The 144,179-nt window shown below is 37.0% G+C and overlaps 2 protein-coding genes across 2 annotated transcripts; one reads left to right on the top strand and one right to left on the bottom strand.

Moving 5' to 3' along the window:
- Positions 1-8,615: 8,615 nt before the first annotated feature.
- LOC139012895 (protein phosphatase 1 regulatory subunit 15A-like) lies at positions 8,616-12,368 on the bottom strand. Its single transcript, XM_070419104.1, has 2 exons — positions 12,275-12,368; positions 8,616-9,574 (listed from the first exon to the last, which is right to left on the bottom strand). The coding sequence occupies exons 1-2, from the start codon at positions 12,366-12,368 to the stop codon at positions 8,709-8,711; spliced, it is 960 nt and encodes a 319-aa protein (XP_070275205.1). The 3' UTR covers positions 8,616-8,708.
- A 24,935-nt stretch (positions 12,369-37,303) lies between these two features.
- On the top strand, positions 37,304-131,837 carry HCRTR2 (hypocretin receptor 2). The gene is made up of 7 exons (XM_070419343.1): positions 37,304-37,562; positions 102,366-102,544; positions 109,150-109,393; positions 116,977-117,092; positions 127,381-127,601; positions 129,278-129,399; positions 131,436-131,837. The coding sequence occupies exons 1-7, from the start codon at positions 37,340-37,342 to the stop codon at positions 131,663-131,665; spliced, it is 1,335 nt and encodes a 444-aa protein (XP_070275444.1). The 5' UTR covers positions 37,304-37,339; the 3' UTR covers positions 131,666-131,837.
- Positions 131,838-144,179: the final 12,342 nt, after the last annotated feature.

Genomic DNA, 144,179 nt, shown 5'->3' with positions numbered 1-144,179 from the left:
ATATCTTAAAAGGCTTAATTTAAAACATAAATCTATGTATTACTACTTTTGCAAGAAAGATAGTTTCACAACATTTTTGCTTTGTGTTAAGTTTCTGCATTAAGATAGCAAGTTTTATGTGCCTTTGAACTTCACAACAATGAGAATAATATCTACTTATATAAAAACCATGAGTGGTGTTCGTCACATACAGAGGAACAGCGACTGAGCGGAAGGAAGTCAGTCCTACAGGAGTTGTCTTGGCAATGGCTGCGCCCTCCCCCAAGCTGTTTCCAGGAGCTGTTTCCTGTAAGGGCGGAGTTTGAGGCAGGAACCCGCCCTGGGAGTGTGAAGGCATATCTTTCTAAAGTGTGCCGCGCCAGCACAGGGTGAACCTGAGCGGGGGCGGCTGAAAGGCTTAGAAAAAACAGACAAGAGAATGAAATCCGGGTCTCGGTGGGACGCTGCTTCTCTGAGAGACAGCGACCACGCCCACAGCCATGCCTTTATTTTATAGCAGATGCTACGAGGCAAAGTAAGGGCATGACCAAGATGTTTACAGACATTCTCCTGGGTTTCAATCTTACTCAACTACATGCACCTGAACTCTATCAAGCCCACATCACTCAGGCACGTGGGGCCACGTGTTCCGACCATAGGTTCAAGCTTACAACTATAGCTGTTGGCTATAATTGTGCTGGGAGGGCTCTGCCCTCCAGGCTGGGACTTGCACGTGGCAATGAGAGGATTGTGCCCTCTCATCAGTCCAAGGCTTGAACCTGTCCAAAACACTGTAGCGGCACCCCACAATAAAGTTTTAATTCTGTTTCTTTGTTACTAATGTTGTGGCCCCACCCCATAACAAAGAAACAAAGGGAAATTTCCCCATCGAATTTCTGAATAGTATTACTCCTTCGGGAATGCCATGTCATAAATTAAAATTGAAAGTGGGTGCAATCATCATGCTATTGAGAAATCTCAATAGTAAATGGGGTCTTTGTAATGGTACCAGATTTATTATCAAAAGATTACGACCTAACATTATCGAAGCTGAAGTATTAACAGGATCTGCAGAGGGAGAGGCTGTTCTGATTCCAAGAATTAATTTGTCCCCATCTGACACTGGCCTCCCATTTAAATTGATTCAACGACGGTTTCCCGTGATGCCAGCATTTGTGATGACTATTAATAAATCACAAGGACAAACTCTAGACAGAGTAGGCATGTTCCTACCTGAACCCGTTTTCAGACATGGTCAGTTAAATGTTGCTTTCTCTCGAGTTCGAAGAGCGTGTGATGTTACAGTTAAAGTTCTAAGTACTTCATCACAAAGGAAATTAGTCAAGCACTCTGAAAATGTTTTCACTCTTAATGTGGTGTACAGGGAGATATTAGAATAAGTTTAATCACTTTATCAGTCATTGTTTGCATCACTGTTGTTTTTATATCATGTTTTTGTCGTTTTTATATCATGCCTCTGTTGTTATATCCTTTTGTTACTGTTTATTTATTAATAAATTTATGTATTATTTTCATATACATTTTACTAATTTCCTTTCATCTCTCACACTTCTATTATAGAGAAAGGGCAAATAGCAATATTAAAATATCTCTGCTAATTAATTCCCTTTTTTAAAAAAAGATATTTTATTGATTTTTTACAGAGAGGAAGGGAGAGGGATAGAGAGTTAGAAACATCAATGAGAGAGAAACATCCATCAGCTGCCTCCTGCACACTCCCCACTGGGGATGTGCCCGCAACCAAGGTACATGTCCTTGACCAGAATCGAACCTGGGATCCTTGAGTCTGCAGGCCGATGCTCTATCCACTGAGCCAAACCGGTTAGGGCAATTAATTCCCTTATAATGTACACGAATTCCGTACACCGGGCTACTACTGTTAAATATCCATTTTGATATGTCCTTAACTTTCTAAATTTACTGCTGATTTTTTAAATATATTTTATTGATTTTTTTACAGAGAGGAAGGGAGAGAGATAGAAAGTTAGAAACATCGTTGAGAGAGAAACATTGATCAGCTAGCTGCCTCCTGCACACCTCCTACTGGGGATGTGCCTGCAACCAAGGTACATGCCCTTGACCAGAATCGAACCTGGGACTCTTCAGTCCACAGGCCAATGCTCTATCCACTGAGCCAAACCTGTTACAGCTTTACTGCTGATTTTTATAACCACATACGCATTGTAGTTAGCTGTGTATGCCATGGCTGCAGTTCTCCATGGGTTTTTCTGACTATCCCTTATATTTCTTGTGTATTTCCATTTATTTCAAATCTATATTAACAACCTTTACAATTAAATTACTTATCCCTATGTTCAGTTGAAAACAAAATACAAGATTTAAAATGATTTTGCCTAAAATATGAACACTAATTAACACTAAAACAAAAATGAAAAAATAGATTGATGTTAACATTTGTATTATTATAAATAAATCTATGATTATGAGAGGTGAAACTAAATAGAGTTGTATTTTAAAAATCTGACTTGAGCAAAATTGCTACCTGAAATCAAATTGCTTTGTGGTAGTCAAACTGCATTATGGGAGTGTTATTCTGAAGGAAACATTTTTTAAAAATTGCTTCATAGAGTGATGAATTTATTTTACAAAATAACTAGTTCTGTGTACTGGAGGGACTGTCTTGCACATTGTAAATCCCTTATTTTCTCTTCTGATTAGTTATGCTCTCTGACACTCAACAGTTCTCCCTCCTCAGGAAGGCTTCTCTTCACTTTGACTTGACTACAGCTTAAATGACAGTATTTCCACCAAACTCAAACAAGCCAGATATTCCAAACATTTACAATCCAATCAACATTTTCACAACATCCACCTACCCCATACACAAAGAGAAAGAAATTGAATGAGCGGATTAAAAAAGCTATGGTACATTTACACCATGGAATACTATGCAGCAGTTAAAAAAAAGAAGGGTCTCTTATCCTCTGAGATAGCATGGAGGGACCTGGAGAGTATTATGCTCAGCAAAATAAGCCAGTCAGAGAAAGACAAGTATCACATGCTCTCACTCATATGTGGAAACTAAGGATAAATAAACTGATGGACAAAATAGATCCAGAGACATAGAAGCATGAAACAGACTGTCGAATCTCAGAGGAAAAGCGGTGGCAGGTGGATAGGTAGGAAGTGATTAACCAAATAAATTGCATATATGCATAACCCATCGACACAGACAATAGTGTGGTAAAGGCCTGGGGCAGGGGGCAAATGTGGGCTAGAAGGAGTAAATAGGGGGAAAAAGAGGACATCTGTAATATTTTCAATAATAAATATATTTTTTAAAAAGTACAAATTGGTAGTTACAAAATAGTCATGGGGTTGGAGTATAGTTAATAGTATCATAAGAACTATGTATGGTGCCAGGTAGGTATAGCAGGAATCCCTGTAAGTTATATAATTGTCTAACAACTATGCTATATACCTGAAACTAATATAAAATAATATCAAATGTTAACTACCAGTATAATTAAACATAAAATTAAAAGATACAACTGGTTTTGTGCATAAAATAAAATTTTTAAAATAATTTATATTTTATTTATCCAAATCTGCAAATGATAATGGTAAAATCATGATATTATGAAGAGCATTCCACATTCCAACAAGGGAGAATTGCCATTTTCACACTTTGGCCCATGTAAGATAGTTTTACTAGGGCTGATTGTAATACAGGAGCACAGCGCCACTCTGCAGGAGTGGAAGATACCATGCCAGTCAGAGCGGAGGGCAGGATTCAAATCCAAAGTGATCATCAATGAGGGGGTGGGTGAGGAGCAGTAAGTCTTGCACAGCCACAAGGTCTTTCTTTTCCAATGACAGTGCTGTACTTCTCAGAGGTGTATAGCCATACGAATTGGAAATGTGCAAGCCAAGGTCTTAGAACTATAACCAAATGGCAGAAAGCAGAATGTGGGGGACAGTCTCCAAAAGTGTCCTCAGATCAAAGGTTTACAGTCCTAGTAGACTCCCTTCTTCCTCCTAGCTCTATACCTCATCATGTACGTATTTCTATGTGGCATTCATATATCATAACTTTACTGATTTTATTGGCTTGAGTCCCCAACAGAGCTGCTCAGTTTTGTCTGTGAATGGCTTGAGCACAAAATCTGAATGTTCATCATTTCTATTTTCTTAGCTCCTAATACAACATAGGTACATTTTTATTTTAAGGAATAATCAGGCCAGTGTTCAAATCTCATCATTGCTACAGTCAATATATAAAATTGTGTAATTTAATCAATTTCTAACCTCGGCTTAATTACTTGTAGCATAAATATAGTAACATCAAATTTACTGTTGATGAAATTGTGTGTGTGTGTGTGCGTGTGTGTGTGTATTAGTTGAAGTGCTTGGCACTATGCCAGGTGTATTCTCTAAAATGATAGCTATCATTTTTGTTGGGGTTATTATTATTCAATAATCTTTATTAAATGGTTGGAATTGACATGTCAACCCAGTTTACTAGTCAATTTATAGATATTTTAGCTGTTGCTTTATCAGAAAAAGATAACTGAACCAAGAAAGAAGAAAGCATAAATAATAAATATATATTTATCCAAAGTATTGCTCTAAGTTCAAAGGTACCTATGTACATTTACATTTTCATTTTTAAATCTCTTTATTTCAGGCTTATATTGATTATTGAGGTATATGTGTGATGTATTAAATTATCTCAGCTTGTTTTCCCCAGAGCTTGCAAATGTCATCTCAGGTATTCAATATTTTTTTCAATCCAAACTAATATTGTAGTTTATAGTGATGTATACTTTTTTCACATCAAGATGTATTTCCATTTTTTTAACTTTCAGAAAATAGTGCCAATATATCTGTGCTGTGGTAATAGAAATTTATTGATTTTGAAGAGAGTGGGAGTATCACATAGAGCTTGTGAGACTTTTCTCCTCCAGAATCTATTGACTGAATACAGAGGTGCTTTTATTTTTATAAAATGGTTGGTGAAACAGGTGGAATAAATTATACAGTTTACTGGTACATATAGACTTAAGGTATTTTGTTAATACAAATTAGTTTTCTTTTCAATCCTCCTAATTTTGAGTCTGTATAATTTTGAAACTTCCTTGATGTGTTTAGATTTAATTATAGGGGATAAATATTTGTTAATGGGTGGTCCTTTATTTTAAAACAGTAAATGGGGCAATAATGCCTCAGGGAAAGAGTAAATAGAAGAGAGAAAGAAAGAGAGGAAAAGGAGCAGAAAAGCGGGAGGAGGAGGGAAAAGAGAAGAAAAAAGGCAGAGTAGGAAGAGGGAAGAGAAGAAGAAAACAAAGTAGAGAAGAGAGGAGAGAACCACCAATTTGTGGTTACAACTGAAATGATTTCTTTTGAAATACCAAGAATACAGTTGATACAAAAGGAATTCATAGTAATGTATTCAATTAGACCTGGACATCTCGTTATAAATGATTATATCAAAACCAGTAATATTTCAAATAGTACTAGAAAGAGAAAAAAAATCAAGCTCTTATGCTAGTGCCACTGATTCAGAAACCACTACTCCAAGGTACTAACAGTCTAAATGATATGAGTTCCCAGTGATTAAATTGGTTCACAAACCTCTCAGAACTATAATTATGGGGAGAAAGGAAAATGTGAAGTCACAGGCCATAGAGAGCACATTTCCATCACTGCTAAATGAGTTTCACTCGCTCATGAGCCATTGGGCTTTAAATAACACATCTGACAGACAAAGACTAGAATACTACATCTACAATTGCATATGAAGGATAGATAGAATCAAGAAAAAAATGCATTTACAGTCTGATGTCAGCTGATCGAATAACAATTGCATTAAAGGTACTGAGATAAGCTAAGTCATGATCATTATCTGAACTTGGACACTGTTCAGCTGGTGTCTGGAATATGAACCCATATTGTAAAAATGTCAAAGATTATAAGCCAACAGAAGTTTAAATATGAGTAATACTAATAACTTATAGTTAAGTACAAATTTATGATCTTTTAAAGCACTCTTGAGGACATTGCCATATTTGATATTTATAACAGTTCTGAGAAATTAAACAGGAAAGTGTCATGATAGTGATTTTTTGGGTAATATAAATGTTCAAAGAGATTGACTCAAATGGAACTAAATTGGTGAATTCGGAATTAGAATCTGGTCTCCTGAATCTCAGATAAGTGCTCTTTTTAATGATAGAGAAATTCAGTCTGTTTAATACACTTTCCACCCACTGGGTTCTATTTCCTGGTTTCTCTCTCTAGAAACTACGTTTCTATTAAGGTTTTAGTTACCATGTTGTCACGCTTTTACTAGTACCTGCTCTTGAGATAAAGCCACAAGAGTACAGACAATAAAAACCCCACCTCATTGTCAGTAACTCCTCCAAATTTTGACTCCTCTCCACAATCTGCCCATATTTATTTGCTGTTTTAGACTACCCAGGTAGAAGGTGTTTTGATTTTTTATAGTTTTTTTTAAGTTATATTCAGCAGAAGGGAAAATGTGTCCTAGGTCTTTACACAACTACAAGCAATACTAGAAATCCCTATTGACGTAATAGAATAACATCATCATAAAGAAATTTGAGCCATAACCGGTTTGGCTCAGTGGATAGAGCATGCATTTGTGGACCGAAGGTTGGATTCCAGTCAAGGGCATATGCCTCGGTTGTAGGCTCCTCCCCAGCATGGGCCCTGGTCAGGGCTCGTGCTGGAGGCAACCAATTGATGTGTTTCTTTCATATCAATATTTATCTCTGTCTTTCCCTCTCTCTTCCACTCTCTCTAAAAATCAATGGAAAAATATCCTCAGGTGATATTAAAAAAAAAAAGAAAACCTCCAAAACAGATGAGGGATGCAAGTGTCCCGAACACGTCATGCTTTCCAATCCAAGGCTTCCCCTCTGCCTCTCACACTCTGGATCTCACACCCTGAAAATGCTGGTTTTTCGTGGTTCTCTTCAACACCGATCTGTGTTTCGTCTTGTTTTCATTTTGGACATCTCTTCTCTTTCTCAGCCTAACCCTTAAAATCCATGTTCTGTATTAAACTGTCTTTGAGCCCCCCCCCCCCCCCGCTTTGTTGATGCTAATTATGCAATTTCATTAACTTTCCTACTTTGGGCAATTGATTATATACTAATGACTCATAAATATTTCTCTCCAGCCCAGCCCAAACTACATCCTAATTTTTCTCACTCATATCAAAAGGTTGGTTAATCATACTCACTTGATTAGCCCATCCTCATCTCAAAATCAACATGTCCACAATGGGAACTCCTCCCCAAATGGCCAACCTCCATTAATGGTACTGCAATCTGCTTAGTCATCAAAACTAGAAACCTGAAAGTCATGCCACAGTCTCTTCCTTTTCACTCTGCATACTCTCCAATGCAGGGTCATGTTTTTTAAATATTTTTCAATCTATCGTCTCTGCAATCCAATTACCCCTTCTCTCAGCACTTAGTGCAGACAAATGCAATAGACACTTACCAGGTTTTTCTCATTCCAGTAGTTTTGCTCTTAACTTCATCCTCTAGGCTTCAGTTGTGTGTCCACTGTCAAATACAAATCTGTCCATGCATCTTCTCAGCCAATATTCTTCAATTATTCTAATTCTACAAAATGGCATTCTGACTTCCATGCACGTTGTCTTTGAGGGCAAGTTCTCCTTAACTAATTAGTGCATGTACCCACATTTATTTAAATTTCTTTTTCTCACCTTGTATTATAGTAAACCCACATATATTGTCCTGGACCTACAATGGGGTTTCACACCACCATATCTTCATCTGAATAGCCCTTACTAATGTTTCAAAAACCCATTTTAGGTGTCAATGTAGTTGGATTCAAGTAAGGTTTAATCTCTTATCTATCAGTATTCTTACCCTCATGTGTCAGAGGCATTAATCTATATCTAGTGACTGACAACTTTTGGTCTCTAATCCAAGACCTTTTTCTAAGTTATGGATCTTTATGTCTCCTACATGTCCTCTTCACTAATGAATCCCAAAGGCAGCACAAATTTAGTGTGGCTAACATGCAATTTGTAATCTTTGCTCCCAATTATGATCCTCATATAATGTTCCAGTTGGTGAGTGTCACCACCATGTAGCCACTTATACCAAGAGGTTTTGGATCTTCTTTATTTTTTAAAAGCATCTGTGAATCTCATCTACAGTACATTCCTGGACTTGTTTCTATTTCTTTCAAAGTCATCATCATCCACCACCTGGGCCATGGCTCTTCTTCATCCACTCCTCTTTCCCTTCTGTTCATTTGCCGCGCTAGAGACAGAATGATACTTTGAAAGTGCAAGTCTAATGGTATCAATCTTACAATATTTCAATGACAGTTCATTAATCTTAGAATAAAGACAAATATTCTTTTTTTAAAATATATTTTATTGACTTTTTTACAGAGAGGAAGGGAGAAGGATAGAGAGTTAGAAACATCAATGAGAGAGAAACATCGATCAGCTGCCTCCTGCACACTCCCTACTGGGTATGTGCCTGCAACCAAGGTACATGCCCTTGATTGGAATCAAACCTGGGACCCTTGAGTCTGCAAGCCAACACTCTATCCACTGAGCCAAACCAATTAGGGCAAGGCAAACATTCTTTTTTTTTTTTTTTACAAACCAAAAGACTTTATTTCTTAAACCAACTGGTAAAAAAATAAATAGTGAATAACACAAAAACCACAGAATCCTAGCCACGCCTCCCACTGAGGCCTAAGGCAGGAGACAGGGACACACAAAGAGGGGAGGGAGAGGCCTCAGTATGGCTCAAGAGTGTGGCCTGGACACAGGATGTGGGCAAGGTCTGGGTCGTGGCAGGTAAGGCAGCCAGAGAAGAGGGAGGGTCCCCGAGGCGTGCCCAGGCCCTGGCCCGAGCTGCAGGGGTGAGGCAGGGGCCCAGTTTCTCCTCAGCCTGGGCAATTCGGCGGGCAAAGCGGCTTCGATCCCGGGCAAACTGCTCCCAGGGGCCCCTTCGGGCAGCCTGGGCTGGTCCAGCCCAGACAATCAGGAAATGGATGGAGACCTTCTCAGAGAAGTGCACCTTTCTGGCCTTTTGGGGAGTCTCGGGGTCCGGATGCTGGGTGGGGGTTCCTGCAGACTTGAGCCGCCTTTGCAGTCGGAGGGGCAGCCGAGGAAGAGGCCAGGGAGGTGGTGGCTTCTCTCCTGGTAGGTAGATGGCCACTCGGAAGGGCTCAGCTTCTCCCCATTCCTCAGCAGCTTCCACTCCCTCTGTCTCCTCTCCAGGTGGGTATGTCCAGTCCCTGAGGGCACTCTGGGCCTGAAGGGAAGAACTTGGGTCCGAGCCAGCTGTCTCTGAATCATCTTTCTCATCCTCATTCTCCTCATACTCCTCCTCTGTGTCCTCTCCTGGCCGGTACACCCAGGCACTCAAGAAGGTACTTGTGGGGGGGATGGAAGAGGGACCCTCAGCTTCTCCCTCCTCCTCAGATGCTCCTGAATCACTGTCTTTATCTTCCTCCTCTGTGTCCTCTCCTGGTTGGTACACCCAGGCCCTCAAGAAGGTACTTGTGGGAAGGCAAACATTCTTAACAGGGTCTATAGACCATGACCTACCTTTAAATCTCTAGTCTCATCCCTGAAGATTTAAAGTTCCTTTATACACCAGAGTTTTTCTATATGTTTTATGTGTTTTCTCCTTTCACTATTAATCCACTATCATAATACACAGATACACAGAAATAATTTGTAAATACTATTCTTTTTTAAAAATGTATTCACTCCATTAGTAGATTATAGGAAATAATTGGATTAAGCATCTAATATAGAATATGTACAGTACTCTTAATACTATTATTACACAATTTTATTGCTATTAAACATTTCATCTTTATCTCCATAGGTTTATTAACTGATTTTTATTTTTATATAATTAATAAATATTTATTTTATCAGATATAGAAAATATTACCAAGCATAAAGATAAAAAAAAAAAAGAAAATCACCTAGAACCTTATTATTCAGAAGAAACACTTGGACATTTTGTATTTTTAAAAAATACTCTGTTTTAGTATATCAGGCCAGGTCTTTCCTCAAAAGACCACATTTTTGACTTAGATAGATCTTCATGTGCAAAAGAAATGTCCTTGAGATTCATGAATCATAACCATCAAGATTTAACAATGTGGGCACCTAAGGAGGAACTGGACAGGACCAGTGCTAGCTCAATTTCAAAACACAAAATAAGATTCCAAGTGGTGAGTTTAAGCTGAGGATTCAGACAGAGTGACGTTAACTTGAAAAAAAATCCATATCATTAATCAACAAGATTTAAGGGACAACTTCAAATATACCTAATGCATGCCAGCATTTTCTGCAATTAAAAATATTTACTTAGATAATACCAATAAATCCATACCTTTAAGGGTATACTATGAGTGATTTTACATTGATTATTATTATTGATAGTAAGTACACAATCATCCACCTTTTATGAGACCCTGACTTTTCAATTTTTTTCCTGCTGTGGGAATATAATTGGATTGTGAAAAGAACTGGAAATTTAATTTACTTTTAATAATATTGACCTTAAAAATTCAAATTCCAAATTTTTCTCAGAAGGTGCAAAGATGATGTAATTTATTAAAAATGGGTTTTGAACTCCTCCAAAGATATTGCAAGTTAAAATTCTTGTGTGACTATTAAGCTTTTACAGTCCCCTAGGCCAATTTAATTACGTATATATTTTAAGAATTTTAGCTATTAAACATTAATTTTGCAATTTAATTTAATTAGTAACATTAAATTAACTCATTAAAAGAATTAACAATTAGGTCAGTTTATTTAATATTTCAATAAGCAAAAACCTGGAATTTTCTTAAGGAAAAATATAAATTTGAAAATAGTTATTAAACAAAATTTCATCAGGATAACAAAATTTAAATGCTTTGGATGTGCTAAGAATATAATTAATCTCATGACAGCAGAGTAATACAAAGCCACTTGTTAGAAGATAGACTCTCTTGCTCATTCAATCAGCTATTTACTTTATAAACATTTATCAAACCAATATTATGTGGAAAAACTCTGCACAGATGCTAAGGATGCAAAGAGAGGGGAGGACTCCTGCTTCCAAGGAGTTGGTCAGTGAAACAGGAAAGGAAGCAATTACAAAACAGCATGGCAGGTGTGCTAATCAAGCTACCAGTAAGTACAATGCATTTAGGGACCATAAAGGAAAGAATGTTGCCTTTAATCCATCCTCTGTAGACTATTCTGTAGTCCACAGAGAAGCCAGCTGTTTCTGTAGACTAAATAATATAATTTGCATATGTATATGTGGCTTTTAAAAAGCATAGATATATGTCTCTTTAACAAAATTAACAATCACCCATAGCATTTTCATTTCATCATATTTTGAGTAAACATATGAAATTAAATGACTGTCATAAGGATGATGCTAAATCATAAATCAGTATATATATAATGTATATATATATATATATATATATATATACACACACAATCTGTTAACTTAATAAGTAATACTCATAAAAATAGAGATCCATTATTATATCTCCTGAATTTTTCTTTTTTCAATAGACATATTTTAAATGAAAATGAGTAACCTGGGAGTAGTGAGTAGGTTTTAGCCCTGATTGATTGCTGAAGACTATTTGAAGTGCAATGATAATGAGAATTCTAAAGATGCCTGGACTAAGAGAATGTAGTTATTGATTATCTATAAGTGCCATGGCACAGGGAAGGGGGATATTGATACTGCGCACACCCTTCCTGGAGTGGGTTAACAATAAAGATGCTACATGATTTAGTATCAAGAACAACACCCTAGCTGGTTTGGCTCAGTGGATAGAGCATTGGCCTGTGGACCAAAGGGTCCTGGGTTCAATCCGGTCAAGGGCATGTACCTTGGTTGTAGGCTCCTCCCCAGCCAGGGCCCTGATCAGGGTGCATGCAGGAGGCAACCAATCGATGCGTTTCTCTTACATCAATATTTCTCTCTGTCATTCCCTCTCTCTTCCACTCTCTAAAAGATCATTAGAAAATATCCTTGGCTGAGGATTAACAAACAAACAAACAAACAAACAAAGAACAAAGAAGCAGAGGAGGCATAGCACATTAAAATTAAATGGTGCTGGGGAAAATTAGTTATGAACATATTCCAAAAGGAGCCATCCAGTAGAACACCTCCTACAGAGGAGTCAGCTCTCATGCATGAGGGAAAGAAAGAAACAGTTGAGGGACAATGTAGTCCTCCTGCAGACCAACTCCATTTACCTCTCATTTCTGTTGAACCTGCAAATCCTGAGGAGAAACAAAAGACTGGAGGTGTATTGTTCTTTGTTTGGATGTGGTGATTTTCATGAGTCATTCTTAGGGGAGAAAACAGCTTTTTGCTAGAAAGCACAGATCCATTGTGGCCATAGATTTGAAGTCTTAGGAGACTTTAGGGCAAGAGCGGGGGACAAAATGGTGTGTTGTGAAGTTACACTCACACAATTCTTTTAAAACTGGCATGGATGACATTCACAGTTTAAGGGCCTTGAAATGCTGAGCTCCACTGAACAACAGAAGTCTTACTTTTGTAGACTAACAACCTAAATTTAATCACCAATAGACACAATATTCATGCTGAAGATAAAGTCAAATTAACACCAGTAGGTTAAATGGTAGGACCGATTTTTAGAGTAAATTTTCCCCTCACCATAACCTATCAAGCTTGACATTTCCTCTCTCTTTGCTCTTACATTTTAGTCCTTTCCCTCGTGTATTTGTATGCATACAAAATTGATGCTGACAAACACATTGCTCCCACTTGCTTGCTTTCCGTAGAAAGCATGTGCATGTATACAGAAGTATGGCAGCTCTTACAGCATTCAGAAAGAGTATGCATCATGTCAGAAATAAGAAATGTCCAAAGTAAAAGTATGATATTCATTTCAAAGCTTTCTTCAATTATTGCATAGCAATCAGAAAGACAGGAATTTCTTATTGGATCTGAACTCACTATTAACATCTATTTTTATGCTAGTATAAATATCTATTGATTGGCTAAGAATCATTGTAGTTTTTCAGAATGAAAAAACAGTATATATATATTGCCCCATTACATATATATGTGTGTGTCCCCATTTATTCTCCAGTTATATAAATGAGACATTGCTATTCTTTTAAATTCATATGTGGCTTCTCATATTAGGAATAAAACTACCACTTGGTTGCTTTATTGATTTCTTTTTTAAATAAAAATTGTAGTGGTAGAAGTGACCCTATGTGGCTATTTTCTGAAATCTATATCTTTAAAGAAAAAAATAAAAACCAGCTCTTCTATTTGCTCTAGTAAGGGTGTGATGAGGCTCACTGGTAGCAAAGAGTGTGGTGGAAAGCCCAGACAATGATGCAATGGGAAGATGAGGGCCTGCATTTGTAAAATGACATCAGAAAGCAAGTACAAAAGACTGCAGTGAAATATTTGACCAATTTTGTCCACTGATTGGGTTTAAAAGTGGGAGATATACTGAATCAAAAAATGACACTGGCCCTAACTGGTTTGGCTCAGTGGATAGAGCATCGGCCTTCAGACTGAAGGGTCCCAGGTTCGATTCCGGTCAAGGGCATGTACCTTGGTTGAGGGCACATTCCCAGGAGGCAGGCTGATCGATGTTTCTCTCCCATGGATTTTTCTAACTCTCTATCCCTCTTCCTTCCTCTCTGTAAAAAAAATCAATAAAGTATGTTTTTTTAAAAATGACCCTGAGGTCTCATGTTTGAATAACCAGGAAAATATATAGACTTTTATAAGAAATAAGCAAAGCGATGATTTTATGGAAAATTAGATTTCAGTTTAGACATAAAACGTAATTGGTTCTCTTAAATTTGTGTTCCAGAAACACAAATCTGGTTCCAAAAGATTGAAGAGTTCTGTAAACCTCCAGTCAATCGTGAAATCATAAAATGTTTGTAGCAGCATCTTTACTCATCTTCTATTGCTTCCATGTATTTGTGAAAGTTGCTCAAAAACTTATTCCTCTCTCTTCCCACAAATTCTTCCCAGTTTTTTAGGCCACCCAATTCTGTGTGTTAGAATAGCTTGGTATTTGATGAAAAGAAGACAATAGTAAATAAGCCTTATAGTGTTCACTATGTCTGGGGTCTTATTCTAAATACTTTACATATATTAACTTACATATCATTAATTTTTAAAACTACTGTGTTGTATGTTATATGCTGTTATTATACCTTTTAAAAATATGAAATCTGAGGCACAAAGAAGTTACATGCTCAAGGCAACTCAATGAGTTGTGGACTGGTGTTCAGTCCAGCTTTAGAAAGCCCGCTTCCAGCCATTATCTAGATTCTCTCTCTTTCTAATGATGGTACTATCTTCTTCTTTTTTTTTTTCAATGGAGAGACTATTGGATGAGAGCTTGAAGGGTCACATGCTAGCCCCATCATCTCTTATGTTGAAAAAACAGAAAACATGGCCACATTTCATAGCTCAAAATGTGAAGGAAATACACAGTCACCACGTACTGGTTTTGCCCATCTTCTTGCTTTATTAGACTGCCCAATCAGGTTTAAGAATCCACGAAACAATAGAAAATAATTTGGAACTCCTTCACACATAGTTGACTTTATACTCCACATTGCATGAAAAAATATATAAGACAAGTGTCTTCATTCACTGGTGCGCAAAGCTAGTTAAAGAAGAAAAACGTATAGACAAATTTGAAACTGAGGAATGTCATGGAATTGAACCCGAGTTCAATTGTCTGGACATTATTCAGACATAGCCACATGGTGCAAAGTCTAAGCCTTCTATAAGGCCTAAAGGGGAGAAGAATAGCTGATTCTAAGAAATCTTGATTTTAATTACCAGAGCTACCATATGATTATCATCATCGATTAAAGCAAACAAATAAAGGCCTCCTGCTCACTCCCACACTCTAACTTTGGTCTTCCTGTCTATTTTTTCCAGGGGGATAGAATGTAGGAGATTGGCAAGAGAAATTTCATAATCAGGAAATCACAATTTCAAAGTAATCAAAAATATGTCACCACATTTATGAATATAAATTGCAGAGGGACTCAAACTACACTAGTGACTTGATTTTCATTTTCACTCTTTTAAGTAGATAGAAAATATTTTTATCATCTCTATTTTAAAAAGGAAGACTATGGAACTCGACATATTTAAGTGACTTACCCAAGTAAACAAAGCTATTAAGTTGGATGTTATCCAGATCTTCTGATCCAATTCCTATGCTCCTTTGACTATAGCCTTAAGATTTTTAATTAGGATAGGCGGAAAAAAATAACACCCATATCTCAGTAGCTTACCCCAAAAAGCTGCCTTTCTCACTCTTGCTTATATGGCCCACTGGTTTGGCAGGGTGTTCTGCTCCATATGGGTACCTTGGCTGATGAAGCTTCTCTACCTTGGAGCTACGCCATCTGGAACTTGATGTCTCCTCAGTTGCTGAAGCAAAGGAACAGAGCACCGAAGGGTCTCATACCAGCAGTTAAATACCTCATCATTTCTCCTCATAAAGACACTATTCAGACATAGTCACATGGTGCAAAGTCACAGGCTTCTGTAAGGCCAAAAGGGGTTGAGAATGGGATGTGAGTCAGCACTAGACATCTTCTGGCATGGTGACCCTGGATGAATAATGCTCACAGGTATGAAAAGGAGCATTAAAAAACATTATGAAATAACTCATACCCCAGTTTCCTGCAATTAATTTTTATGTCTACAAATGTCAGAATCAAGGAATAACATGCATTTAAATCCAAAACACATCTAAGTGAGGAGGTGGAAGAGGAAGAGGATATAAAGGGGATAAATAGTGATGGCAAAAAGAAAAAAATTAAAAACCCTCAAAAATGTCCTTGTACTCTGAAAAATCAACAGCCTGGATTGTCCCGAGATTACTGACAATCCTTGTTTAGGACTGAACTTCTAGGTGGACCCAACTTAATATGAAACAGAATATATATAGCAGCAGGTTTGCTTATTAATTAATTTTTTTCCTGATAGAAAAACATTACAACTCCCAAGATCTATATTACTACAGCTAGATAGAGCTGTGCTATATTTGTAGCTAGAAGTATTGAGCGATTACAATGGGCCATTATAACGAAGGGTTATCATTCAATATTTGCCCTAAACTCAGGAAGCTGGAGAAAGTAGCTAGGTAAATGACTAGAGCATTTCTTGGAAATCAAAGAAACAGCATGATTTAATAGAAAAGGGTGAACTGCACAATCAAATGTTCTTGCTTTGTTTCTTGATTCTGCCATTCATTGAGCCTCAGGCTGGTTCAATATAAAAAAGATGCAAACATTACCACCTGTCTTACTGGGTAATTGTGAGAAACCAATGGAATATTTTTTTTTCTTTTTTACGAAATCACTCTCTGGTTTGCAAAGGACTAAAATAAAACTTAGTTGTTATTCAAAATGTGTTGGGTTGGTACAGAGGAAATAAATAACCATGGTCTGACCATTGAAAATGCGGCCAGAGAAACTTTCCGTTCTTAAGTTTGTTTTTTTCTTAGTTCAAATTGCTGGTATTCTAAACATGGTACACTCTATTCTTCCTTCCTCTATGTAGGTTCAAGATATTTTATGGCTAGGAACAATGATCACTTTTAGAAGCATTTTTTCCTGAATTTAATTTTACATAATCAGTAAAAGTAAGGAAGAAACTTTAAGTTTTCAATCATGCAAAAAGATGAAATAGTTAAAGTTATTTTGTCCTGAAACATTTGCCTATAAAGATATTCCAGCCCTGGTCGGTGTTTCTCAGTGGTTATAGCATCAGCCCATGCACTAAAAGTCACAGGTTCGACTTCCAGTCAAGGGCACATAGCTGGGTTGCAGGTTTGATCTTCAGTCCCAGTCAGGATGCGTGCAGGAGGCAACCAATTGATGGGTCTCTCTCTCACATGGATGTTCCTCTCCCTCTCTCTACCCTCCTCCCTCTCTCCCTTCAACTCTCTCTAAAAATCAATGGAAAAAAATATCCCTGGGTGAGGATTAACAAAAAATAAAGATATTCCATATGATCAATGTGATGAGATTAATCCATTTTAAGGAGGATGTAGTTTGCATATTTGTCTTCATCAAGTAACATGAATTATTTTAAACAATATGTATATGGGTAGGATCCTGCAATTTAAACTGTAGAGGTGAACTGGGTCAAATACATGAATAAATCAAAGAAATAAAGAAATGAGTAATTTATTAAAATTAAATCTTTACCAGATAAAATATGTGCCCAGTGTTGCAAAGCAATATGTCTATGCTACCATGGCATTAGTGTTTTAGTTAGCTAATGGGTTGAACAACAGATACTGAAAAATCGTGGTTTGGTGTAATAAACATTGCTTTATATGAACTAATTTCTTCTGAAGTATAATCCTCATTTTCACTTTTTTTCTAGAACTGAAATTTTAACAAGTACCATTTTAAATTGCCTAAACAACCAGAGGATTAGAGATTTCCTGGATATAATGCTTCAAAGAGCAGGTAGTTACTCATATCTCCAGCACACTATGGATATTTTCCTGTGACAAAACTCAACCTTGCTATATCTCTTTTCTCTCAACTGGATTTGTTCATTTATTCATTCATTTGTTCATGCAGTCAATGTATATTTGAGCTTTTTTCAGCTGGGCACTCTTCCAGGTGTTGGGAATATAGTAGGTAAGGGGATAGAAAGTGAATGTGGGAGTGGGGCCTCTTCAGTGACAGACAGAAGGCCTCTCTGAGGAGTTGAGCACAAACAGACACCTAAATCAATCAGCCATACAGCATTAAAAGTGCAAATTTAAAAGCACAAATTGCATTTGTGTCTGGAAGGAGAGTGTGCCACACAAAAGCCCAAGGTCAGAGTGCCCTTGGTGTGTTTGAAAAAGAAGCACATATGGCTACCTTGGCATGAGGACGTGAAAGTTGGGCCCTTGAAGCCAGATCCTGGAGGGCCTCATCCATCAGAATGAGAACCGTGGGTTTACTTTGAGATGTAATGGCAGCTACTGAATGTTTTGAGGTAGAAGAGAGGGACCTGAATACATTTATGTTCTAAGGGCTGCCCCAGCTGCAATCTGAAGACTAGACTAAAGAGGATTAGTGTGCAAGCAGGGAAACCAGTTAGAAGACAACTGGGGCAAGCCAGAAGCCCACCTCCATACACCAAAGACATTAAGGACCATGATTTAAGAGGCAGATTAAGATGCCAAATTATCTAACGTCTGGAAGCTCACAAAGCCCTGTTTTGATGTGGCTGAACTTTGCGACTCTGTTTGGTTACTTATTTATATTGTTTGGAGAAGTTAAAAAGTTCTAAAATCTTTAAATTCTCAGTTCCATGTATTAGTAAAATAAAAAGATACCCAACTTTACTTCCCTATGTAATGATAACAGTATCAAAGGAGAGAGTGTATAATCAAAGCACTGGGTAAACCATAAACTTCAAAGCATGCTGCTCTTCAAATGCTTGTATCATTATGCATAATTATTAGTCCCGATTTGATTTTCGGCAAAGAACTGTGTTTTCTTGAGACTGGTCAAAGAAAAACACAACATCACTCTAAAGTACAATCAAATCTTGCTAGCTAGTACCACAAGAAAAGTAAATGGAATCTGAAGGTGATCATCAGTTAATACCCCTCTCTTTCTTCTTCAGAAAAAAAAAAAAGTGTCTTTCCTTGAAATTTGGGAGGCATAAAACTGACCATTAGAAATACTTAAATCTGGTGGGGTAACTTTTAAAAGGTATTTCTGTGAAATGTCACTGTTTTCATTATAACAGTGAGCCATGGTGGTTTAATTGACTGCAGTACATTGAAATTATAGCTGCATTTCAGAACAGTCAGACATCTGTCTATGCCTGGGTATTGGGACCTCCTGTTCAGACAAACAACAAAGCTTACAAAATGGTGCTCCTAATTTTGAAGAATTTAATCACCTTTTTTGAGTGACTAGAGAAGCAAAAGGATGTTTCTCACAATCTCTCCATCCTTCCTTTCATCTTAATTGTCCACTCTCCTTTTTTCCTCTCACTGTATTAAAAATATTAAGGCCTACAGAAAAGGTAAAATGACTGCTTAAGGAATTCCAGCCTATTTTTGAAAACTTCTAATAAGGGTGTCCCTTCCTCTGTATTTGACTAATTATTTCCTTATAATCAGATTCAGTCCTTTCTCCAAGCTCTCCTCACTCAGATCTTCTTGTCACGGTTTCCCAGGAGATGACTCCACAATCAAAAGCCTTTCATTTCAGGGGAAAAAGGAAGGAAAGAGAAAACCATTTTTAAAATATTGCTCTTTCCTCCCATCAAGCCTTTTATAGACAGCGTCACATAACATTATTTGCAATCAGAATTCACATTTATGAAATTTTAGTTTTTATACAATGCTTTTAATATATTATGTTTTTTAATTAAAAAAAACAACATAGATACACACAGACACTGACTGAAGCATGTATACAGAAGTAAGTGGTTAAAGCAGAAAATTAACCTGTCTTTCAATTTTTATTCCAATTTTTTTCCACTGAATCATAGTTGCCTAGAAAAGGTATGTCAGTACAGTGCTGCAAATGTATACTCACAAATAATTTAAATATTTTAAATCATGTGCAGGTGTATCTGCCTTGACAGAGATTAGGAACATAGAGGATGGCTTCAGGGGATGGCTGCATCTGGGCTGGAATCCCTGCCCCTTCCCCCCCACTAGCTTTTTAATACATTCGTATTGATTCAAAAAGTATGTATTGGTTACTTATCAACTAATGGGCACTGTGACAAAAGCATGTGCCAGAAACTGCTAAGGCTCTCATTTTCTAGATGAGAAAACCAGAAAAGAAAAGCAAATTGCTGAAATGTGGAAAGTGAAGTCAGGAGAAGGAAATGCTCCTGAATTCCAGTGTAATTCACTGTCCATATGCCACACAGAGGTCCAAATGCTAGTAAACATAGGGTGGGGCCAAAGTAGACTTACACCTGTGACTACACAAAACCCAGAGCTTATTCTTGTATTAATAATTAACTAGAGACCTGGTGCACTAATTCATGCAAAAGTGGGGTCCCTTGGCCTGGCTGGTGATAGGGGCGATTGAGGCCGGCTGGTAGTGGGGAGGGGGAGCCCATGGGAGGTTGGCCAGCCATGGCAGGTTGGCTGTGCGAGCACACCTGTGTTGAGATTCTGCCCCCTGGTGGTCAGTGTGTGTCATAGTGACTGGTCATAATGGTTGCTTAGGCTTTTATATATATAGATTATTGAGTTATGATTGTCCAAATGAGCAACTGTAAACCTACTTTTGCCCAACCATATAGACTAACTTTATTTTTTAAATAATATGACTTTTGCAAAGGTTTATTGCTTTAAATTAATATATATACATTATTAATATATATGTATATATATCAAATGGACAAAATAGTTTATGGAATGTTTGGATCAAGCTGTTGGATGTTTAAAAATCTGTAACATCTATTCTTAACCACAGGTACACAGTAGTTAGCAAAAAATCAGGAAATAAACAATTATTTTAATAGATAACATATTAATGGTGACTGCTATACATACACATTTAGAATATTCAAACATGAGCTATAGAGAGAAAAGCCATTGCCAAAACAAAAATAAAAGTTATCAAAAGCCATATGAAATACATCCAATAATTTTTCTTAGTAGCTTATAAGACAGAAAACAAAGAAATGGAAAATATATTGTAAAATTGTGTCAGATAAATGTTTTACATTATAATCATTAAAGGACAGAAAAGTCCAATGTAGTTAATTAAGGAGTAAAAGTAGGATGTGCTGTATATCAAACAGCACACAAAGTAAATTACTTAGTGGGACTTATCTTCAGCAAATCTTAAAAATGTTAATAAAGGAAATGAAAGAATCTTTAAGAAAAATGTTAGCATCTAGGAAAGTACATTTCATCTAACCATTTAATTTTCTAAAGGAGACATTAGTGGCATGTTTATTTGCTTGTACACAAATCTAGGTGTCAAGGACTTTTGCAAACCTCAAAATATAGGTAGTCGGTAGAAAAGGAATATGAATTTTTGTTTTTTTGGCATAGTTCTCCAAGTGTTTGATTTTTCATTTTTTAAATTAAAGTAGTAGCATCAAACTAAAGTGGACACATCAAAATTTAATAATAAAGTATACTTTTCCAGCTGTGTGTATTACCAGGCCTGTAATTCTGAGTCATTCACATTATTCCAAATCATGTAAATACCTATGACTCAAGCCCATTAAAACTAATATTTTGAAGTAAGAAGATAACATTTTTGAAATGAACAGACTTCTATTCCCATAATATCTCATAACCTCTGCTCAATCTACAAATAAATAGATAGAGGCAGGTGGTAGGTAGGTGGATAGATAGGTAGATGGATACATAGATAGATACACAGATAGGTAAAGAGGCCCTTGCATTGTAGATAAAACATTGTGTAAAAATTTATTTCTAGATAATCAGTTGGAGTTTAAAACTATTGAGTAAAATGTGCCACTTTATAAATACTTTTTTTTTTAAGTTTGTAGTATAGCAGTTTTCAGCATTTTTCAACTACCATCTAAGTAAACAATGTTCTAAATAGCTTGAAAGGTCATCCATCAAATTCTTTTTTTTTTAATGCAACACCTTCATTGAGATATAACATAAAAAGAACTGTATACATTTTTAATGTAAATGGTTTTATGAGTTTGGGTCTCTTAACTTCACATAGTATGTTCTAGAAATGTAAACTTGTAGTTTAGAAACTCTGCTATCCTCACCTACCCTGTCTTATTTTGTATTTTTCCTTAGAAGACAGAATAAAATGCTTTCCTCCAATTTCTGTAATTATTTCAATAAAGTGGAGCCCACAGACCCACCATTTGGGTCCTGCTATTGATACTTTCATCTTAAATGTTACTGTCTTTCCAAATGCCGGCTCAAAAATAAAAATAGCCTTAGCCAGTTTTGCTCAGTGGGTAGAACATTGGCCTGCAGAAGGACCAAAGGGTTCAGGGTTCAATTCTGGTCAAAGGCACATATCTTGGTTTGCAGGCTCCTCCCTGGCTTAGGCCCTGGTTGGGGCTCCTGCAGGAGAGAACCAATCCATGTGTTTCTCTCACATCGATATTTCCCTCTATCTTTCCCTTTCTCTTACACTCCCTCTAAAAATCAATGGGAAAATATCCTCAGGTGAGGATTAAAATAAATAAATAAAAATAAATAAATAAACATAGTTAACAAGCTAGGTTTTCCAGAAACTTAACTGAATTGCTTAGAAAATGTTTTCTATTTCTTTTTGGTTTTTGTTTATTTGGAATTGTGAGACTGATATAACCTTGGAGAATCCTATCCAAGCTAAAGAAACGTTTTGTTTACAATAATAGCGCATGTGTTTTGTGCCAGCTCTTTCTAAATGCTTGACCTTTAGCATCTCATTTAATCCACAATAATTGTATGGGGGTTGGTAACAATGATATCCACTTAATACAAGGGCAAACGCGACTTAGAGGGTAAGTACTGTATACAGGACCACTACATGCAATGGATATAGCCAAGCTATGATCCCAGGTAGCCTGGCGCTGGTCTTCTTGCCTAGCAGCCTCACTCTAGCTGTTCTGTGATATGGGTTAAAGCCAAGGTAGGCAGCACTGACCTAGTCACTAACAGTTTTTGTTATATCTAGGCTGTTGTATTGGTTTTATGTAATTATTAGGCCCTTCTAAAAGGAATGCATAGCTCATGGACACAAACGACAGTATGGCTTATAATTTTCTTTTCTTGCAGAGTCCTCTTCTGGTTTAGTATCACAGCAATGTTAACCTCCTAAACCTAAAGTGAGTTTGTAAGTGTTCCAATATCTCCTATTTTTTTAAAGTTTAAGAAGATTTGATATTATTTATCCTTTAAAATTTTTATATAATTTACCTGTGAAACCATCTGGTATTGGACTTTTGTTTATTGGGATTTATTTGGTTACTGATTCAGTGTTCTTACTTGTAATTGGTCTGTTCAGATAGTCTCTTTTCTTCATTAGTCAGTCTTTGTAGGTTGCATGTTTCTAGAAATTTATCTATTTCTTTTAGCTGTTCAATTTGTTGGCATATGATTCTAGAGATGATCCTTTTTATTTCTTATGATACTTTGTATTTCTGTGGTATTAGTTGTAACATCTCTTTTAGAACTAATTTCATTTATTTGAGTTCTCTCTCTCTCTCTCTCTCTCTCTCTCTCTCTCTCTCTTTTGGTGAGTCTGGCTATAGGGATCTCTGTTTCTGTTATCTTAAAAACAACTCAGTTTTATTGATCTTTTCTATTGTCTTTTTAATCTCTGTTTTATTTTCACTTTTTGTTATTTCTTCTAACTTTGGGCTTTGCATGTTCTTCTTCTAGTTCTTGAGGTGTAAAATTATGTTGTTTACCTGAGATCATTCTTATTCTTACTGTAGGCATTTATTGCTATGAACTGTCCTCTTAGAACTGCTTTTGTGTGCCCCAGAGTTTTAGTATGTTGTATTTTCATTTTCATTTGTATCAAGTTATTTTTAAAGTTCTGTTTGATTTCTTCTTTAACCCATTGTTTAGTGGAATGTTGTTTAGTCTTCACGTATTTGTGAATTATTTCAGTTTCTTGTAATTGATTTCTAGTTTCATACTGCTGTGTTTGGAAAAGGTGTTTGAAATGATTTTTATTTTCTTTAATTTTTTAAGACTTGTTTTATGACTTAACATATGATCTCTCCTGGAGAAAGTTCCATATGAACTTGAAAAATACATGAATCCTGCTGTTTTTAGATGGAATGTCCACTAAATCTATCTGGTCTAACATGTTGTTTAAGTCCAGTATTTTCTTACTAATTTTTTTGTCTGGAAGAACTATCCATTGATGAAAGTACAGAATTTAAAGGCCTTAACATTATTTCTGTCTATTTCTTCCTTTTGGTCTGTTAATGCTTGCTTTATATAAAACTAAGTTTTAAGATAAAGAGTATATGGTATTAATAGTACAGACATAGTGAAAACTTCCATGTAAAATTATTTTTCGGTACATAGTAGACAAGCAGCAAATATTACCAAGCTAAAAATGACTGAATAGAAGATAATAATTATGATTTGCATGAAGTTGGCATATATTTAATATTTATCTCAGAAAGCAACAAAATACAATGTAAGATATCTAGTTTTGGATGCCATAAAACCTGAGAAAAGGACACTTGCATCAATGCAAAGGCAATAATTTATTCACATAATAGCAAAAAACTCTACATTGTTATAAAATTCTTATTACTACACTGAAAAGACTTGCAGACATTAATTTTCACAATACAGATCTATAACAAAACTGACATTTTAAGGTCAGATATGCTAATTGAATCTTGGGCAAATGCAAGATGCCTTATTGAAAAGAAGTTGGAATAATTAATCTTCCAGATAAAGTACCTGACGGATTAATAAAATCAGAATATCAGTTTAGGGTAAAGGTTAGTGAAAAAAGAATTAAATATTTCTTTTCTCTTTAAGATTACTGTTACAGACACTTTTGATGCCAGTATTTTTCTCAAACTATTTTCTGTATATGTTATTCTACTTAAGAATTTTGGTTAGTTTATCTTTCAAATTTCTGTCTGTTTTTTTTAACTTCAGTATGTATATTAATCACATAGAGATATTGCTAATAATATAGACTCTGATTTAGTAGGTCTAGGGTAGGGCCCATGTTTCAGCTTCCAGGTGATTCCAATGCTGCTGGTCTGAAGACAGTTTCAATGGAGAGGATGTAGGACTGTGGTTCTAGCTTTTGTTGCACATTGGTATAACTAGAGAATCTTTAAAAATTACTGGTGCCAAACTATAAAAACAAAAATCAACAAATTGGGACTACATCAATTCAAAAGCTTCTGCACAGCAAGAGAAACAATTACTGAATGGAGAAAATATTTGTAAACCACATATCTGAGAAAGGATTGAGATACAAAATATATAAGAAACCCATACAAGTCAATAGCAAGAAAAGAAACAATCCAATTAAAAATGGGCAGAAGAACTAAACTGACATTTTTCCAAAGAGGACTGCAGATGGCCAACCGACACATGAAAAAATATTCAACATTACTAATCATTGGAAAATGCAAATCAAAACCAGAATGAGATATCACTTCATGGCTATCATTAAGAAGACAACAGATAACAGTTGTGTTGAGAATGTAATCAAAAGGAAACACACAAACATTGTTGGTGGAAAAGTAAATTGGTCCAACCACTATGAAAAACAATATAAAGATTTCTCAAAAAATTAAAAATAGATCTACCATATGGTCCAGCAATCCCACTTCTGGGTATAGACCCAAAGGATATGAAAACTGGATTTTGAAAATATATATGGACTCTCATGTTGATTACAACATTATTCACAATAGCCAAGATATGGAAACAACCTAAACGCCCATCAACAGATGAGTAGATAAAAAAGATATGATGGAATATGATTTAGCCATGAAAAAGGAGGTTATCCTGCCATTTGCAAGAACACGAATAGACCTTGAGAGCATTAGGTTAAGTGAGGTAAGTCAGAGTATGATAGTACTATATTATATCACATTAGAAGCCTGTTGCAGGAGGATTCCTGCAAGAATAAGGCTTCCTCGGGTGGATCACACTGCCAAGCCCCGCTGCCCAGGGCCGCAGACAGGGGTCTCGCCCGCCCAGGGCTGCACACGGGAGTCCCGGCTGGGGACGGGGCTTAGGAGGCCCACGGGGGCCCAGATGGCGGCTCGCACTGGCCCACCCTGCCTGCAGTATGCAAATTAGCCACCATCTTTGTTGGTGGTTAATTTGCATATTGCGCTGATTAGCCAATGTGAGGTGTAGTGAAGGTACGGTCAATTACCATGTTTGTCTATTATTAGATAGGATAACTGGAATCTAAAAAAGTCACTCATAAAAAATGGTGGTTACTAAAGGATGGGGGGAGAATAATATTGATGTTGCTTCAGTGTGTAAACCTGCATTAAGTAGTAAATAAGCCATAGAGATATAATGCACAGTATATGAATGTGGACAACAATGTTCTTCTACAATCATAGAACTTGCTGGGAGACTAAAGCTTAATTTTCCCAACCACGAAAAAGAAAGTATAGTTATATCATGTGATAGCAGTGCTAAATATCACTACAATGGCACTCATATTATAATATTTAAATGTATCAAATTAACACATACATTTTAAATTTACACAATATATTTCAAATGTATTCAATAAAAGTTGGATTCATTTCAATTATAAACATATACAGATCCTACATAAAATATTTACTGATTTTTTAAAAAATACCAGAGTCTGGCTTTAATTGTAAGACATTTTATTTACATGGGATATACCTGGTCATTGTGATTTTTTAAATTCCCAGGTTTCTAATAGGCAGTTAATTTGTGAAACCACCAGTTTAGAAGATATTTAAAACTATTGCATACTTATTTTCTCACAAAATAAGTTAATTCTTTATTTTGGTTATTTTCATTTACTATATTTGTGATATACCTATGAACCAATATTGTGACTAAAGTACAAAATCGAATTAATTCATGACATTTCCCCCCAAATCTAGATAATTGATTAAAATAAATATGATGCCATGGTTCTCTTACAGTGAGTATATAGGGAAATATATGTTCATTTGACTAATAATGAAAGTTGTTGGCCTACTAAAAATATTACATTAAGTCTGCACATACACATGCACACACAAATAGTTGTTGATTGGAAGTTATAGGAAAAGGAATTATTTCTTCTTATCTCAAGTAACTTTCAGGCATTGACAGTTTATCTTCTTACCACCTACCATCCTCTTCTCCAGGTGTTTACATAAAACTTGAGAGTAGCCCCCAGGATGGTTGCTAGGGAAACCTAACTCTGAGTTGTGATGGGAAGCCAATTCCTACGCCTCTGTAATTTTAGTTTATGGATGTTCCTTAATTTATGGCAAAAAAATGGTCTGTCTCTGAAATGCTTCCAATTGCAAAGACTTTACAGGGCTAGGTTCTGGATTTGAAAGTTCATAGATGGATTTCAGGTACATGAACATTTCAATGGGAATAGGATCCACTGTATATCATTAAATACTTAAATGTGTATGGGAATCACCACTTTTAAGAACTACCACTTAGAGAAATAACTTCATTCAAATGCCATTTTATAAAGAAAGAACTTGAAGTATAAGAAAACAAAATACCCATTTTTTTTACCTACTTTATTTTTTTATTTGTAAATTTAGTTATTGTTAGGAGTGTGGAAAGTTAATATTTTTATTCAAAAATATTTGCATGAGTACTTGACACCTAAGGACAATTATCTAATTGATTACTCTGGTGTGAACATAACTTGAGGACCTTATAGAAAGAAAACCTCCCTGTCTTATAGACCTTCAAATCTTTTTGTTCCCTGTCATTTCTTATGTTTGTAATTCTTCTAAAGTTCTGGTTTATTTTCTTTCAGCCAAATACTAAATTTATTTTGTAGGAAAAAATACTTTAATGTTAAGAGTCCAAATCTGGTTGCTTGTAATTTATGTTTTATTTCAAAAGAGGTCATCAATGCATCTAATATTTAGACTAGTGAGGGTACCCAATAAGCTTTCATAGTACACAAAAGGGCTTTTCTCTGATATAGTGCAGATGTGTCCACTATTTTTTCAGAATCTTACCAACAAATGTAAGTGGACTCAACTGAGAGTAGGAAGTGAGGCGGGAAAATTGCTATTATGATTAATTTTAACTGTGCTTATGCTCTTTTTCATCAAGCATAAATACAAGAGAGGTCAAGTGAGGACATCAAAACATCTTGACAAAGCCAAACAAGCCATCATTAAATGAACAACAAATTAGAAATTAAACATAAACTCTTTAAACACGTTTTAAAAAAGTGTGCCAAGCATCACTCATACTTTGATATTGTTGATATCAATGTCTCAAATATATAAGCAATTTTTTAAAAAATGATGAAAAGGAATTTAGAAGATTTAAAGTATGTTCTAAGAGAGGAGAGTATTTACCTGTCCTGGATCCCTGTCAATCTTTAATTATATCTATATAAAATATGCATATTTTCAGAAATTGTTTGGAATACATTATTTAAGCAAAGTAAATGCACTTGGCTCTCAGGACTTCTGATTGAAAGTCACTTAGAACACTTGATAAGATTGGAGCACTTCAATGCTGTACTCTGCTAAACTTTAATTTCTTAATTCTGAAAACTGTCAAATATAAATAGTGATTGTAATTATTAAGGACCCTGCCTTTGATAGAGGCACCAAGGAACTTTACCAGTGATGATGTCTCACTCAAGTCAATGTCAGTGCGCAAGGTGCAACCCCCAAACATACTTTTGTAAAAGAATAAGTAAACCCACCTGTATTGCACTGGGAACATATTGACCACATACACTTAATGCCATATATTTGAAGGGATTAAACTAATCTGTGGTTTTACTGTCATACATGTTGTGTTTTATTTTAATGATTTGCCTTTATTAAATTTAAAAGTCAGGTCCCCAATTTTATATGAAATACTAAATAAATTAAAAAACAGTTAAAAACAGAAATATCTTAGAATTGAGTCTCTTTCAGTTGCCAAATTGGTCTTTAAATAATGTCTTACAAGTTAGCACAAAAACAGTCAATGATGTCTAAATCAACCTCAATTCACATCATGAGTAGAAATCTAAAAAATAAAATTAAAATTAAATAATGGCTTTGTTGTTTTTAGGGAAGATATTCAACCATTGGTATTAAATGTTTTCTATACAAGTGTTTTATTTTAGAAACACTTGTTTGAATTGCCAAGGCCTAAGAACTATTCACTGAATAGGTGTGTGAGGGTGTAGTTAGACATTTTTAACATGCATAATGTTATTTCATTCCAGCTGTATAGAAAAGTTTTTTAAAAAGTTAGTTTTCAAGGTGATAGAAAAATTAAATTGACTCATTCTTATTTTAATTTCAACCCAGGCATTTCAGGAAATCCTTGAAGTTTTGAAATAATATTTAAACAACATTTTATTCTTAATCACATAAACATGAGAGCAACTCCTGGATGAGAGTGAAAAATGATGAATTTTATGGGTAATACTCTGTCACACATATAACTGATTTTCGATGACTTCTGATCTGTATGATCTTGGAAAATTTATCCAAACTTCAAGTACCATCTCAGAAAATAAGGAAATATAACAGCAACTTCATTATGGTGTTCTGAGGGTGAAATAATATATGTCAAGGTCTTGGGGTGTTATATACTCAATGTATATAGAATTAGTAATCTGTTATTGCTTTATCATTCTACAGGGTGGGACAAAAGTAGGTTTCTCATTGTGAGTATATAAAACAGTTTATTCTTATACTATTATTTATTAATATTTTATTGTTTTCTATACAAAAGACTAGAAACCTACTTTGGCCCACCTTGTATTTATGTTATTGTTATTAATATGGTTATTGTAACACAACTAGAATGATTGTGACTCATTTTTATTCATGCTGTGATGAAGACCAAGAGGAATAAAGTCTCATTAGCCCTGTGTAGATACATATGTTGGTCATTCTATCCCTCCACTGGCTGCCATCATTCTTAACACTGACACTGATACTTCTTATTATTTGATATAAATATTGTGATTGGCATTTTACAAATCACACATAATAATCTCCTCCCAAAAATGTGTATGGAGTTATTATTCAGAGGTGAGTCTAAAGCATTAAGTTATTGAGTTTTTACCTCTGTTTCAGAGAGCTGGTGACTAATAAAACTGAAATCAAACCAAGAGTCCCTCTATGAGTCTGGTATCACTTGGATATCAAAGCCATACAAAGATATAACAAGAAAGAAAATGACAGACCCATGTCTCTTAAGAATGTAGATGCAAAAATTTTCAATAAAGCATTACCAAACTGAGTCCAGAAATATATTAAAGGGATTATATATCATGGGCAAATGATATCCCCAGAATATAAGATTGATTAAACTTGATCATTATAATACACCATAGTGATAGCACAAAAGGGGGGACCATGCATTGTCATCTCAACAGATGTAGAAAAATAGTTGACAAAATCCAAAATGTTTGCATTATGAGAATTCACAACAAAGTAGAAATAGAAAGGTTCTTCCTCAGTTTCACAAAGAGCATCTGTTAAAATCCACAGCTAACATAGTACTTAATGGTGAAAGGCTGAAAACTCACTCCCCCACTCAAGATCAGGAAGAGGAAGTGGGGGTCTACGTATTCTATTCAACATTGTACAGAAGTTCTATCAAATTAGGCAAGAAAAGGAAATAAGAGGCATCAAGGTTGGAAAAGCAGAAGTAAGTCTATCTCAGGCAGATGACATAAACTTACATACAGAAAACTCCACTCTATAAAGCAGAAAATACAAAGTATCTATTTCACAGGTTTAAAAAAAAAAGAAAACACCAAAGATTCCACACACACAAAAGTACTACAGCTAATAATGAGTTCTGCAAAGTTGCTGACTATAAGATCAATATGAAAAAAATTAGTTGTATTTCTATACACTAGCAATGAATAACCTGGAAATGGAATTATCAAAAAATCCCATTTACAATATCATCTGAAATAACAAAATGCTTAGAAATAAATGTAACCAAGGACACATACATTTTACAGATGCAAAAATGTAAAATATTGTTGAAAGTAATTAAAGAAGACCTAAATAAATTGAAAGACATTTCATGTTTTGGAATGGAAAGACTTAATACTCTCAATATTGCAATACAGTGCAAACTGATCTACAAATTCAATGCAATCTTTTTCAAAATTCCAACCACTTCTCCCCACTTTTTTTCAGAAATGGATAAGTAGATTCTAAAATTCACATGGAACTTCAAGAAACCCTGAACAGCCAAAAATAATATTTAAAAATAATAACAAAATGTATGGACTCACACTTCTTAATTTTAAAATATACCACAAAGCTACAATAATCAAACATTGTTATACTGAAATAAGAATAGAAGTATAGATAAATAATTGGGAGCTTCAAAAAGAATTGGGAGCTTCAAAATTAACCCATGTATCTATGGCTAACTTATTTTCAACAAGGGTGCTAAGACCATTTAATGGGAAAAGAAGAGTTTTTAAATGGTTATAAACTTACTATAAAACTACAGTAATAAAGTCAGTGTGGTGTTGGTAAAAAAGTAGACAAAAAATTCCATGGGACAGACCAGAAACTCAGAAATAGAACCCCATAAATATTGTCAACTGATCTTTGCAAAGGGGGGAAAATAATACAATTGTGCAAAGAGACTCTTTGACAAATGATGCTGGCATAACTGGACATTCAAAGGCAGAAACCAGGAATCTAGTCAAGGCCTTACAACCTTCACAAAAATTAACTCAAATATTTCACAGACTTAAATATAAAATGCAGAACCATAACACTTCTGGAAGACAACACAGCAGAAAATCTAGCAGATGACCCTAGGTATGTCTATGACTTCTTAGGTCCAATACCAAGTGCATGATCTATGAACAAAGTCATCGATAGACTGGACATTATTAAAATTAATTACTTCAGCTCTGTGAAAGGCAATTTCAAGAGAAGACAAGCCACAGACTGGGGTTAAATATTTCCAAAAGACACATCTGATAAAGAAATGTTATTCAAAACATACACAAATAAACCTCTTAAAACTCAATACTGAGACAACATACACCAAAAGGGCCAAAGACCTTAACAGACATCATACCAAAGAAGATATACAGGTGGTAAAGACGCACATGCAAAGATGCTCTACGTCATGTTATCAGTGAAAGTACACACTTAATAGAATGGCTAAATTCTGGAGTGCTGCTAACCTCTAATGCTTGCAAGGATGTGGAACAACAAAACTCTCATTCACTACTGGTGGGAATACTAAATGGTACAGACACTTTGGAAGACAGTTTTGTAATTTCTTCTAAAACTCAACATACTTCCACTATATGATCCAGCAACCCTGATGCTTGGCCTTTTCTCAAAGGAGTTGAAAATGTATGCATATGGATGTTTCTATCAGCTTTTTTTTTTTTTTTCCAAAATTGCCCAAACTTGGAAGTAAATAAGATGTCCTTCATAAAGCAAATGGCTAAATAAACTGCGATACAGCCAGATAATAGAATATTATCTAGTGCTAACAAGGGAAATGAGCTATCAACTATGAAAAGACATGGAGGAACCATAAGGCCATACTCCTAAGTAAAAGAAGCCAATCTGAGATCTGTCCATTCCCCTCCGCCACCTTGAAGGATGGTCTCCCAAGAAGGCGAGTGCAAGTGCAATACCTGCCTGTCTCAACATCAGTGCCTGGCCCCATGAGATCTTACTTTACCCTTTGGGCTTGGGGTCATTGAGATAGCCTTATGTTCTTTCCATAAATGTTATTTTTTATAGTGGCAAGTGGTGAAAATGGGAAAAATAATAATAAAGAGTAGAAAAAGATAACAAGTTTCATTGCAGTCCTAAACTGCAGACTGTCACAAGATGCCTGCATACTGAATGATGTCCATTCAAACTGTTACATTTTTTAATAATACTCAACTCCCTTAATTCCCACACCGCTACCTTCCTTCTGACAGGATCATTATATTAACCTACTACCTAGAACCCTTATCTTTTGTCTCGCCCTTCCCTAATCTAGCCTCTACATCACTGTGTGAGGTTGTTGCAATAGCCTGACCTTGCTCACTTACATTGCTTTTGTCCCTCCACTACGTTTTCTCCTGCTTCCCAGTCTCTAGGAAATGCTGCCTCCTCTGCTTTAACACCTGCCAGCCTTCACCACTTAGTAATCTCCTCCTTTGCTTCAAGGAGGTAAGCTCGAGAGTGACTTTCCCTGTAGGGGAGCCATCAATTTTTTTTGTATTCTCAGGCTGAATTAGGTGTTTTTTTTTTCATGTTCTCATGACACTGCATCCCTCTATCCTAGAAATGCACAGTGATTCTCATATAATTCATCAGTGGGCTGTGATATAACTGAGGCTGGGTTATATCTTATTGATCTTCATGCCCCGGGCTCTTAGTGGAACTCCTGGGCACGTAGAACATACTCCAAAATATTTATTGAAACGGATCTATCAAATGATTATAGAGCTGCAAAAAATGTGGTCTCATCTCACATCCGGGTTAAGAATGTAAAATCTAGGACAGCCCATATACCTGGTAATCTGAGATCTCTAAGCAACCTAACTCCAATCACTACTAGAGGAAAAAAAATCGGTGTTGAGTATTATTTTCCTTTTATTTGTCATTTTTAATATATTCAGGCAAGTGAGAGAGCTAAAAGTGGCAGACAAACAGAAGTACTCAGACTATTGTGAGCTACATTTAAAAATATTTTAACACTTAGAATAATTGATATGTGTAGCAAATAATATTCACACCATGAGAGCATATAGTTTTACAGTTTTTTCCAACAAATGCTTTTCAGATCACTTTCTATATAACAGACACAGTTCTTTTTTTTTTTTTAATATATTTTATTGATTTTTTACAGAGAGGAAGGGAGAGAGATAGAGAGTTAGAAACATCGATGAGAGAGAAACATCGACCAGCTGCCTCCTGCACATCTCCCACTGGGGATGTGCCCGCAACCCAGGTACATGCCCTTGACCGGAATCGAACCTGGGACCTTTCGGTCCGCAGGCCGACGCTCTATCCACTGAGCCAAACCGGTTTTGGCAACAGACACAGTTCTAAAAATATCAATTCATTTAATTCTTATAACAGCCTTAAGATGTCATCACAGGACCAATTTGGGACTTTCTTTACTGACTTGTGGTAATAAGCTGACTCCTTTTCCCAGCATCCAGCAGAAAGACTTTAAATTGAAGAGAATAATAGTATCTACAGAACTAAAAATTCTTTTCAAATGTCCTAAAGGGTATCAAAAGATCTAAGGAAGAGAGCACATCAAAATGAGTACTGCAATAATTATCATCTCTAACGTACTTGCAAAAGGGGAAACAAATAATAAATTGGAGTTTTGAGTGAAATTTTTGTATGACCTTGGAGTACCACATATTTAAAGTAAATCACCTGATAAATAATGGACAGAAGGCAATAGAATACTCATAGGATCAAGATAAATCCAGGCTTGTCACAACATAAAGCAGATAACAGAACAAAATCTTGAAAATAATCTTCTCCTTATTTACACTTTTAGTCAAGAGTGATTAATTGCAGATAGAAGACGTAAAGAGAGCAGATTGAAGTATAGACAAGTTGAAGTGCTATGAAATGAAAGCTAAGGGCACTGAGTCCTTAGTAAATAGCATACTGGTCCATATTTATGAGCCAACTGTCAATGACAAGGAATTTGCACACATTAATGAATATAGATTGGTACTAAAGTTGCAACAACCTTTCCTATTTTGAAAAGAATAGTATATGGAGAAGGAAGACACAGATATTAATAAGTCAGAGGGACACATATCCCACTGGATAAAGTTAGCAGAGTTGTATCAATGAACTTGAATGAAGCTATAGAAGGCTTGCTTGTCAAATTTACTGATAGCAAGAGGTCTAGAGAAATGACTAGTGCTTCAATATATTTTATTTATTTTTTACAGAGAGGAAGGGGAAGGGATAGAGAGTTAGAAACATCGATGAGAGAGAAACATCGATTAGCTGCCTCCTGCACACCCCCTGCTGGGGATGTGCCCACAACTAAGGTACATGCCCTTGACCAGAATCGAACCTGGGACCCTTCAGTCCACAGGCCGACGCTTTATCCACTGAGCCAAACCAGCCAGGGCCTGAGTAATGCTTTAGATAACAGGATCAGCATTTAAGAAAATCTGGTTAAACCTCAAATTAACAAAAGTAAATTAATACATGTGTATCTCATGTGGATATCCTACTTATCCTAGTATGTCACCTTTTCACACAGGCCTCTTTTGACTATCTATTTCTAATACGGCCTTTGGTATTCTCCACTCACCATTACTTCACTCTATTTAGTTTTCAACATAGCACGTATCCTTTCCTAATACTTTCCTTATGTACTTATTAGTTTGTTTTCTTTCTAACTTCACCGGAAAGTAAAATGCATGCAGCAGTAACCTTGATTAACTTGTATCACTGAGAGTGAAACGGGAGCACTAAGTAAACATGTCAAAAAATAAAATGCCCATTTTTTTCTCTCTTAAAAAGAAATTTGACAAGGGAAGAATGCGGAAATCCAACAACAGTATTTCTTAAGAAATAGGGCATCTGTAGAATAATGGAAGCACTAAGATGGGATCAAAAGTACTGGGTGGTTTTGCCACTGAGTAGTCATTTGACCTTTTGTCAATCATGTAATTTCTTCAGAAACAGTTTACTCATCTGTGAACAAGGCTGATAATAGCCCCTCAGAAGTTTTATAATAATGTGTATAAAATAAATTTATAAAGTATGATGTACAAAACAAAAGTGAAGAATTATGATTGGGGGTCCGGGTAGGGGGTTGAGTAAATGCTCAATATGAATACTCAGTGTCTTGTGACTTTTGAAAACATAATAAGATACAAACATTGGAAATAATAGTATACATTTTGTACTGACAAGACCCAATCCAGATCATTGTATTTTCTCTTACTTGTATGTTATCTAAGGTATTGACAAATGTCTAAAGGAAGACCAAGCAAATATAGGTTGTAGAGATAATGTCATTTGTAAAATAATGGAAATAATTGGGGGGAAAGTGACCATGGGAAGCATGGGAAGGGGAGGGGACTGTGGTGCTTATTTTTTTCAATATTCTGTATTTTTTCTTTATTGATTATGGTATCACATATGTGTCCTTATCCTCCCATTGTCCCTCCCCCCACTCATGCCCTCACCCCCTGGTGTCTGTGTCCATTGGTTAGGCTTAATATGCACGCATACAAGTCCTTTGGTTGTGATGCTTATTTTGAATATGTGAAGAATTGTCACGTGGAAGACTTATTCCATGTAGCACTAAGATGCCAACTAGGAATTCGATAGAAAAGACTGAGAAAGACAAATGTTGGTTAAAGACCTTGTTTCAATGTGTGGCACAGTTTTTCAAACTTTAGAGCAGTCCCGTAATGGTGGCTGTAATAAATTACGGTGTCACGTCCAAACTAGGGACACATCAGGCTTCTAATATTACGCTGGAGTCTAGCCTAGATGATTCCAAGGTCCTTCCCAAGTCCAATTATAATCAATCAAATGCAATATTCCTATCATGCTTACTGAGAACGAAAGGATTTTGAACTCAGACTCAGACACATCCCCAAATACTTTTCTTAGAGACCCAATCAATTAATGAGAGAATGACAGGTGATATCAATCCTGAGTCCATGAGAAGGAAGACCCGTGGGTGTGGTAATCACCAGAGAGAGCAATCCTGCTTCAACCACCCCATCCAGCTGGGAATCCCGTTCATGCTGTTTGGTATGGCTCCTCCGCTTGAGAACATTTAACTGTGAGCGCATTTATGACCCTCGGTGTCCTTTAAGAATCTGCTGCTCTATTTCACATGACACTTGCTGTTGCAAATACAAATTCTAACTAAATACGTCTTTAAAAAGGGGTCTCATTTCCCAATTCCGAGGGGGAGATGCCTGAAAGATTCAGCAAGTGCTCCCTTGGAAAAGCCCCACAAATGTTCAACTATTTGCCTGAAATGACTTTTGCCGAGTCCAGCGGGAGGAACACAGCGGCTCCTCCTCATGCCCTTTCCATTAACATCACAGAGACAAAGGCGCCGATACCTCCCGAGTTCATTATGCCCTGACATGCTTGCCATGTGCACAGACCTGCACACGTATGGTTTAGAGAAACTGCAGGTGAGACCTGGAGAAGGAAATGGAAAGTAGAAAAGACGGGAGATGGGACCCACAGAGACACAGGTTAAAATCATCTTCGTTACTTTCTCCCCTCCCACTCCAGCTCTCCATCCGCGCGGGAGGAGGCTGCGGGCTGCGGACTCAGTGCTGGAATGAGGAGTAATTGAGCCGGAGCCGAGGTAGCGTCTCCTCCCGGTGTCATTGCTGCAGCCTCCAGTGCCCGGTCCCGAGGTCCTCAGCCGCCTGGCTCCCCGGTGCCCAAACGCCCGGCACACACAGCCCAGGCGCCGCCGAAGTTGCGGGGCACAGGACTCCGGAGGAGGCATTGGCTCCTGAACTTTTCACGTCATTTGCTGCTCGGAGCCCCTTCTCGCCGCTCGGCGCAGCCGTTCCCACCGCGAGTCCCCGGTGCTCATGGGGCAGGGCAAGAGCCGCTTGCAGCACTGAGCCGAACCGGACTCGAGCCCCGTGATGTCCGGCACCAAACTGGAGGACTCACCCCCGTGTCGCAACTGGTCATCCGCCTCGGAGCTGAATGAAACTCAGGAGCCCTTTCTAAGCCCCACCGACTATGACGACGAGGAATTCCTGCGGTACCTGTGGAGGGAATACCTCCACCCGAAAGAATACGAGTGGGTCCTGATCGCGGGCTACATCATTGTGTTCGTGGTGGCTCTCATCGGGAACATCCTGGGTGAGTCCTGTCCCCGGCGGCCCCCCAGAGGGCTGCCACGTACCCTTCGCCCCGGGCTGCAAAAGCTCGGAGACCCCTCCCTCCCCCTGGGATGCAAACAAAGAGGTCCCTGCCCTCCGGGTGGGGTTTTCTATTAAAAAAAAAAAAAGTTTTCTGATTTTCGGAACCAGGACCGAGCCTTGAAATAGTGATTCTTTTTTTTGTTTTGTTTTGGGGTTTTTTTCTGCAGAGAGAAGCGGGGGAACCGCGTTTCTCTTGCGAGCACCTGGGTGACAAGTGCCGTCAGAGGGGCAGCGAGGGCAGCCGCCAGGTGGATTTCCAGAGTGGGGAAATTAGCCATCCTTTTGTGTGGCGTGGCTGGCGGTTTCAGGGGCTTTGGGGAGAAGTAGAGCTGGCAGAATGAAAAGCTGTTGCCTACACGGAGCAAGCCTGCTTCGGCTTTTGAAGTCACTAAGGATTTGTGGGCGAGGTGGGGTGCCCCTTGGCGAGGAGGCTTAGGCTCTGTCTGGAGGTGGGCATGAAAGGGCAGGGAGTGGAGACCCAGGCGAAGCAGCGAGGTGCACTCATGCACTGAGGGCTTAATTGTAGAGGAACCATGCTGGGAGCAAGCAAGAAGGAGGGGCATCTGAGAAAAGTGCTAAAGAGATCCCAATCATCCATCCATTCATTCATCATTCATTCATTCATACACTCAACCAATATCCCCGCCCTCCCCCCCCCCCCCCCAGAACATGCTTGTTGCCACACTTCAGAAAGATTTGTAACTGGTTGTTTTGTGTGTGTGTGTGTTTTTTCCCCCCCAAACAAGATCATTTTTAATGCTATGCTTATCTCTATTTGTCCCTGTCCATATTTGCATGCAAAAACACCCATTCTCCACCTCTGCACAATTTCTGAGGGTTGGGGAGTGGGCGTAATGGTGATATGATGGCTGTGGTGGTGGAGTTGATTAGAGCAGCTGGGGAATCCACTTAAAAAGAGCTTTAGGAGGGCCTTGAGGACTTAACACGAATTGTGAATGGACCGAGCATGTGCCTTGATGAATGGAGAGTGGGAGGCAGTTCATATGTAGAGGGCAGTGTGGAGGGAATCTCTGTTGAAAAGATCAGGAGGAGACAGGGAGGCTGGGTGAAGATGCTCTCTCGGTGATGGTTATGAAAAGGGAAGAAGAGGAGTGATGTGAAATAGGCTGGGAGGCTTTGAAGTCCAAAGCAAATAGTCTGTAGCTTCAATGCAGGGTGGAAAGGAACTTACCAGGCTTTCAGCATTCATCTCAGTCTTACCTGCTCTCTCCAAGTGCGCCAGGCTGCACAGGAGGCACTCAAAGTAGCAGGTAGTGAGAGTCGTTGGCAGTATATGACTGAGAGGTATTCTGGAGAAAGTTGGTAGACTTAATATTGGTAAGAGAAATAAGACTCCTCTGAGAACTTTAGTTTGCTCTTCCTGTATTATTTTAGACTTTTTTTTTCTTTTGTTGGTTTTTAAAAATATAAACATAAGGGAATATTTTGGGGATGCCAACAAGATGGATGAAGGTGCAGATGCACATGATTAGGGCCCTTTGTTATAAGGACACATCTGTTAATAACAATGCCTTTCCTGTTTTCCTTCTTGTCATCCATCCTTAGTGTTACAACTATTCAGACACATGGCCACCACTATAGCAACACTGCACTGCATTATGCCAACACTTAATAATAAGTGAATAATCCCAATTGAAAATCTGTTGAGGACCTAATGTGTGCCAGACCCCTTCATATACACTCTCTCACTTAAACCTCAAAGTAGCCTATATTTGACATAAGAAGTTTGACTTAGAGAAATGAAATTACTCATTAAGGAACATGCTGCAGATTCAATTCCATTTTTTTCTGACCTCATATCCAGAATGCTTCAAGAATGTTCCACTCTAGATCGATCTGGAAAGCATATAGAGAATGAATTCCTTACTCCTGATTGTCTGCAAGTCTATTAAATATACTTCCTATTCTCTTCTGCACTTATGTCCAATGCTAGTAAATTACCACAGGGGGTTAATTCTATTATTCTATTATTCTCTCCAACAAAAACCTATCTATAGGGAAATGTTATTGCATTGCAGTAAAATTTTGACATGTCTTGAAGGGATAACTACAAATCATATTTCCCCTCTCTAATTTTATTTCAGGCTTAATCTCTGTGATAAAATTTGCTCCTCTTTGCTGTTATTTCATTCTGGCTTTGCACAGATCTGTGATGCATCCTCTTTATATCCTAATTGAATAGTTTAGGGGCACATGCTTGCTAATCTGGGGAATGTTTTAATCTCAAGAAGTAAAACAACTTGTTTCATTACCTAAGGAAGAGAGTACTAGTACTGTCCATAGCTCCAAGTGCTGAAATGGCCATTTCCATTTAGCTTACAAAAAAGCTTTAATCAAAGCCCTCTGCTTTCAAGATACTGACAGCTATTTTGTTCAGCACTGAATGACACTGAAATCCTCTCTGGCTGAACTGAAATTCATTCTTTACTGACATATTCTGAAAGTTGATGCGGTTAAGTTTGACATTTAAACAAATGAGCAGTGTCATTACTCACAGACAACTTCCTGCTCTTTGATGTCACTGTCAAATTTGCAAAACAGATTAGATTGAGAACTGCTTTTTTGCCCCTCTGGGTATAAGTAATTTTATTCAGAGATTGGCAGGACAAAAAATCATATTATTCTTCAAGATAAAGAGGCAACCTTAGGTTTGAAGGTGAAACACCACAATGTAGGTAGCAAATGTAATCACTGACCCTTTCAGTCCATTCACCATTTGCACTTGCATGTAACTGACTACTTGGAAAATATCAACCTTGTTGAACTTACAAATATAATGTACCAGTTAGAAGGCATTTCGACCACAATGCCCTTTTGTGAAGTGATGTAACAGGATGATAAAGTCTTGATCATCCCCACCTTATTTTCTTTAGTCCACAGTTCCTCTCTCATTATATGCCCTCTCAATTATCAGGTGATACTTTCCAGAGATGGAAATCAGTTTCCTGGGAAAAATGTTACAAATTCATAAAAAATAAGGCAAATATTACTATACATGGAGTTTCATAAGTATAATCATTCTAATATAAGGCACACACATTTCATTATATAATTTAAGTCCTAGGGGTGAAGGTGGGACAGTGTTCTTTTTGAAAGCAGTGTTTGCCAGCATTAAATTATGCCCCATAAAACCTATTCCTGTGTATATCTTGTACTATAGCCAATTATTTGACTAGTACATTTTGCGCAATATTATGTTTTTGTTAAATTATGTATTTTGGGGGAGAGGGCTCTTGGGGACAACTCAAAGGATACTCTTTAATGTAATTCCTACATGTTATCTTTGTAGTTGAAACTGAGAGCTGGGTTCTAGTCAGTTTAAACATTCAACATTTGGAGGAAGTGAGCAATTCTCTGCCTTTCTTCTGCATTTAAAGATATCTATTTTTTACCTGGATTATGTCTATTTTCCTGTTGGTGTTGCCATATGAAAAATAAGGAGACCATTCAACAAATGACAAGAAGCTGTGCTTCTTGCTTCTTGTGTGACCATTAACAAGTTATTACTAGTAAGCTCTCCAAGTCTGGTTTTTCCAATTGAAAATTAAGGGTGGTAATGCCTGACTTATAGAAAGCTGATGAGGATGTAATATATATATATAGAATATACATATATATTCATCAACACATAGTAAACACTAAATGCCAAGTTCTATCCCTTCATTTCCATTGTTGAAATCCCTCCCCAATGTGGTTTGCAGCTGTCTTCTGCCCCCATGGCCAGTCTGTAGTTCTGTAGCACTTAATGGCCTCTGCTTTAGCCTTCTTCTGAATTGAGTATTTTACTAAAAGGTATTAGTAAAATAGATCTGGCCTTTTTCTCAATTGAGAATTTTGCTATCAGCTATTCATAAAATGGAGTTGGCACATGTTACTCTCCTTTTCCATCCCAGCTCCACCCACCCATCCCCTAACAGGTGCTTAGTGCCTTTATACTGAATGATTTGCATCGCCTTCCCACCTCTCTGTGAAAGTCATTCCTATCATTATAATTTTTCCTCTCTCTTTCATAGTTTCAATTTGCCTGCACTGGGTCCATTCACAGAAATTTTAAATTGTTAGCTGGTTGGTTTATCACTGTTAATGTTTTAAATAGAACCCATGTACACACAGACACACAAAAAAATGGCAATAATATGTTGGTTTAACTGAGTTAAAGCACACTGCTCATTAAGGGTTTACCCAGTAGCAGGTAAGCTAATTGGGTGGGTGGGATGGGAAGAATATCTGTCATAGGGTTGCTTCTTACAAAGCCAATCTTATGTCCCAGATGTGGAAATGGCAGAGTTACAAGTTCTCACTATCCCTCAGACTAAGAGACATTCCTTTGATGCTTCTTCTGATGCCCACTTCAGCTCTGTGGGTGTGCCTAAGCCCAGCCTTTCCTCCACAGGAAGCAGAAAGAGGTTAGAGATAATACCTTATTCATCTCCTCCAGGACTCCATAGAAGTCATGACCAGTGACTGTAAAAGGTAATATTAATATGGTCATTAAGCTTTGAACGTGTATGTTTTTAAAATGCAAAATGCACCCTGACATATCTCATCCTTAGTGCTGTTGGCTCCATTAAGTAATGGCTCACTAGTAAGGTTCAGTCAATGTCATGTGATGGACGAAGCTGAGGGTATTCATTTCTAGTTCCTTTCCTCGCTGCAAAGAGAAAGGAAGAATATTTGTTGCGTACTATATGCCAGGCTCCACAATGAATGTATTTCATTGATGCCTCATAACAAGCTTTTACTGAGGAATTTAATAGCTTTGTTTTATAAATGAGATAAATGAAATTCAAAAAGCTATTTTAATGTGTTCCAAAGTTTAGTCCTACAGTAAGTAGCAGCATTAGGTTGCAAATAAGGATCTATCAGGTTCCATGGCTCACTTGTGTTCCCTTACTTCATCCTGTCTCTCTCCTTTGCTTCTAATTCTGATTAAGAAACACAGAAGAAAGGAGAGTGGAAATGATACTTAGGTGTGCCCTCTAGACAATTTACAGAGTTGTTCTGGCACGTTGCCATGGCATTTCTCTGACAGACTATAGCTGTGAGCTCATCTGATAAGCTAATCAAGGTCAGGCTACAGTTACTTCACAAGAGAAAAATTCAAGGTAATATATGTGCTGCCAAATATACTTTTTGCCTGATCAGGGGGTGATTCATTGGATACAGGTTAGGTAATTGTGGCCTAACCTGTATCCAATGTATTATTTTGTTATTGAAGGTGCTGGGTTTAAGCATAAGTTAAGACTGAGGTTCTATCATTCAATATCTCACATGACCTAAAGATCTTTTTTTCTTTTTAAGTTTTCAAACCTACACATGCATTTTATTTTATTTTTTCATCCTATGTTATAATTAATAATGTTAACTTTAAAATTATAAATTTATTTTGATTTAACTGAATAGGTCAATCTTTATATCGCACAATATTGTTCCTAGACCATAATGGTGTTACATATGTCCAAAGAGGCATAACCCACACACCGGATATGAAATGACCTTTAGACATTAACAATAGAACATTTTGAGGTGAAATACATGACATATATGACCAGTATTTTAATAGATGACTCATAGGACTGAATTTTTTAATTTTACCTTTGTTCTCAAAGAGAGATGATTTCTTAACCAAGTAAATAGATTTCATACATATTTAAAATAGTGTTAACTTTATTGCCAGTAGAACTGTTTTCTAATAAACAACAACAACAAAAAACTGTTCAGAATAAATATGTACTTTATTCTTTAAAATATTTTGGGGTTATTAACATTAAGTCTTTTCCAGTAATTTGCTTTCAATATGAAATACATATAAATGATGTTTAATATTTATATAGTATTTCACTCTTCAGAAGACATTGTTACTTATCTCATTTACTCTTCACAACAATCGTATTGAGTAGATCTTATTTAGTGGGGGAAGAAATCAAGTACTTGAAGTGATTTAAAATCACCTTAGAAGAAAAGTTTGAGTACATGGAAATACCAAGGGGTTTTGTGTCACCTTGGGAAAGTTTGCCATTTTCCTATAATAGAAGATAACAGGATGAGGATGCTAACTACCTTTGCCTGGCCTTCAGCTGTGATGTCTTTGTACCTGATTTTGTCAACATTCTGTGTTCAGATGTCCATTAACCAAATTCACACACCTGGCAAAAATAAAATAAAATAGAGTTCCAATGTTTAAATATACAATAAGAAGTCACTCTTGCAAGTCCTAGAATACTTGAAGTCCTTTTCATCATCACTGACTCTTTCTGTAAAGGAATCTTTATGAGAGCTTTGTTGGTCTGAATAGCTGGGCAATGCCATACTAGACCCTGAACTCTCATTGGCTTAGCAGCACAAAAGTTTATGTCTTGCTTATTTAATATCTAATGTGGGTTGGAGAGTCTGATCCATCCAATAACTGGTGGTCCAGTTGCCCTCGTGTTTTATATATCACCTTAACAGGTGGCCTCCTTGGTCACCAGCCTCCAATTTAGGTCCTGATGTTCCTTCATTTTCTGGTCTTCACATCCTTGTGGAGTCCTTTTCCACATTGTGCCAGGATTGCTCTGGGTGACTGACAACATACAGCACAAGTGATAGTATGTATCTTTCAAGACTAGAGCTTTATAAGCGATTACAGCTTCTGCCTTGACTTCCCACTCTCTCTCTTGCTCTTGGATTTCTTGCCCTGGAGAAAGTGAGATGCCTCATTGAGAGTTACCTATATGATAAGAAATGGAAATATCCATCCAATATCCATAGAGGAAATATGGCCTCTAACAACCACATGTATGATCTTGAAAGCAAATCCTTAAGCCAGATTGAGTCTTGAGATGACTGTAATAGCACCTTGACTGAAATTTAACAGGCTCTGAGACAGAACAGTCTGGCTAAGTTTTTTGCAGGTCCCTGACCCTTTAGAAGGGTATGTAAGATAAGACATTTGTTGTTTTATTATTATTACTAGAGGCCCAGTGCACGAAATTCATGCATGGGTAGGGTCCCTAGGCCTAGCCAGTGATCAGGGCCGATTGGGATCTTCCAGCTGCCAGCCAGGGCCTTCCTTACCCCAGCTGGCAGCTGCTGGCTGAGGCCTTCCTCCATTCCACTCCACCCCCTGATGGTCAATGCACATCATAGTGAGCAGTCAAACTCCCAAACTCCTGAAGGGACAATTCGCATATTAGCCTTTTATTCCATAGGATTTTTTAATTTGGAGATAAGTTGTCATATAGTATCTTAAATTGTCATGGTAGAAGTGTGAACTAGAAAAAATATACTGGCTTCTAACTAATTTCACGCAGCAGCTACACATGTCAATTTTACCCATGATCACTTGGCCAAAACCAATCACATGCTATCACCCTGTTTGCAAGAGCAGCTGAAAAGTGTAAAGGAACCTCATATCTGTCATGGAAACCATACAATAGTTAAAATAATTTTTTACTTGAATAGATTCAGAACAAGGAAATTTAAAGGAATTGTCCTTAATGGCATATGGCTAAAATAAGCTGATAAATATATCCACTTCACATTTTGAATCTCTGCCAATAAAAGTAACTTAAAATATTGGGAAACTTTGCTAAATTAATTACTATGCTAAAAATCTAGGGTACAAATGTATTAGAAGCCAAGGAACCTACATTCCAGTTGGAGAGAGAAACATATCAATAGATTATTTCAATATAATGTGGCAAGTGTTCTGACAGACGGTTATAGGATATAGTGAAAGCCTATAAGAAGGGCACTCCATTCCAATTGGGGGATTAGAGAAAGACCCAGGAGGAGATGACACCTACACTGAGTTCTAATGCATAAATTCAAGTTATACAGGTGAAGAAAATTGGGTAAGGATGTTCTAAGCAGAGGAAACAACATGAGCAAAATCAAAGATGCGTGAAATAGCATGGGCTACGAGAAGAGAGTGTTAAGCAATTGGGTAACTCAAGTGTAACTGCAGATGAGGAGAGTCTAGAGGTAAGGCTGGAGTATTAGATAAGGGTTGGGTTATGAAAGGCCTTGTGTACCAGACGAGGATCTTGGCTGGCTTCGACACTGTAATTTAAAGGGAGCCTTAAAAGTTTTTAAGGAGAGCGCTGCCATTGGTTTGCATTTTTTCACGAGAGCATTCTGGGCTTAATGTAAAGAATAAACCCAAAAAGAGGGAGACTTGTAACGGTTTTACACCAGAGTTTGAGTCCTGTTTGGGGCTCATTAAACCAAGTCTACTTCCATGAAAAAAAAAAGATAATAAAAGACAATCAAAATTATCTAAGTAATTATTTCTATAAGGTTTTCTATATGCAATATAAGGAAGGAAATGAGAAAAGAAGAAAGGGAGAAAATAGAGAAAAAAATAAAGGAAGCGAAAAGGAAGAAGACTAAAATATAGGAAAAAAACTGTTGCTATTTTTGCTTTGCTGGATATTTAAATTTGAGAAATTTCTGTTTACATAATATTTCATATTATTTTCCTGAAAGATGTATGTATGAATATTACATGTCATGGGTTTATTAATATTTTCCAATATTCTATACAGTTTTCACTAAAATCATTTTTATAGTAACTTATTGTGGGGATTGCAAAAAGTTACTGTACTCCTGGCCACCCTGGCCTTTAGATCTTTTTTTATTCTCATACTGAGACCCCAAATATGAAAAATTTGAGATCTAATAAACATTTTTTGTATATTTAAATGAAATCCCCAATTTTTGTTCCAATTTAATTGCAATTTTCTAATGCTCATTTGAAAATTTATTCTAAATGGCATTTTTATCATTTAAATAATCAAAGGAGATATCACATTGACCCCAGGTCATTCCTAAGGGAATTACAGGGAACATTTCTCTACAAGTTGACATGGTAACACTTCAAAATTTCTAAAACTATGGTTAGTTTAAAATTTTACACAGTAGAGTATAGAGATGTTATTTTATAAAGTTAGCACCTGAAATTTATATAATGTTATTAACCAATGTTAAACCCAATAAATTTATTTTTAAAAATTAAAATATATATACAAAATTTTAAAACTGGAAACAAATAAATATATTTAAAAAACACTTTTATTTGCTATTTCTAGTTCACATTGGGAATACAGTGGTGGGATTAAATATTGTAATATACTATTTTTCTTTGCTTTGTTAATCCTCACCTGAGGATATTTTTTCCATTGATTTTTAGAGAGTGTAGAGGAAGGGTGAGAGAGAAATAGAGAGAGAGAAACATCAATGTGAGAGAGACACATTGATTGGTTACCTCCTCAGGAGTCCCAACCAGGGCCAGGGATTGAATCTGCAACCCTTTGGTGTACAGTCCAATGCTCTAACCACTGAGCAGGGTTGCAATGTTCTTTTCTAGATTTTTAGTAAGTTTTTTAATTCCTACTGAGTGACTCTAAAATGAATTTATAAAGGACAGGGTTTATAACCATGTGTGGCCTTGATTTTATCAGTACATTGCTAGAAATGGAGTCAAAAAGGCACTGTCTATAAGAATTCATTTCATCAGTTTAGAGTAAATTTGATGAGTCATCCACGTTTTTAGAGAACTACATTGCTTATAAATACCATTTTGAAGCCAATTCATCTTTTTTCAAATGTGCAGATTGTGCTAATCTTTTTGGATAGAAGTACAAAGATATGGTTAAGTGCTTATGAAGCCATTTTGATATTGGGTGAAACTGAGTCAACTTTTCATTATGATAAAATATCTTAAAACTTAATCACTTCAATGAGAATACTTCATGTAAATGTTCTCCAATTTTAGAAAGCTTTAAAAAAATACAATAACAAATCTCACTAGCTGGTATAAGAAAGGACTTCATAATTATTGGGACAGTTACATGCTTGGTCTTGATATATATTTCAGACAACTGAAGCCTAGTATGACCTTCTTCTATAAAGTCAGCAGAGATGGTGATGGTGACTCATAGATTCCTGAAAGTCAGTAATCCTAGTTCATAGACTTAATATGGTTTATTTTTCCTGGGCGTAATGGACTTTGAAACCAATCAGTGAAAGGAAGTCAAACTATCTCAGTGGAAAAGAGAAATAATTTAATAACTTGAAAACTCATAAATAAAAACGTGCATGGGCACACATACACAGAGACACATTTGGGGGATTATAGTATATAGCTAATAGGATTTTAATACACCTTAGTTTTTTTTTCATTCAGTTGTAAGAAGGTACCCTCTGAACTTTAAAAATGCCAAAACTGGCCTTGACTTTTCCAAAGTCAAAATATATTTTCAATTATTCTCTGAGTAAAATAACTAGCTTTTAGGGGAGCAAAAAAGATTAATACAGTAGAGATGAGTAAGTCCTTGAATTAACATTCACACAAGGAGCATCTCGATCTCTTGATCATTGTAGCATAAGTTAATTCCCTTGGACAGACTCAATATATTCCTGCTCGCAATCTCTAACCCCTCTGACCCTCTCATGGCTGCCTCCTTCTCAGGTCACATGTCACACCTTCAGACAAGGTCTCTATGAAGGCCCAGTCAGAATCATTACCCCCTCCCTTGTACTATGATACCATCCCATTTTATATTTGGCATTATAATTTGAAATTATACTCTTGATTTACTTGTTCATTTTTCTGTGTGTCCCTTAAGTATCATGTAAGTTTCATGAGGCGAGGTCCTTTATTTTTCTTTCTGGCAGGTGCATCCTCAGTGTCTAGAACTGTGCTAGGCGTGCAGCAATTGTTAGCTACCAACTGAATTAGACTTCCACCAGGAGAAATACTTTAGTGATGAGTACATTTTTTTAAAAAAAGGCATTGCGGGCTTGAAATGTCTTTGATATAAACATTTAAAATAAAAATTTAGTAATTTGAATTATGTTTGTGATAATTTTGGTCAATATCTTAAGGAACACACACTTTAAAATGAATATTATATAATGACTAAACTAATGATTCCGGAGAACATTTGCAAATCTCTCGCCAGCACTGAAATCCCCTGGACTTTAACATGAAACTGTTTGGCTCTTGTCATGAAAAACAAGTGGGATTTACAAACAGTGCAGGTTTTTCTTTTCCCCCTCAAGAAAGTTATACCAAGATCCTTCCAAATAACATGATATATTTCTGTAATAACTGAGGAGAATATGTAATGTACAAAATTCTTACTTAAGCCCTCTTTGCTCTTTGTTTCAAAGTAATTCTTATTTGTTGTTGTTGTTGTTGTTTTGAAAGTCTAAGGAAACATTTGTGATCCAGATATAGTAAGGGAGCTGAGACTGAAAGTTACCAGGAGTCCACACTTTCTGCAATAAAAAGGGCCAAACATACCCTCATCTGAGCCCAGGATGTTTCAGGAATACACACAGTGCCTCAGCGTTAGGAATCCTTTGTCATTCTGCCCATTGCCAGTGACATAACAATTCTGGTTACCTTGAGATGGAGCACAAGAGCAGTGTTGGGAATAGCTAAATAGTTCTAGACACTTTATTTAATAAGAAAAAAATAAATAATTTTTACTAACTCTGGACCTCAGTTTCCTGAAATATTCATCAATTTATAAAATTTTAACAATCAAAGTGCTATCTTGCCCGGAGAAGGGCGGCATTGCTAATTTTGGCAGACACTTAACCAATTAAACCAATTTTATCAATTTTTCTCATTATTGTAAATCAAATAAATTACAGTAGAATTTACACATTAAGCATTTTGGAGGTGTTATATTGTTGTAAATGTTTCCCTCCACGTCCCGTGTGGTTCAGGGTTCAGGATCTGGAAGACGAGCTGCACACAAATGAAAGAGGAGAGACAAGAGATAATTTGGGAATATTGGGGGCCAGGTGGGTAAGTCCAACTCAAGAGGAAAGACTTCCCCCCATGCTCAGGCCCCACCAACCTTTTATAGTCAGAGGTAAACAAGGCAGTGGTTACCATAGTTACACAGTTCTTGTGAGTTTCACCTGTTTTGACCATAGTTACACTCCCTGCACTTCCCTCAGCCCATTAGCTTCCCAGGTAAGTTCTGGGAAGTGTTATAAGGTCAAGCCTAATTATGATAAAAGGACTGAGCCCTCTAAGCTGGAACTTGTTTGTGACTTTGCCAGCAGGTCTGTCCGAGGCTCAACCCTATATCAGTTTCCCACATTATATTGCTCTAATTACATAACTCTTCAATGTTTTAGTCAGTCCTACAACCACCTATGTGATTTGGCTATTAGTCACTCTTTTTCCCAGGGAGTAAGTAATAGTAAACATTCCCATTTAATATTAGAGAGCTGCTATTGTGCTGTTGGAACAGTTTCCCATATTATCACTTTGCTTCCCCAAAGGATGAGAAGACTAAATAAATACCGTGTTTTGTTCCCCATTTCCATTTCTCCTTGGATAGTGAAACTATTCTAGTGTGCGTAATAAAAATATAAAGTGGGTAATTAAAAAACCCACAAACATTCTTGTGCATTTTTGTAAACTCAGCGAAAAGGGTCTGGAGTTTCAGCAACTAATCACCACGGCCCCGGGGACCTGTAACTCATTGTAGGTACCTGGCCACAGAGAGGGGAAGAGGAGAGGCCGCAAAAGTCAAGCCTGGCATAGATTTTCTCTCCTGGAAAACAGAAGACTTCTCTGAGTGCCCAGTCACAATCAGCAACAATGGCAGTATCTACAGATTGTTGGTTTGAAGTCATGAAAATAGATCTTTATCCTCCAAAAGGAGGTAAAAGCAACATAGAAAAGCAAAGGATTCCATCCAACTGTAGCAGCAAAATGTGCACACACACAAATAAAGCAACCTGAATCAACACCCAGGTTTTCTAGAGCTTATCTAATTTGGAGCTATTTCCTTTTTTTTATTTCATTCAGCAAATATTTATTGAACACCCACAACATGTAATGTGTTCTATTACATTCTGTGGAGGAAGCACAGTAGTGAATGAGACATGCTGCTTACCTACAAGGAATTTCTAATCTTTTGGGAGAGACTAGCATGTAAACAGTAGATGACAGTATGAGGGTTACTGAAGAGGCATGCATGCTAAGTGTTAGAACATGGAAACATAAAAATTGGATCTGACTTGGGGTTGGAAGTACTCTTTCGCTTAGTAGGTAGCATTTGAGGTATTGTTGGCATGTGAGTATAATTTTGAAAAGTTCCAAAGGATGAAAAGAAATTATACTAATTTGATGAAGTCACCACAGTAAATTTATGGTTGCTTGCAAATATAGAAATAATTATGCTGGTCATTCAGGGAATTCCAGTAAGACACAGGCTTTCATGAATGTTTCTGGGTAATTTCAAGTAACAGAGACTTCAAGTAATCTCCTCTGATGCTTTGTATTGCGTTTCTGGCCTTCTTTATTCTGTGGGAATCTGCCACACAGATACCTGTTATGTTACATCATGGTAGATTCAATGTAAAAAGTTTAAAATCCTGGAGTTATTTGAAACTAAGTTCTGATATATCAGAGTGCCCAAAGGAAGATAGTCTAGGGCAGTGGTCAGCAAACTCATTAGTCAACAGAGCCAAATATCAACAGTACAACGATTGAAATTTCTTTTGAGAGCCAAATTTTTTAAACTTAAACTATATAGGTAGGTACAGTGTTATTAAGTTAATTAGGGTACTCCTAAGGCTTAGGAAGAGCCACACTCAAGGGGTCAAAGAACCACATGTGGCTCACGAGCCGCAGTTTGCCGACCACGGGTCTAGGGCAATGGAAAGAAGTGAAAGTTATGTGAGATAAACATATTGGGAAGCCAGTTCAGAGCCTGTTGAGACTTTTCACGAAAGTGATTATAAGGGTAAAACCAAAGCAGTGGAGTTAAATAGAAAAAACAATGAAACATATATATATAGGACACTCTGGGGATAGATACTGGCAACCCATCAAATGTAAGGATTTGTTGGGAACAGAAAATAATCTTCTGAGTAATAGATATTTTTGCCAATAGAAAGAATATTGATCATCTCATTTGTCTTTTTCTTAACATAGAGGTAGAGGGGTAATCATGAATTTGGCCAAGGCAGGTTGATTTAGAATTACTAGAGGAATATATATGTGTAGCTGTTCACTAGGAAATAGGACTTGCTTTGCCACATGCCACTCACAATTAGTTTGCTACTCAGAGAATGATAAGCAAGTAATCTACACAGTTTTTGTGAGAATTACTTAGGCAATGTCTTCTGGGGTAATTAAAAGCATACAAGGAAGTATACATTTGTTAATAGGTGAATCAAGTGGCAAGTTCTTTTTTGCAACACTAAAATTTATTTATTTATTTTTTATTGATTAAGATATCACATATGTGTCCTTATCCCCCCCATTGCCCCCTACCCCCTAATCATGCCCTCACACTCACCCCCTGTTGTCTGTGTCCATTGGTTATGCTTATATGCATGCATACAAGTCCTTTGGTTGATCTCTCCCCCTTATCCCCACCCTCCCCTACCTTCCCTCTGAGGTTTGACGGTCTGATTGATGCTTCTCTGTCTCTGGATCTGTTTTTGTTCATCAGTTTATGTTGTTCATTATATTCCACAAATGAGTGAGATCATGTGATATTTATCTTTCTCTGACTGACTTACTTCACTTAGCATAATGCTCTCCAGCTTCATCCATGCTGTTGCAAATGGTAGGAGTTCCTTCCTTTTTACCGCAGCATAGTATTCCATTGTGTAGATATACCACAGGTTTCTAATCCATTCATCTGCTGATGGGCACTTAGGCTGTTTCCAAATCTTAGCTATGGTAAATTGTGCTGCTACAAACATAGGGGTGCATTTATCCTTTCTGATTGGTGTTTCTAGTTTCTTAGGATATAATCCTAGAAGTGGGATTACTGGGTCAAATGGAAGTTCCAATTTTAGTTTTTTAAGGAAACTCCATACTGTTCTCCATAGTGGCTGTACCAGTCTGCAATCCCACCAGCAACTATTATGTATCCTTAGCAGCTAAATGAAATAGGCAAAATTTCTTCCCTCAGGAAACTTATATTCTAGTGTGTCATTTAAGATATATTTGACAGTAAGGCCAATAGAATTTGCTAATGGATTGCATATGGGTGTAAGAAAAAAAGAGGAGTCAACATGATCATGACAAGTAAATGGATGTTGGTTCAATTTATTGAGATGTGGGATGCTGGGGAGGAGCAGGTTTGAAGTAGGGAAGGGGAAAAAATCAAAAGAACTATACATTTTGAGATAGTTCATCTACACTAATAAAAGAGAAAGATGCAAATTGACTGTACCTTTGTGACACCCACCAGCCAATCAGGAGTGAGTATGCAAATTAACCCATCAAAGATGGTGGGTCAATTTGCATACACAGGCTCCTAGCGGCCGGGGGTTGGGTGGGACGCTTGCGTCATGGTCATGGCCATGGCGGCAATGCAGGCTTTCCACACTGCCCAGCTGCTCCAGGACTCTGGGTAGTGTGGGAAGGCAGGAAGGCAGCTCCTGGTGGAGCAAAGGTGGTGCCAGCAGCCAGGGGAAGGAAGGCCCATTTTTGCACGAATCTTTGTGCATCAGGCCTCTAGTTTGAATATAAAATCAGGAGTTTAAGCATTAAGTCAGGTGAAGTAAACCTGTGATTTATAATCAGTCATCTTTTATGTTCATGTTTTTTTACATATCCCCCATAGATATCAAAGACTATAGAAAAAACTGGGTAGTGAATACAAACATTTTTCTTACATGTTATTTTATTCTTGGCTTTCTCCTGTGCGATATTATCACAGATATGTTTCCTTAAATTGGGAAAAGGATCACCTTGAGCCATGTATGAAGAAACAAAAAATTAGGGTGCATAGGAAAAATTTTATTTCAGGGCCTATGCCAGACTTATTGAGTCAGGTTTATGGGGTGGTAAATCTAAAATTGACATTTTCTTTCTTTTTTAAAATATATTTTTATTGATTTCAGAGAGGAATGGGGAAGTAGAGGGAGAGAGACATAGAAACATCAATGATGAGAGAATATTATTGACTGGCTTCCTCCTACACATCCCCTCCTGGGGATCGAGCCTGCAACCCGGGCATGTGCCCTTGACCAGAATCGAACCCGGTACCCTTCAGTCCGCAGGCCGACACTCTATCCACTGAGCCAAACCAGCTAGAGCTAAAAACTGACATTTTCAAATGAGCCCCAGTACACTGAGATGAGAATTCCTGCCATGGGAAAAGGTAAAGTCACCGTCCTGCTATATGAGGTTTCCTATATTTAGAGACGAGCTTGAGAGCCAGGTAATTTTACATTTGACACAAATTAAAGAGTGCCTATAAAGAGCTATCAGAAGAGAGAAGATGAAAAGACTTGACTTGAAATGGGATTAGAGAGAAAATGCAGCAAGGAGGCGTTTAATGAGAAAAAAACAAAGCATTGAGAGTGTGGGAGTCCCAAAAGTCCAGTGATCACTTTGAAGTGATAGTTAACATTTTGAGCAGAGGTAGCAGTGGGCACATTGACTCAATTTATCATTGTTATAGTCAGTACGCATTGTTTGTTATCCAACTTTACCAAAAAAGGACATTTCAGAAGTCTGGCATGATGAGCAGAATTCACTGCAAACAGAATTAGTAATGCAATGATTTAGAAAAATTCTCGAGAAAAATAGAATTAGTACTGCAAAGGTTTTTCTTTCTTTATTCCGCATTTTTTAATTTATGACTTTCTATGTGAAGTCATTCTTTCAGATTGGAAATGAAATTTACTTCCTATTCCTGTGTCCCTGGAACCATGAAATAAAGTCTACACCTATATTTTATGCCTAATAAATGTAGTTAATCAGTTATATCATGGAAGGCATCTGAGGTTTGCTATGAAAAGGTGTTTGACAGCACAAAAACACATGAAAGCCTGGCTTTGATTTAGGTTCAGTGATTCTGATTTATTAAATTATCATTTAATAAATGTGAGGAGTTGTTAGTCACAGAATAGAAACTAGGATTATGTGAAATTCTAAGAACCTCAGCACCATTTTGGCCATAATATTGAAGATATGGAAATACTGGATGGATACGGATGAAGACTAGGAATAAAAACTTTCCTCCAAGGGCTTGTCCACACTAAGGTTTGAGAAATTCAGTTTTTCACTGAAATAGGCTTAATCCTCCAGATATAAACAAGGAGGAAACAGAAGCCTCTGGGAAGCTCCATCTAAATCCACTGCAGACAGATGGTTACCTACCCCTTTCCTCAATATATTGAAGTTTGCAAATATTCTGCTTCCAAAAAAATAGGTGTTACAAAAATATTGTGAAAGTTGATAAGACTTGAGACATATTTGGTTACAGTTGGTTAGAGAAGAGACATTTTTATTATGGACAATAACAGGTCAGATTTGGAATATGTAAGTCTAAATGTTTGTCTATACATTACATATATGTTGCACATAAACATAAAAACTTGGGTATACTCCCATGTATTTTAAGGAGTTAGTGGCATTAGTTATAGATAATTTAATTCTCCTTTATATTCAGTTGAAGCTATTCAAATTTAAATTTTTCATTTCAAGAAAAATATATAGGATCTATCTTGGCTTTTATGAAGAAAGCCATTATCTTCAACTCGCCTGCAACTGGATCCCAGGTTATTATTATTCTTTATTGACTTAGAGTACTGATGAAGTATTGATTGATAAAACATATTAAACACATTCTCTACTAAATCTAATTGTCTTCCTCTTTGCAAGCAACCGCTAAGTATTATGTGTTAATCTGAATACCCTGAATATATCTTCTGAACAGGATACAAGTTGTAGTTTTATGAGCATCTTTCTATTCAACATTCTAATTAAATGCTTAAAGTTCTATTTTTAGCATTGTATGAGCATAAGAAAACATGACCTGTGCTCAGATTTAAAAAGTAAAGAAAATTTACTGAGGGTTTCTGAATAATGATACAAGGTCATAGGGACTGATTCATTCGGAAGGTCATGGACTGCCATTTTCTTGAGGGAAAATGTCAGCCTATGCAGCCTGAATCCTGATGTTCTCCAGAAATCGAATGTGGGTGGTCTGCTGCTGTTGAACAGGTATAAATGAAATCTCAGAAATGAAAAACATTCATTCATTCATTCATTCTTGAAACAATTATTAGGCATCTATTTATTGCCAGGCACTCTCCTTGATACCAGAAAAAACAAATATAAGAAAGATACCATTTTCTTCAAGGAGTTAGCAGTGTCCCAGAAAGCACAGAAATATAATATATTAAAAAACAACAACACAATGTTATATATCTACTATTAAATAGATATGAATAGTGTAGTGAAATGTAAGATCTAATGTATAAAATTAACTTAACACATGAGAAGAAAACATTAACACTGGAAATAAATGGCAGGAGGGACAAAAGATGAAGCAAAAAAATGCTGCTGAGGCAGGGTACAAGCAAGCCAAATGTTTGCTACCTCCAGCTTTTAGTATTCTCAGAAAGACAAAAAAAAAAGTCTGTGTCCTTGAGAATTGCTTTCCCCTTTTTCTACATGCAGAAAACCCTGGAGTTTATTCACCTCTCTGGCAAACCACAATTTATGGAGGAATTCCCACTGTCTTCATCCCAAGCTCCTGTTTACCTGTGATACTTTTTGTTGTTGCTAATCCTCACTGGAGGATAATCTTCTATTCATTGATTTTCAGAGAGTGGAAGGGAGGAGGAAAGACAGAGAGAGAGAAACATCGATGTGAGACACATGGACTGGTTGCCTCCTGCACGTGCCCCAACTGGGGCCAGGATTGAGCCTGCAACTGAGGAACATGCTTGTCCAGAATCAAACCTGGGGCTCTTTAATCCTTGGGCTGATGCTCTAAACACTGAGCAAAAATGGCTAGGGCTCCCTGTGAGACTTGATCAAAGTATCATTATCTCCGAATTTCTCATCAAATGTAATTGTTATTATTATTATTATTTCTTTTAAGTGATTAAAAAAAATAAGTCATTTAGAGTTAACGTCATTAATTTTATCAATGTAGGACTACAATACTGCAGAGTTAGTTCCATGAATGAATGCTTATATCCTTTGCTTACTGACTTGTGTGTGTCTTTTCTTCTGTTGCTGCCTTAAGACTGGTTCTCAACTTTTTACCTCCTCAGCAATGGAACATAAATGGGTAAAAATCTTTTTTTTAATTTTATTTTATTTATGTTTTATTTTTTTATTTTTTGCTAATAGTATTACAAAGGGTATTACATAAGTGTCCTTTTTTTCCCCCCACCCTTGACAAACCCCTGCCCTCCCTTACCCCCCAGTGTCTTATGTCCATTAGTTATGCTTATATGGATGCATACAAGTCCTTCGGTTGATCCCTTACTCCCCTCCCTCCTGTCCCCCAACCCTCCCTGGCCTTCCCACTGCAGTTTGACAATCAGTTTGAGGCAGCTCTGCCTCTGTATCTATTATTGTTCAAAAGTTTGTAATGGTCTTTATTATCCTTGAATGAGTGAGATCATGTGGTATTTTTCCTTCATTGACTGGCTTGTTTCACTTAGCATAATGCTCTCCAGCTCCATCCATGCTGTTGCAAATGGTAAGAGTTCCTTCTTTTTTACAGCAGCATAGTATTCCATCGTGTAGCTGTACCACAGTTTTCTAATCCATTCATCTACTGATGGGCACTTAGGCTGTTTCCAGATCTTAGCTATGGTGAATTGTGCTGCTATGAACATCTGGGTGCATATATCCTTTCTGATTGGTGTTTCTGGTTTCTTGGGATATATTCCTAGAAGTGGGATCACAGGGTCAAATGGGAGTTCCATTTCCAATTTTTTTAGGAAACTCCATACTGTCTTCCATAGTGGCTGCACCAGTCTGCATTCCCACCAGCAGTGCACAAGTGTTCCTTTTTCTCCACATCCTCTCCAGCACTTGTCGTTTGTTGATTTGTTGATGATGGCCATTCTGACAGGTGTGAGATGGTACCTCATTGTTGTTTTGATTTGCATCTCTCGGATGATTAGTGACTTTGAGCATGTTTTCATATGTCTCTTGGCTTTCTGAATGTCCTCTTTTGAAAGGTGTCTATTTAGATCCTTTGCCCATTTTTTGATTGGATTGTTTATCTTCTTTTTGTTAAGTTGTATGAGTTCCCTATAAATTTTGGAGATTAGGCCCTTATCAGATATGACGTTGGCAAATATGTTTTCCCATGAAGTGGGTTTTCTTGTTGTTTTGTTGATGGTTCCTTTTGCTGTGCAGAAGTTTTTTATTTTGATATAGTCCCATTTGTTCATTTTCTCTTTAGTTTCAACTGCCCTAGGAGCTGTATCAGTGAAGAAATTGCTTTGGCATATGTCTGAGATTTTGTTGCCTTTGTATTCTTCTAGAATTTTTATGGTTTCCTGTCGTACATTTAAGTCCTGTATCCATTTTGAGTTTATTTTTGTGTATGGTGTAAGTTGGTGGTCTAGTTTCATTTTCTGGCATGTATCTGTCCAATAATGGGTAAAAATCTTAAGTTGATTGTCTGCCTCAATAACATTAGGCAAAGTTTTATTTATTTATTTATTTTTCAAAACAGGTTTAAAAATAGTGACCTAAAAATGTTTTGTTTTCTTTGTCTAAGTTCCCTTTATTTTCCATGGTCATGAATAGTTGCGTTACAAGGACAGTGTCTCCTAATTTCTATTACTAACTTAACATTATTAGGAAAGGTAATAGAATGTTATAAATCTTATAATGTGGTTCCTATTGCTAGGGTAAAGGCTTAGGTTTTGCTTAGCTTTGGGATGAATATACTATTACTGGAACCGTTGGTTATTTGCAAGTTCATTTACTTAAAATTCTAATAGGAGAATAATAGGGATAGGCAAAAGTAAGTTTACAGTTGTGAATACATGAAACACAGAGTGTATTCTTGTGTTATAATCATAATCTGCATGTCTTTTTCCATAAGAACAACTGTAAACCTACTGTTGTCCAAGCCTGATTTTTGTTAATTATCTATGTGACTTCCCTTTAAAAGAGAATAATGCTTTATTTTTTTTAACAACAATAGTAAATGAAGTAGAATTCATTTTAAACATGTTCTTCATATTACAACCCATTCTCCTTTTAAAAATAACAAGTATGTCATCTGGAAACACTGATCACTTAGTGAAATTTAGAAAATAACTTAATATATAATTAAACATGGATGTTTATTTTCAAATTAGAAAATATATCTGAGATGCTATCTAATCGGCAAATTATGTGTTATTTCTACTGCACTAATATGATAGATCTTAAAATATTGATATTAGGGTCTAATTTTAAAATAAACCCGATGGCCCTAACCGGTTTGGCTCAATGGATAGAGCGTCGGCCTACGGACTGAAAGGTCGCAGATTCGATTCCAGTCAAGGGCATGTACCTAGGTTGGGTGCACATCCTCAGTAGGGGGTGTGCAGGAGGCAGCTAGTCGATGTTTCTCTCTCATCAATGTTTCTAACTCTTTATCCCTCTCCCTTCCTCTCTGTAAAAAAATCAATAAAATATATTAAAAAAATAAAAAATAAAAAATAATAAAATAAACCCAATAAACAAAGTCAGAAATAAACTTGAGATTTGCTTCGGGAAATTCTGTTCTGTTCAGCATCATAATATTTAATTCAATAAATTTGGTATGTATGACCATCAAAACACTAAATCAATGAGATATTGATAATTCTTTATCTTTAATTCTGATGCTTTCTCAATGAAAGAGCTATTGGTCTCTTGAATTTCTATGAAGAAATTGTGGCTTTTAATTAAAATATAATCATATGAGAAGAAAATATTAGATTACAAACAAACATGAAATGAGTCATAAAATATTTAAAATCTAATAATACGGACAGAGACACATTGTTTCCTCTAGTCATGTTTTCCAGTAAATGTCTCACCAAAAACACTGTGAAAATAATAATTATGAAGTCATTAACTTTCAGAATAAAGGGCAGGACTAGAAAAAAATAAATAAAGAAGGTACCCAGTAATAATATAGAACAAAAGCGTAAATTAAGATAAAATACAAATTCAATAGGATATTGACGTTTTTAAAAGACAGAAACATCACAATATAAAACCCCTCAGGAGAGGAACATTACACACACAGACACACACACACACACACACACACACACACACACCCAGATTAATAAAACAAGAGGAAAAGCATGCCAAAATGATCTGAACACTGATTTAAAACTTTTTTTGTTGTTAATCTTCACCTAATGATATTTTTCCATTAATTTTTAGACAGTGTGGAAGAGAGGGTAAGAGAGAGAGAAACATTTATTTGAGAGAGACACTAAAATCCAGGTATGTGTCCTTGACTGGAATCGAACCTGGACAGTCCACAGGCCAATGCTCTATCCACAGCCAAACCGGCTATGGCCTGACTTAAAACTTTTGAAATGTATTTAGGCAAAGTTTCATGAGGAAAATGTTGTATCAAGGTGCTCTGGGCACAGACTCAAGATAAAAAAAGAGGAAATGGCTTAAATTAAAATCAGAGAGAACTATAATAGCTAAAACAGGCATAGAAAGAATACAGAAGATAAAAAGGAACACAATTCTGTATGTCCCCAAAATGCCTAAATATCAATAGCATAGGGATCTGTTATAGATACCTGTTGCTTTTTGTCTTCCCAACTACCACATCTCCCCTTCTTCACATATCAGCATTACCTCTTCCTTTAGGAAACTGCCCCCTTGCTATTCCATGTAAATGTGGTGGAGAGAGGAAAGATAATACCAATCACAGCATCACCCATTCCCCAACCAGTGCTTGGCAAAGGGATGATAATCTGATCCAAATAGAAATAACTAGCTTGTTTATTTTTTTGCTACTTGGGATAATTAGACCTAGAGATGCCTAAGATCTTCCCCTTTGCCACAGAGAAGAAAATCATCTCTTGTAGGAGAATTAAACCAGCTTCCAGAGACACGGACCAAGAGATGGAAAGAACCCTCATGATATTACTGGAATCGCTACATCTAGTTAGACCACCCCTTTCCAGGTACATGAGCTTTTATTTGTTTACTTTCATTAGCTTTGGATGGCATTTCTGCAAAGTACTGACTAAAACAGGAACCAATCTGTGTGATACAGGTAGTGAGAAGGAAGAAGTCAGAAAATGGGGTGAAAGGATAAAATGGAGGGAAACATGGAGAAGGAACGTGGGGAACTGACCAGCTTTATTGTCTGACAGAGTTTACGCTCCTCAACGAGGGTTATATAAAAGGATGAAGATGATACAGATGCTTACAGCCTGGTGGTCCTCCAGAGAGCCCTGGCTGAATGAGTACACTGTTTGTTCCCTCAGGAGCCTTAAATCTACCTTTAAGTCTAACCTTACTGTAGCACTAACAAGAAACCTGATCCTTCCTACAACGCTAACTGCACTCTAACACTGAACATCCTAACTAACCCTAAGCTAACAGTAACCCCACAACTAACTCTGATTCCTATTATAGCCATAACCTCATTGTCCCCCAACTTTGACCTGAGAATCAGCTGTAAAGATAAACCCAATCTTACCTTTAAAACTTAATCTTAAAACTAACCACAATCTTATCTCTAGATCTAATCATAAAACTAACCCCAGCCATAGCTCTAACTCAAGCCTTAACACTAACCCCAAACCTGTCTTTAATCCTGCCTCTAACCATAACCCAAACATTTACCCAAAACCTATTTTTCACTAACTAACCTAATCATAATCCTAACCTCAAATTTACCTCTACTTCAGTTATAACTAAACTCCAACCTGCCCCAACACTAACTGTTACGCCCAAACCTATCTCAGACCCCAACCATAATATAAATTTCAATCCTACTCCTAATCCTAACTCTGACACTACATATATATCTAATTGATAGTCCAAATATATCTCTAATCGATAATCTAAAACTAAACACAACCCTATCTGGAGCTCCAACTCCTATATTAACCTCAATTCTACCTGTAATCCTAACTCAAATATTGGCACCAAACATATCTCTAACACTATCTATAACCCTAACAATAAACTAATCTCAAACATAACTCTAATTTTAATTATAATCCAATTCTTCCTTAAACTACAACCCTAAAAGTAATCTTAACCCTTTTTTATGCTGATGCTAACACTAAATCTAATTCTAATTATAAACCTATCCCCATGACTGACCCAGAATCTATTTATCTTTAACCCTTTCAAAAAAACAGGCCTACCTCTGGTCCCACGCTAACTATACACCTAATACAAAATTTACCTCAAAATGTAGCCTTAACCATGACCCAAATCCTACCTACTAACCTAATCCCATATCTACCAATAAATCTAACCCTAAAACTAACCCCAACTCTAATCTCTATCCATGACCCTGTTTTTAATACTAACCTTAAATTTCAAAGTAACTCCAAACCTATCTCTAATCCTAACCCTAACATTAACCCCTAATTTTTAGCTCTATGTCTAACTCTAAAACAAAGCCCAAACCTAATTCTTATCCTAACCTTAAAATTCACCCCAACATTATCTCTAACTCTAATCCTAACATTAACCTCAAACCTACCTCTAACGAACCCAAATCCTGCCCTAATCCCGACCATAGTTCCGAACCTGACCCATAATTTATCTTAGCATCCATTAGTGTTCTGGGGATCACTGCTTTGTTTTATTCTCTTCCGACTTCTCTCACTTTTTTTTGATAATGAATCAAAAAATAGCACTGTGGAGTCAGGGTCTTAGAACTACGGCATCATCCAGGATTTGTTTGGCAGCAAGTGATAAAGCACAGAAACTAGCCTCACAGAAGTAAGTGTGCATGTTTTGAGGGAGGGCAAGGGGCAGGGTAACTGGCTCAGGAAGTGAAACATCCTGATGGCCTGGATTCACAGTTACCTGGATTTGAAGGTCCCAGTACTTGCCATCAGGCTCTGGTCTATCTCCAACTCCAGACTCTTCTGGCTGTTGGCTTCATTTTCTAGTTTCCTGTGACAACATGGCTGCCGACAACTCTGGGACTATGACTTACCTGGACCAACTCCAGTGGTTAAGAGTACTCCTTTTGGCCCTGGCTGGGTTGCTCAATTGGTTAGAGTGCCATCCCTTGTCCCTGCACACCTAGGCCTTGGGTTAGATCACCATTCAAGAATCAACCAGTGAATGCATGAATAAGTGAAACAATAAATTGATGTCTGTCTGTCTGTCCCTCTCTCTCAAATTTTTTTTTTTAAAAGAGTCCTCCTTTTTTTCTGGTTGTTCAAATGTGAATCCCAGTATAAGTTTAAATTGAATCTAGTTGATTTTGCTAGGGTCAAATTGCCATTCATAACTAATCATGACTACATTGAAATTATGATCTGCTTGGCCAGCTGTAAGTGATACCAACTTTTTGTTGTCAGTTTCTTTTGTTGTACAGAAGCTTTTTAGTTTGATATAGTCCCATTTATTTATTTCTGCCTTTACTTTCCTTGCCTTTGGAGTCAAGTTCATAAAATGTTCTCTATGGCAGCCAACCAGATGGGAGATGATATTTGCAAACAGACAAAGGTTTAATTTCCAAAATATATAAAGAACTCATAAAACTCAACACCAAACAAACAAACAAACAAACAAAAAAACAATTAAAAAATGGGCAGAGGACCTGAAAATACATTTCTCCCAAGAAGAAAAATAAACAGGCAATAGATATATGAAAAGATGCTCAACCTCACTGGCAATTAGGGAAATGCAAATCAAAACTACAATGAGATACCACCTCACACCTGTTAGAGTGGCCATTATCGGCAAGACAAACAATAACAAGTGTTGAAGAGGTTGTGGAGAATGTAGACTGGTACACCACTATGGAAAGCAGTCTGGCAATTTCTCAAAAAGTTAAGAATAGAGGTACCATATGACCCAGCAATCCCACTCCTGGGTATATACCCCCAAAATTCAAAATCATACATTCACAAAAATATATGCACCCCTACGTTCATTGCAGCATTATTTAAGGTACTAAGGCATGGAAACAACTAAAGTGTCCCATGATAAGAGGACTGGATAAAGAACATGTGGTACATATACACAATGGTATATTACTCAGGCATAGAAAGAGATAAAATAGCGCCATTTGCAACAACATAGATGGACCTTGAGAACATTATGCTAACTGAAATAAGTCAGACAGAAAAAGCTAAGGACCATATGATGTCACTCATATGTGGGATATAAAACTGAAACTCATGAACACGAACAGCAGTGTGGTGGTTGCCATAGGGAAGCGAGTGGGGGGAGAAGAGGGTCCTAATATAAGGTGACAGGAGAAGATTTGACTTTGGGTGGTGGACACAGGGTGCAATATATACATCTTGCAACATAGAAACCCACTCCTGAAACCTATATGTTCATGTTGACCAATATCACCCCAATCAATTTGATATAAATAAATAAATAAATAAAGCCCACTCTCAGAGACAGGAATCGAGGGGAGTAATGCCATTGGAGGTATTTATATGAAAAGTGGGAGGCTTGGGGGTTCCCCCCAAAAAACAAGAAATGTACTGCTAATAGGAGAAAGAGAAACAGATGCTGGATGGCAAAACCCACTAATGTCCATTACAAATTTTGAGGAAGAATTTTTCTTCATTATGTCTAGCCCAACTTTGTCATTTTAAGAGGATATTGTAGATTTGACCATTATTTTAATACAACATTTCATAAATCTGGGGATGGATCGGCATCTTGAAAATTTGGAGACTACTTAACTAAAAATGCTTAGACAGGAAAGGATTGAATAGTTTCAGGAATGTAAACAGTTGTCCTATCTTGGGTAATATAAGTGTTTGCTAGGAAAAGCTGACTCATGACTTCATTTTCTTTCTAAGATTTTAGAAAGATTTTTATTGATGTCAGAGAAGAAGGGAGAGGGAGAGACAGAAACATCAATGATGAGAAAAAAATCACTGACAGGCCACCTCCTGCATGCCCCCTACGGGGCTCCAGTCCAAAACCTGGGCATGTGCCCTGACTGAGAATCCACCGTGACCTCCTGGTTTATGGGTGGATGCTCAACCACTGAGACACACTGTCAGCCTCTTTCTAAATCTGAACACTACTTTTTTGTGTATAAATTTATTTCCTTTCTTTTGCTAATTTATCTATCCCAAGTATACATAGCCAAATTTATGCATTAGATTGATTTTTCTAGTAAGAACATTATTTTATTTTTTAAATTTTTTTATTAATTATTACATATGTGTCCTTATCCCCACCTTACCTCCTATCCCCCCACCAACTCATGCCCTCACCCCCCTGTTGTCTGTGAAGAACATTGTTTTTAAAAGCAATGGGAAAGTCTATACAAAATAAAATCATGAATTTAAGGATAATAGTTTTCAATGTCTCCTTTGTGCACTTGAAAAATTTACCTTTGTTTTACGTATTTAAAAAAAATTAACAAGAAGATGCAATTGGGGATAATTTAAAGCTAATGAAAAAACCATTCACTATCATTGATGATGTGAGAAAAATATTACATTAAAATTCCATTCATGTTTCTGTGAATGAAATGAAAAATTCATAAGGGAAGGATCTAATCAGTCTATCAACAATCTAAATCCATCACAACATTATTCATTCACTGCACACTCTCAATGTGTTCCGAACTTGAATGAATGCATTTTAAAAATCTACACTGTGCTATGAACGTGAATGAGAACAGCAGTGGTTAATGGGTGTTCTTTGGTGCCTGAGGAACCTGGGCCTGCCACTCGCTGCCCCAGGTGAACATTCCCATCCATCTGCTTTCTCCACCTGGAAGATCCACTCTGATTGCAGCAATCAAGAGGGAAATGTTTATCATTTATGATCCTTTCGTAAAAAATTTTAAGTGAATCCAGATGCACTATTTCTATATGTATTCTCTATCCTTATAATGTTCTTTTTAAAAACATTCAATTGTACTTTATTTTTTGTGCCTGTTTGTTTTCTTGTTTCCTAAAATCTTTATTAATGATTTTTCAAAGTGGAACTTGCAAGCTTAATTCTACAATGGTTGTTTTAAAATATATCAATTGTTTAGTAAAGGCAGCCATTGCTCTTTCTCACTCTGCCCTGCTTATAATTTTTCATGATTCCTTGTATCTATTTCTAATTTTCCTGATTCTGTTCTCAAAATTAAAATCTATAGAGTAATTTTTATTTTTTGCCATTCACGTGAAGACATTTAGTATAATTTTGGCTCTTCTTATCTACAATTACAGGCTCAATATATTTTACGTAATATATATTCTATAAATCTTATTTGGTATAATAGCTTTCAGCATTTCCTTTGAATTCTGAATACATATTGACAAATTATTTGTTGTTTTTAATAATATATTATAATTGGTTACACTATTCAACTATAGTTATTCATACTTTGTTTTTCTAGGGTTGATGTCTTGATTTTGATATACTTATTGGTTTTGTGGATCCAAATTCCTCTCTCCTGGCAGACAGTATAATTTTATTAACTTTGTAAGTGAACATAAGATTGATTAGACATGAAATTCTTTAGTAATAAAGTTTTAATGTCTGATTCTATACACATTTGTCCAAATGTCTTTGCTCTTTAGTGCTGTGAAGAAATAATTTTAGTCAAACCTGCTCATTTTTCTCTCCGAAAAGTAACATGTTTTTCTCCCTCCCTGGTAATCATTTATATTATATGAAATTATGAATATAAGCCATCTGATCTGAGTCTCATGTTTAGGAAATATTTCTATTCTTTTTTATTTTTGTAATAGTGCATATAATTCTTAAATTGTATGAGAGTCTGTTCTATTATCTTCTCTTACATAGTTTAATCTCATTCTCTTTTTCTACTGAATTCTGGGATGTTTCTCTTCACGGTGTTGATTCTAGATTATAGTGCCCCTAGAACAGGGGTGGACAAACTTTTTGACTCGAGGGCCACAATGGGTTCTTAAACTGGACCGGAGGGCCGGAACAAAAGCATGGATGGAGTGTTTGTGTGAACTAATATAAATTCAAAGTAAACATCATTACATAAAAGGGTACGGTCTTTTTTTTTTTTTAGTTTTATTCATTTCAAATGGGCCTGATCTGGCCCTCGGGCCGTAGTTTGCCCAAGGCTGCCCTAGAGTGTGTTTAAATCCTTCCCTTGAGCTTCATCTCATTGTACTATTTTTCATTCATCTACCTTTTGTTCTCTGTTTCCATCTTAGCTCATTCATGAATCCTTACTCTTCTTCCAGAGGAGTCACCATATTCCTTCATTTTTGAAAAATTCAAAATGTTTCCCCAAATTTTCACCTGTTTCTTAGAATAATTTTTAACTTTGCCTTGTTTGTGAGTCGTCTGTGCAATGTTTTGTTTTTAGTCGTATGCTGGAAGCCAGTCCATCCTTGCTGCTTGACACAGTCGCTGCAGGTAATAAACATCTGCACAGCATATGTTTCAAGGGACCTGGCGTATACGGCATACTGTTCTTAATATGTTTGCTCCGCTTCTTAGTGCTATGTGTTTTAACCAGGGTCACCTCTCTCAGAAAGGTTGTTTCCCCAGGTGGGAATTTTTCCCTGGAGTTAGGGATTAACAGGACTAAGGAAGGGAATAAATCAGTAAAACCCCTTAACTAAATGTGGGGCGGGTAGTTAATCACCTTAACTACGAACAATCACGCTTAAGCTACATAATCTTTACTTATAATCTCCTTCAGTTACTTCCTTGTAGTTTAACAGAACAATAGACCAGAGACCTTGGAATGGAGATAACAAACGCCCTAACCTTTGGAATAGAATGGATAGAATTAAAATCAAATGGTATAAATACAGATGTAACAGGAGAATAAAGGAAGAACCTGGCGAGAACCTGGCTAGGCTGCTGATCAACTGAACGCTGTCTCTGTGTCATTCCTTCTTCGCTGACTCTGTCCACACCTTTGGGACCCCCTGGACCTGTTGGGGCTGGACCCCAACAGTCGTATAACTTTCTTCCCTCATCCTGCAATTCATTTTTATATTTACAGACTGATATACAGCACCCCTCCCCCCCCAATTATTTTTTTCAGAGTTTCACCTTTCCTTCCTGCTCACTTGAGTGCTGGCAACTTTTCCTTTTCAGATTCAATCCACAATGTCAAGTTGATGAGTATAGAACCTACCTAAATGTATGAAATTCATAAGGCGGACTTTCTGGGCTAGTACTGAAGTATTTTCTCTACAAATTATGTGATACTCTAACTCAACTAGAATTAGCTGTGGTTTTTAATTCTCAATATAAAGTTGAGTCTAGAGGATTGAATCATTCAGCAAAATTGACCCCACCTCACTCTCACTTTCTTGAGTACCATTTGTATTTTTTTACTTGGATAAATAAAAATTTATTTTCATTCCCTCCTGTTTGCCTCCATGTTGTGTGCTTGTATAAGTACAGAAAGAGTGGAACTGATGAGAGTAGCAGTAAAGGTAGACATATTTGGTAAGTTTTCTAAAATTTTAGAGGATGACCACCTTCCTTTCTTGGTCATTGAAGCTTTTTATATCTTAGAATTGGGTGCAGACAGAGCAGATGTATCAGATTTTCTCTGTCTTTCTTAGTGCAATTTGTCCTATTGTGCTTCAGGCAGAGAAGCACATGTAGCCCAGGAATTCCCCCCCAGCTGCATCAGTGATGCAGTTAGGAAAATTCCATTCAGACTTAAAACTTTGCTGTTCCCTTTTCTCTGTGTTTAGATCATGCTAACTATTCAGACAATCGTGAGCTTAGAGAAGATACATAAAAATACACATGTTCACTTCAAAAACACGTGTGAAATTCTAAAAGTAAATTTTAATGACATGATTCTAATTTATAATGAGAAAAATGAGATTATTTGTGTGCATTTATAAATATCTTATTAAATAGTAGAAGTCATACATAAACAATTATTTTCCTTGCTTAGTAGCATTGATTTATTAGTAGTAAAATAAAATCCCAAGCAAAAATAATTTGTCATGGGTATAAATCAGCCGTGGGCAAACTACGGCCCGAGGGCCGGATCCAGCCTGTTTGAAATGAATAAAACTAAAAAAAAAAAAAAAGACCGTACCCTTTTATGTAATGATGTTTACTTTGAATTTATATTAGTTCACACAAACACTCCATCCATGCTTTTGTTCCGGCCCTCCGGTCCAGTTTTAGAACCCATTGTGGCCCTCGAGTCAAAAAGTTTGCCCACCCCTGGAATGAATCCATAAATTATATATAGAATGCTTAGGAGAACTTTACATAAATTTGAGAGTTATATTTCACCTCCTACCTACCTGGAGGTTAATTTAATATTCTATACTTCAAGAAAATTTGGGGCATATTTAGTTTTACCAGATTATTTAGATACACAAACTGAAATTTTATAGTAAAGTATCTAGAAAATTAAGCCAGAAACATCTATTAACATCTACTTATATTGCTCAGATTTATGATATGGTTACCGTTTTTGAAATAATTTTGACCATAGACATAAATACTAAATTTATTTCAGAAACAATCTTAAGCTAATCTAAGAAAGGAACTAGAGGGAAAAATATTAAAAATTAATGAGAAGTTTCTGCATTCACAGTGAAGATAAGATAAAGGCTATATGAGAGCCCATAGCCTCTCAGATTTGAGAATAAGGGTAGAGAAAATATTTCAAATAAAATTATATGGTAATTAAATTTTAAAGCAAAGCTTTGATAATCTGAATAAAATAAGATTTCTTTCATTTCTATTTTTGCTATTTAAGCAGAAAACAATATTTTCTAGCTACATAGATCTGTTTCTTTTCTTTCCACCACCAATTCTTGCTAACTCTCTTTTTGCCCATTCACAAAATTTAATCTCATCGGATAGTATTTATTGAATATAGTGTTTTGGAGGTGATATCTCCATTAAAGGAAGAGTCCATCTAAATCTTAGCCTTCATCATCTTGACCTTAACATATATGTCTTACTTCAAGAGCTGATTTCATGAAATGACTTTTCTCTGGATAAAGCTCTGCCAAAAGTATGACAGGAACAAATGATATGAGGTGCAATACCCATTATACACACACCAAATTTAAACTTCAGAGGCTCAAAGTTTATTAATGTAATATTTGGTTCAGCATCAAAGTTGTTTTAAATGTATTTCTATTCCTTTCATAAAGTAAAAAAGAGTGGTTTAGAAGAAAAAGTCACCTTCCATTATTCAGAGTTCTCCAAGTATTATTGATATGTCAAAATTAGAATTGGAAGCACCAACATAATTAGATCAAGATACCCTAAAAACTCCCTCTCTAAAATTGCCTCTCTAAAGAGAGAAGCTGTGCCCTAAACTTTACATTCTCTCTGTGGATGAGTGTATAAAATAAAATTCCCCTCAGGATAGAAATGTGTCCTTTGTCCTATATATAAAAACTCATTTGACAAATAACATGCATAGCTCAAAGCTTGAGAAATAGTGTTTGTTTGTTTTTATTGCTTGCTATCTCTAATTAAACACTGGTATTCAATACTCTAGTCATGGTTTGGGTTTTCTGTTTTTTGCTTTTCCTTTGTGGGCCTAACTTGTGCCTGTTTGTGTTAGAAGTACAGGGGGCGGAGACATGAACAAGCAGACACAATCCCGGTCCTTGTAGAGTTCATTTTATTGGGAATTGAGAGACAATGAACAAAAGCAGTAAATAAACCTATAAATTACATTTTTAGATGAAATTGAGTGCTATGAAAAAATGGGAGAGGAGTCAGGGAATGCCTGATGGATATAGGTTCACCTTACAATTGGATAGTTAAAGAAGTGCTCATTGAGAAGGAAGCATAAGTTCTTACGATTGCTTACAAGTTCTTATCAGATGTTCCATACAGTCCTCAACTATATCTCAATGTCTAGCTCTCCAGTTTGACTTCCAATTTGAGTGACATTTTGCATAAATGCTTTTTCTGTGCTTTCTCTTAAGGGTTGTGCATATTTTTTCTTACTGCTTTTGTTCATTGTCTCTCAATTCCCAGTAGAGTGGAAGTACCATGGACCACATGCCAGAATCACTCTCAACATATGATTCTTAGTAGTTGGTGGATAAATACCACAACTTTCTCTCCCTCCAGGGTGAGAAAAACCTGAGATGTGTTTTCTACAGTATCACCATGAGGCCCCCCTCTTAATTAAGCTCAACTTACTGACATCAGTATCTTGCCCCATGACATTATTTTATTAATTTTCTCTCCTTCCAACCTCACTTCTCTATTTCTCAACAGTATTTCTGGGGAACACTTTTCAAATAAATTACATTTGCTTGAATCATTTTTTTTTTCCCTCAGGGAACCTGAACTGAGACTGAGGCCAGGCAGAGAGAGAGAGAGAGAGAGAGAGATAACATCATTAAAGTTGTTGCCCTAAGCAAGTGGAAGCCTGAATTTGGAGATTCAAATGTTCAAATTCAAGAATACCAAATTTTTACTTTCAGCCATTTGAATTTGAGATATCTATTAGATATTAAGTGCAGAGGCCAAGTAGATACTTATGAAAGTGGAATTTGGTAGAGAAGTCCAGGTTGAAGTTATATATTTGGAAAGTGTCAGCAACTACTTGATATTTAGTGAAGAGCCCAGATGAGATCACTAAGTAAATGAATATAGATAAAGAAGAGAAAACATCCAAGGACTGAGATGTAGAGCATTTTAATAAATGTTAGGAAAACAACAAAACATGAAAGAAGACTGAAAAGAATGACCAGTGGAAAAGAAATCAAAGGGAGCCAAGGTATTAACTGTTTTAAGAGCCAAGATATTTAGCTGTATCACATGTTATTAAGTGAGATGTGGAATGAGACTAGACCATGAGGTTTAGCACTTAAGAATCATTAATAACCTTAGGATAATGCTTTTTGTTATAAGGAGATAGGGGAACAATAAGTAGAGTGGTTTCAAGAGAACATAGGAGAGGAATTAGAGACATTGATATAGATCAGTGATTTTTAACCTGTGTGCCTCAATAATTTTTTAAATTGATGCTTAGAGAGAGAGGAAGGGAGTCGCGGAGAGAGAAACATTGATGTGAGAGTGAAATATCAGTTGCTGCCTCATGCATACCCCCTTCCAGGGATCAAGCCCACAACCCAGGCATGTGCCCTGACCAGGAATTGAACTGGCAACCTTTTGGTGAACAGGACAATGCCTACCAACCCAGCAACAATGGCCAGGTTACAAGAATTTTAAGTCATACAATTATTGACTATTTAGTCAAAGGTGCTGACCTCTTTTCTCTTAGCTTGTCAAATATAAAATAGTAACAGCCAGCACAATAGCCATCCAATGTGAAAAAATCAAAATTATAACAATTTTTTGTCAGATAGGTAAGAATATATATTTTTGGTGTACTACAGAACTTTAGTAATTAGTTTATGTGTGCCATGAGATGAAAAAGGTTGAAAATTGCTGACATAGGCAATAACTTCAATGAGGTTTACAATTAAAATAAGAAACAAGAAATCGGAAGTGCTTAAATAGCAGAATAGTCTTGAATGATTTCTGGAGATTTTTTGTTAGTTGGTTCATATCTTTGCTTTTTAGGTGGGAGAAATATCATCATTCATATTTATATCCATGCTTTTATTCTTGCTCTGGCTGCTTGCGATAGCACATCCATATTTATTGTTAATCTTTTACAGTTTACCTAGCCTAGATTTTCTCCTGCACTTTTATGTTTGCACTGTCTTTTATAAAACTTTTTGTAATATTTTTATGTTTGTTAATAATACCTATTAACTTTATCACTTATTGAAACCATTCTCTTTTTGGGGGAAGACTGAGGCCTACATAAGAATTTAATATGGCTCTGAGAAACATTTAATAAGACTAAAGGAAGGCCAAGTATTGGTTGAAGAAAATTTCAGATATTTTAATAGTAGAAAGGACTAAGTTATGGCTCAACCGGTTTAAATAAAAGTGTGTGGGAATAGTTATACAAATTATCAATCAATTTTTTATAAAAATTAAAATATTTATTTGAATTTATAATCATTGAAACAATTTGAAAATTAGAGAACTTCTAGCTACAATTATAAAAATGTAATATTGTAAGATACTTATAAACAAGAAATGATCTCATGACTGAGATTACACCTGGGACTTTTCTTCACCTTCTTTAAAAGATATTTAATCTCCTATTTGTATTCTTTTTATGGAACTATTTATGTGTTCAAACAATAACCTAAGATAAAGCATGAGAAAAGATATACATTTTCAAACAGAAACTGGAAGAAATGGAAACTGTGTGAGGCTAATAAGAATTAATAAGTATTTGGTTTATTTGAAAAGAAAAGTGATTACAAGGAATATGGTGAAAATGATATATACATATCAGAATTTGCAAAGCCAGCATTACTTTTGAAAATGTCAATTACCAAGAATTCAGGTTCATGTCCTTGGCTCATTCTAACTAGATGAAAATAATGGCTGCAATAATAAGATATGTGACATTTATTGAAAATAAGAAAGGTTTTATATGCATTATTACATATCAGTAAGATTTTATCATTTAATTAATTTCAAAAAATTTAACATGACTTGTTCCTCTTATAAAGATCACATCAGAGCTGAGACCGGTTTGGCTCAGTGGATAGAGCATCGGCCTGCGGACTGAAGGGTCCTGGGTTCGATTCCGGTCAGTGGCATGTACCTGGGTTGCGGGCACATCCCCAGTGGGGAGTGTGCAGGAGGCAGCTGATCGATGTTTCTCTCTCATCGATGTTTCTGGCTCTCTATCTCGCTCCCTTCCTCTCTGTCAAAAATCAATAAAATATATTTTAAAAAAAAAAGATCACATCAGAAAAGGGAAAAATAATTGAATGATTAGAGTGGGATAATTTTTTGTGGGTGTTATCAACATAGGGTCAATTTCCAAGTTCAGGATTTATTGTGCAATGAAAAATAATCCAGAAGACAGGAGTTTCATTATATTCCTATCTTTAAAATTAATTGATGTATGACCATATAAAGTATGCTAACCTTCTTGGCCTGGGTTTGTTTTCTATAAAATGGGAGGATTCAGGAAAATGTCCAAATTATAACTCAAGAAACCCTTTTACTTAGGTATGAAAATTTATATTAATCAATAAACAAACACATTTTACTGAAAGAGTAAGGGAAATTTATTTTACATATGTGTGTTCCTAACTTGTAAAATAAAAACACTTAATTATGAAAGCATTTTTTTGACATTTCAAATGAAATATCCTATATAATAAAGAGGTAATATGCAAATTAACCCTCACAAGATGGCTGCCTACGACCAGGCCAGCAGGGGGGTTAGTGAGGGATGACCAAACGACTGAGCAAGCAGGCTACGTGAGGCTACTAGGCTGGCGGGGGGCTGTGAGGGGCAATCAGGCCAGCAAGGGGGGGGGGGCAGTTGGAGGTGACCAGGCCAACAGGGAGGGCAGTTGGGGGTGACCAGGCCAGCAGACAGGGGCTGTAGGGGGTGACCAGGCTGGCAGGAGGGCAGTAAGAGGCGACCAGGCCAACAGTAGGGGCAATTAGGGGCAACCGGGCTGGTTGGGGGGGGGTGCAGTTGGGAGCGACCAGGCTGGCAGGGGTGGCAGTTGGGGGCAATTATGCTGGCAGGGGGGCAGTGAGGAGTGACTAGGCTGGTGGAGGGGACAGTTAGGGGCAACCAGGCTGGTAGGGGGGGCAGTAAGGGGTGACCAGGCCAGTGGGGGGGCAGTTAGGAGTGACCTGGCTGGCATGGAGGGGACAGTTGGGGGGCGACCTGGCTGGCAGCAGGGGGCAGTTAGGGGTGACCAGGCCAACAGGGAGGGGGCAGTTAGGGGCGATCAGGCCAGCAGAGGGAGGCAGTTAGAGGTGACCAGGCAAGCAGGCAGGTGAGTGATTAGGAGCCAGCGGTCCAGGATTGTGAGAGGGATGTCTGACTGCCGGTTTAAACCGGCAGTCAGACATCCCCCAAGGGGTCCCAGAGTGGAGAGGGTGCAGGTTGGGCTGAGGGCCTCCCTCCCCCATGCACGAATTTTGTGCACCCAGCCTCTAGTGTAATATATAAAAGAGAATGTTTTCTTTGTTTTGAACTCAGTTATATGTAGAAGTCAATAAGTTAAGGATTTGAGTTTTTCATGAGTTTAATGATTATTTTTTCTCTTTTCAATGGTTTCCATATCAAGTCTGAAAAATATGGATGTTATATCTTTTAGACTTGCCATTTGAAAAAACTAAAAGTCCAGTTAGATTATGAATATGTAGGAGACGAGGACCAAATTGATACTTTCATAGGGTTGTTTTAGGGAAAAAGGATGGAAACAATGGGGAGGAAATTTTAACTTAATTTAGGGAAGAACTCCTAAGAATTATTGCAAATAATGTAAGAAGGCTGAAATAATGACTTCAGTTCCTAAATACTTTGAATGTTTAAACAATTCACTATAATGGGGGTATTTTACTAAAGATTTTTGCCTTGTCTACAAGATCGAAATGGTGACCCATAAAGTTTCTTCTAACAGTAACATAGTATTACTCACTGTGTTTCATCCTCTAAAAATATCTAGTATCAAGAGTATTCATGCAATAGACTATTTTTTAATAATTTATTTATTAAGTTATTACATATGTGTTCTTATCCCCACATTCCCCCCATACAATAGACTATTGCTGAAATGTCAATCATCTGTTTTTTTATGAAAAAATTCTGCTACAACTCCAGATGTTATAAAAAGCACACATTTTGTAATCTTTGTAATACTAGAACAAATTTAGCTTTAAAACCATGCCAATCTTTCTTGTTTTAATATACCTTTTTTGGATCTAGTTGAGCTTTAATGACATTATCATGGGATATGGCTAGAGATTTTTATTTGGAAAAGCTTTGAACAACCATGATTGCTACCTTAATGAGGCAGGACATTTAATCTTTTTAACAAGAGCTATTTTTTTTTCTTTACCAAAAGAGGCAGAATTCTAAATTTTATCTGTAAACTTCCACTTAAGAATGCATTACTCATAAATTTGCCTAATTGCTGATTAGAACTAAACCATTAGGTATATATATTTTTGAAACGTGGGGTTTAGGGTGCAGACTTCTCATGGATTCTTGCCCAACAAAGTTTGAAGAATAAACTCATGGACTAACAGATTTCTTTAATACAAATGTAGAAATTTAGTGGAAGCATATACAAATTCCATCTGGGCAGGGGTGTCCCGGAAGGGGACTCCCTGGGAAGGGGACCCCAAATGGGAAAGTCCTGCTCTCTCTCCAATGGTAAATATCTAAATAATCTGAATCTTCTGAGTCTCTTTGTCTTCGGTTTATAAAGGCTGTAGCTCTTTGTATGAACGTGACCTTTTCTAATTGGCCCCTGTCCTTAATTTGGGACCCCTGTGCTTTCCTTGTTGGTCATTCTGCTACTTAGTATTAGTTTAAAAGCTCAAAGTCCACATGGTGGCCCCCTTTTTCTCTCCCTTATCTTGCAACATTCCTATATCCTCTGTGAAAAATTGTTTCCTTCTTCCCTATATCCTGTGACTTTTCTTTATCCTCTATGAACGTATGTCTTCCTCCCCCACTTATTCTGTGGCATTTCTCTGTCCTCCACATATCTTGCCTGTTCAGGTTGGAGTTGCTTTTGATCTACCTTATGGCTGGTCAGTTGTCCTGATCTGAGATATTTCATTGCCCTTATGGCTCTCCCAGCTACTCAGGTCAGGGCTGCTTTTGATTTAACTTATGGATGCTTTAATTGCTCAGGCCAAGATGCCTCTGTCCTCTCTGGACCTCCTCCCTTCCTGTCTTCCTGATTAAGCTAGCTAGCTAACCCTTATCATTTTGATGGGAGCAGGAAAGTTATTTGAGATTGTTTTTCTATTTGTTATTGATTTCCAGCTATCGCTTTCTGCTCTGATACATATGGATAAATTTGCACCTCACATTTTGAGCTGGTGTCATTCTTCCCGTGTGTGTGTGTGTGTGTGTGTGTGTGTGTGTGTGTGTGTGTGATATATGTGCATTTCAGGACCTCCAAATTAAATCTGTAATAGAATCCGGCAATAACAAATATTTATAGCCGTATATAGATGGACTCAGTGATGAGCTATGTTTCAATCAACATCAGTCTTAGATGAACTATGTAAATGAAAGTTGTTAGGTTAACATTCATGCAAAAGTATTACTTACTGAAGTTCACATGGAGCTAAGAAGAGTACTTAGAACAATCTTGAATTACATTGTCACTTAAATCATGTCTCTGGCCCTAACTCAAGGCATCACTCAGAAGGGAGATGCGAAGTACTGAAAAATATTTGCAAGTTTAAAATTATTTTTATTTTACTTACCATGTATCTTTTATTATAAATGTATTTTCTAAGTTAACTCTTTACATATTAACATTTGTGCTATGTTAACATAATGATAAAATAATCCACACTGTCTTTTAAATCCATTAAATTAGAGCCCTCTAAGGGAGTTATAAACAATTCTACCATATGTTATTGGTATGCTTCATGAGATACAATTTAATCTCTAGGCTACCTGAAATCGCATACTAAAGAATAATATATTAAAAGAGGCTTAATCATGCTATTTAAGCGTCATTGAAAAGGTTTGTTGATCAAGAAGATTTACCTAGAAAAGGATTATAGAATACCTCATTGAATTCAACAGTTTTTCCAGAAAATGTCCTTTGGTTTCTTTTTTAGAATGATTCCATTGAAAACTATCTAACTCAGCATAGCTTCTTTATTGTTAAATAAAATATGGTAGATAAGAATTATTACAAAGGTATGTTATTTTTTAAAATGTTTTTATTGATTTCAGAGAGAGCAAGGGAAAGGGAGAGAGAAATAGAAACATCCATGAGAGAGAAACATCAAGCAGCTGCCTCATGCACGCCCCCTACTGGTGATCAAATCCACAATCCAGGCATGTGCCCTGACCTGGAATCAAACCTCCAACCTGTGAGCTCCTGGCGCATGGGACAACACTCAATCAACTGAGCCACAATTGAGGCAGAAATGTGTTATTTTTTAAGCTGGGATGATAATAGATATTGTTTGGCTACATTCCTTAAATTACTAAATACAATTAGTCACACAATTATTAGGAGAAGTCTTTGTTAGTACTGTAATGAAACTTTGGGGTGTATTCCTAGCTCAAAATAACACCTTTTGGGGGGACCTGCTCTCCAAAACCATAGGACTGAGTGGCCTGCAGACATACCCTGTAACCCTGTAATTCTGACCCTTGCTGAATATCTCAGGGGTGGATATCTGCCCTGGGGTCCTCAGATGGTTTATTCTTTAAATTTATGGTATGAATTGAGAGGCTGTAGCTAATCTCTTCCATCACTTTCATTAGACTAAGACCAACAATCATATTCTACTTTTTCAGGGGGGATCTGAGAACCCAGCCCACAGGACTGCAAAAGAAGAGAAGAAAATAGTTAAGTAAGGAAGGGAATGGATGGCCCCAATGGTTTTCTATATTCTGATCACAGTCCCTTCCTGTGGCCAGATATAAACAGGTCTCAGGGCTCCGAAAGGCATGCTTGTATCTTTATAAGCTTTCCTACTTATTTTCATATGTTGGAGTTGGTTTCTTTAATGCAACAAAAAGACCTTGACCAGTACAACCTGACTTTGCCACAATGTCCTGCATTTAAAAGCCCTTTTGGACATCGATTGGCATTGTTTTTACTTCTTAAGAGTATTACGAAGTCTTTTATTTTATAGCATTTCATTTGATCATGAGGTCATTAAAAATAAATATAATTTTTAAACTTACAGTAAAATTTCAACAGTGAATGACCTGGACCATCAATCTCACATGAATTTTGCAAAGTATAAAATGATTATACTTCATATCCCTGCTAAAATACTTGCAATTGATGCTCTGCTTGGTTCTGGAAAAGGCATGTTGACTAAATGTTTATAGGAGAAGCTGGAGCTTTTCCCCCTATCCCTTCATTTTGCTCGGTACTTCATTTAATTTACGGGCTATGTGTTGCCTGTCCCTATCTGCTCTTGAGTGGAGACACATTCCCAATGTCTTGGTATGTTTAAAAGCCTTTCATGGTCTAGTCTATCTTTTATGACTTTCCTTTCCAACTCTGTTCTCCACCCTATGGATATCTCTCAGATTGTTTAATACAACATGTCTCCCTAAACTTTGAGCCTTTGAACATATAATGTTCCTGATGTTGAGCTTCTTGGCCAATTTCTACTCTTTCAGGGCACAGTTTGAATATCACTGCGCCTGGGAAGCTTTCTGTGATTTCCAAGGTACTGAGACATGTACTCCCATTATTTGCTGGGCTCTGTGTCACAATACCCACCTCATTTTATTGTTATTATTTATTCAATGATGTCTTTCAGCTAGGGCCATTTCTGTTAGAGCAGAAATGACACTGCCCTGTGCCCTGTTTAGCACAGGGTCTCTCTATAAGGAACCAACAACAAATGTTAAATTAATTAACATTAACAGGCAGAATAAATACCTGTCTTTACCGACATCCCATGAATACGCTGGATGTCCAGCATTTGTTCATATATCCCTAGGCCAGTATTGAGGATGAAAGATGAAAATGACATCTCCCTAGAATCTCATCATGGCTGAAGTTCTATCCTGAGTGTGAGGTTTGCTTCTAGTGCGATTGGAGGAATTTTGATCCCTCAAGACTACACATATTTGGAAATGACATTGAGGTGGACATGGATAGATACCTTCCCATGTCATTTCACCTTTTTTCTTATTATAGGCATCTCAACTTTATTCAAGTGGCAATTTGTCCAGCTTCCATGATGAATCATGATTTTTCCAAAGCAACCATATGAGTCCTGTTTCCTTTTCCCAAAAAATTGTATGTAGTTGGATATACCAATAACTTCTAGCCAATGGAATTTAACAGGAGTTCAGTTTTGGACATTTGGATAAAGAATTTGCTCTCCTCATCCTGGCCAGATAGCTCCTTTGTTAGAGGTCATCCTGGTTGCAGGTTTGATCTCTGGTCAGGGCACAATCAACCAATGAATGTATCAATCTGTGTAAGAATAAATCAATGTTTCCCTCTCTCTCTCTCTCCCTTCCCCATTCTCTAAAACCAATCAATAAATAAAACACTTTGCTCATTAATGAAAAACAAAAGTAGCATCAGGAAAAGATCCTTTCTTAAGACCATTTTCCTCTTCCTGGCATCAATGTGTGGAGAAAATCTGATACCAAGATTTGAGGTAGATATGTTTCAATTATCTAATGACTAACTTGAAAAGAAAGAATCATATGCTGAAATGTCAGAGTGAAGAAAAGCAGGAAATTGGGTTCTTTTTACTTCATGAACTGCTGACCTGAACCTGAGACAGAATTTATTGTGATTCTTGTTAAAAATAATGTGTCCTTGTAGTTTAAGCTGTTCTCTACAAATCAACACATCATGAATGATGCAATCCTTTCATCCAACCAAAATGTACCCGACAAGGGGCCACCTGGTTTGAAAGCCTCAGAAAAGATACTACCAAGGTCCTCATGTGTTCTAGGGAATATCTTCCTATGATATGTCACTGGCATTGTGACTATAACTCTTTGTTTCCATTCAGTGTGAATCAGATTGTGGCTAGATTACTTTTGGGAGCGGGGGAGGGTAGAAAATTAAAGTACATGAAAGGAAAGAGAGGCAGGAGGAGAGAGGGGAACTTGGGAAGGTTGAAAGGAATGAGAGAAAAGAGTGTGAAACAGCAGCATGTGGAGCCCTGTGGAGTGCAGAGGGTGCTGGGCGGGTTAGTAAATGCCAGGTTTCAGTAAGGCGACGAACAATCGTGACATCTTAAAGTTCTCGGCATGTAAAGCAAACTACAATTATTTACATGAGTTTTAGTGGGTCTTGCCACCTAGTGAAATTTGGAGGGAGAATTAAAAATGAACCAGCAACCGGATGGTACCATCAGCTAGAAAGCAGAATAGGAAGCCTCAGACTCTTCTGCACCAACTCAACCACAGTACATGGACCAATCCCTTTCGAGAGAACTTTAGAAACCAATTAAGAGGCTCTTGCATCCCAGGCAAACATGAAGTGAGCCATATCAGAACTGGTAGGAAAGTTTGTGGTGTTTACTCACCATAGTTCACCCTGTTGGTACACCACAGAGCAATTGGAAGGAAATTCCCTAGTTTTGATTGCTCTCTGGGAAAGAGAGAGAGAGAGAGAGAGAGAGAGAGAGAGAGAGAGAGAGAGAGAAAGGCTGAAACATGCACATGACATTCACATTTCAGGGGGCTGCGCACGGGAATTGTTTCTGTCTTGCCTGAATCTAAGCACTGATGGGGAAGGGAACGGGTGGAGGCCTCTGAGAACAGTGGCAGTGTCTGGAGTATCAATTAGTCACTCACTGTAGTCCCTCCCCCGGGAACTAGAGAAAAACCCCAACACCCGGTTTCTTCCTGAGAAAGGAATGAGTTAGAGTGTGCGTCCAATGTTTCAGACTCTACATTAAATTTTTATTAAGATGATGGATTTTATGCTGTTTGTGTTTTTACTGTAATTTAAAAAAAACCAATTGCTAAATGTACTTGCACTAATTTGAGTTTACATAAGATGCTGCTAAAAAACAAAAGAAAAAGTAAATAGTGGAGTCTACTTACTTTGTCAATATATATCTTGTTATTTTAGGGGATTTTTACTGAAGCAGAATGTATAAAGTCTCTTTTCGTTCTGATGACTCATTTTTTCTAGTTTATTTCTCATTTTTTTGAACTGCTAGTTAATTTACCTAAATTATTGACACCATATTTGACATTTTGTTAAATTCTTCATTAGCAGCTGGAACTCTTTCAGCTACATTTATGTGATGCCAAGCAGCTAGTAGATTTGGTTAATTTGTGACAACAGTCCATCTGGTTACTTTGGTGAATAGGTCCTTACTCAATTCTCTTCTATGCCTTCCCAGAATCATGATTATCCTGTGAGCATGAGTTAAAAATACAGCATCATTAGGAAACTTCCTGAAGGGACTTTTATACCAGTAAATGAGATAAGTTCCCTCTGTTTGGTGTTCTTTGATCCTAATTAACTTTTAGAACCAAAGTATGTTTGCAAAATCACTATTAGCTGACTGGGTTCAGGAGGGGTCTTTTTTGACTATTTGTCATTACTTCTGTTAGTTATGTTAACAATGGATTTTATACTTAGCTTTAGGTTTGTTGATCTTTTATTGCTTCAATATACTTTTCATGTGATAGTTTGTCAAATTTCTATATGATGTGCAACTTCTTCAGATTTAGGGTAAACTGCAGATTCAATTAAAATTCTAGTTCTCATTAAGAGAGTTGAAGAAAAAATCTGACAGTTCACCTTGCCTAAAATGTAATCATACTTAATTCATATACATCACCCATTCACTTTTACTTAATTTATCATTTTAGAATAATTTTGTTCATTATGAATAAGGAAGAAATTGCTCATTTAGCTTCATCAATAAGCAGTAAGCTTGTAAGCCAGATCTCTACCTGCTGAGCATAAGTAATAGTTGAACAAATACAAGTGGGTGCATTTTCTGTAACTCACATTTTGGAGACAGTTGCAGACACTTTTCCAGATGTGTAATCTTATCCTCTATTTAATGATGAGGTTTTTTTCAGATTTAGTGTTATCTTGTATTCTTTAGTCTTGATTTAAAGTTAATTTATAATGTTCTATTTTTCTCACATAATTTTGGTTTCTAAACACTAATATTAATAAATGAAAAAGAAATTAGAATGTGAAAATTACATATTGTATGCTATTAGTCTATGTTCACATAAGTGTCTCTACAGCCTTCTAGCTGCCAGCCAGGGTCTTCCTACATTCCACGCCAACCCCTGGTGGTCAGCACATGCCATAGCGAGCAGTCGAACTCCCCTTTGGATGAACTCCTGAGGGGATAATTTGCATATTAGCCTTTTATTATATAGGATGCAAAGAGAAACATGACTTTACAAAATGGTGCCTATGATCACTTATCACCACAGTTATTTTTTTTAATCTTGAATTCTTTTTTTTTTTAACTTAAATAAAACATGTCCTGATTCTCGCTCCCAACCTCCTGAGATGAATTATTGACCATAATCCAGAGTAGCAGTGTAGTGCTCCACTATAAATGGTGAGCCAGAGGCATGAGTTGTTGTAAGCATGGTCTCTGTAGGCAAAATAAATAACTCAGCAAATGCTGCTTTAAAGATTCTACTATGATATGTTCCAAAACCTGCACAAGCACAGAGAATAAAAATGTGAACAGTCACTCCTATTTGTTCATTCATCATGTGCCAGTACCTGGAAATGCCAATGTGTTATATTTTAATTCCATATACTATACTTATATTTTTTAGATGTACAAAGAATGATATTGTAATTAATAAATTATAAATGCATTTAAAGATTTTACTATAATCAAATTATAATAGTTTTTATCAACAGAAATAACTAAAAGTATAATGTCTGTTAAGTATAACTTCTTTTAAGTTTAGCTTTTATTAAATTCCTTTGACATTCTTTGCCTTATAGAAGGATCTACATACTTGAAATGTTTGGTAAGTCCTACTTCATATGCTTATCATTGAAAAAATTAGTTTTATATGGTCACCATGACGACACTGAAAGAAAGACAGGCTAGGCTGTTTTGTGCTTCTTCCATAATTGAGCATCCTATATAATAAAAGCCTAATATGCTAAGTGTCCAGTCATCCATTCAAAGTATAATATGCTAATGGTATGCTAAGGCTGCTCAACCGCTCGCTATGAAGTACATTGACCACCAGGGGCAGACGCTCCATCCAGTAGGTTAGCTTGCTGCTGGGGTCCGGCTGATTGGGACTGAGTGAGATAGGCCGGACATGCCCTGGAGCCCTCCCACAGTCCCTCCCCAGCTGGCCAACCTCTCCTATCCCTCCCCAACCCCGACTGTGCACCAGTGGGGTTCCTCCACCTGGCCTGTGCCCTCTCACAATCAGGACCCCTTGGGGGATGCCAGAGAGCCAGTTTCGGCCCAATTCTGCTCAACACAGGAGCTGCCCCCTGGTGGTCAGTGCTCTTTTACAGGGGGAGCACTGCTCAGCCAGAAGTCGGGCTCACATCTGGTGAGCACAGTGGCAGTGGCGGGAACCTATCCCGCCTCTGCAGCAGTGCTAAGGATGTCCAACTGACAGCTTAGGCTCGCTCCCCATCAGTCAGACACCCTCCAAGGCTCCCGGACTGCAAGAGGCCGCAGACCTGGCTGAGGGACCCCCAACCCCCGAGTGCACGAGTTTCGTGCACCGGGCCTCTAGTCAATGTATAATGGGAGCGGGTAAATAATATGGTTTTAAGGTCAGGGACATTGGGTTATGGAATCCTTGGGAGAGTTATAAGAGCAATAGTTATCAAATATTACCAATGCATATATAGAATGTGGTGATCCTCATGCCTTCTCCATTATTCTTTCTTTAACAGCCATTTATTTTATTTTTAAACTTTATTTTTATTATTGGCACCATTACAGATGTCCTCATTTCCCCCCTCCTTGCCCACCTCCCTCCAGCCCCTGCTGCCCACCCCCCTCTGGTCATAACAACATTATTTTCTGTGTCTATGGATTGTACATATATGTTCTTTGGCTAATTTCTTGATTTTCTCCTTTCTGATTCCCCTCCTTTATGGGCCTCATTAAATCCATATTACAATGTAAGATGAATTCATGTGCCCTAAAGTATTTTCTATTTGTTCAGGATGGACACCAAAAGAAAAAAAAAACAATGACCCTTGTGGTATTAATAAAGTATAAGGACACCTAAACTCACTGTAGTTATGTTCAGTCTCTGAGCTATATGAGTTGTGGACTGACATCAAATCCCAGAGGATTCTGTGCAATATAAAAGAGCTCATGAAAACAGGATGTAGATTATTGAAACTTTTTTTACATTAAAAATGTAATTTTTTCTATTTCAAATTTAATGTGTCTATTTTACAAAGGGGATAGAATTTAAATCTTAAAATTTGGGTAATGTAACACAAGAGAAAAACAGAAAAATCCAGTAATAATTATAATTGATGTTTACTGAGTATTTCATTAGGTGCCAGGGATTGTTCTGATATTTGGATTTCACCACTTATCCCTTAGAGCATTCTATGCCAATACTGTTTTTATCCAGGTGTTACAGATCGTTCCTAGAGAGTTTTAAGTGACTAGCCAAGGTGATACCCTAGTAATGTCCTTGATACCCACCCACTTGGCCTGTATTTATTGATTGTTTACTGGGAGTCAGGCATGGAGATATCAACATGAACATGTATTATTCAATTAATTTTTACATTAATTCTGTGGAGGTAGAAAGTAGTGTCTCCATTAGTTTAAGGCCATTAAAATAGGTTTACTAAAGTCACAGAGCTATTGCATATTGGAACCTGAATTAGAATCCAGTTCTGTCTGGCTCCATTTTCTCTCCCCCATTTCTTAAATGTGTGTGTGTGTGTGTGTGTGCGCGCGCGTGCGCATACAACATAAAAAAACCATTCCAACACAAAAAGCATTAATGTTTTCAGATATGTGTTTGAGAGGGGAATTTGGTACTTCATAAAAAGCTATCTTGAACAGTATCCCTAGCCAATCACACAGAACTATTATTTGACTATAGACTGTCCTTGTCCTTGTGTGTTTCTACAGTACATTCCTATTCCCATGAAAACCACACTATTCCAGTGCCAGTACATCATCATCTCTAGCTTCCCCACTGTGCACAGTACATGATTCAAAGTAGATGCTCTTAGGGGAGGAGGTTGCAGGACTGGGTAAAAAAAAAAAAGTGAAGGGATTCGGCAATACAAACAAACAAACAAAAACCCTCATAGACACACACAACCATATATTGATTACCAGAGGGTCAAGGGGGGGGATAAGTGGTGATATAAGGATACTTGACTTGGTGCAGTGAACACACAATATAATATACAGGTGATATGTTATAGACGTGTACACCTGAAACCTATAGGATTGTATTAACCAGTGGCACCCCAATAAATTCATTTTTTAAAAAGTAGATGGTCTTAGAAGCCCCAGTTGCCTAATGGATAAGGCATTGGCCTCCTAAACGTAGATGGTCTTGTTTACGCTTGGTGAGGAAAATGGTGGTGGCAGTATAAAAAATGATGAGTCAATTTCCATTGTGAACAACAAAAGGAGAAAAAGGAAAGATAAATGGAAATGAACTAAAAGTGAAATTGTGATTTGGAAGTATAGATAAATCTATATAATGAAGATATCAAAATCCTGGCCAGAGAGTTCAGAGAAGATACATAAAGATGGTCATAACAGTTATTATTTATCCAAATAAGTAGTAACTTGACAGTTGGCAGACAGGAGATTACTTAGGCACTGGTTAGCGTCTGAAAGATGATTCGGTAGGTGAGTTTGTTTGGGCTGAAGGCACTTTGGTGAAAACAGACAGTAAGGGAGGAGACAGTTAAGACTCAGAACAAATGCAGAAGTCATGGATGAAGTAGTAAGAGGATTACCAGGACAGTGATGAATAACAGAATCACAGCAGAAAGAATATGTGGACTTATATCATAACATGAATAATGATAGGGCCAGGGGAAAATAAGTCAACCAGAATGGGAAGAAAAAGGTTTGCAACTTGTATGTAGAAATTTAAAAAAGGAAGTTAAAACCTGGAGAACAAATAATGTTAGCTTCCAATTTGGGAAGAAGAAAGTTTAGTAAGCAAAATCAAAATGCAAAAGTTTGATATGTGACATTGTAGGATTTGGACACCCTGAGCACATGAATTCAGTTTATGACACTGTTTCATAGCATCTTTAACTTGAAATGTAGATTGAAATATAAGACTTTCTGTATCTTACAGCCTGTAACTATTGAGAAGTCAGGGCCATAGTATTCATTTTTTTCTCATTGGAGCCACATGATTTCTTTAAGAAACTACTAGTTGTACTGTTGATAGACATTCTAAGTGAACCAAAAATTTTTCCCAATAACAGGTCTCAATTGTTTGCAGCAATCAAACAGCTAGCTCCTGAAATCTCGTCTATATTTCATATGTCTGTTGAGGTCTCATTCAACTTGCTGCATCAAGTGGAAGCAACTTTCTAAAACAATAAGTTTATTTGTATTCTTAAATCTTTGTAGATTGTTTAATTCAATGTTTTTATCTTTTTTCTAAAATGACTTTCTTTAATATCATAACAACTGAAACATTTCTAAGGGCTTCCATTTCCTTTATAAATTCTGTAGTATATATCTCTCTATATAAAAGTGTAATATGCAAATCAACCAGACAGCAGAACGACTGGTTGGCTATGACACACACTGACCACCAGGGGGCAGATGCTCAACGCAGGAGCTGCCCCCAGCCCACAGGCCCTGATCACCTAATTGGGACCTGCTGGCCAACCACTCAGTCCTTCCCCCCAGCCGGCAGGCTCTGATAGCCCAATGGGGAACCAGGAACCAGGGGTGGTTGATGGCTGATATGGGTGGAGCCAAGGCCCTGATCGCCCTGCCAGTCATCCCACACACAAAGGGTGACCTGCAGCAGTGGTAGCAGGGGACGGGGCCAGCTGCCGGCAGCCAGGGAAAATCAGCTCTGATTGCAGGCCAGGCCTAGGGACCCTACCCATGCATGAATTTTGTGTACCTCTAGTCTAGATATAATAAACTACAATTATTTGACCAGTGACCATAAATTTAATAATGGTTTGTTTTTATGGGTGCTATTTACACTAATATCTCTAGTAATACTAACAAAGCAACAAGAAAGTGCTTGAGATAACAGGGTTTAGAGCCACCTTACTCAAAATATATAGTTCATAGACCAATAACAGTTATTCCCTAATCCAGAAACTTCGAGAATTTCTTCAAAATGTATAATATGAATTAAAGAAAAGTTGAATTTGTGCATGAATTTAAATGAAATTCATTTAAATGAATGAAAGTAAATTTTAAAATGTATGATATGAATTAACAGAATAATGAGTTATAGAAAAGACATTATTTTTTTCTGAATATATATGCAATGATGTGGAGGCAGAATTATTGAAAAGATAGCATCAGCACATTTTTCACCATCACCTAGCATGGTGATGCATAGCATAATAGCATATTTTAGTTACTATATAAATTCCAACTTTGTATGAATGGATACATGGATACTTGAAAGCAGATTTTTAAAATCCAAACCACTGTATATAGTTTTTTGTTTCACACAAAATGAACACTCATATGTTGAAACATGTGTAGTACTTTCCTGTCTTCAGAACCACCCATTCACCCTTTTCTCTAAATTCTGCATATATGTCTGGAGTGACAGAGAATTTACTTCATCTCTGTATAAAATTCCTTATTGAGAGCTGTGACTCAGTGAGAAAAATTAGGTAATTTAATGTTTTCCATAATTAGCCCAGCTAATTGCTGCTTCCCATAACCTTTATGTTCTAGGGCTCTTTCTCATATCACTCTCAGACTAAGGTGTCATTCAGAGATGTAGTATGAGTAAGCTCCAAGAAAAAGATACTTTTTTCCCCCTCAAAATCATATTCCAATCAATATCCTAATTATACACACATTTCAGTATCTAAGCAAAAGTGCATAAAGTTTATAGATACAATTTCTTATCTATATCTATACTAATAAAAGGGTAATATGCTAATTAGACCAAGAGATCAGACATCTTCCTACCATCTGACTTCCTTCCAGATAAAGCCATGGTGGTGGGGGCCGAGGCAGAGGCAGTTAGGGGCAATCAGGCCAGCAGGGGAGGGCAGTTGGGGGCCATGAGGCCAGCAGGGGAGGGTAGTTGGGGGCCATCAGGCCAGCAGGGGAGCGGTTGGACAGCAATCAAGCTGGTAGGCAGGCAAGTGGTTAGGAGCCAGCATTCCTGGATTGCAATAAGGATGTCCGACTGCTGGTTTAGCGGGATGGGGCCTAAACCAGCAGTCAGACATCCCCCGAGGGGTCCCAGATTGGAAAGGGTGCAGGACCCCCCCACACATGAATTTCATGCACTGGGCCTCTAGTATATATATAAAAGCCTAACTGACCGTTCAACTATTCTACCCTTTGACCAGTAGCTATGATGTGCACTGACGACCAGGGGGCAGACACTCAATGCATAGGCATGGAAACATGGAACAGACTGATGAATCTCAGAGGGAAAGGGGGATGGAGTAGGGCAGAAATAGATTAACCAAAGATCTTATATGCATACTAGAGGCCCAGTGCATGGATTCATGCACCAGTGGGGTCCCTTAGCCTGGTCTGCGGGGATTGGGCTGAAACCGGCGTGTGTATGGATTTGTGCACCGGTGGGGTCCCTCAGCCTGGCCTGAGGGGATCAGACCGAAACCAGCAGTCCAACATCCCCCGAGGGGTTACAGATTGAGAGAGGGTGCAGGCCAGGCTGTGCACCGGGCCTCCAGTTTATTAATACTAGACATGGACTTGGATATTCTATTAGGGGTATTTCTTAATCTTTGACCAGTAAAAATTTTAATATTCATTTTTATTAATTTTTAAGTTGCTGGAGCAAAGTTAGACATGCATGGAGCAAATACTCTCTTTTAAGAAGAGAACCAAAATGAAATATCTATATAACATTATACAATAGATCATATTTTGTGTTATAATGGAAAACAGAATGAAAAGGAACACCCACTTTAACAACTAAAAGTGCCAGGGTTGTTGATTTCTAATTTAAACTATGATATTTGCATTTTTTTAAGGAAAGGAAGCAAAAATTTGTAAAAAACAACAATTGTCTATTTTGTATAATTTCAAAGTAGAAATGTATGACTCTAGTATGGCAGGCTCAGTTATTAATAAATATTATTTAACCAAAAAATATGAAAGGAAAAGCAAGGAACTTGGCTATTAAAGGGAAAAATTGTCAAGGCTTGCAAAATTATTAGCTGGTGAAATGCCAACCTAAAAACAAGCCAACATAGTCTATATTGACAAGCCATCCCTTTAATAAATGCTCCATCATTCTAGGCACGTATCTATCTTTAATCATACATTTTGTTGTTGCTCTACATTTCAGTACACCACAGAATATTTCCTGATATAAGTTGCTTAGGCACATCAAATTTAAAAGTCTACAATGAAACTCATAATCTTCTCACCTCCACCCTGCCCCTCCTGCTGTGATTAATTTCTTCATCTCTGTTAATTGTCCAACATCTTCCCCAGAACAGATGCATCCTAGCCCATTTTCCTGAACACAATTTGGTATATCAAATTATGTCCTTTTTTTATTTCCAAGATCTATTCTAACAGAAACATTTGGCCTCAGCATATAATTAAAAGCTTAACAATACTAATAGTTGCTTCAAAAAACATCCCCTCTTTGTCCATGTGCAGCTATTTACATTCATTTGCATGCAATTCACTTTCATACCCATTCACTGGGGTATGAATATTACTTAGTCCACTGGGCAATTAATTAATACAATCTTTACATATTCGCTTATTAAAATGCACTGCGCAATGCCTATTTCCTTGGGAGTTCTCACTGAAGCCGTGGGGTGTGGATTTTGAACAGCTGCAGCCATTTATGCCATTGCTCTTGTTGCACAGAAGAGCCAGGTGGACGTTCATTTTTTTGTTTTCTCTCCTTGCCTTGAGTTGAAATTTTAAAAATCTCACTTTCTCTGACATGCTGTCCAAAAGGATGTTATCTTACCTTACTCAAGGGGAGCTCAAAAATTATGATATGTTTATCCATCACTGATTGCGAGTCAAATTGTAAGTATGGAATAAAGATCAGAATCTTCAGTGAAATTTTTAAAATAGCCAGTATTATAGTTTTGTTGTTGGATGACAGAGAATTTTATTAAGTTTTACTCTGTTAAAAGTTTAATTTTTTTTAGCTGATTTATGTTGTAAGCTCTATACCAAGTACTATTATGTTCATGAAGACAGTTCTAGGAGACAGGTACAGACAGGTATCTCAACCTGATACATGTCAAATCTGAAGCACAGAGAGGTTAAGTAACTTTCCCAAGGTTAAAGGATAGTGAAGCTGGAATTTTAGTTAGGTTTTTAAACTCCAAAATATATGATTTTTACCTCCATAAAATGTATTTTTGTTTGAAGAGAAATTTATAATACAAATAGTTTGATCATTTAAGAACCAGGCTTTCTTTTAAATTCCTTTCAGGAAACAATATTTTATACCATTCCATACTTTTAGCAGTGAGTTAAAGAATTTAATGTTTTTTGATCTAAGAAAAGTGAGATATATTTTATAGACAAAGGTGCATTTTTAGAAATTAATTAGATACTTTTTAAATAAAGGATTATTATACAGTATTATCAAAATTTATTTGAGTCATAGCCCTGGACAAGTCTAAAATTAGTAATAGTGGGAGAAGATATAAATAGTCTTTCCTTCCACTTATTCAGTTATTGTAACTAAGGTTGGAGTTAATAAGTGAAATATGATTTAACATTTTTTAGTAAAGTTAAGCATGTAGCAGATTCACTTATGTTCATCTATATATATAAAAGCCAAGTGACCAGAGCTACCAGTCACTATGACATGCACTGTGGTGGCCAACTGGCCTGATCAGGGCCCCGATTGACCCTCCAACCTCCTGTAGTCCTTCCCCCCCAGGCTGGCCCACCCTGATTGCCCCTCAATAGACCCCCCAAATTCAAATCGGGGGTGGGGCCAGCCAGCCAACCTCCCGTGTCCCCCCACCCCCCTCTCCCCCATCTGGGCAGGTGGCCGGACTCCACCTGTGCACAAATTCATGCACCAGGCCTCTAGTTAAATGTAAATTGCTATAAAATAGAAAGCAATATGGTTTGTAGCAGAGATTGGAGTTTTCCTAATTATAAGGTACCTATGCCCTAGCAGAAAGGTTTTCCTTCAGTCTTTAACTGAGGTGCAAACACATTTAATGTGGTCCATTCTATTATCTAAAAGGTCATTCGGTTGTTTTCAGTCTTCATTCAAGACACTCTCAGACACTAACTCTATTAGGGATGTGTGTGAGCAGAATGACATGAAGTACTACAGTGGAAGGAAGTACTCTGATTTACATATATTGAATTCTTTTTTTCTCTCCAAGATTAAATAATCAGGATAATTCTCTAATGTAAAAAACAAAATCTGAATTATGCAAATTTTATGCAATCAAGAAATCACTCAGTAACCATTTATTGGACACTTACTATATTCAGAATAGAGGCCCTGCCTTTAGAAAATAAAAAGTAAAATATAGGTTCTTTAAGATGACACAATTTTAGGAAAAATAAACTATATTAGATGGTGAAAAAATAAAAGTTGACAAAGTACTATAGGAAGAGGGGAGAGAAATGGCTAGAACAATTTGAGGGATACCAAGTTTAAAACAAGTCCAGATTTAATACCAAGTTTTAAAACAAGTCCAGATTTAAATCAAGGAACCATCATGTTAATTTTAAAATAAATTGTATCTATAGTAGCCATCAAATTGTCCTATAAAAATTTGAATAAGAATTCTTTAAAATAACAAAGCCCTGGAGAGTAACAGGCTCTTCCATTTCTAAGTAGCCAATAAAAATAAGAATGTTAAACTTGAATCTAACATGAAAAGAGACCAGTGTTGGCCAACATATAGAGTGACAGAGACACTCACCTTTGTTTATGAGAGTACAAACTGGCACTGCAACAGTGTATTGGAACTCTTTGGCAATTATATCATAACTAGAGGCCCGGTGCATGAAATTCGTGCACTGGGGATGGTTGGGGGGTCCCTTAGCCCAGCATGTGCCCTCTTGCAGTCCGGGACCCCTCCCTTGTTACTGCCCACATGCTTGCTGCTTCCTACCGCTTGGCTTGCTGCTCCTTAGTGCTGCCACGAAGGCCTTGGGTCTGCTAGGTGCCGGGCCTGCGGGTTTGTGTCTCTGATACCCCCGGCAGCCCCGGCACCAAGGTGGCAGGCCTTGGGGCTGCTGGGTACAGGCCCCCCCGTTGCATGTTTGTGTCTTCTATCAGGCCCCCAGCAGCCCCAGCACCACCTAAATAACTTAAGGGAAACTTTATTTAGTTTTCTTTTAAAAGCAATCTAGTTTAAAAATGAGTTGCAGTTAAGACAGAACAAAGAACATGGTACCTAAGAGTGAGATAGACTGACAGACGAAAGGCTGGGCACTGGTCAGGGGCTTACATGCCAACTGTTCTACACCTGGGAAATGATGTAAAATCGGTTTCTTTAGTTTTCTGCTTAATGGTCTTCTCCAGCACTGAGGTCAGAGGAGCCGCCTTCCAGCCTGTAGGCTGCTTCTCAGAGTCGAAAATTTCGCCATTGGCCTCTGCCTAGGACAGGACCTCTGAACCCCCAGGGTGCATAAACACACAGGGCTTCCATCAGGCTCTGCTGATCCCAGGCCAGGAGGCCTCTCGGCTCCGCTGATCCAGGCGGCTGGGAGGCCTCTCGGCTCCGCTGATCCCGGAGCCTGGAGGCCTCTCGGCTCCGCTGATCCCGGGGCCGGGAGGCCTCTCTGCTCTGGGGCTTCAGGGCTGTTTGGCTTCGCTCTACCACTTGGAGCCTGAGTATGCAGATTAACCGCCATCTTTTAGCTTCTATAATTGAAACATTGTATCTTTTGGAGCTGTTGCTTCAGGAGCTCAGAGCCCTGCAGCTGCAGGCGGGAACCTTGGTTTCCTCTATCGCTGGGGCAACCAAGCATCCTGTTCTCAGCTGCCTGGCTGCCTGCTGCCATCTTGGCTGACAGTTAATTTGCATATACTCATTGATTAGCCAATGAAAAGGGTAGCGGTCATACGCTAATTACCATGTTTCTCTTTTATTAGTGTAGATGGTGGTCATATATACAGTCTATGATAGCAATTTCAGTCTAAGATATACAACTAACAGAGACCTACACATACTAGTATATCTGTCAAAGACATATAGAAGAATGTTAATAACAGCCTTGCTTACAACAGCCCTGAATTAGAACCAACCAAAATGTCCATCAATAGTAGATAAATGGTAATCTAATCTATATCAAAATAATGTACAGCAATGAAAATTATAGTATCTACACATACAACATGGATGATCTCACAAACATAATGGTGAGTAATCTAATAATATTTTATTTCTTGGTCTTCAAACAAGTGTCTGTATAATTTGTCTAGTGATATATTTATGGTTTTTATACTTTTCTACATGTGATACTTCAATAAAAAGTATATTAAAAGAAACAAGAACAGTAGCAACAACAATAAAGCCCATTAACTACAAGAGACAATTATGCAAATTGACCTTTTTAAAATAAATACATTGGAACTATCTTCTCTCACTCTGTGGCATATATTTTTATTTTAAATATTTTTGATTGGTTAGTTTTATTAGGTGGCTTTATCGCTGTTAAATCTGTCTGCCGTGTTTCTAGTTGAAATAATTTTAAGTTCTACAATTTCCCTTTGAACATTTTTTCAATTCTTATTAATATTTTACATAATATTATGCAAATACTTGAACTTAGTCTAATTATTTAAAAAAATTCAGAAAGCTTTCTTCTTCTTTTTTTATATAGACTTTTTGTCATGTATATTGCCATCTTGTATGCCTGATGATTTTTTATTAAATGAGTGACATTTTGCATGAAAACTTGTAGAAATCATTTCATGGTCTTGATAGTTATCTTTTTCCATAGAATTTGCCTTTGCTTTGGCAGATAGTTTTGGGGCAGAAAAACCTCAATCCAGTCAGTAAATGAAGGCATTCGAAGCCAGGTTTCATTCTTTAGGAGACCTTGTCTCCTTCAGGTTTATTCCTACTAGAGTTAGCAGAAGGCCAAGGTTGCTGACTTATCTCCAGTGTTACCTCTGTTCAGCAAGACTACTCAAGTTCCAACTCAGCTACTACGTTCCTGTTGCTTTTTCTTCTCGGTCCTTAGCTGGTGCTTGCAAATTGCCAACAGCTTTGAGAAGAGAAGGGGTGCTGGTTGTCCATTTCCCCAGGATATTGACCCTCAAGTCCTCACTGCCTTGGCAGCTTTCCAATGCCCTGAAGAGATGTGTGGCACTTCTGGTTGTTTTAGGTGGGAGGTTTGCTCTGCAGCAAGGTTATTTGCCATTGCAAGAAATGCTAACACTTTGTAATAATAAAACCAATGTACCCTTCAGTACTATAATATTTAGGACTTCAGGGAAAAATTAGCCCTTCTTGAATATTTGCCAACTAAGAATATGTGTGACTGAAATTGCAGAGTTCTATAAATATGAATTTTTCTCTTCTTACTGAAACTCTACTCTTATCTACTAAACTGGCTTTAATTACTATCTTTATTCTGATGAACCCCCAATATTTATCTATATCCGAAATGTATCTCCTAAATATAGATCCATTAATCCAAATGCCAAATTGATACTGACAGTAGGATAACTCACAAGTGTTTCAAACTCATGTATACAAAATGGAATTCCTCGTCTTCTACCTTTTTACAAAGGAAGCCACCTCATTCTCCTTTGCTCCATAGGTCAGGAAGCAACATGATCTTCTCCCCAAATGCCAAGCAATATACCTGGTAACCAGCCTCGGTTCTTCATGTCCCCTTACCCTCACATGTAATTCCTCACTGAGGCCTCATATTGCAACCTCATTATTATTTCTTGAATTCATTCATTTTCCGCCTTTCTTTTGTCAGCACCTTGTTTCCTTGGAATTATAAAACACTCTAAAAATTGACCCCCCTGTTTCCAGTTCAAGTGTATGTATAATATTCACATTCCCCATAAGTCATCTTTGAAAAATAAAATTAGGATCTTGTAACTTCCTTGCTTAAAAGCCTTCAGTGATTCTTCATAACCTGCAGGACAATGCCCAAGTGGGTTAACATGGTATAAATACATTTCATGATTCATGAGTTGAATATGAAATAAAGATTGAACCTCTAGAAGGTTAAAAAAAATATGTAGTTATAAATTTTGATATGGAGAGGAAGAGAGAACACAAAACAGACTTACCATTTTGGAAATTAGTCTCCTAGAGATAAGAATTGAAGTTGTGAGAGTAAATAATAGAGAAAAGAGTGCATAGAAGAAAAAAGGTAAGAGGTGAGAGAGGTAATGCATTTCCTTATGGAAGAACAAAAATAAGTACATTGTGTCCTGACCAGTGTTGCTCAGTGGTTAGAATGTGGGCCCCACACACCAAAGTGTCACAGGTTCGATTCCCAGTCAAGGGCACGTACCACGGTTGGAGGTTTGATCCCCAGCCCAGGTCGGTATGCGTGCAGGCAACCATCCAACAGGAAGAAAAACCGAAGTCAAATGTCATAAGATAGGCTGCATTTTGTTAATTGGTACAAAGGGGCCAAGGATGAGGACTGACCATATGTCTCTGAGCAGCTCTGAGGACGGGGAGAGACCTAGATGCAGCTCTGAGAGGCTGCACTGGGGACAAGTACTTGTAGTGACTTACCTGTAAAGAATAAAAGACAAGGGAATCAGGAAATTCCTCTGTAAATAAATCTTACTGCAATGACATTACAGCTACTAGATGGAGCCATCAATAGAACTGCAGATTCTAAGACCCCGGGGCCTTGCACTCCCCTAAACTTCTCCGCAGACCCGCCTTAACTAGGAATACCTATTAATAACAGCACCGTTTTGGTCTTTGACAGCTCCTTCCTGTACAGAAGCCTCAGTACCAAGGAGGTTGAGCCCCTCCCTGGGAGGAATCATGCCACTCACAGACAGGTGAAGAGTCACCCCTAGTTTTCCGCTTTCCCCACTGTGTTTTTCCTCTCTGAAAAAAATTTTTTTGGATTTGATTTCCATAAATTATCTCCTCTGTGTTTCCGTTTTATAACATTCTTCTATGCACAGTGTCTCCCTGCCCATCTGTGTGTGTGAAGAGACTGTTTTCCTAAATCCCTTTCCAGATGAATTGTTAATTGTGGTGTCTTAATTATTCCCCACACTGCCTCGCTGATATCAACACCACAGTGACATCAGCTAGGCTCCATGCGATTTCCCACCCACATTAACATAATGAGCAGGTGCCGATGAAAACATATTTGTCAAATTATAGACTTTCATATTTTCTCGGGGAAACAAAAACTGAAGTGCATTTTAGACATATTGTTGTGTATGCATTTATAATCACTTTTCCAAAAGTTTGCTTTCTGTTGCTATTAGATAACCTTTTGGGTGGCATATTTCACTCTACAGATGTGATTCTTGGCAGTTGCCCATCTGTCAGACTTTGGAAAACAAACAAAAAAAGAGAAGTGGCACATTTGCCTGCTGTTCTTCTGAGTGCAGACAGAGAGATTTATAGATAGCCTTGCCAAGGTGTGGAGGTGGAGAAAGGCATATTGGCCCAGGAAGAGAAGGACACAATACTAAAATTAGGAAGGAGGGCCAATGCCACAGTGTGGGGTGCAAAGAGAGTGAGAAAGGCGGGAGGGGCCGAGGGGTGGATCTTAGGATTTCATGCAGAGTTTGTAATACCTTTGTAGGACTCCGAGTCAACTGCCTTGTTTCTAAAGTCTACATTCTGTATTGTTTCTGGATGACTTTTTGTCTCCTGCTTTCTTATGGGAGTTAAGTTTAGGCTATTTTCCATGTGTATTCAATTGCTTTATTTGTTATTTTTCAGTAAGGAAAACTGTTTTATTTCACCTTACCTCATTCATTTGTATTTACTTGAGAAGATGGTGCCCATTTTATCCTTTGTAAAAATTTATTTTTGGTCTAAAAAAATCTCACTTGGAAAAAATATATTCATTTCCTCATTATAAAGAATATTGCAATTTACTTGCTGTTTAGAACTCATCCCTGAAGTGACAAAGTAAGCAGTTTCAAAGGCTTTCACTGACACGGTGTGGCAAAGTGTGGAACTACAGTATTTTTCTAAAGATATTTCCTGACAGGTTTATTTATCATTTTATATGTATGTAATATAACAAATAACAATCAAGGACTTATCTTACATATCTACATGCATGTATTTATAGGTTAAGTTTTAAAAACCTGAGAAACTGGACAATCTTTTATTAGCATATCTAAATTATATCATAACCTACAAATAATTAAAATTATATATAAAAATCATGCAGTTACTTTTTTTGCAGTTACTTTTTTAACACTGCCATTAATATTGTGGAACTACAGTATTTTTGAAACATTGTGTTTTCATTAACTCTTTTAGCTGTTTGTGAATTTTAAAAATTCATAAAATGAGTAATTAAGATTGCTCTTTGGCATTTCCATTCTGTGTTTAACATTAATGAGAGACATCATTATAGTTCAAAATTTTCTTTTCAATTTTATAGCATCCTTTTTAATTGAAGTTGATTTTTAAATTTTGATAAATTATACATAACTGAAAATTTGCTACTTTCACTATTTCTAATTGTACAGTTCCACGATACTAAGTACATTCAAATTGTTGGACAACCATCCCCACTATACATTTCCAGAACTTTTTTCATCTTGTAAAACTGAACCTTTGGTCACCTTAAACAATAATACCTTAACCCCTCTTCCTCCCAGCCCCCTGGCAACCACCGTTCTTCTTTCTATAGTAATGAATTTGACTCAGTGCATAACATAAGTAGAACTAAACAATCATTACCCTTTTGTGTCTGGCTTATTTCACTTAGTATAACATCTAAACCTTGTTTTAATGTTACAATATTAAATAAATTTGAAAATGCTTAAAATAAAATTGATATACTTAATACAGATCTTTCCAAGATGCTCAGTAACACACACTATACCATGCTTAATTACCTCTTGATATCACAAAATCGATTATTATTTGACATTTCAAGACATATGTGTATGTTTAATAAGAGTTGCAATCTCACCTCTGAAGTTTACATGTTTTTAATTGTCATATCACCAACAGATTGACAGTATGTCACCTTACATAGTGTGAGTTTAAATTTTTCCAAGTACAGACGTCAATTTGAGAGAGAAACATTTTCCATATCTGGGTCTGATAGATATTAAACTACAAGGAAACAGTTTGTTATAAGCGTAGAATAAAATGGCAACGGTGTTTTTAAACTAATATTTCCTTTTACTATTTGCAAGTCAATTAAACCTTTGACCCATACAATGATTAAGGTTATATTATTTTTTAAATCCCTCTTTGCATCACAAGCTGCAGATGCTCCCATACATCTTGAGCCACCTTTCCCTCTGTTAGTCTGTGGAGAAAAGATGGGTGATATATATATACAATCAGATTCTTACAGAAGGAGAGAAGGTAACCTTACAGAAGGGCAAGAGAGGGGGGAATAAACAGATTTTTATCTTCTTGGCACCTCTGCATCTCAAAAAATCTCTACTGTAATAAAGTCTGTGCTAGAGCTGGAGTGTCATTGACTGCATTCTTGCCTTCAACAATGGCCTTTCATCCCTGTGTTCTCAACTATTCCTCTTTTGTTCGTGGTTAATGAGGGCAGCCTTTCCAGTTCAAACTCACTACAAATGGACTGGAATATTGATGGATCATGATCATTCAGAAAACTGGTTTTAAAAGCAATGCCAAGTTCATGTCTTGGGACCTACCAAAGCTCATCAGAATGTAGTGTATGGAGAGCTGTGAGCCAAGAGAATAATTGCCATTCAACTACATTATGTCAGCTGTCAGAGTTTACTCAAAGAGGAGTGAAGAATATAAATGCTTTCTTCAGCTAGTGGGCTTTTCTCTCCCTTTAAGGCAGAGAAATGGGTAAATGTACTCATTAGTTTTAAGGTTTAGGAGTAATTCTCTGAGGCTTGGTGCTCTGTTCTCCTAGCTCAGCAGGGCAGTGGCCCTGACCTGATGAGTTGCAAACTTACTCTAGAGCAGTGGCCCCCTGTTTGGAAATAGAGTCACTGCAGATGAAATTAGTTCAGATGAAATCCTACTGGAGTGGAGTGGGTCCCTAATCCAATAGGACTGGTGTCCTGTTAAGAAGACAGCCGTGTGAAGGTGGAGACACAGAAGAATGCCATGTGATGGTGAGGGTAGAGATCGGGGTTATGCAGCTGCATGCTGAGCAATGCCAAAGCTTGCCAGCAAACAACCAGAGGCTAGGAGACAGTCCAAGCATTTCTCTGCAGGTTTCAGAGGGAGCATGCCCGGTTGACTCCTTGATTTTGGGTTTCTAGCCTCCAGAGCTGTGAGACAATACACTTCTGTTGTTTTAAGAGACCCCATTTATTGTACTCTGTGATGGCAGCCCTAGGAAACTAGTAAAGTTATGACATAGAAAAAAAAACCAGTTTCCCACTATTAAAAATGTTCAAGCCGGATAGATCAGGCAGATAACTGAGGTGACTTATGCATCAAATGGCAAGTTATATTGAATGGTCTCTGTTGAAGTCTTGTCAAATAGATGTTGGCCACTTCTTTTTCATCTTCTGCTTCAATAGAGGGCATCATATAATGGCATAACATGGCAGGTACGAGTTAAACCTAATCTCTAGCACTTATAGCTAGATGTCCTTAGGTAGGTTTCATAAGTTCTCTAGCCTCAGTTAAATATGAATATTAATAGTCATCACTTCATAGTGTTTTTATGAGGTTTAAACTAGTTAGTAACTTAAACTGCTTAGAAGAGTGCATGGCAATAGAAAGTAATATAAAAGTGTTGGTTGGGAAAAAAAAAAAAACGCTTGCTTTTATATTGGTTAAACAGAATGCATTAACACTTTCTTTCCATCACTGCTATTTCTCTCCTGCAAAATATGGAGAATTAAGAGAACTGGGAGGGGGGGGGTCAATCGGGGAAAAGGAGACATATTTAATACTTTAAACAATAAAAAAATAAAAAAGAGAGAACTAGAACTGCTTTCTTTTAAAATATTGTGGGGTTTGGGTTTTGTTTTGTTTTTTTGGTCGATTTAAAATTGTACCACTTGGACCATTTATTAACCAAGTATCAGTGGCATGATGCTTTTGACAATTTCCTTATGACAAGGCTTGCTAATGTGTTAGTCCATGCTAGGAGTGCAAGAGAGAGAGAGAGAGAGGAAGGGAGAGAGAGAGAGAGAGAGAGAGAGAGAGAGAGATTCAAGTGTTTCTGAGAAACAAATAATTCTGCAGCATCATTTTCAGATAATAAAAAACTACAGTTCACCTTAATGAAGTTCACCTGAGTTTGTGGGTCCTAGGGTAACGGAGTTAGATAAAGATGTGAAGTTTTTTGCAAAATTAAACCCTGGGAAAAGTAACCCTATTAAATTAGCATCTGTTGGTGACTGAAGGGTAATTTCAGCTTCCGGAACTAGTGAAAGCATTTTTCAGTATATGACACACTTAATAAATGATACATAATTGTCAAAAAGAAATCATCACTCAGTGCCTTAAATTTAACAAAATGTGCTTTTGTTTCTTCACTATATAAGGTTACTAATCACTGCATCATTTGGGTGCATCGGAGACAGTTCTGGCAGGTTAATGATACCCCAGACAAATTCACAGTTACTTTCCGTGAAACAAACCATCAATAAATGTGGTAGCAGTGCTTGCAACTATATAATTCTGAAGTCGGTGATTATGTAACTGTTGGATATACAGACAGAGGGAGGGCAGAGGATCAAGGACTGGCTATTCCTTCCATAAAGAGCAAGTCAGTGAGATAGCGCAGCTCTTAAACATAAGTGTACACTGAAAGGCAATGAGGCAGGCTCAGCTGTGAAAGCCTGAAAAGTATGTTTGAGTTAAGGTGATGTTTAGAGGCCATGAAGAGTAATAGAAAGAAGGATTGCATTTCTAGAATTTATACGGGCTTTGTTATAACTTCTTCATTTTCCCCAAAGAAGGTGACCAGTGTGGTGAAAGGTCAGCTCTTCGCTTGGTGTTTCATTCCAGTTCTTCTGCTTTATGCGCCATTTGTCCTTAGACAAGTTCCACGAATTCCCTGTGTCTCAATTACCTCATGTTGGTCATGATGTCCTCTCTTTGGGATTGTTATCCAAATTCAATGACCTCAGCATAAAACCATCTCACTCAGTGTTTGGCAATAACAGGAGCTAAATAATTGTTGACTTTTGTCTTTGAAGCCTCTTTATTGAAGTTCCAGACACAGCATTTGAGATCAGATAAGGGTAAACATCACGGATGAGGCAAACACTGCAGTTCACTGGAAATAGCTAGCTCCTAATTCAACTCAATTCAGTAAATATTCCTTGAATATCTACTACATGTTGAGCACTGAGGGAACATCAAAAAAAAAGTCAAAGGTTGTTCTATAACTTCTGGGAATCATAATTCAACATGAAGTAAAAGTTACACAGCTCTTTGATCCACTGAGAATTGTCTTGCAAGGCAAGTGAATTGATTTTAAGTATATATTCAGCATTCACACAGATTGATGAATTCAATGAAATTCAGCACAACCTTAAATTATCTTTCCTTTGCAATATTTATTTGTGGACTTTATAAGAATATTAATTAGCTTGACAGTGTTTCCTCATGAGTATCTATTTTGTTTCTTTGTTTAGTTTACTGTCTTATTCTCTCTGGGCTACTATAACAGAATACCATCATCTGGATGGTTTACAAATATAGAAATTTATTTCTCACAGTTCCAGAGGCTGGGAAATCCAAGATCAAAGTGTTGGCACATTCGAACCTGGTGAACGACCACTTCCTAATCTACAGACAATAGACTTTTTGCTGAGTCCTTACAAGTAGTCAGAGATAAGGACACTAATGCCATTCCCGAGGGCTCCATGCTTATGACGTAATCACCACCCAAAGGCCCACCTCCTAATACCATGACGTTGAGGGTTAGGATGTAAACATATGAATTCTGGGAGGACACAAGCATTCAGTCCATAATAGTTACTATTCCTTTTTCTTTCCAAATTAGTGTGTGTGGCAGTGTGGAAGAACCACCACATGAGGACGGTGACCAACTACTTCATAGTCAACCTTTCTCTGGCTGACGTGCTCGTGACCATCACCTGCCTTCCAGCCACACTGGTTGTGGACATCACTGAGACCTGGTTCTTTGGAAAGTCCCTCTGTAAAGTGATTCCTTACTTACAGGTAATTGTTTTTGATACATTTTTGGTTCAAACACAGAGCTACGGAAAAATTACTTTCAATTATAGTCATAGTGCTCTATTGACTAGTTAGCTAAGAAAGTAATATACTTGCCCAAGGAATTGACAGATAAGGAAAACAAAGGAATCAGCAAACTTAAGGAAAGAAATACTTGAGACTTTCTATGTAAACAAGTTAAGTTCTGGGTTAAAATAAAGTAACAGAATCCTCAAATCATTATTAGATGCTGCTTAAACTTTTTACTTCTTTCGCCTCTAATTTTCTGATGATAAAATAAAGAATATGAACAAAGTAATGATTGAAATTCTCCCAGTCCAAATGATAGACAGCTATCTGTTTTTATAAGTGGTTGCATTTCATGCAGAGAAATTAGGAACCATGTGATCAAAGCAGTACAGTAAACAGGTTTTAGTGTAGGTTCTGAATAAAACCACCAGGTTTGGAATATCTGTTCTGGAATATCTGTTCTGCCATTCACCAACTATATGCTATCAAGCCAGATACATAAGCTCTTTGTGGTTCACTGATTTAAAAAGGATAATAATTTTAATTATAACTATAGTCTATGGTTGTTGTTAGTCTACTTACATAAATTTATATAAATCACTTGGCATAGTGATTACCCTTTGGAGGATATTATAAAGACTTAGTATGTTCTCAGTAACTATCAGTCATCATCATCATCATCGTCACCATCATCATCATTAGTTGCTTTATTGTTCAGTAGTAAAAGCAGCTTTCCCACGATTAATTGCCCTACAAGAAGATAAGAACAAATACTTTCAGAGAGTACATTTTAAATGATATTCTGATAGCTCTAAATCTTTAACAAAAAAAAATTCCTAAGCTAGGGGCCACAGCCATAATACTCAAAGACATGGATGCCCTTTAGCAATTGGGCTGTGAGTAAAATGCGGGCCATTCTCTTTGTGTCCCCAAACCCCATACCCATATCCATCCTCCACCATCTCAGTTTGTACTCCATCCAGTCTCCCAGAGGGTGATCATAGTATTTGGAAAAAACAAAAATGTGCTCCTAATTATTAAAAAAAAATTCTCATAAGCAAAACAAGCAAAAATATTAATGTAGATACAGACCTTACACCCGTCAGAAAAAGTAGTTCAAGATGTATCATAGATCTGAATGCAAAATACAAAACCATAAAACTCCTAGAAGATAATATAAAAGAAAACTTACATGACCTTCAGTATGTTGATGATTTTTTAGATACAACACCAAAAGCATTATATTTGAAAGAAACAACTGATAAGCTGACTTTTTCAAAATTTAAAATTTCTGCTTTGTAAAAGACAATGAAAAGACAAGCTACAGATAGAAAAAAGTTTTGCAAAAAGATAAACATAATAAAGTACTGCTATGTAAAGTTAAGGGAACTCTTAAAACTAATTAATAAGGAAATAAACACTCCAATTAAAAATAGGCCAAAGACCTTAATGAACACCACACCAAAGAAGTTATACAGATGGCAGTTATACAGATGCTCATCTTCATATGTCATCAGCGAAATGCAAATTAAAACAACAATGAAATATCGCTACACAACTGTTATAATGGACAGATTCTGGAACGCTAGCACCACCAAATGCTGGTGACAATGTGGAGTAATGCTAACTCTTACCCATTGCCGCTGCTGGGAATGCAAAATGGTACAACCACTTTGGAAGATGGTTTGGCGGTTTGTTGCACAATTAAACATAGTCTCACCAAATTATCCAGCAATTGAACTCCTTGGTATTTCCCAAAAGAATTGAAAACATATGACCACACAAAAACTTGCACACTAATTTGTATAGCAGCTTTATTTATAATTATCAAAACTTGGAAGTCACCAAGGTGTCCTTCAGTAGATGAATGAATAAATTGTGGTACATACAGACAATAGAATGTCATTCAGCACTAAAAAGAAATGAACTATCAAGCCATGAAAATATAAAGATAATCCTTATTACTAAATGAAAGAAGACAGTCTAAGGAGACTAACTATATTCTGTATAATTCCAATACTATGGCATTCTGAAAAAGGCCATTATGGAGAAAGTAAAAAGATCTGAAGTTGTCAAGGATGGGAAAGGTGGAATAGGCAGAACACAGGATTTTTAAGGCAGTGCAATCTATATATATAAAAAGCCAGCGACGGTAATGCCAGAATGACTGGAATGACCAGTCGCTATGACGCCCACTGTGGCCAGCGAACCAGCCTGATCTGAGGGTGGGGCCGGCTGGCCAACCTCCCTCGGCCCCTCCCCTCAGCCAGCCCCACCCCTGATCGTACCCCCCCCACCCCAATAGGGGGCAGGGCTGGCCAGCCAACCTCCTGCAGCCCCTCCCCAAGCCGGTCCTGCCCCCAATGGGCTCCCACCACCCCAATTGGTCCACAGCCCCTCCCCCCAGCCAGCCCCACCCCTGATTGGCCTCTCCCACACCATTGAGGGCAGGGCAGCCAGCCAACCTTCCAAAGCCCCTTCCCCAGCGGCTGATCCCCAATCGGCTCCCCCACCCCAGAATGGGGTGGGGCCAGCCTGCCCACAGCCCCTCCCCACATCCAGCCCCACTCCCAATAAGCCCCCCATCTCAATTGGGGGCGGGGCCCACTGGCCAATCGCCCGTGGCCCCTCCCCCCAGCCAGCCTGGCCCTGATTGGGCCCTGATTGGGGTGAGCTCACTGGCAACCTCCCGCTATCTCCTCCTCCTGACAGGCCTGGCCCCAATGCACCAATTGGAGCCAGCCCAGCTGGACCCCACCATGCACGAATTTGTGATAATATATAATGGTGGATACATGTTCTTATACATTTATTTAAAACCATGGAATGTACAACATCAAGAGTGAACCACAATGTAAACTATGAACTTTGGATGATTAGGATGTGCAATGTTGTTTCATCAGTTCTAACAGATGTATCACTCTGGTGGGGGTGTTAATAACAGACAGGCTATGGATATGTGGGGGCAAGGTATATTGGAAATCTCTGTCCCTTCTCCAAAAATTTTATGTGTTCTTAAAAGTATTCCAAAAAAATAAAGTCTTGATAAAAACAGAAGTTGGGGGAGACTACAAATAGCTCATTAGTAGAAATTATATTAATTTGGATCTGAAATGCTACAAAAATATTTGTAACCCAGTAGTTTTTCAATGACCTCTTATACAGAGAAGTGATCATTTTTTAAGTCAGATTCTTGATAGAATAGTAAGTGGGAAATAGTAAGTGGAAATTATAAGCTTCATGGCAGGCATTAAGTTTGATAGGATTAGTTTATGTCAGTTGGCTGAAAACCATGAAAGGGTTACAAAAATTCACTGCAGCAAAACTCTTTCAGAGAAATACTACATTGAGCAACATAAGAAAAAATCAGTAAGAAAGGGGTCTTTTGGTGTTTTCATGGAAACACAGGGGAAATCATACTAGCAGAGAATTCTAATATTTCACCATTGCTGTGGTACTTCCAGCAAGCTTTGTATTTCTTTTGATTCCAGTAACTGTCCGGGGGGAAATTTGGGGAATCCTATTAAGTTTCAAGATGGCTTTAGTTGCCCAGAATCTTCTCTTTGCTGGGAGAGATGATTTCAAGCTCTCTTTATGAAACAGAACAGTCCCTTGTTAAGAGTGAGGTGATGCGTGAGGTGTGTATCATGCGGTAGTAGGTGCAGTTCTGCTCTAATACACAATGGCCCCTTGTTGTAGACTAGGTATTCCAGGTTCTACTGCTAACACTCAAGGACTGACTGGAAGCAGTGGGAAAGAGTGAGTGATGCCGGGTATCCGTCTCTCTGAAAGTCATGGACAATAATCTTCTACGCAGCACAACTTACCAAATCCTACAGTTGAAGGAATAGTCACCTCCTAATAGATTCTGCTTCTCTATAAACAGTGTCCAATCTAATCAACTCCTCAGTTGATCCTCTTCTCCATAGGCTGAGGAGACAACTACAGAGTAACCACAAGATCTGAGTCAGGAGGGAAAGACCATATCTACTCATTACCTCATTCAATATTACTTGTTTTTTGTGTGTTTTTTTTAAATATATTTTTATTGATTTCAGAGAGGAAAGGAGAGGGGAGAGAGACAGAAACATCAATGATGAGAGAGAATCATTGATCGTCTGCCTCCTGCACGCCCACTACTGGGGATCGAGCCCACAACCCAGGCATGTGCTCTTGACCGGAATCAAACCTGGGACCCTTCAGTCTGCAGGCCAATGCTCTATCCGCTGAGCCAAACCAGCTAGGGCTCAATGTTACTTGTTTATGGAATGTTGCAAATCCAAAAAAATATTGACACACTGGTAAAACTAGTATCTCCAAATTCTCACATTATTTATTACTCACTTTCTGTAGCATTTTCCCAAATGGAATAAACAGTGTCAATGGTCAATAAGCCAATAACTTAAATTTAAGTAGTTTTTTTCTTTAATTATAATATTCTGAAACTGATGGCTTTTGCACCTAAGAGGATACTTTTGTCCTACTGAATATTTTAAAACATATTACAGAATGCCCAGCCAGTTTTTAAGGTTATTTTGTTACATTTAAGATTCTTTGGACATTTGCTAATTCTCTACAATTTATAGGTTCCCTTTCTTCTAAATATAATACAATGCAACCTTTAGATTTATGAATGATGTACTATAACATTTTGGCAAATGCTCAAAAATCTTTAAAATCTCACAAATATAACAAGTCTTAGATGAATAATTAAAATGACATTTTTATATCTTTAATAATTATACAAATATAAGACCATTAACATTTATTAGGCTAGTTGCTGAATAATTATCATGATTTTTAAAAAATTATATATATAATTTGTTTTTTCTTGCACTTACAGCAGTAGCTGGCTTCTTTTTCTGAGTGATTATTTTTTAATATATTTTTTATTGTTGATAGTATTACAGATATCTCCCATTCCCCCTTTTTTCCACCCTCTTCCAAGTCCCTCCCATCCCCTCAAGTCCGAGTGATTATTTTTTATGAGCACAGAACAGGTTCTGCACAGGAAATACCAGGAAAAGAACAGAAGCCAATAGAGATGTGGGTTGTGGGTGCTTGATGGTCAGACAGGCTCCTTCACTCACAGTCACACCTTCCCACCTTCCAATCTATTAGCGCCTGTCATCCAAATCTGTGATGTGGCAAAATTTCCACTTCTACCTGTCATGGATCTCTGAGGTCCTTTTGTCATTTCTATGTGCAAATATAAAACAGACTCATTCTCTACCAAAGAAAGCTTCCAGCATCACTCTGACCACAGGATGCCCACAGGAAGAGTGAATGACCAAGCACCTGACAACAGAAGAAATTCACATCATCTCACTTTACTTCATTCTCAACATTCATAACCCCCCTAGGTTCATTTTTCAAATGATTAACAATCTGGTTAATTTGAACTAATATCAAAATCTAAATGGAAAAGGCGCCCAGAAGAGCACTCCTGGAAGTGAAAAGCAGCAACAAAACTCTTCATTTATTATCTCTTATGATATGAAGAAATTTTATATCCCCCCAAGAAAATCAAGTAAATTGAATGCTAGTGTGTATAATACACCAATAAATATAGTCATCAAACAGTACATATTAAATCACTGATTGTCAAGGGTCCATTCAGGGGATTCTACTGCTGGATCAGACATACTACTAGTAGCAGCATAGTCTCTCACACAGTGCCCCGGAACAGAGAAGGCACTGCACTTTGGCTAACTGTAGGCACCGGATGGCAGTCTTTCAGTGAACTGTTTTGAGTAGATTATTACTATCTAAAAGTAGAGAGAAACACTAGCAATGACTCTGTAATCTGAACCTTACTATGTCTAGCTCTTTCATCCACATTGATTAGAATTCATGAATAATAAATCACTAAACCTTGTTGAACATTTTACACTTCTAATTTCTTGATTGGCTAAATATAGGCCTGGCACAGCAGCTGTGAAAGGTCAACTATGATCTAGACCATAACAATTCTACCCCAAATTTAGCAATAGTATTGAGGGGCCTTGGGTGCTTGGCATATTGGCAGGGAAGTAATGGCGGCTGGTAAGAGAAAGGGATTGGTTTGGGAAAGAGGTTTGGATACACTCTAAGTAACACCAAGAAATTCCCAGGAGTTATCAACTAATCTAAGCCTACTCTGATAGAGTTTAGCCCTTTAAGATTATTTTTATAAAGTGAAATTAGAGAGTTTTCCAGTTCAAATTAAACATATGTGTTATTTTTTTCCAGTTGGGGATATGATTTTCTCTATCAGTGGAAAGTTTCAAGACAATATAAGGATAGTAATCACTCAAAGACTGCCAGACTATAAATTAAAACATTTTGCCTGAAAAAAGTCTGCAGTGTTTCCATTGTACCTTTTTCATGCTTAATAAGGAATATGATTTTTTTCCTAAAACATGTTTAATATTATTTTTGGCAGATTTTTTTTTTAATTGGAAAGCACTGCATGGAATGTTTTTTGGACAGTTTTAGATATGGTTATTTGTTGTGACTGCCTTTCTAATAAGGTAAAAATATTAAGAGCGATCCATGTAACACCGGGTGCCTCTCTCTCTTTTACTCTGTCCTTTCTCTAGACCGTGTCCGTGTCTGTGTCTGTCCTCACACTGAGCTGCATTGCCCTGGATCGCTGGTATGCCATCTGTCATCCTTTGATGTTTAAGAGCACAGCCAAGCGGGCCCGGAACAGCATCATCATCATCTGGATTGCCTCCTGCATTATAATGATCCCTCAGGCCATCGTCATGGAGTGCAGGACCATGGTCCCCGGATTGGCCAATAAAACCACCCTCTTCACAGTGTGCGAAGAGCGTTGGGCAGGTAAGTGCACCATGGCCCGCAAGCTGCATGGTAATGCTAGCGGCATAGCCACTGGAAAGCTGGCCTTGTGTATTTTATGGCCATTTGTTCATAGTTTTGTAAAAGCATGAAAACCAAGTGGAAACCTAAAGTTGTCTCACAGAATAACTGCCCCTGTCCTGGTCCTTTAGAAATGCTATGTATTGTTATCTAGTTTTCAGATAGAATGGAAGGAGGAGTTTATTCTGCAACTCAGATCTGCTTATGTTACCTTTTCTTAAATTCTCTAAAATGAAAAGGACTCATTTATGTGAATTGAAATATGCATTCTGGAATTATTCGTATTTTATAAGATGGCACAGGATTATCTGGCCTCAAGTGTCAAGTTCCCCAATGGGCTTCAAATACGACTGGATTTTTCATTTGAAAACCATGTGCTAACTGGACACCCGACTGGAGTTGAGTACATGGACCAATGCTGTTCTCTGTGTCAAAATATCTAAGTTTGCTTTCTCTGTTCATAACATATTAAACCAATACAATTTATCTCTGGCACAATTATGACATAATTTAGGAATTATATGAAATATGAATCCTTTTCCCTCCTATCTGATATATAAGATAGTTCATTTTATACATTTTTTAAATATATTTTATTGATTTTTTACAGAGAGGAAGGGAGAGAGATAGAGAGTTAGAAACATCGATGAGAGAGAAACATCCATCAGCTGCCTCCTGCACACCCCCTACTGGCGATGTGCCCGCAACCCAGGTACATGCCCTTGACCGGAATCGAACCTGGGACATTTCAATACGCAGGCCGACGCTCTATCCACTGAGCCAAACCGATTTCGGCAAGGTAGTTCATTTTAAATAAGCAGAAGCTTTGAGGTTTATGCTCCTTGGTCCAAAACTCTCAGTGACAGTCTAAGGCTTTCCTGTAACAGTGGAAACAATTTAATCAGTGCCGGGTGGTGACACAAATCTGAACCCATCAAAGAATGACTGGAAATTTTAAAAATCCTGCATTTTAGCATAGCATGCACTAGTTCCAAAATTATTGCATGAAATTTGAGGGGAAAAAAATCTGTCCTCTTCTGAATAAGTGTATAACAATGGCTCGTAATTACGGAATTTAAACATTAGGAAAACACTGTTTATTAGAAAGCTATACATGTATGCCTATTAGAAAGATGTACCCCAAAACAAGCAGTGCACCCATGGGATAGCTTATGAATATGATATTTTCAAGTATTTGAATTAATTTATGTTAATTCCTACCTGGGTACTTTATTGGAACACTGAAAAGAGAAAAAGTCAACAACTGAGAAATTAGGCACATGCTTTCCCTATTGCACGATAAAGTTTAAAAGTCGCTAGGATTATGTTGTACATTTTCTAAAGTCCTATGATAGCTATATTTCACAATTTGCTTTTTCTATTACCCCAATTATTACATATCATTTTTGTTGCTGAGATTTACTCTTCTAACATTTGGACAAAAGTTTACAGAGGGGCTAACATTTCAGCAACGCGTTAAGTTGAGTAGGGTTTCTTCAAACAGGGAAGAGGTAAAAGGGTGTCCCAGGAAGCAAGAAAACCTACACAATGGGCAGAAGAAAGGAAGAGGGTCCCAACTGACAGTTTCGGGAATGTAGGGCTCTGTAGATTTATGAATGAATTGTATTTGGATAGAAAGTGGGTTGGGGCCCATGGTTATGTGTCTCTTACGCAATGGCTTTATAATGAGTTACATTTGCAAACATCCTAAAAATCTCTTGGTCAGAATTCTTTAATTAATTCATGATGAAACTGAACCATAAATTCTTTGGTCAATATTATGAAGCAAACAAATAAATGTAAATCTAAGCTTTCAGTTCAAAGTTGATATTTTTTAATTTTATGGAAATGGTAATTAGATAAAACACCCACTCACTATTCATTATGTGTCAATTAGATAAAACACCCACTTACTATTCAAATATTTAATAGTATTTTTACTAAAGTATTTTAGGAGTTTCATTTATAAGTTAATAGGCAGTTTTTATAAACTTTTCCTTATGTATATTGCCCTGAATAATCAGGTAATGTTAATTCCCATTAACAAACAGTATGCAAAGGCAGTGAATTTTGACAGTTGTTACAATTAAGTCACATCATCTTCTAACTATGTTTGAGCAATACATATATAAAAACTCATTTCAACCTTGAGTATTTTTATTATCTAGCTCTAGCAAGGACATTTTCAAAAATATTTTTTTAAAAAGCAATTATTATTGAGTTCCTAAAAATCTAAACTCAGCCTTCAGAAGTCATTTAGGAAAATTACTTAAAAGTGATTTTATAGCCCTAACCGGTTTGGCTCAGTGGATAGAGTATCAGCCTGCGGACTGAAGGGTCCCAGGTTCGATTCCAGTCAAGGGCATGTACCTTAGTTGTGGGCACATCCCCAGTGGGAGGTGTGCAGGAGGCAGTTGATCGATGTTTCTCTCTCATCGGTGTTTCTGATTCTCTATCCCTCTCCCTTCCTCTCTGTAAAAATCAATAAAGTATATTTTTTTAAAAAGTGATTTTATATAAGCCCATAATTACTTAAAATTATTATAAAGGCTAAAATTAAGTGGCTCAAATTGAATTTGATCATCTTCAAAAGCAAACAATAAAATCTAAAAAATTAGCTATTTCAAATCCTATATAATAAAAGCCTAATGTGCTAAGTGTCCGATCGTCTGGTTGGCCATTCAACCAATCAAAGCATAATATGATATGCTAAGGCTGCTCAACCGCTTGGTATGACATGCACTGACCACCAGGGTCACATGCTCCAACCGGTAGGTTAGCTAGCTGCTGGGGTCCGGCCGATTGGAACTGAGCAAGATGGACCAGACACGACCTGGAGCCCTCCCAAAGTCCCTCCCCAGCTGGCCAACCTCCCGTGTCCCTCCCCAGCCCTGATTGTGCACCAATGGGGTCCCTCAGCCTGGCCTGCGCCCTCATGCAATCCAGGACCCCTCAGGGGATGTCGGAAAGATGGTTTGGGCCCAATCCCACAGGCCAGGCCCAGGGACTGGTCCACGAATTTGGTAATATTTTCAGTATGACAGAGTTCTCAGTTATTTTGCACAATGCATGAGACAGACAGTATCAAATGAAATTATTAATCACAATTTTTCAAGAAGAATCTGAAAGAATCCAAAGTACGTTTTTATTTTGCCCATTAGACATTTAGTTTATGATAATTTTTACATAGCATGAACTTTGCTAATTTCGGCTATTTATAAGTCCATATTCAACTTAAAATATTATAACTCAGATATATGAATGATACTTCCAACCTTAAAAACATCATAGGAATTATATTTTACATTGTCAGCTCTCTAAAGTTTAAACATTTTAAAAATCTGAAGGCCATTTTGCACAGTTTTAAAAAATGTGTTGTGAACTGTGTTTTTTCTCTTTATCCTAAGTTATATCAGTAATGTAGTTATAAAAGCAGACAGTGATATCATAATTGTTTTACAACCAATATTGCAGTGTGAAAAGAGACAATAAACAATGTGGTCTCTTGATTCATATCTATCAAATAACCTTTGGAAAAGTCTGGAAAATGCTGTCTCATTCATTGTGCAAAATAACTGAGAACTCTGTCATACTGAAAATATTACCAGAAAGATGTGATATTTTATGGAAGTCATTATAGTCATCATTTCCTGTGGCCTGATGAGAAGAAGAAAAAACAACCACAAACCAGAACTTTTGGTAGGCACACTTGACACCCAAAAACAAACAAAATGTATTAATATTTACTTTAATGATCTTAAAATATGTATTTGTATATGTTCATTCTTTGCTTCAGTAACATCAATTCACATTTCTAAAACTTAAAAATTCTTCCAGAATTATACCCATACGTTTTTGATTGGTTGGTTTATAAATGCATTGCTTCACAGGATGAATCTATTGGGAGGAAAGCAACTTTCTTTTTGCACTCAGTGATATAATTGTCCTTTATTCAATCATCCAGTGTTTAATGAGCAGGCACTATTTGTCAAACATAGTTCTGGACACTAGGAATATATAATTCTCTCCTTTTGGATTTTATTGCCAAATTGTTCTTTAATGGTCTGAAAAAACATAATAGTGGATCTTTTCTTTACATACAAATCCATGATGGCATCTGTTTTTTATGAGATTTTGAAAATCTATAAATATGTATGTATGTGTATTAATAGGAAAATTTATTAAAATATTTATTAGGTAGAAGATGCTAAAATATATTAAAGATTCAGGTAAACATTGATGGATCCATAAACTTTGATAAGGTGGTTTAAATTAAATATTTGGGAAATTATTTTTAATCTACTTGCCATTAAATCCCTGGTAGGAGTACTATGAAGTAGAAAACATTTGCAGTTTTTAGATAATTAGATTAACATGTTGGCTCACAAATGGACCTTAACTCATCTGAAAGAAATTAAGTTCTCCTTAGCCAGTCTGGCTCAGTGGTTAGAGTGTCCGCCCCCAGACTACAGGGTCCCAGGTTCAATTCTCGATTGCAACCAATCAATGTTTCTGTCTCTCTCCCTCCTTCCTACTCTCTCTAAAAAAAAAAGAAATTAAGTTTTGTCTAATATATGATATTATTCTTTAATCTCTGATTTTAAAGCTGAAATAAGTATCCACATTTGTTCCTTATTTATTGGTTTAATATGTATGCAAGAATTTATTCAGATATGCCTATTCATCAGTTGAGTAGAAACACCAATTTTTAATGGTAGTCAATCTTCAAAATGCTGTTTTCTAACTTAGATTATCCTTTAGTGGGACAAGTTTCATGTAGCTACATTCTAGGTTATATATAAATGTTTTAAAATATATTTAAGACATTGCTCGTCAAGTGCAGAGAGACTACAAAGACAATTTCAACACAGACAATTTAACATTTCCATGGTATTTCTGGGTTTCCGATCAGCTTAGACTCTAAGCATGAAATGAGGAATTTAAGATTATCATGTTACCCCAATTATGTATAATAATATCTTTATTAAAACAAACTATCCCAGCCTGAAAGTATAATTTTGCTTGATCAACTTTTCTGTGTGGGTGTTCATTAGCATAATATGCATTTACCAGCCAATTACATCTTTTCCCAAGTATTTATATAAATATACCGACCTCTGAATGAGCTTTCTCTCCCATCTGTTTAAAACTTCAGACTGTTATCACAGTGATGGGAACCATAGCTATAGTAAAAAAAAAAAAAAAAAAAAAAAAAGGCCTAATAAAATCTACCTTCCTCCACTTACTCAATTCATTTAGTCTGATGCAGACATCAAGGCCTCCCAGGTATGCAAGCTTCAAAGCTATATCTTTATGTGGGGAGCTCATGGGACACCTTCTTTAAAACAAACAAAAGTTCAAAGCCACTTAGGTGCCTGGAAAGTGCTGAGGTCACTGTTCTTTGAAACTGGCTCACCAAATGCTGCTGGGGCTGTGGCGCTTCAAAGGGAATGGCTGTTTGTTATTCCTCCAGTCCGGCTGCTTGGGTTCTATCACTTTTTATGGAACTGGCCTGTTTTACAGGATAAGCTTGAAAGGGATTTAGAAACTGATGAGCTAGGTGTCAGCCGCTTGGGCCACAGAGAAGCTAAAAATGACTCATTGCGCTCTTAGACCCCTTAACTGCACACCCTCCCTGCTGTCTCCTCTGAAGATTATGGTAGGGAAATATTTCTATCAGAGAAAAAAGACTGAGATTTAGAAGGAAGAATAAGGAGAATATTAAACTCAATCAACTCTTGAAGATAAGGCTATGAAATCAAGTGGAGGATATTCAACTCAAAGATATGTCTAAAATATATTCAGTAAGAATTGAATGATTGTTCACTAAATGTTATCATTAGGATGGTGATCGTCACAATTATTATTCGTTGATCCTGGCTATAAATTGCCCTTACCACATTTGATGGCATACCTGAGTCTTCATGCTTCTATACAATATGCTCATTTTGAAGTAATGAAAATTTGAAAAAATGCACGGAGGTGATATAGAGAATTATCCCTCAATGATAGTATGGAACCAACCCCATTGTCAATATCAAAGACAAAATGACTTGTGTAATTTTTAGAAATGAATTTAAAAAAAACCTTTGTTTTGTTAGCTTTTAGTTAGAATTATTTCTAATTTTTGCATTTAATATCTATGGAATCTATGCAGGATATTTTTCTGGTTTTTGTTTTATATTTAAGTAAACGTGACTGGATCACTGTAATATATTCAAATACTACTGTAAGAAAAATATCCTTTAAAGCATTTAAAAAATCAGTAATATATTTATTTTAGGAAAGCAAAATAATCTCTATATATAAAAGCCTAATATGCAAAGTGTCCCCTCAGGAGTTCGACCAAACAGGAGTTCGATCACTCACTGTGATGTGTACTGACCACCAGGGGGCGGCGTTAAACAAAGGAAGGCCCCCGCTGGCAGCCACTAGGGACCTTACCCATGCATGAATTTTGTGCACTGGGCCTCTAGTAATAACAATAATAATAATAATGATGATGATGATGATGATGATGATGATGATGTTAAGCCATAATGCCAGTCATTAACTTATTAACTGTTTGTTTAATAAATGCCTAATTTGTAATAAGATTTACTTGTGTTCATAGAATTAATGATAAGTAAGAAATAGTTATACTTCTACAGATGCTTGTGACTAATAAGTGAGATGGATGTAAAAAAGACAATACCCATGTCGTTTTAAAAACTAACTTTGCCTGGCCAGCATGGCTCAGGGGTTGAGTGTTGACCTATGAACCAGGAGGTCACAGTTCAATTTAAGGCCAAGGTACCTGGTGGGAGTCGTGCAGGAGGCAGCCTATGGATTATTCTCTCTGATCATTGATGTTTCTATCTCTCTCTCCCTCTCCCTTCATGACTGAAATCAATAAAATGTATTTTTAAAAAACTTATAAAAAATGCTAACTTTAAAAATCCCTTAAAAATCTCATTTTTATTAAAAGTACATGCATACATACATATATACACAGCATACTTAATTAATTTTGCATGTGTTCTAGTAAATTAACAAAAAGAATTATCAAATGTTTGCTGTATTTATTTTTCCAATTTTTTCCACATTTGAAGGTACAGTTTATATTTTAATAAGGAGGAATCAACTGAGTTTATATTCTCTTGCTATTTTAACAAAAGCATTGGTAATTAGGTTTTGATTGAGTCATGTCCCTTCTTATTAATGTGAGTGTAGGACAATCCAATTTAATTTTTATTAATTAACCCCATGTAATCAAAACAAATAAGGGCTTTCAATAAATGAACACTTGACTGGATAGACTCTGACAGCACAAATTAAGAAATAGCTCATTGTTATTCCTCTCTGGGTCATTAAATGAAATTAAGACTTCACATTTTGTACGTACATAGACTGAATAAATGTGAGTAGTTAATGTAAATTATTTTTCCCCTTTGGGTATAGATGTGCCAGTGACACTATATAGAAGGTAAATCTCAACAATAACAAACTTACCTTTAATAATATCTATGAATTGTAAGATTTTATTATTTTGACTTTCATTCCAGGTGAAATTTACCCCAAGATGTACCACATCTGTTTCTTTCTGGTGACATACATGGCACCTCTTTGTCTCATGGTGTTGGCCTATCTGCAGATATTTCGTAAACTCTGGTGCCGACAGGTATGTATTTCAAACAATACCCTTGTGTTTTCTTCGGGATGTGCTTAAAAACAAAATTCAAGAGAGGATGCTTAGCAAAGGATTGTGCGTTTTCCTAAAACGCTGAGGCTCGCTGGCCCCGGCAATGTGTCCAGGCATTTTTTAGAGTGATAGTTATGGAATGTATTTTATGAACTGCCTTAATGACTTTAAATTTAAACCTCTGTGATTAATTGATTTGATTTTTGTCTAGGACTGATATTATAAATTTTACTTTTTATGAGAAATCACAAATTAAAATTCCATTAAACTTTCCTGATGCATTTTTATTATAGGGGTTAAATATCCAACTTTAAATATTTTTTTTTTAGAACAATAGAAGATTCAAGCAGAACTTAGTGTTTTAGAAACTGTTGATAGTGCTGATTTGGGAATACTAAAATTTGTTAGGTAATGTTGCTTTTTCCAGTTTATGTAGTAAATCATCATTCATCAAACATTTATTGTATTTTTTGTGTGCATATCTGATTAAAAGCTAAATGTCTATGTCATGGATGAATTCCTAGCCTACAGAAGGGAGACAGTCAGACACAAAATGAAAATTACCTTAATAAATGTGAGCACAGGGAATCAGAGGAAGACTTAGTGGAGGGGACTCTACGTCAAAGCAGGTAGCATTTAGGCTAAACCTTGATTTGTAGGGTATCACCAAACAACACATGTAGTGGTTTATAAAGGCACAGACAGAGGGTAAAGCTCGGCCTCTTCTATTTGTAAATTTTATATTTAAGTGACTTTACTTACAGTATCTCTGCCTCTAAATTAATTGCCAGTACTTTGAGCTTACCTGGCTTGTGAAAAGCCATTCCTTCCCTCTGTTTGCTCTGACACATTTTACCCAAAGGAAAGAATTTGTTGGGCCACTTAAATTCATTAAAATAATTTCACAAACCTTTTATTTGGTTTTTGTCTGAGGATGAGTCTTAATTTGAATCTTCTTCATCCTCTGTTATTCAAAGCAATTTTCAAGTTCATCTTTTAGTGGTTGGATATGAGCAACAGCTGCATTTTTCAGCCCTGTATGTCTCATAATTCCAAATTTTCTATTCCTCTATGTTTGCAAAGAAGTCCTTTCTTTTATGATCTCACAAATGCAACCAGTATCAACACGTATTAGCATTCTGTTCCCCGACACTTTTAACTAAAGTAACAAATGCATGCCACTGTAAAACATAGGTGGTGATTTTCCAGATCCTAATAATGGTTCCCTCAACACTCTCCACTGACCACAAAGCCAATGCCACATATTTTAGGCTGTTTGTTACTGTTATAATAACTGTTACTGTTATTATTTTAAGTGTTACCCACTTCTTGATAGCTATTATCATACTAGTCAGTTTTTATTTGTTTTTTAAGAGACCCATTATCACAAAGCATAAGGATTCTTTTTTTTTTAATCCTCATCCAAGGATATTTTTTCATTGATTTTAGAGATAAAGGAAGGGGTAGGAGGAGGGACAGAGAAAGAGAGAAAGAAGGGAACATGAGAGAGAAACATAAATTGATTGCCTCCCATATGCACCCCAACCAGGATGGAACCTACAACCTAGCTATGTGCCCTGAGCAGGAATCAAACCCGAAACCTTTTTGGCGTATGAGATGATGCTCTAACCAAGTGAGCAGCCCAGCCGGGGCATATTAGTCAGTTTTTGCTAGGTTATTCAGCTATAGAAAAACAACTCCAAGTATGTGGCTTGTAATAGTAGTTTGTCTCACTCATGTTCCATGCCAGTGGTGAGGATGAGCAGAAACTATGCTCCACTTGTCCACACAATCTGAAGGACCATCACTTCCTGGAACATGCCATTCTGGGACTGAGGGAAAGGGCTAGAAAGCTGGAAGAAATATGTAATGTCTCTTAGAATTCTGCTTTGAACTGGCATATGTTATGTCTCCCCAGTTTTCAGTAGTCAAAACAAGTCATGTGGTTAAGCTTGACCATGAAGAAGGGAAGTGCCCTTTACTCACAAAGGGCAATGGGGATCTTCTTAGGAGCTGGGGAGTGAATAACTGGAAATGATCGACAAGTCATAAACAGACTCAAGGCCCAGACTATATGAGTTTCAACCCTGACTCTACAACTTAATCGATAGATGATTTTTGTTAACTACATACTTCCACTTCTGTGTCTCTCTTTCATCATCTTTAAATATATTTCTTTATTCATTTCAGAGAGGAAGGGAGAAGGAGAGAGAGATAGAAACATCAATGATGAGAGAGAATCATTGACCAGCTGCCTCCTGCACACCCCCTACTGGGGATTGAGCCCGCAACCCAGGCATGTGCCCTTGGTCGGAATCGAACCTGAAACCCTTCAGTCCACAGGCCGACACTCTATCCACTGAGCCAAGCCGACTAGGGCTCTTTCATCATCTTCAAAGTGCGGTTATATAGCATCTACATCACAGTGTTGTTCTATTTAATAGATTAATTAATTCAAGTGCCCACTATATGGAAAGTGTTCAATAAATAAAACACTTAAATAGAATATGCTATTATGCATACTTTTAACTAATTTTGTGTGTATTTCTAAAATAACAAGCATAGGTTGAATTAATGTACTATATGACTACTTTCTTCACTAGATTTCTTTTTGTAGCACTTTTCACTAACATTATAATGACTTTTTTATTTGTCTATCTTCTTTACTCTACTAAGTTGAAGACAGTACACGTTCACCTTCATCTTATATCCTTCCATTAGTACATGCTTAGCCCATATCAGTTGCTCAGTAAATATTTTATGAGAAAAAAGTGAGCAAAAGAATATATGCTCAAAGAAAATGGTTAGATACAGGAAAACAAGGGAAATCCATTGCCCAGTTATTCATTAAAAGAAAAGGTTCAGAAGAAAATTAGAATTTGAAAATATTCTTGAAGGAGAAAAAATTTTATTGAGCATGTAAGAATAAAAATATTTTAGATTTAGACTGAGATTTAGATATTCAGTGTTAAGAGCATTTTCTAGTTCTATCTTTTTACTGGTTAATGTGCATTACACATAATAAGTGCTTATGGTTTATTCATTTATTTACAGATTGACCTAACTTTAAAACTACTTGGGGATACCTGAATCTATCTTGTTCGTAGTTGCAACCCCAACAATTAACATGGTACCTTGCCTAAAGAAAGTATTCAAAAAATGTCTGTTGAATAATTAGATAACTACAAAACCCAGCCAATTTACTTCTTGGTTGTTTAAATTTATAGTGCTCCATCTCTCAAGCTCTAAAATAAGTTCAAAATTGGATTACAAGTTTAGAAATAATCTACATTCTTTTGATGGGTTGTCCTGGTTAGTACAAGCCACATGATTCAGAAGATTCACAGTAAAACTCCTGGGCTGTGAAACTAAAGACATTTACAAAATATATCGGAATAGAATATGGCAAGTCCAGCTGAGTTCACTTTAGCAGCTAAAATAAAGTAAATTAACCCTAAGTGAGTGACTATATAGAATTCTGCTTGAGCAGCTCTCAATGTCCAACTGTTAATGTCTATAAACAGAGTGGCAAGGCATGGAGTGCCATAGGCTAAACAAGTGGGCCATTAATGAATGCCTGTCCTATTTACTCATATTACAAAGATGCATGGAATCTGTTACATACTTTGGAATTAATAAGTGTAAGACTATTAGCGCTCAAAGTGTGTGTCCTTGTCTGACTTTTTCAAGACCTTTCAGAATCATTAAAAGAATTATCCAATGTTTTGCTACAATCAATGACTTCAATTCTCTCTTTGACAGTGACTCAAAGAACTCACTCAGTCTTGAAATTCTATAGACTTTTTTCTAAAATTCCTCTTTTTAAAGACCTGCTTTATCTTAGTTTACTTGGCCCTGTGTGCATATAAGCATTCTTTCCAGTTCTAGCCCTCACCTATTATAATACTTTGATTTTAATCAACATGTGGACTCATGTTCATTTATTCTGCAAATATTTAAAAAGCACCTACTATGTGTCTGGTACTCTGTATGGAAATGGAGATGAAATATGATAAATATTTGAGTCTGAGACTAAATTTCAACATTCAAAGTTCCTTCCAATTATGAAAGACCTTCCCTTCTCAACTTTTATCACTCTCTTCTACTTTCCTTTATTCCTCAACACTCTCCTAAGAGAACTTAATTAATATTAGGTGATGTCAAGGCAATCTAGTATGAAGAAATAGACAGAAAATTGTAATTGCAGAGGCAGAATGAAAAGACACTAACTCAAGTTCACACATAGAAAAAAGAGCACCAGTAATGGTAACTATGTATGTAAATATAGACGAGAGTATAAATGTATTTTTGTTTGTAATTATTTTCTCCTATTTGACTTTAAAAGACAATAGCATGAAGCAATAATTAGAAAACTCTGAAGATTCAGCTTACAATGTATAAAGATGTAATTCAGCCCAGCTGGTGTTGCTCAGTGGTTTGACCTATGAGGAGGTCAGGGTTCAATTCCAGGTCAGGGCACATGCCTGGGGGCATGCAGGAGGCAGCCAATCAATGATTCTCTCTCATCATTGATGATTCTCTTTCTCTTTCTCTCTCTCTCTCTCTCTCTCTCTCTCTCTCCCTTCCTCTCAGAAATCAATAAAAATGTATTTAAAAAAGTTGTAATTCAAAGAAGAGAAAGAATGAAACTATATTTGAGAAAAGTTTTTGCAAATTATTGAAAGTAAGTTAGAATTAATCTGTGGTATTTCTCTTTCTCTGTCTTTGCCTTATTTCACTTAGCATAATATACTCTAGGTCCATCCATGTTGTGGCAAATGGCAAGATTTCATTCTTTTTTTATGACTGAATTATATTCTATTGTCCATATGTACCCAATTTTCTTTATCCATGTGTCTATTGATGAACACCTAGATTGCTTCCATATCTTAGCTATTGTAAATAATGTTTCAAGGAACATAGGGGTGCATATATCTTTTTGAATTAGTGTTTTGGATTTGTTCAGATAAATAACCAAGTGGAATTTCTGGGTCATAAGATAGTTTCATTTTTAATTTTTTGAGGAACCTCCATACTGTTTTCCATAGTGGCTGCACCAATTTACCATCTCAAAACAATGCACTAGGGTTCTTATCCTCTTTAACACTTGTTTATTGATTTATTAGTGATAACCATTCAGACAGGTGTGAGGTGATATCTCACTGTGGTTTTGATTTGCATTTTTCTGATGATTAGTGATGTTGAGCATCTTTTCAGATGTCTGTTGGCTGTCTGTATGTCTTCTTTGGAGATATGTTGATTCATGTCGTCTGTCCATTTTTAAATCACTTGTTTGCTTGTCTTTTTGATGTTGACCTGTACGAGTTATTTATATATTTTGGGTATTAATCCCTTATCAGATATATCATTTACAAATATATTTTCCCATTTAGTGAGTTGCTTTTTTGTTTTATTGATAGTTTCTTTTTTGTTGCAAAAGCTTTTTAGTTTGATGTAGTCCCACTTGTTTATTTTTGCTACTGTTGAGTTTGCCCTAGGAGACATATCCAACACAGTATTACTAAGATGAATGTTAACTAGAATCCAAAAAACAAAATAAATAAAACAAAAGTAAACTCATAGACAAAAAGAACAAATTGATAGTCTCCAGATGGGAGGACGGTTTGGGGAATGAGTGAAAATGGTGAAAGCGATTAAGAAGTACAGATTGTCCGTTATAAAAATGTAAATGAGGATATGCAGCACAGGAAATATAGTCAATAATATTGTAATAACTATTTATCGCAATGATCATTTGGTAAAGATATGTAAACGTAAATCACACGGCATACACCTGAGAATTAAATAATGTTGTATTTCAACTGTAATTGAAGAATAATATTTTAAGTCTTATTTTAAAAATGGTGAAATTTTAAGTTTTGTTATATAGGTTTAACCGCAATAATAAGAAAAGTAGATGAAAAAATGTTGGCATTAATCTAAACAGAAAGACTCAGTAAGATAATTAAATTGCTATACTAGAAAATGTCTACCTAACACAAATAAAGCAGCAATGGGAAAATAGAGGACCAAAATAGACATAATATATAGAGAGAACAAATAGCAAAATGGCAGATGTAAATTATACCTTCTTCGTAATTACATTAAATATAAATGAATAAAACACTCCAGAGATTGGTAGGATATGTGAAACAAGCAAAAAACCATGATCCAACTCTATGCTATCTATAAGGGACACAGCTCATGTTCAAAGACAAATAGGTTAAATGTAAAATATTGTAACCAAAAAGAAAGCTGGAGCAGCCATAATATTAATGAGACAAAAGAGACGTTAACAAAAATAATTGTGATAAAGAGGGACATTTCAAAATGACAAGTCAGTGCATCAGGAAAACATCAAAATTTTAAACTTCTCTGCACATAACAACTGAAACCCACAGCACATGAAGCACACACTACAGAACTGGAGGGAGAAACTGACAATTCAACAATAATAGTTAAAAATGTTAATCCCCCTTTGTCAGCAGTAGGTAGAAACACTAGTCTAAAGATCCATAAGGAAACAGAAGACTTAAACAAAACTACCAATTTAATGGACCTAGAAATATCTGCAAAAAATTGTTCAAAAATCAGAATACATATTCATCCCAGTAGCGCATGGAATCCCAAGAGCACATAGAATCCTCTCCAGGTCAGACCATATGATAGGCCATAAAGTGAGCCTAGAGTCACTTAAAGTGATTAAAATAATAAAAATGTACCTTAATGAAATGATTGAAATAATAAAAAGTACATTATTCTACTACCATGGATTTATACAAAAAATAAACCATAGAAATAAAATTAGGGAATTCAAAAACATATGGAAATTAAACATTACATTTTAAAATAACCAATCAGTAAAAGAAGAAATTACAAGAGAAATTAGAAAATACTTTGAAATGAATGAAAATAAAAACAATACACCAAAATTTATGAAATGCAGCCAAAGAAGTGTTTGGAAGGAAATTTACAGCTGTAATAATAATAATAAATCTCAAATCAGTAACATAACATTCTATCTTCAGAGATTATAAATAGGAAAAAATATTAAAAACGAAAGCCAATAGTAGGAAGTAAATGATAAAGATTAGAGTGCAAATAAAGTATAATAAAACAATAAAACATTCAAAGTGGCACAGACAACAGTGTGGTGATTATGGAGGGGGCGGGGAGGTGGTGGAGGGTATAGGGATAAATTGTGATGGAAGGAGACTTGACTTGGGGTGATGCGCACACAATACAATATACAGATGATGTAGTATAGAATTGTACATCTGAAACCTACATAATTTTATTAGCCAATGTCACCTCAATAAAGTCAATAGAAAGGAAATGAACATTTAAAAAAATAAAACTGATGGTTGCCAGAGGGGAGTGGGGAGGAGGGATGGGTGAAAAAGCTGGAGGGGAATACTAGTATAGTCAGCAATACTGTGATAGCTACACGGTAACAGCTGGTTACTAGACTTATTGTGGTGATCACATGGTAAGGTCTATAAATGTTGAATCACTATGCTGTGCACCTGAGACTGATACAATATTGTATAACAACTGCACCTAAATAAATAACTAAGCAGACTTTATTAAAAATAAAAACAAAACATTCAATAAAATGGAAAGTTCTTTTAAAAGATCAGAGATAATGACAAACCTTTAACTAAATTAGCCAAGAAACAAGAGGAGATGTTATCACGTCTTTTTTGTATTTTTTCCCGGTGACAGGGACCAGAGCCATGTTCCCTGAGACAGAGCCCTACATGGGGACTGTTCCTGATGGTTGCAGAAGTCATCAGATGCAGACTGTTGAACCTCTCCTTCAGGGGAACACTCAATAATACAACTGCTAAGGTTCAAGTGATCTCTCAGAGATCATTTAGAAAACAGTTCAAGGCCATTTAGCAGATATTTATAGAGTTATTCATACTAAAGGTCTTCTGGAACTTTCCAATGCCATTATACTTTTAAATGTCTATTTAAAAAGAGACTCACAGAATAGGAAAGATTCTCAGCTCCTGCCTCCTGCCAACCAATGGTAAGAATTTTGAGGGGGCCTATATGAAAAGGTTAGTCTTCATGACAGGATAGGTAGAATCAGAAGATAAATCATTATCTTTTTTTTTTCTAATTGAGGGCAGGTTTCTATTAACTTCTTTTGCTTCTTTTTGAGAGAGAATAGTTATGGCCAAAAGGAGCATCATGGTCATTCATCTGTGTGAGCATCAAAGTAAAAGTCTCTTCTCAAATTAGAAATTATCTAACACACTTGGATCTTGTGATGTATAAAGCAACAAAACCCATCCAACATCCATTCGGAGAGGCCACAGGGACACATTGATCTGTTGGGGTTTGCAGCACAGACATAAAAGCAACAGCTGAATGATCTTAATAGAACTAAGATGGCCGTATGGTGTGCTTGCTGGCACATTTTCCTTTTAAAAAAAATTACACATGCTGAATTTTATTGTTTTGCTCACTAAACCCTATCAATCTCCATGAGCTTATAATTAAGAAAATATTATACTTGGAGGGACTCCCTGCTTTTATCAAGTAACTTTGAAAAGAAATGGAAAAGTACAAGTTGTATAACTGTCTTTACAAATTCCAGGTATCTGAAATGTTAACGTAAGACCACAAGGGATTCTCAGTGTTTTTGTGTGCAAGTTAAAGTGCCATACCATAAAACTGGTTTCAAGCAATTTCATAACAATACATAGTAAGCAACAAATAATTTTTTTTCCTCCCTTCATTCAAAGGTTTGCATGGGCCAAACTTGAGAAGCCGAAAAACCTAATAAAAAGCAAAAGGTAGCTAAGTCCTATCTCTCCAGCGGGCAGCAGATGGCAGTAGCGATACATGAAAAATCCATTCAGGTGGCTTGCAGTTACCTGCGTTTTTCCTTCTCTTTAAAACTTCGGTATCTGAGCTGAACCAGGATTCCTAAGAAGATAATGGGGTTGTCATCCCTTTACTGTTTTAGCCAGTTTTCATTTCCCTCTTTTTTTTTTTTTTTAAATTAAGAGTTTGTTTTTATTTTGTCACAGTGGTTCTCAACCTTCCTAATGCCGCGACCCTTTCATGCATTCTTCATGTTGTGGTGACTCCCAACCATAAAATTATTTTCGTTGCTACTTCATAACTGTAATTTTGCTACTGTGATGAATCGTAATGTAAATATCTGATATGCAGGATGTATTTTCAGGGGGCGCGACCCACAGGTTGAGAACCGCTGATTTAGAGCAATTTTGGCTCACAGCAAAGTTGAGTAGAAGATACTGGGAATTCCACTTAGGCACAGCTTCCCCATTATCAACACTCTTCAGAGGAGTGGTCACAATTGATGAACCTACACTGGCACATCATAACCACCCAAAGTCTATAGTTTACCTTATGGATCACTCTTGATGTTGTACATTCTATAGGTTTGGACACTGTATCCAAATACATTGTATAATATATAATGACATGTATCCATTATTATGGTATCATACAGAGTATTTCCACTGTCTTAAAAATCCTCTATACTTGCCTATTCATCCCTTCCCCCTTTAGCCAATCACTGACTTTTTTAGTGTATTCATAGTTTTATCTTTTCCAAGGTGTATTGTAATTGTATCATATATGTAGCAATTTTAGATTGGCTTCTTTAAGTAATATGCATTTAACGTTTCTCTTTATAGCTTGATAGCTGATTTCCTTTTTAAAAAATATATTTGTATTGATTTCAGAGAGGAAGGGAGAGGGAGAGATAGAAACCTCAAAGATGAGAGAGAATCATTGATCGGCAGCCTTCTGCACGCCCCCCTACTGGGCGTGGGGGGGCGGGGTTCAAGCCTGCAACCCGAGCATGTGCCCCCCGGGCCCGAATCGAACCTGGGACCCTTCTGTCTGCAAGCCGATGCTCTATCCACTGAGCCAAACCAGCTAGGGCGATAGCTGATTTCTTTATAGCATTGAATAATATTCCATTGTCTGGATATATGACTTCTCTTTTAATAAAGAGATAGCTTTTCCATTTGTAGCTCTTTTTAGACCTTGACAAATGTGTGGTGTTTCCACATTTTTTTCCCCATTTGAACTCCTATTTGGCACTTGGACGCATTATTCAAGAACATGCTCCATTCAAACATTCTAGGGAAACAGGCTCTTGAACCTCTCAGACCACGGGTGTCTGGGACACGCTCCTCCTTACTGTGTCGTATAATTACTTCTCCAAAGTGGAACTTTCCGAAGTCAGATAGCAATAGAGGGTCTCCGCTTCTTTCAGATCCCTGGCACATCATCTGTGGTTCAGAGGAAATGGAAGCCCCTGCAGCCTGTTTCACAGCCTCGAGGGTCAGGACAGCAGACCAAGTCCAGGATTAGCGCCGTGGCTGCTGAAATAAAGCAGATCCGAGCCAGACGAAAAACAGCCCGGATGCTGATGGTGGTGCTTTTGGTGTTTGCAATTTGCTATCTACCAATTAGCATCCTCAACGTGCTAAAGAGGTAAAGTTTACCTATTATTTGAAAATAAAGTGACCTGTCATTTCTTGCTTCTTAAGAACTTCTTTTTTAAAGAGAAAAACTGAAGCCCTCTGCGTAGATAGCTTGTCAGGCTCGATAACTGTATTGCTGTTACCAGCAGGTAAGGCAAACATCCATTTGGAATGCTCAGACTGTAAATGCTCTTGTCCATGCAAATTCTCTGTTGAATGGCAGACACAAAGCAGAGGTTCCCTGCTCTCTTCAATCTAATTGCAAAAAAAAAGGTCTAATGCAAAAGAACTCATTTACAGCGGGGAGTTCTCTTTTGATCAGAACAAATGGATTTTCCAGAGTTTTCAAAGACATGGGGAATTGTGACAGAATTCCATCTCAAGTCTAAAAAAGAGATAAGAATGTTTTGTTAGCATTCTAGTTATGCTTAAAAGTATATTTGTGAGCACATGCACACAAAAAATGAACTCATGACACACACTGTGTTTGAATGTTTAAACAGAAAGAAAGAAAATCCATTTCCTAAAGTCATTGAATCAAGCTCCGGGTGAATATTAATTTTTAAAAAATCAGCTCAAAATTTTTCAGCCAGAGAAAGTCTGTCATGTGTTACATTGCAGACGCGTTTCAGTTAACACAATTGATCAACGCAAACACAGCCGATGCAGGAGCAATGAATGGTACACTTGAACTTCATGGCCAGCCAACTTTGTTGGGAATCATCAGAACCGCTGCATGTAGCCTGGTCCCAAAGTAATTCTAATTCTGTTTATAATAGACTTAGAACTACAAGTAGGTTTGCTGCTCTCACTTTTCCCTGATTCAGGGTCAATATCATGTTCCTCGCAGCTGGGGACTCTGGAGAGAGCTTTGGCTGGAGTCGCACAGACAAAAGGTGGTAGAATCAGCTGCAAAGATTTCTCATTCTCTTTGGCCCTTTTATTGATTGCTTTGTGGCTTTTTCAATGGCGGAAAAGCGGGAAAATGCACTTTTGTTTAGTAACATTATTAACTGCAGGCACAGTGTTAAATGTAAAAGATTTCAGCCACCTGGGTCCTTGAGACATATACTGGCTCTCAAATAAATGAGCGACTTGACTCTCCATATCTTTCCATATTTTCCTTCTTATTTTTTCTTGCCCATAGCAATCCTATACACATTTATTGTGATCTTTTGCCAAATGACGTTTTCAGCCCCTAAGAACTTTGTAAAGATGCTGTGAAACTGGATGAATTTTCTCCTTGCTTTTTTCTTTCTTTTTTTTTTTTGTACTTTTATTTTAGTCCATCTAAATTCAATGAAAATTAGATTTACTGCTCTCTGGAATGCTCATTTGGGTTTCCTGCATCTCAGCACTTGTACTTTCCTTAAGCTACTTCCAAATACCTACACGTCCACAATATTTCTCTTATTCTTCCAACTTAAATACCTTCCTTTTCAAGGAAAGGAAATTGCTTTCTAAGGAGAAAGTTCATGTTTAATTTAAAATATTTTCAATTTTTTGAGCATTCTGTTTTTTTTCCACATAATAAATAAATAAATAACCTCAAAAATCATTGTTCTCTTTAGCACACACATTTTCTTCAAATGTGTATCTCTTTGTTTGCTCTTGCATAACGTAATTATTGAAAAGATACTCACCAGAATCACACTAGATTTCCTGTTGTCCTTTCTTTGCTTACAGAGTATTTGGGATGTTTACTCACGCAGAAGACAGAGAGACTGTGTATGCCTGGTTTACATTTTCACACTGGCTTGTATATGCCAATAGTGCTGTGAACCCAATTATTTATAATTTTCTCAGTGGTAAGTTTTCAACTGTCTTTTCTATATAAGCCATAGTTCTGACCAAGGGTGAGGGACCAATGACCAGAGGTTGTGAACACTCTTGAACTAGATGAAGAGCTTAGGTGCTATACAGTGAGAATTTTTTTTTTACTGATGTGATTTTTCTTGAGGTTTTCTCCTTATGAGCAGGAACACATTACCTAGATCAAAAGAAAAAAATTATCTAAGGGATTCCCCTGCCCCCCATAAAATTTAGAAGAAATGTTGAAATAGGAAGAAAGTGAAAATTGTGAGACCTGAATATCACAGAATCTTGCTTGTCCTACATTAAACGTTAATTTCTAAAAATGTAAAATAAGTTTATCTGAAAATAAAATAGCCATGTTACATTATCTCCTTGCCCAACATTTGTAGCCTAATTGAGACTGAATTGGAACCCTTCCACTTTTAGGAACTTTTCTATTCACATTAATCTTGTGTGTAACACCTCTTGGGTTTTTCTCAAGATTCCTCACTGACCACAAAAAATGATATTCCTCCTAAATAACACCTAAGCTAAGTGGTACGCGCGCACACGCACACACACACATATCTGTAACTTATTTAACCTGTTTATGAATCCATGCAATGATTAAAATTATTTAGCTAATTATTGTTTTATTTCCAAACATTTTGTCTGATTGACTTTTAGAACTGTGTTCCAATTAGCTACATCTTTACATTGTCTCATTCTATAACTGGTTGGCTATTTCTTTTTCATTTCTACTTCCAAATATCTGATAATTATATATGGAGCGATAAGCGATTTACTTTATTGCACACTTAATAAAGTATGTGCATTTTGTAACTTCATATTTGGCCTTCTGGGTTATAAAAATAAAAAAAGCAGTCAATAAGATTCTTTAAAAATACTTTTTATTCAAACATTGCACATACCCTATATATGTGTTATCTGTTTTAGTTCAGCTTTCAGAAAATCAGGTGGTATGTGTGGGAGGCTTGTTTTGTGTCCAGGTGCCCCTTTTCATTGCCTTCCCTGCCACACCCAATTCCAGTTTCCAAAACAAAAACTACATTCGGTCTGAGACAACCAGATAAGACTGCTCCGCGCTGTTCGAAGGGAGAAGGGGCGAGTGGAACTGTGACACAGAAAGCAGTGAGAAAGCAGTTGGCAAGGGGTTAGGGATGCCTAAAGCGCTGAGCCTTGCACTAAGCAGGTAAAACCTATTAGGAGGTTGTAAGGGGAAATGTTTGAAACAGAAGCCACAGAACAAGTCAAATTGCTATTATGTGGTGAAGAGTGAGCTGATAATCACTGGGGACTTATGTTCCTGCTGTTGTATTATCCCTTAACCTTCATCTTCACATTTAATCACTCAATAACCCAATTTGGTAATTGAGGCTCAGAAAAAATAAATTATAATTCCCAACACTGCCATTTACCCTTAAAAAGGTTATTGTTTCATTTTCCTACCTCTCCAATTCCGTGTCAGTAATTTAAAGACAAGGAATAACTTCTAAAGTTGGTGTGTGTGTTTTTTAAGTGTTGTTCTGCCTCTGCAGATTATAAAACTTTAGACTTTGTAGATCTTTTAAGATATTTTTCTAGATATTTTGTTCAATTGATTGTTTCAGTAGAACAGTTTCTTCTGAGTAAAAGGGGTAAGTCTGTGTAGTTTCGGCTGTGTGCAACCTAAGTTTTATCATTTTTGAAATTATTAAGTATTTCTGGACATTCTTCTACTGATGATCACTTTTATTATAGTTAACTACTTAAAAATAACACACACTCACAAATAGACAAGGAATGAGACAGACCCCAAATACAAGCATGAAAAGCAGTCTCATTATTTTACGAAAATACCTCATTGTTTCAAGAGTCTACCAAGCTTCCCATAACGCAATTTCCTTTTCCTATTTTCCCCATCTTTGCAAAATGTGGCACCTCATTGTTAGTTTGGCTCAAGGGAGCCACTCACTTGTACCCTACTCATGATTTGTTAAGGCATATTTACGCACAATTCTTTTTCCTTTCATTCTCCCCCGTTTGCCAGGAAAATTTCGAGAGGAATTTAAAGCTGCATTTTCATGCTGTTGCCTGGGCGTTCATCATCGCCAGGAGGATCGGCTCGCCAGGGGGCGGACCAGCACAGAGAGCAGAAAGTCTCTGACCACCCAGATCAGCAACTTTGATAACATATCAAAACTCTCAGAGCAAGTCGTGCTCACCAGCATAAGCACACTCCCAGCAGCCAACGGGGCCGGGCTGCTTCAAAACTGGTAGAATATTGATTTACATGACAAGGATGCCTGAGTAAAATGATTCCTTTTTTTTGAAATCTCTGTTCACGGAAATTTTATGATTTGACCCATCTGAAGCTAAAATTACCTTGTGGACCCATTTTTTTGCGAAAGAAAAACCTATTGCTCTTTGGAAATAAAAGTCAGTTTAAACTAAGTTCTCAACGATTGATTTAAATGTTAGACGTTTAACTTTCAACTGAATTAATTTCAGGCTATTTCACTTTTAGTTTCCTGTATTATGCTTTGTGTGAATTAAATGCTTAAGTATTTCCAAGTTGAATTATTTCAATTTCACATTCAAACTGGTTGCTAAAAATGACCCAAAGTTCTCCTGGAATTTCCTTTCGGCAACTAAAAGAAGTAGCAATGACTAACTGAGTTAAAGACATGGTAGTTGACTTCATTGTTTCAAAAAAAAAAAAAAGAATCACAAGGGACTGTCACTCTGATGTGACATCTGAGAGAATATTTATTTACAGAATAGCATATTATATTAGATAACTCAAAAGCTACCTTCCAAAACTACATAAAAGTAATACTATTTAACTTTATGTTTCATGAATTCTATCACTCAGTAACACAATTTTCTCAGGTTTGTAACTTTACCATTGCTAACATTTCTCATCTCAACATAACGGCCAGTAAGACACAGTGTTAGAATAAAGATTTTGGAGTAACTATGAATACATAATAATTTCCATCTCTAAGACTTCAACATTTAAGAGTAAGGTAAAGTCACATCATTGTGACTACATCATTTTCACTTCTAACCAGTGAAAATGATGTAGTCGGCCTTGGTGGATTCCATGAGGAATGCAATTTGCAAAGAAAAGCAGTGGACCACTACATCCCAGCTGGCTTCCCTATCGCACAGGTTAATACCATGAAGAATTGATGGTAAACATTTGCCTTTGTTTAAATCCCGTAAACATTGATCAAACACCTACCAGAAAGCACCAGCTGCGCTGTGTGCGAGGGAATGAGGTGGGGGTGGATATAAATGTGCCTTTAAAAGCGCTCAGGTCTCCCGAGGGAGCAGGCTGATCCAGTCCGCAAGGCAGCAAAGCGTCCTGGGGGACAGGTTCCCACACCAACAGAGCAGCAACACCCAGGATGCTGTTCCTACCAAGGTTGGCACTGTTTTTGTTTCTATTTAATTACAGCGACATTGTTGATGTCAGTGAATGCCTCTAGGCCTGTGGCTGAAAGCCAGGTGATTAGACTAATGGAGGGGCTTGCTCTTAACCTACACACGGATGGATGGGAGCGCAGTATATTTTGTACAAATGTAAGCTCTGGGGTTCAAAGCACTGAATAGTTCAAATTTGTTTTTCTGCAGAATTTTTCTGATTCAAAATTAAATGGAAAGTAAAAACCCTTTTCGTAAAAACTTGCTCTTCTCATATAAGAGGGGGTGTTCTTATTTATTGAAACAAAAATATGGACAATAATATTTAAGAAAGATTTCCATACAAGATAAAAATTATCCTCTTCTTTTCTTGCTTTTACCCAACTCATCACTTTTCGAAAGAAGTAATACAACCAAATTATACATGAGTCATTTTCAAATTTTAGAATCGGGGACTACCTTGTGCTTTTTACTACTTAAAGCAAAACTACTCTCACGTGAGGTTTATTGAAATTATATTACTAGTTAGCAAAAGAATATCAATAAAATCAAAGTATTGTAACTCTTCTTTCTCCCCTTTGTACATTTGAGAACTTTTTTCTTATTTATGCTGCATGAAAGGGGGAGTTGTAATTTACAGATTGTGAAAGAAGCTAGCACTTTAAATAGTTTGAAGATAACTTCAGATACTATTGATAACATGCCTTAATAGCTACATAAAATCTCAGAGTAAGAGGTAAATCTTTAGACCCTAATATATCTAGTTTCTTTGTTGTTGTTTATCATTTAAGAATGAGAGGAATGAGAGAGAGAGGGAGGGAGAGAGAGAGAGAGAGAGAGAAAGAGATCATAGTTCTGTGGTTGTGTGCCAAGGACAGACTCAGAAGTCAGAATTCCTTTGTTCTAAATCAGTGATTCTCCACGTGTGGTTCCTGAAATATCAGCATCAGCATCACCCGAGATTTTATTAGACATGCAAATTTCCACCCTATCCTAGATCTGCTGAATCATAAACTTTTGAGGGTGGTATCAGAAATCTGTGTGTTAACAAGCCCTACAGGTGATTCTGAAGCATCCTAAAATCTGAGAACCAAATCACTGCTCCAAATAATACTACCTGGCACCTATTTATCATCCCATGTGATATAAAGTGTTTTACTGCACAGCTATCTACAGTAGGGACCACTGTCAGCCTGCTTGGAGGTCTGAAAGAAGAGACTGAGTACCAGTGTTGAATGTCACCCAATGTCATCTCAGTTCAAGAGATTACAGTTTATGAAACAATTGTCCCTGAGCTACAAGTGCAGTGTGAAAGAAGACTGATTTTACAGTCCATGTGTGCTTTATGGCTACCTGGATGGCGAGTTTCTAATAAAAACACTTCCCATTTCCAACTTTTTTACACTAAGTTATTAAGGCTACATTTTGGAAGTAGTTTCTAAGAATAAATATTACCTGGGAAGAAAAGCAATCAAACATCAATTTTTATGAGAAACTGAGAGAGTTGAATAATAGACTGTGCACATTGCTCTCAATACATTCATATACAAATCCTTCTAAGAGGTCTGGATTTAAATCCTCTTATCTTAATGGTTACCTTAATGGAACAAATTAAAGAAATAGGTGTTCCCCAAACCTGCCAATTTATGGAACAAAGGGTCAACTCCTTACCTCATTATGTGCTAATAACACAAATGAGAAGATGTCTTATAAGAAGAATGTGTTGTGACTGTTTTATGCTATACATAAAATATGTATCTTTTTTATATTTCAAAGGTTTAATGTAAAATGTCATTAATGTTACTGAAATTTGTTATCAATAGAATGAGATAATTTTATCTAGTATGAATCCATTTGATTTTTATTGTTTCTGAATTCCTGCAAACCCATGAAAAGTTTAATAGGTGAATTTATTCTTGGCAAAATAGGACTTGGGGCATTTCTTGGGTATTAAATAACTGTTAGAAATCATTGATGGGTTAATTGCAAATGTGTTACGCACAATTATATTGAATTTCATTCTCAGTGTACATTGTTTTAATAAAGATACAGGTAAATATGCCTATAAACATAATTTGGATATACATAAACCTGAAATATCAGAATGACAAAATCCGAAGATACTTACTGGTCGCAAATCATGAGGAGGGCTATTATTATTTTAATACTAGTGTAAAAATAGAATGTTTCACTTGATATAAAGCATAATAGTAATCACTTGCATTTCAAAAAATCTGAATAGTCATTACAATTTAGAAAGCTTTTCAATTCTAGTTAATTTTATAACAGATGACTTTTCTACTTCCTATAAGTTTCAAGTCAAAAGAAGAGTACATTCAATTAGGTCATGCACAAAATTAGTTTTCAAATGGCATGAAGCAAAATAATAGATTTTTTTAAAAGACTGTATGTAAACAAAGGAAATACTAGTAATATACTAGTAAGTCTCTTCTATTACTTTAAGTACCACAGAAAACGAACTGCCATGGCATGAAAAACACTGTCATCTCCCCAAATTCAAAGGGATGGTTTTCTAGAGACTATTGCAATTAAAGAGGGGGCAAAAAGCCACGTATTTCTATTATCTTACATTTTCTTTACAAGCTTTGGAGTTAGAGTGTCTTTAGGTTTTCCACGAAATGTATTTCTCTAATTGTTGTGTCCTATGTGTGTAATGTCACTTGTTTAATAATTATCTTATACACTTAACGTTCTTTATGCCTGATTTACTGTGTCTTCATGAAGAATTTTTTTTATTAAATCCAATGTGATAGCACACCAACTACTGTGAAGGATGCTCGTTATGTAATTTTTAAGTAAAAACCATATTGAGAATTCAATAATCACATTCACACTGTCCTCTGTATTGTATGAAAAATCTTGTTGTTGATTTGATAAGTTGGATATTCACTCATAACTAGTGTCAAATCTTTGCAGTTAAGGATTAAATTAAGCCCTCTGGTACAGTACTTAATAACCAAATATTTTTCTCAATAAGGTTATATAACCAGGGATAATCATGATATAAAAGGTTTTTAATGTTGTTTTGAGAGCAGGAACTGTAATAAAGATGGTTAAGATTAATATAGAAATACTTCATAAAAATTATGTAAATCCCCATACGTATATAGATCATTAAATTTTGGACCTTTTATCTGAGTCAAGAGACTTAGAGAAAATGATGAACTTGTGATTTTTAATTTATTATTAGAATAGTAAGTATAGCATTTACATAATTAAGTAATTTATTTTTCTTGGTCATTATATAAAAAACTTTTAGCATTATTTTAAGCTTAATGATAAATTTTAAACATGTATATTTTCTTCTTTTCATTTACCTAAATGCTTCTGAGACATGACAGACTCAACTACCAAGGAATTTGATTTAAATTCATTTTTATTCCGCAATATTTATTTTAACCGGTATCAAAAATGGAACTAAAACATCTGGGCAAGGTAAACAATTGACTCCTTATAAGGTATATGATTTGAGGGTGGGGTGGTTTCTAAAGGCAAAGTGAAGCTCTCAGTAAAATCCCAAGAAGGACTAGCTATCTCAGTGGTGAGGATATTGTTGTTTTGTTAACATGTTTTTATTGATCTTTAGAGAGAGAGGAAGTGAGAGGGATAGAGAGATAGAAACATCCAAACATCCATGAGAGATAAACATCATCTATAGGCTGCCTCCTGCACGACCCCTACTGGAGATCAAGCTGGCAACCCAGTCATGTGCCCTGACCGGGAATGGAACTGGTGACCTCTTGGTTCATAGGTCGATGTTCAACCATTGAGCAACACCAGCTGGTTGAGGATATTTGATTTGAGGAATGCATTAGCACAGATTCAGCGGTTCTCAACCTGTGGGTCGCGACCCCTTTGGCGGTCGAACGACCCTTTCACAGGGACCGCCTAAGACCATCCTGCATATCAGATATTTACATTACGATTCATAACAGTAGCAACATTACAGTTATGAAGTAGCAACGAAAATAATTTTATGGTTGGGTCACAACATGAGGAACTGTATTTAAAGGGCCAGAAAGTTGAGAACCACTGGTTAGATACTTGCCTCTGGTCCTCCTAGTCAGCCCTGAAGAGGCAGCCATCTTCACTGTCATCTAGACCAGTGGCCATGTATAGGAAGGAGGGTATTGAAGAAAACTTTCTTTTTTTTTTTTTTCTTTTCTTTTTTTTTTTTTTTCGCTTAAAGTATTACAAAGGGTATTACATAAGTGTCCTTTTTTCCCCCCCGCCCTTGACAAGCCCCTGCCCTCCCTTACCCCCCAGTGTCTTATGTCCATTAGTTATGGTTATATGGGTGCATACAAGTCCTTCGGTTGATCTCTTAATCCCCTCTCTCCTCCTCCCCAACCCTCCCTGGCCTTCCCACTGCAGTTTGACAATCAGTTTGAGGCAGCTCTGCCTCTGTATCTATTATTGTTCAAAAGTTTGTAATGGTCTTTATTATCCATGAATGAGTGAGATCATGTGGTATTTTTCCTTCATTGACTGGCTTGTTTCACTTAGCATAATGCTGTCCAGTTCCATCCATGCTGTTGCAAATGGTAGGAGTTCCTTCTTTTTAACAGCAGCATAGTATTCCATTGTGTAGATGTACCACAGTTTTCTAATCCATTCATCTACTGATGGGCACTTAGGCTGTTTCCAGATCTTAGCTATGGTGGATTGTGCTGCTATGAACATCTGGGTACATATATCCTTTCTGATTGGTGTTTCTGGTTTCTTGGGATATATTCCTAGAAGTGGGATCACAGGGTCGAATGGGAGTTCCATTTCCAATTTTTTGAGGAACCTCCATACTGCCTTCCATAGTGGCTGCACCAGTCTGCATTCCCACCAGCAGTGCACAAGGGTTCCTTTTTCTCCACATCCTCTCCAGCACTTGTCGTTTGTTGATTTGTTGATGATGGCCATTCTGACAGGTGTGAGATGGTACCTCATTGTTGGAAGAAAACTTTCTTGAAGCACCTCTCTGGCCTTGGCCTGCTTGGCACTGTTTCTCCCCCCCCCCCCCCCCCCCCCCCGCCCCCCCAGCTGCAGTTGTTACTCCTAGTCCTACCCCCAAGCTAAGCATGGTCTAACCTCCCTCCACAGCCGGCCTTGCCCTATAGTTCCTGGACCTCCCTTGACCCAATCACAGACAATAGGCATGAGTCATTCATTGCCTCAGGTTGTTGTTAATCTCCTGTGATAAACTGACAGCAAGTGGCTAATTTGAGAACAAATGAAGCGGAGTTCAAGGAAAAAAAACTTTACATTTTAAAATTCAAAAGTTTACAATTGTACATCCAAACACAAGCAGTTTATTTTATTCCCAGAATATCTGTGTTTATCAGTGGCCTCTGGATCTGTCAGCTCCCTTTTCGAGCTCCAGCTAAGTTTGTTGCCTCCACTTGGAAGGGATCTGAATTTTGGGTTTCTTAGGCCAAGGTCACAGCAGGTCACTAGGGACATATGCCTGAAGAAGCACTGGTTGTGCTGCTTTTGGAAACAAACATCTATCCCATCCAGAGTCCCAGCCTCTAGGCAATAACAGAAAGATAATACTCAATTTTTAAAATACACAAACTGTTGCTATTATGCAATTTCTAATTAATTTCACAACATTTGAGTTAATATAATTCCCAAAGGGAGACTGGTACAAACGTGATGCTTGTGGGACTGAGAAATGTTTCCTTAACATTGCATGGCAACATGAAGCTTAATTTATTGCAGATGTATTAACAAGTGTGTCTCCAGAGGAAGTGATGTTCCTATCCATAGGTGCACAGATATAAAAGCTCTCCTTTCAGTGGTTCTCAACCTTCCAAATGCCTCGACCCTTTAATACAGTTCCTCATGTTGTGGTGACCCCCAACCATAAAATTATTTTCGTTGCTACTTCATAACTGCAATTTTGCTACTGTTATGAATCGTAATGTAAATATCTGATATGCAGGATGTATTTTCATTGTTTGTGACCCACAGGTTGAGAACCGCTACTTAGATATTCCAAGTAAATGAAGTAGAGAACTTATTTATAAAGGTGTGTCTAGATCATGCAGAAAAACCCATTAAACAATGGAAAACATGATCATTTTAAAGTATTACCAAGTTATATACATGTGTATGCATTTGTGTGTATAACTGAGTTATAGGTAACTGAGTGATGGCTATAGGTAGGTAGATAGATAGATGATAGATAGATAGATAGATAGATAGATAGATAGATATCACTCAGTTATTTAGTCTGAGAATATCCCACATATAAATTAAGTTAATATCCCAACCTTTTAAAGATTTCCCTTCTTCATCTACTTTACTCCTCTCTTAAATTATGTATTTTAGTTTGGTGGCTAGTTTTCCTCAATGTTTACAAATATCTAGGTTCCATATTTCTGCTATTTTGTACAGCCTTTTCTCTAAGACAATTTTCTCCCTTCCTTTATATTTTATTTATTTATTTATTTATCTATCTATCTATTTATTTATTTAGCAATCCTATGGTTATAACTATCTGGAACAAATGAAAAGGAGAAATCTATAAACTGCCTATGTCCTCCAAAATTTCATGTAAGTGGTCAATAAGAATCTAAGCTGCTTGATGCCACAGACCTTCTGTGTGTTGTTTGCTGCTATATCACTGGTTTCTAGAATGGTGCCTGGCAGATGGAAGTCACTTGATACATATTTCTCTAATTAATGAATTAATAATCATTCTTTTGTTACTTTTTTTCCAAATTCTTCCCATGTTCCCTCTGTAACTTTCTGTCCACTGAGAGCAAAACATCCTATATTCTGAGAGTCTATAACACTCATACTTTTTTCTTTACCAAAATTAAGCTGTACGTTGAGAACACTAATTCCCATTCTCCAACCACATCAAACTGGGATATTGCACGAGTGTTCTCCTTTTCGTCAATCCTAAACCCAGATGACTACTCTTCCCTTCCTAAGTGAAAGTTGGCCTCTTCCTGGGGCTTTCCCATTGCTGACCTCTCTCTGTTGCTGGCATTGCCAGCCTCTTGATCTCTCTTCCTTTCACTCACACACATCAGCGCCTGGCTTGAAGGCAGACTCTCCAGCCCTGGACCATGTGAATAATGCATCCAGAATCCAGCCTTACATTCCCTTGGTCTTAATGTGAAAGACTTCGACTCACTGTTCTTCATGAAACCATTCTCATAAGGCATTTTTACATAAAGCAGCTCATAGGCTGCACCTTATACCTTATCTCTTATGACAACAGATCCTCCTCTGACATGCAAACTCTCAGTCTATTGTGAGCCAACAGTCACTTCCCCATCCCTTAATATCATGCTTGTGTTCCCACTACAACTTTCCTTCTCATCCCCAATGGAATTACTGTTAACCATTTTATTTTATTCCAGTTCACTAGTCCCATCCTGGGCTTGCCTTCTTCCCCAGTCAGAGAAAAATAAGACCATCAGGTAGTATTACACACATTCCCATACATTATTTACTTAAAAAAAAAATTATTTTTGCCCTGATGAAGAGATCATGGCAGTTCTTATACAACCAAGAGCCTGCTGTCCTATAGTGTTGGAAATCAATGCTTTGAGCAAACTGTAAAGGTCTTACTGAGTTAGATGCGAGGCCACCCACCCTCCTTTTACATGGGCTTGCACTTCAGAGACTCTCATCTCTAGGTGGAAAGTCTGCTGTGGCTTTAATTACAGCCTTTCCTTTACTATATCGCCGCTATCATCAGCCCTTCTTATTCTTTCTCCTACGTCAGAAGCTGGTTTGAAAATAATTTCATTTCTCTTCAAAACCAGATACATTTGCCTAATTTGATTTTGCAAATCCGCTACAGCTCTTCTTATTGTCTAATCTTGGCTTTTAACTGTGTGTGTTTGGGAGCAAGAGAAAGTCATCTCATTTTTTTCTTGACTAGCTATTAATAATTTTCTTTGTTTTTAAAATAATTTTCTGATGTATTTATCTTTTTAAAATAGTAAAGCATCCATTTCAAATCCATCTGCAGCTGGGACTCGTTTACTTTGTACACCGTGTGGCCTTAATTCCTTCTGTTGAGAACTGTTGTAATAGACCTTCCTGTCCTCTGCCATCACGAAAAGATGGCAGAGCTCCGTCCATTTGATTATGAAGCTAATACTAGTGCATTTTCCCTACTTTAAAAGGAGGAGTCTCCATGTGCTCTGACAAACATTTTGGCTTTTAATAATCGACTTAATTAAAATATTAGAAAATTGTGTATTTCTCTTCACAAAGTATGTATCCCTCCTTACATCTATATTCTACCAATTCTAAACACCCACTTTCCTAACATGAAAACCTAGTCTATGGGCCTTAAGGATGTATTATTATAAAGAAGCATTTATAAACCATGTTTTGTTCATTTGTTTTGTTTCATCAATAGAATCTGAATAGTTAACTTTATTTATTTTTTTTAAAATATGTTTTATTGATTTTTTTACAGAGAGGAAGGGAGAGGGATAGAGAGTTGGAAACATCAATGAGAGAGAAACATTGATCAGCTGCCTCCTGCACACTCCCTACTGGGGATGTGCCCGCAACTAAGGTACATGCCCTTGACCGGAATCGAACCTGGGACCCTTGAGTCCGTAGGCTGATACTCTATCCACTAAGCCAAGCCAGTTAGGACTGAATAGTTAACTTTAAATGATTCTCCATGGTTTTTACACTCCTGTTGTTGAAAGGGGCCTTCTCTTTATCTTCTTGACCCTAAATTGTGCTCTTATAATGATTTATTTTGCACATGACTAGAACGGAGTATGATCATGGAGTTCCGAAGATTGAGAAAGACAAAAGTATTTCCCTTATTCCATTAGCCGAAATTCATGGTTCAAAAGTAGATAACACACTACATATTCATGGTGGGAGATTCAACAAGTTACATGCAGGTGAAAGCCAATCCTCCATCATATCTTTAAAGAATATTTATAGTTTATGGACCTCTCTGCCCACTTCTGATCAGAATAAGTAGCATTTCATTTAAGACATTGTCCTTGTTGGTTTCTTATTTTCAGAAAATTTCAACTGAACACCAGTTTCATGAGAGCTAAATTATATGTCTCTGCTTTTTTCTGGTTAATATAGCTATATTCCAGGCGCTTGTCAAGATTCATGGGTATTCTCCCAGTTACAAATTTTCAACTAACAATATTTGATAACCAAAGAAGTTGTAAGCCAAAGCAAAACTTTACCACAACCAGATAGTAGCGCTTTGGACTTACCTTTAAATAGACTTCCAAATGGCTTTTCGGAAACTAACTGGAGATAATTAGAACTTATAGAACACACTATTGTTATTTGCATATCCAAACCTAATCTAGGAAACAATACCTTTGGAGAATTTCTGTAGGGTATGCAGGCTTTCCCCCTCCAGTTACTTTAAAATTCATCATCATATCCTCAAGTCTTTTTATTCCTTTTACTAGAGCCCCAGTGCACGAATTCTATGTGATTGGCCTGAGAGATCAGGCCGAAACCATCTCTCCAACATCCCCTGAGGGGTCCCAGATTGCGAGAGGGCACAGGCCAGGCCAAGGGACCCCACCATTGCACAATCAGGGCCCAGGAGGGATGCAGGAGTTTGGTCAGCCAGGGAGAGACCACAGGAGGGCTCCAGGGTGTGTCCGGCCCATCTCGCTCAGTCCTGATGGGCCAGACCCCAGCAGCTAGCTCACCTACCTGTTGAAACATCTTCCCCTTGGTGGTCAGTGCACGTCATAGGGAGCATTTTAGCAGCCTTAGCGTATCATTAGCATATTACGCTTTGATTGGTTGAACGGCCAACCAGACGACCAGACACTTAGCATATTTGGCTTTTATTATATAGGATAGTACAGTAAACATATACACACAGAATAATACAGCCATTGCATGTCCTATTGTACTTTGATATGATGATAGCATCCTTCATTGAGAAGCATTGCAAGATAGAGCACTAACGACATGTCACTATGTTTACTTAACAGTGTTAAGGACATTGTCCATGGCATTCCAAGGTATCTTATCAAGGAGCATATAAAAATATATATGTTTAGTCCAGGAATACTTGCTTTCATCTTAAGATCATTGCACAACCTTCAAATTACCTGCTAGAAGGATTAGAGACAAATCTGCCCCGTGTCCACTCACACCTGAACAAGTGTGGCCAACATTGTACTGACTAATCCTCATGTAGCTTCACTTTGTTTACCTCTCTTTCTGTTTGCCTCCATTCCCTGGCATTTTAATTTTTATACTGTACTTAAAATATTTTTGAAACAAATAAAACCAAATAAATGTGTTTGAGAACACAAAAGATAAACATACCTAGAAAAATGTAAGCTATTAATGTTAAGCAAACCTAAAATTAGCTATAAAACTACATATAACTTCATATATTTTATCAAACTATTTCTTTACAAAAAATTAATAATCTGTAACAGAGAGGGAGGACTTGAACTTATAAAATATATGAATAAGGTACAAATGCAGATTTGGGGGTCCCAGTCTCCCTGACTGCGGCTTCTGTGGAAGAGATTGTGCTGGCTCAAAATTCCACAGCTGATTGGATAAGTTGATCCTGCCCATGTCACAACTGAAGAGTGAACTTGTCTGGTTTATATATCTCAGGCCTCCCAAGGTGGAATTTGGTAATCCTCTACACCATGAGGACTTTAGAATCATTTTTATTTAAAAAATATCTCCCAGAAAGGATTTCTTGAAATGTCAACTCCATTTAAATGCTTTCTCAATTTTAGATGGGTTTCAAATCCTGATGGACATCCCAGTTCTCATTATTTTTCACAGTGATGCTGGAGAAATTAATGAGACAGATTTCCCAGACACGAGTAAAAATGGGGTCTTTGGGGCACCTCTGAAAGAAGCATTTTCAGAAGCCCCATGGGAGGATTAGAGGTGGAAGAATTTTTTTTGGCGTAGTTACATTTCTTGGATTCCAATGTCCCACTTTCCCCAAGCCAGTCCTGAAAGAGGGGCAGTAGGGAGTTTAGCAAAGCCAGAAACAGGGCCAGTGTCCAGACTTTCCCTTCCATGCTGCAGTTGGGTGTAGTTCAGTATTCAGATCAAAGTCTATTAGTCCACGTGTGGAGTCCAACATGGCCATGAGCCATGTGGCCGCAGGGGAGCATGCCCCTGACATAGAAGTCCCAGGAGCCAGGTGTCCTGGAGCCAAGAGAGAGTGGCTCCTTTGTCTAGAAGTTTAAGTATTTAGATTGTGCAAGAGTGCTTGCAGTGGCCACGCCCATCCTGGCCAATTACCTATTTCCAGGTGTGATTGATGGGCAAGCATTTTCCCACATCATCACTCAGACCTTACTGCCTTTGTCTAGGTCCTTCCCTCATTAAT

This window comes from Myotis yumanensis, unplaced genomic scaffold (assembly GCF_028538775.1).
Source record: "Myotis yumanensis isolate MYYU_CA2020_CCGP unplaced genomic scaffold, mMyoYum1.0.hap1 SCAF_6, whole genome shotgun sequence".
NCBI lineage: Eukaryota > Metazoa > Chordata > Mammalia > Chiroptera > Vespertilionidae > Myotis > Myotis yumanensis.
This window is presented reverse-complemented; position numbering and strand designations above follow the sequence as displayed.

Bases quoted from the DNA above. Each gene is read 5' to 3' on its own strand.
- LOC139012895 (XM_070419104.1), bottom strand. From the start codon at position 12,368: ATGACTCATGAAAATCACCACATCCAAACAAAGAACAATACACCTCCA. The intron at 9,575-12,274 runs GTAAATGGAGTT...CATGGTCTATAG, and splicing joins AGGTTCAACAGAAATGAGAG to ACCCTGTTAAGAATGTTTGC.
- HCRTR2 (XM_070419343.1), top strand. From the start codon at position 37,340: ATGTCCGGCACCAAACTGGAGGACTCACCCCCGTGTCGCAACTGGTCA. The intron at 109,394-116,976 runs GTAAGTGCACCA...CTTTCATTCCAG, and splicing joins GTGCGAAGAGCGTTGGGCAG to GTGAAATTTACCCCAAGATG. The intron at 117,093-127,380 runs GTATGTATTTCA...CGCTTCTTTCAG, and splicing joins GTAAACTCTGGTGCCGACAG to ATCCCTGGCACATCATCTGT.